We start from the raw sequence: 144,179 nt of genomic DNA on the forward strand, positions 1-144,179 counted from the left end.
GTTCCACAGAAGAAAGAAAGTCATACAGGTTTGGAAAGACATGAGGGTAAGTAAATGATGACAGAATTTTCATTTTTGAGTAAGGTAAATGTGGTAGTTTTTGATTTCATGTTGACTTCTCTCAAGGCTGTCATTTATAAGCTAATAAAGCTACAAAACTCCACCCATCAACGCAAGCATTGTGTAAGAGAGAGTAAGAGAGAGGCAGAAAGAGGCCAGGCAATATGATCAGTGAGGTGTGGCTGCACTTAAGACACCGGAGAGCTCAGAGTGGATGAAACTGGTCTGGTTAAGACGAAAGCTGAGAGAGGAGCTTGAGAAGCTGCTGGCTTGCGACATCACCGCAGAGCCGAAGACTGCCTCCTGCCTAAATATTCTCACATGCTCTGGAGATAATGGACCTTGATGGGAAGGCAGAAGAGGGTTTATAACAGACAAGACGACGGAAATGGAAAAGATGGAAAACAGTGTTATCATGGTCATCCAGTGTTTTGTTGATGGACTGTGATGAAACATAGACCACAGAGCACCTTTACTTCACATTCCACCCAGGATGCACTTTCTACAATGGGACATGTTGGTAGGATTGTACAGTAGCTAGCAAATATAGCAATGTCACTGCCACTAAGGCCACAATAAAAAAAAAAAAAAAAAAAAAAAACATGTACCATGCAACTGAGGCAGAAATGAGAATGCATTTTGTTCTCAATGTAACAAATACAACTGCACACAGCTACACCAAAGTGACAGTAAAGGACCTGCTTGCAACTTTGTGACGTTTATTATAACAATGATGTATTCAAGTCATGATGAAAAGGAAACAGCGACAGATCATTTCCTCTGTATTCTGAAGTAAATACAAGTATAATGGATTACTGAAAGAGAAAAAAAAAAAATGAAGGGCGGGACCTGGTTCTATGTGGGTTGTTGATTGGATTTTGAAATGTGGGCGTTATAGTGGCGGGTTTAAGAGGAATAAATGATCAGAGCAGCCTTACATACATCATTTTCACTGGAATATCGAGTTATGACATTATGATTAATATGATTAAACATTATGCGGTCAAAACATTTCAACACATGCACGGATGAATTGTTCACAATAAGATCTATAACATGCATTTAGAAAATATATAATAAGAAAATTATATTATATTATATAATAAAATCTGGCCATCATTTCCATCTTCTTCAACATACTTCACACATTAAAGTTGACATTAAACGGAAGTTGTGATAGTCTTTTCTTCCCTATTGTGACATATATCCTAGTGCAACGACTTTTGGCAGAACTTGATTTTGTCCATCTAAAAATTGACTTGATTTTTTAGGTTATCGTAAATGTTATTTTTTTTATTATGATTGCGAGGGCACATTAATTAAAAAATATTATTATTATTATTATTATATAATATGCACAGATAAATAATTTATAATAAATACTTTAATATTCAAAAAAAAAATAATTTAAACTACCCATTTTGCATTTATGGTGACTTTATATTACTAAAATAAAATAACCTTCACCGTGAGCACCAAGAAACTGTTCTGATACATTTATGACTATTTTAAGTGAACAGTCCTGAACTAAAACACAGAGAGATCACCCACTTGAACAGCTATTATGGTTAGTCGCCTGGTTACAATCTGAAGAAAAGACATTAATAGGACAAGGAACTAAAACTGCTTTCACTTGTGCTTAATGGTGAAGTATCACTTTTGGCTGCATAGTCCCTGTGGACACACGATAGGGTAATATGCACTGTACTAAGGTGAACTATTATGAAACCGGTGGATATTTGGAACAGTGATCATCTGTATCATCATCATCATCATCAAAGCTGGTACACATATATAGGTTAATCTCTCCAATATAGCACCACCTGACAACGAAACGTCAGGGTTACAGTATCAGACCTGCTGATTAGTTCAACTCCAGACTGGTTTTCCATTCATGCATTAGTAATGGTTTTGGTCAAGGACGCATGGCTGAATAGTGATTCGCCGGATATAAGCCCAATGAGCTGTCAACCTAAACAGGGTCTGGGCATCGTTCAATTCAAATGCAATATGCTGTCAAAACAGGCACACAGATATGGCTTTTTTTCTCCGGGTGACTCAGGACCGTGAAGCATGAGAAACCTGAACGGGCTGTTCAACTAGACTCCTGCCGCGTAAAGGTGATCAAAACATCAAACGCGTTTTTGAGAATAGTGGAAGTGATTTTTTAGATCATCTCACCTTTGGCTTCGCAGTCGGCGCAGTATTTGTTATCATCCTCTCTCAGCATTTTGGACAGAATGGCCTGATGCTGCTCGTTCAGTTTCTGAGCCTTTTCCCTCTCCGATCGCGTCGTCATTTTGGCCCGTTTTCTGTCAACGTCTCTGGATAAAATCACCGGTCTTTCCCCCGATTCACTCTGTTCAGTTGGATCGTTATAAATGGAAGACCATCCCCTGTTAAATGAAACTATGATGGGCTTTCGGCAACGGAGCGGCGACTGGGTTGAGACTGAGCGGCGGAATATGGCCGATTGGAGGAACTGACCGGAAGCGGAAACGGAGACGAAGTTCGGTGAAATTATTAAAATAGATTTAAAATACAGTGAATGGGGAACCTGGAGACAATTTAATCAAATTTAAGTGATATATTATTTTTATGTAATTTTAAAAGTCAGACCTATGCTTTGTGAAATCCAAATGTTGAGGCCACTTTGACTTTTGCGTCATTGCTGACGTATGTGTGTGTTGGAAGGTAGGGTAGCCGGTTTGACGCGAAATGTGGTGTTATGATTATATTTTAATCATAGATAAGGTAACGTAGAATGTTGTAATTTGTTTAAAACCTGATAAATAGACTATAGTTTACTTCGGCAAAAGCTTTTTATAAACTGGGTGACATTAAAAGCTTGCAGCCTAAATGTTAAACCGTGACAGAAACTTTAAATAAATAATACATTTATTACAAATGAAACAATAAACACTAAATTCTTAAACCATTCCAATTTCTAACAACAAACTATAAATAAACATCAAAATTATCTAGACAAAATGTATCAAATAAAAAATAAATTGAAAAATATTGTCAAAATTATATCATTGCTGTATGGTTTTAATATTTAAATACAATCTAACAAGATCTTTAATATGGTACAGGCCAAAATCCCTATTTTAAGGGGAATACAGGCATTCAGTATGTTAAAACAAAATAGCTATTTTTCATGCTGTTAGTTTTTTTCATGATGGTAGTTTATCCGTCTCTCTAAAAATACATGGGACAGCAACATAGCAAAGCAAAAAATTTTGTTGAATGTGCCTTCTAGAAGTATCCCCTGCAACATGTCAGCCAAACTACCACTGTTCAGTTTTGTAGTTTTTGCAGAGTTATTAGTAGATTTAAACGCTGATCAGGCTACCTCTCCCAGCCTCGCTGTTGTGCCCTGATAATGCTTTTAACCCCTCTCTGCTTAAAGGCTGATATGGTACTGCTACTGCCTAGCCATAACAATTCATGTGCAAATACATAAGGAAACTATTGCAGTAATAACTATGACTACATGATACCAAACACATAAATGTCCTTGTGACAAAACTTAAATGTTTGAAATGTGAAAAAAGAATTTTTTATTACATTTTAGGGTTGAATATGTTTATTCTTCTAAGAGACCCTTCAGACAATACTAAACAGATCAGTTCAAGTAGTTACACACATAGTATACATTCTACATAGAAAGCCCATACAATCAGGGGAGACATACATCATTTCTGGTCCAGAAATTCTCTTATTTATATCTGTATACAGATTTACTAATTAAAATCAAATGACTCAAATGGTAAAATAAATAAATTTGAATATTTTAACAGGCCAATCTAAAAATCAATACAACGACCCTTCCTTTCCCAGTCACCATATCGTGTAGGTTCAGGGCCTCTGGGACCACCTTTCTCCTTAGTTTCTGGATTCACATCATCTGGAAATCCTGTTAAAGGAGAAATTAAACAAATGAAACAAACATTTTTGTCATAATTAATTGTATACACTTAAAATACATGTCATTTGATTTAAAACATCCATAATAGTATAAAAGTAGTATAAAATATGTTATTTTTGGAAAGAAAGAAAGAAAGAAAGAAAGAAAGAAAGATCAGAGCTATGATATAGTTCCTATATCCTTCCTTATAGACATTATCTGTCTTTTATGTAATTTATTCTACAATTATATTATAACTGTATAACAGAGATGACGTGTGTTCTTACTTGTAAGGACATCTTTAGATTTGGCCTCATTTTCGTCCATGTCAAAGCGTCCTTGGGGCGTCTTCGCTTTCTTTAAAGGTTCTTTATCTTTGGTCACCCCACCAGATGCATATCCTGCTGTCCTGCTATGACATGCTGTAGGGGACAGCAGCGAAATATTTCAACAAATCTGTAGCTGTTTGTAAGCCTCGAACACGATTCTCAGTAATCAATATAAAGGAGGTTGAGAAATTATACAGATTAATGTGACAAGTACAAATCGACGCATGTTGGACAAGCATCCCAATAAACACTCACCAGGATAAGTCGACTCTGAAAACAATCCTCTCTTTACAAAACCTCTAGCTGTCGTACAGCAAACACGTAAAAGAGACATTTTGCGTGAAACGCTGTACTAATCTGTTGTGAACTTTTCGCTTGTCTCTGCAGAAAATTACACAACTGAAGAATGTTTTGTCGACAGAAAATGACGTAGCGTGCGTCATCATTGAGGGACAGAAAATACACTCGAGATGGTCGCGGCGGCGCTAAAGAAGTGCAGTTATAGATATGCATCTGCTTTTCATGCGTTTTTCCCATGGTTTTTCCCCGAAGCGATACTACGATTCCCGTGAGAGAGTGAAATGAAGTGCCAAAATAGGCTGTTACAGAACATACTCAAAAAGTACAAACAAACTTACTTTTTTGTGATGGTATATGAGTCATAGCTATTAAAGTTTTTAAGGTCTGATTGCATATATACAAACATAAATGGACATTTTATAAATGGACAAATTGTATGAAGTAAAAATATATTATGTAATGTGACGTGGATTTTCTTAAAGGGATACAATTTTAATTTTTAAGTGATCTATCCCTTTAATTGCATTGTAATACAAAAACAAAACAAAACCGTAGGCTACTGCATCATATGCTACTTTGAATCAGATCTGCAATACAGTTTTGAAATGTACATAAACTATTTCATGTTTGTACATCTAGGCCTATGTACATTCTATTTCAGGATCCTATATAAAAATAGGCCTAATAAAACTAATCACTTTTCTTGTCTAGCCTATATAGGCTACGTAGGTTAATTGTAATTTGTATATTATCAATTAGCTATATCTCAGACATAACGTCTAAATTACAATATGAAAATAATACGTGAGTCTAAAAGTTCATAATAACTTGCGACAATTGGGAAGTGCACTATGCATGTTATAGCAGTTGGTTCTAATACATTTCAAAATATTTACCATTTTATATAGAGTTAGCAGAGCCTTTGTATATTGTGAGAATATACTAGGCCTATAGGCTATATACATATACATATTATATATAGATATATAAATATATACAGATTTCGGGCTGCTTCGGATGCAATTACGTTCTCAAGAGTGCTAACTTAGGCTACGTTATATTGCGTTATTTTACGTAGCGACGATTGTTGTCTTCCCAAAACTAGCAACAGGTCCTAAAAATGCAATGAGATTGTATCCCCGACATGAAATTAATGTGGGAAATGCTGCCAATAAATTGAGTTTAGCCTACGTCGTATGCAACTATCGTGGAAAAATCAATCATTATTAAGAATACAGACGTACCATCTTTATATGTTAAATTAGGCCTTCATAAAGTTAAACTCTCATCTCATTATTTCCAGCCAATCACGTTGTATGAATTAGATATTTTACCGTATGTTATCGTATTAGTAGTCTTTTCTGCGCTAAATAACTCCCATCTCTGGAACGTTTTAAGCAACACATTATACGATTTCGGAAGAGATGATGAAACGTATGGATAAGCTTCTGGTTAGTTTCAGGAACACCATCACATCTGCACATAGTTAATATCACAAACACACATATGCACTCTCTACTCTCCAAGACATACATTTATCATTCAGCCAAAACTGTCATTCACTTTGAGTGGAGATTCATCTCTCTATCCACAATGACGAAACCTGCGAGGTGTTGCTATGGTTACTCAACAAAAAGCGCTAAACAAATCGAACAGTTAATGACCCAAGCTGAGACATGACCATAGATATTTAATCATCCATATCAAGCTATAATAAAATATATTTTAGGTCACGCCATCTTCGAAGAAAATAAAGGACAAATAAAAATCTTTATAAGTTTATATTTCAATATAAACAAATATAATAAGCATAACAGTGCTACCAAGTTGATCTGCTTTGATAAACTGTTGGATGTGTAAAATTAAAATTCAGACAAAAAAAAAATGTAGAGTTGTAGGTGTACAGGTGTTACAGAAAACTGATATTTCGACGTTCTCTTTCATTTGTATCAATAGGCCTAGCTGGAATAGCATATTTGGACAAAATAAATGGCTGCGTCTGAGGGTTCCCGAGAACATCTGAAAAGTCTGAAAAGACAAACTATCCAGAAAACGAAAAACTTAAATGTAATACAAATGTTAAAAGAAGTAAATATTTGACAACAAATAATCTTTCTGGAAAGTAGCAACAACATATAGCCTAACAAGTGCTTTAATTAGCTAATATCACGCTTCCGTCTTCACGGTGAAAAAATGACAGTCTCATTTATCACAAGCATAAAGAATGATTTTTATGTAGATTCATAGGCCCATTTTTTCCTGTAGACTTGGCCTATGTTTAATCCACAGGACGAATTTGTTGAAAGTTTCAATTAACAAACGTGCAAAAATGCAATCCCTAAGCGTAGCCTAACATTACGATTATGAAAAAGGATAGGCCTATCTGAAAAATAAATTGGTAACACTTTATAATAACTTTGTTCATAACATTATGTTCATCTGTTCATTAGCTGATTACAGTTGATTTAAATACAGTTCATTCAAATAGTTAATTAAGCTTGTATGGCCTTATATTTTCATTTCTCCAAGTAATAAAGGTTTTAAAAGTGATGCCATAGAATCTTCCACCAAACAACATTTGAGTTAAAAATTCTTAAAAAGAACCATTTTTTCTTAGTGTAAAGAACATTTTAAAAAACATTTTTAACAATAAAGAACCTTTTTGCAATGTTAATGTTCCATGAATGTTAAAGGTTCTTCATGGAACCATGCCAATAAAGAAACATTTTTAAGAGAATTTACGAATGTTCGTTGTTTTTACAACACGAGAACACGTTTTACGCGCTAAAGTCAGTGCTGTTCACCTCATGTTAATATAGACCTTCATTCCTACCTAATTAGATGTTTAAAGATGCCAAATGTGCCAAAGAGGGAGTCGCGGCGAAACCTTTAGGTGGTCTGTGAGTTTAAACATTGTCATGGCAAGGAGGTCCGTGAACACGCACGACTCTTTCGTTTTCACTCGATTGTGGGTTAAGAGGTGCAAGCTTCTCGGGCGCTTGGGGACGGGCTTCATTTCTTACAGCGAGGCCTTATCTGTGTCTAATCCTGGCAATGACAAGGATAGCCTATAACGATGCTTATTTTATGCTACAACAGAGAGGTAGCGTTTCGCTTTAGATTCGCCAATCAAGCAGTGTTTTTTTTCCCTCAAAGTAGCCTGTATTGTGCAGTCATAATGGTGACAGTATAGGCTAATGCATTGCGCGAGAGTCTGATGTGCTAATATATCAATGAGCAAATGAGAAATATGGCCAATTTATTTATTTAGCTGTCATTATGTTTTCCTACTAGTCAGTAATAATGGATGCAGTGGATAATGTAGCTTTAATTGCAAGATAATTTGATAAGGCTACTATTAAGTTTAGTTGTAATTTTGCGGTTGTCCTGCAGGTGTCCTTAAGATTTATTTAGCAGTGTAGAACACTTTTCGTTCTGTGACGAATTTTTAATAGGCCTAGGCTACTTAAATTACTATGCTTTTGGGAGAAAAGCCCATAATTTTACGAAGATTCGTACTTTTGTTTCTAAATTTTATTTGTAATATTTTGTGACTTATTAAACTTATTAATAGCTAAAAGTTATTAAAGTGTTACCACAAAACGTTAGGTTAATGGAAGTGTACAAAATAAAATGAATGTTTAAGGTACAAACGAAATATACGCTTTTATGCTTACATTTCGATCGTTGCATTTTGAAAACGAAAAGATAAAATCAATTAGCCTAAAAAAAAAGATTATTCTGCACGACTGCAACGGAGAGCGGCAAGTGTATTTTAACTGTTTTTACAAGTTGCATATTACAAATGAAAGATTAATTTTACGTTAAAAAGAAGAAAACAATCTGATGTTGAGATATTCCTCTGTACATCCCACGTCCATAAAAGTCTCCCCATCTTAATCAGTGTTGGGAACGCTACTGATTTTCGCCGTGTTCTCAGTCCAGGGCTGGAGGTTCTGAAGTGCGAACAGAGAGCTGTTGTGAAGGCAGATTGGGTCCGGAGTAACAGGTTGGTTTATAGTCTTTTGAAAAGCCTCTTGTTGAAGTTGCATAAGAATTCGGTTCGCTTGTTGTCGCTCTGCTTCTCTCTCCTCCGCTGTCTGCCGCCTGTGTGGATTTGGATCACAGATCACAGGAGTCATTTAGTCGGTGATTCCAGTCATGATTTCTAGCTGTTTAGTTAGTAGCCTAGTTGGCTAAATTGTAAATTTAACCAAAGAATACACACATGGAACCTTAATTAAAAAGAATACAAAAAGACTTTTATTCTCTCTCTTATAGCTATAATTAGGCCTCATAATGTGGATTTCCCAAAAGAATTCTGACAGACCTTACATTGTGTCAATCGAACCCTTTTATTTATTGTTTCATAAACGTTCCCAAGAGCACATTATTTTGTCATTAATTCAGTCAGATTGCGTACATGGAAAGCTTATAGATTTAAATTGCAGAACGCAGTTTTTTTTTAATGTTAGGCCTTTATATGATGTATTAATTGGAAATATAAATATTTTAAATAATCTTAATATACATAAATATCATTCAATATAAATTACGTTTAAGGTTCTCAGAGGTCAGTGTCGAACGCTTGTAGCCAAATCACAATAAGATTTATTTTTCATATAAGTTTTAATAAAATTATTATTATTTTATTTTATTTTTTTTGGTGTAGAACATGAACTTCATCATAACATCAATTTTCCAGCTTCAGCAGACGATAATTAACGTCCTAACACAAGAATTTAGAGTAATATTGGTTATAGTATAACCGAGCATAATAAAATATAAGCTGGAGTAAAAAATGCATTGGTATAAGTCCATAATTAAGTCTTGAGAATATAACCTGTCACGGTCAAAGAAAAAAAGACACATTCAACCACTGGTAGGCTAATTCAAAATTAAATAGAGCCAATTACTTATTTACAGATGTATTGATTGGATTGCTTTGGTATATATATTGAGTGAACTGCATTAACAGGCCTTACAAACCACTTATGGAACGCATTATGGAACTGACCCAACTGACCTCATGGAGTAGGCTGCTTTAAAAACAAAATACTCAACTGAGTTTAGACGAAAAAGAATGCATCACATGTGAGTGTAAAACCATGATTAGATCACAAAAGCTCACCTCCATTTCGTTCTTCTGTTCTGGAACCATGTTTTGACCTGCGCATCAGTCATTTTAAGTGCTTTCGCTAAGGCGGCCCTCTCAGCTGACGCCAAATACTTCTGACGGTGGAAGCGTTTCTCAAGCTCACAGATCTGGAGGCGCGTGAACGACGTTCGGGGCTTCTTCTTCTTCGGAGGGGTTCGGTTCTGATACGGGTGACCTATACGGCGTGTTACAGTGAACGGTGAGAGGGCCACTATATTGAGAGACAGATTGAAAGCAAGCGGAAGAAATCAGCGCCAGAGCCAAGCAATGAGAAGCAAATGAGACTTCCAGAGTAGAAAGACGACTTTTGTCTTTTAAAAAACATGCAACACGAAATACATCGAATAAGTACAGCCAAGCAAGCAGACAGGAATAGCCTATCTTTTTTGGCATTTCCTCATGATGACCTTTGTTAAATATTAAAAACACTGTAAAAATGTTTTGTAAGGCACAAAATATGTGCCTCATGGTAGGCTAAGTGATTTTATCAGAATCAATATTAATTTGCCTGAATCAAAGAGGGTCAAATCAATAGCTCATTATCCACATACAAACTTTTTAAGATATTTTTTCCCTGTGGCTTACAGAATGCAGTGGTTGATAATGTGTAAGAATGCTCGTTTATATTATTAAATCTCGAAACCAGTGGCTTACTAAACTTTATATCGAATATTTTATATAATATTTTTATTATATAAAAAATAATATTTAAAAAAAAATTTATTATATTTTTTTTAAATAGAACGTTCTAAATGTTCTTTATAACGTTGTCATAAACAAAATAAAACAAATTGAGTTACTTCAACAATTAAATCATTATAAATTATAATCCATGTTTTTTTTTTTTTTGTAAATTTTAAGAAAAAGTTGTGACAAAGTTACAGCCTTCAGTAAGTCATAATTTTTCGACCGCTTTGATTACTGAATGAATTACCGATTTTGTTACATAATGAAAACATTTTTACAGTGTGATTAACAATGAAAAAATCCAATAAAGCATAAACACCAGTGAGAGTTCAGATTGATTACCTGTAAATCTGTCTTTGGTATATCTCCTGTTACTCTCCATCCATGGAAACGTTAATCCCGTGAGATTGTTAATGGTGCCCATGCTTCCCATACTTGGCACCGTGGAAGCGCTGGTGGGAATGGACGAGTGAACGCTGCTCAGCGGCCGGTGCGCTGGAACCCGGATCACTCCCGAAGAATTAAGGCAATTCCCATTAACATTCGTGCCCAAGTTCATGTTGTACGAGCCGTTGAGGGAACCAACGCTGCACGAGTTTCCATTGTATCCAGCCGAGTTATTTACGCTGTAGTTGCCAGTCATGGTATTGTAGGCTGTGCTGACTATGCAGCCCAAGCCGTAGTCCAGGTCCTGCATTCTGGGGTTGGAGATCATGCAGCTCCCCTGGTCTGCATTGTTAAGAATCTGATCGATCCCAAAACTGATGGTGTCTGCGTGCGTATGGTGGAGATGCGCTCCCATATGATCCATGGTGTGGAGAGGCGCGCGCTCCTGCGAGCCTACAGGATCCTCCACGTCACCCCAGTTATCATACAGCAACTAAAACGCAGTTTAGTCCAGAGTTGTCGTTATCTAATAGCGTTGACTGCATGTGTGAGAAAGACTGAACTACAGACGATTGTCTTTTTTACTGCCTCCCTTTACCCTTATAGATATGCCGGATGGAGCCACGGGAACATCAATCAAAATGCCAAAGAGGCTGGGTAAAATTAAGCCTCCAATTCTGGGGTGAGAGACCCAATTGGCTAAAGAATCCACGACGTTCAATGAAACTCACTGGAATTCCCTCTTCAGCACAGGGAAACTCAAAAGATAAGATTTATTAAACCAAAACACAGGCGATTTTTCAAAACAATACACACACACACACACACACACACACAAAAGACAAACATTTCAATTACATTATCTTGGCTATGCAGTCTATATTGTTGAGAAATGTTGTCTAATACTTTGTTTTGATCATGCGAAGAGGAGGAGTCCTTTTCACTCTTGTTAGACAACAACAGATCAATATTTCGCGACCATGAACTCTTAGATTTCAAATGAATTACAGTGGTTTGTCAGTATTTTGAGACAGATCAATCACACAATATATTTATACTGTCAACGATATTACATTTCATTGTGAAATTAAATCTGAATAAAGCAATCATTCTTACTCATCTGACTGTCTTATTCATCAAAATGGATGATTATTCAGATTGCTACAAGTATGAATGAAATTCTGGATGAAACGTCTTTTTTTAAACACGAACTAATTTTAAAATTATTTATTTTAAATGTTGTTAGTCACGACAGAATTTATTTATAATCCACATTAATTTAGCAAGATGCATTGATCCATTGCAGTGTGTTCGTGTGCTAACTTTTTAATTATTCATTTTATTGTGTACGCATTAATCTTTCTAAATCAGACTATAACAAAATAAATATGCAATATTAGACGGAAAGCAAACGCTTTTAGGTTATCGATTCCTTGAAGAAAGGAGGTGGTGATTATTTAACGTAAGATGCATTTAAGTATTAATATTTGATGGGGCTCCAGATTAATGCTGGCCAAATGACCAACATTAAATTTTAATGAAGTACAATGGTGTATATTTTCGCTAAAATTGACATTTTTTGTTTCAGTGATGTAGACTTAATTATAGCTTTTAAGTGTGCTGGTGCTTAAAAACACATCATTAATGTGCACTGCAACTGGTAAACGATTGATTTCCCCTACATTTTAAACGAAAAAGATAAAGTCACTAGAATGTTAAGTGCTGGATTCATTTGGGACGATCAGTTTATGTGATTATAGCATTACCAACCCACCAAGGTCCACTTGAAATGTGTCATTTATTGCGCGGCTATATGATACATTTCATTCCTCTGATGCAAATGAATGTGACTGGAACCGAAATGATTTACATTAAATTTACGTACAAAACCGTCGGTGTCAATTCTTTCTTTGAATTATCAGATAATATAAATTGTATTTTAAAGAAATTTAGAAATTACATTTTAAAGGATTTTCTGTCAAGTACATGTTGGTGTGCAATTTGTTGAGGTTTTTCTCGCCACATCAAAATGTCTTCCTTTGCTTAGCTTGTTAACGTTCTCTTTCATAGTTAGCTACTGAAACGTGTTAAAGTTTTGATATAGATTTTTTTTTTTTTTTTTTGAATATAATAAGAACCCAACCTTTTATTTTGACCTCCAGCGTCACGTGAACCCTAGTTTCTTCCGATTTACCAGCACGTTCAAACTGTCTGTGGTGTATCAGTCTACCTGTGTAATGCTTGACATCTGATCCATCGGCGCTCACTGGCGCCACTTCCATCAGCTGCATCTCTGAGCGCAGTCGAGAGCGTACAGCCCCGCTGCTGACAGCTTCAAGTACATCTACATTGATGCAGCACTCTCATCAAGACATGAAAAGAATTTAGCCATGCTTCATTTACAACTCATATTTAAGTAATGTTGCTATATTCAAAATACTCTGCAGCCAACTACATCATTCTAAAAATTAAAACAAATGTATCAGCATCAGATTTGTTTTTCATTTAGCTCACTGTACTGTATCTGAAATACAATTATAGAGGCAGATATATGTAAATATATCTTCTGTATATCTTGGAGTTCATCGTTTGAGAAATGTCTGTGGAAGGTTATACCTCTAACATATTGTAAATAAAGCATGGTGACCAAAAAGAATACTTTCTGATGTCAAATGTATCTCATACACTCCTCTTTTGCATCTATACATGCCAGGTAAAGCTATTAAGCAGCTATTAATTGGATATTTAAACCTCACTAACATTTAGGCCTACTGTAGAATTACAGTTCTCAGTTCCGTGATAAGGGAAATTGGCTTTTTTTTATTTTGGAGGACAGAATGTCAGGTTCACTGTCTTTAACCTCTGAAATAGATTGATGAACTCAGCAAATAGAGCTTCTTAATGCATTATGTCAAAGGGGAAGGGACTGGGCTTTTTTTTTTTTTTTTGGCCTGTATTGTTAAAAAGGAAATAGGAAGAAAAACCATGCCTTATAACCACATGAAAAACATGCAATGCAACAAAAGCTTTCATTCACTAAATATGGTTTCTCTTTACCATTCATATTGATCTATGGTTTGAAATGATGGTATGAAGCAAAATGGCTCCTCAAGGGAGTGTGCAAGCAAAGTGTATGGCATCTTTTAAATCTAGAAGGTGCTGCACTAAGGTGAGACAGAATATGTCTGCTGAAAGTAAACTGGAATGATGACCAAGCACCGGTTAACAAATGTCCAGATCAGTTGCTGAGGTGCTGAGGGACAGGACATCCATTAACTTGTTGTGTCTCCCATGCTAATGACTTGTTTTACTGGATAATGTGTCTGTCAAAACATAGTATGAACAATAATTTGATAAATTGCCTATCATTATAATATTTCTTACAGTCGAGAAAGAAACTAAATGCTTTTGCAATGAGAGGATATCTTGACTAACGTTGACCTATAGTGAATAAGTCAATTTATTGAACTGGTTGTTTGCCACTACACCAAATTTAAGAAGTCAAAACAAGGTTATGTTATGACTTTGTTCAGAAATATAATATGACATCTTTCATCAAATAATAACAATGTTCTTTAATGAGGTTATTAAATCCTTATCACAGGCTAATCAATAATAATCGAAGCTTAGGATGTGTATTGTAAGTGTTGTTCGTAATGCAATTTAATGCAATTTGTGTGTGCAATAACTCATATCATTAAATATTCAGGTCAATTTAGCCACTGTGCACTTTAATATTCAAACAAAAGTTATGTGAGTGATTGTATATGTTGTCTCTTAAAATACAAACTTTCTTTAGAGCAAGGAAGCCATCTTGTCCATTTGTTTGCACATTTTCATGCTAAATCTAATATAACAACACAACTTACAAAGTAGTAAACACAGCCCTTCATAATGCTTATTGCCAGAGGAGTGCTTGCGATGGCTACGCAGGACAGATCGCTCACAGGTTGAATTTGAGTACAGATTTATTGTTTGAATCTCCCACTCCCACAAACACATGGGAAGTCTCATTTCATACTCCAGGCACCATGTGGATTCAATCTGCGGTCTAATAGTGGACTTGACATCCATGACAGCGGAAGCTGCTCCTCCCCTATAGCCACTGGATGGTGTGTCTGTCCTCTCAAGTGTGGGTGCATCCTGTCGCCTCTTTTATTTAGGGGAGGCGGTTGAAGCCGGCCTCACTTCCCTTTTCCATCCTGAACGCAGCAGCCCAGCTGGGACCTGTTTACTTCACAGAGATGGATGGACTCATCCCACCAGCTACTGGTCATTATGTGTAAGACCAACACTATTGCACCCCCTCCCAAGCTCCACGGACCAAACAGAAAAAAAAAATCATCTCTAGCAGTCAGTCTGTACCATTAGTTGCTAGATTGCCAAAGCAAATATCCATATTTCCAGTAACTAAGGATATTTTGATTATAAAAACATCAGATATCTCCCTCCTGTATGATTTGAACTGTTTCATAGATTATGTCAACAGAAAAAAATGTAGCCTACTTAAAGGGACAGTTCACCTAAAAATGATCTGTCATTATTTACTCACCGTCATGTTATTCTAAATCTATGGGTTTCTTTCTTCTACAGAACACAAGAGGAAAAAATTCTGAAAAATGACTTTTTTTTTTAGTTTCTACAATGAAAGTCATTGTTTTAGACCCCATTGACTTTCACTGAATGGAGTAAAACAGTTTTCAAAATATTTACATTTAATTTCTTCAAAAATACTTTGATTTGACAAAATATTTTCATTCACTTCTGGGTGAACTATCCCTTTAAAGGATTAGTTCACTTTAAAATGAAAATTACCCCAAGCTTTACTCACCCTCAAGCCATCCTAGACTTTCTTCTTTCTGACGAACACAATCGGAGTTATATTAATAAATATCATGACGCATCCGAGATTTATAATGGCAGTGAATGGGATCAACAAGTATGAAGCTCAAGAAAGTGCATCCATCCACTATAAACATACACCGCACAGCTCCAGGGGGGTTAATAAAGGCCTTCTGAAGCGAAGCGATGCGTTTGTGTAAGAAAAATATCCATATTTAAAGTAAAATATCTAGCTTCTGCCAGACCGCCTTCCGTATTCAACTTCCTTAGGAAGTGTAAAACTTTCGCAGTTCAAAACGCTTACACTATGTCCTACGCCTTCCCTAATCAACTTACGATTTTTTCGTAAGTTGAATATGGAAGGCGGTCTGGCGGAAGCTAGATATTTTACTTTATAACTTGTTAAATATGGATATTTTTCTTACACAAACGCATCACTTCGCTTCAGAGGGCCTTTATTAACTCTCCGGAGCTGTGTGGAGTACGTTTATGATGGATTGATGTCCATGGAGGCACTTTCTTGAGCTTCAAACTCGTTGGTCCCTTTCACTGCCATTATAAAGCTCAGCTGCATCAGGATATTTATTAATATAACTCTGATTGAAGAAGAAAGAAGAAAGTTATACACCTAGGATAGCTTGAGGGTGAGTAAAGCTTGGGCTAATTTTCATTTTAAAGTGAACTAATCCTTTAAATACAATTTTAAATAAATTATTTTATAAAATAAAGAAAAATGAAACAAGAAAGAATTATAAAGAAAAGCTGAAGTGAAAGCAGAAAATGAGTAAAACAAAAACAGAAGAAATGAGCACAGGAGTGGGAAAAGCATGTGGGAAAAGAACAGATATTAATCCAGCAATTTTACAATAAGCAGGGAGGGTGTCATTAATCAAAATTACATATTATATGTGACCTAATTTTTCTTTTTCATTATCTTCATTATATTCCAAACACTGCAGCATCTACTCTGAATGCATAAAGAGATTTTCATACATATATTCATGATCACATTGCGGGAAAAGCAGGCAATATTTTTTCATTAAATCCCTGACTACGATAGCTACATGTATATGTATCGAAATGTTGAAAGATCAGGGAGTTATCCAAACAATGCCATTAATTTCCTTTATTATCAACAGCGCAGCACGAGAGGCAACCAGAGGCATCATAATCTGTCATCACACGGTGCCTTCAACAGGTAGGCTGTTTTTGTGTTTATCTTTTCCTCCTTGTTCTCTCTCCCCTCATCCCAATTATGCAGCTTGCTACACCATAACAAACAGGTCCACCAGCCCAAACCTACAAGCCAGAAACACAGCCACAGACTAGCTGGTGCCTGCACAGGCCTCGGGGGCTTCAGCTCACACCTAATGATCTGCTTTGACGGACAGAGGCTGTGGGCCAGAGCTTAGCGTCTCCCATGATACTTCACCCCCCCACACACAAACAGCAAGGTATGTGGCATCAGCTGATACACTTATTTAAGACTGACATTGACCCTTCCTTCAAAATTCCTTTAAGAAACATAGCATGTTGATATTATTTGCTATGTATTCGGTCTATCTAATGCTCTAATATCATCATAAAGCACAAAGGAGTAATTACTATGAATATCTTTATATTTTTTCACAGTTTACTAGCAGACTATTTGACGGCTCAGAAAAGAAAACAGACTGAAATGCATATGAGACATTTATCTAAGCCTTACAGCGCGGCAGGACAGACATCACTCTCAGGGGTCAAAGGTCATCTCTAATTGGGTGGAGAAAAGAAAACAAGCACTCTTTCAGGGTGGTAGATCTAAGGAGGGCAATCACAACAACTCAAAACAGAGGGGACTAAGACTTCAATAACTATTTCCATCATAGAGTACTCCATGAAGTCAATATGGGTGAATGGGGGCATCTGTAACATTTTTTACATTTTTCTTCATAACTCATGCAGATACGCCTGATGTCTTTTTGTGAAAGAAACATTTATATGTGCCAAAAATAAGTGTACCATTATTAGATTTTAACAGTAGCTGAACAGTTTCAAAAAATGTAACAAAATAAATAATTTCAACGTTAATTAGGGCTGTCAAAATTAACGCGTTAACGCATGCGATTAATTTTTTCATTTTAATGCGTTAAAAATATTTAACGCAGCATCCATTTTTTTCTGTCATAATTTGGATAGTGTTACATTATATGATCATGCTCTTTTTCACAGAAATGCTTTTAAACCATTCAAGCCCCACAAGACAAACGAGAACGAGCTGTCTGTGAATGTCGTGTCAGAAAGACGCGCGTCAGTATCGAGTTCTCTTTTGCGCTTGAACAAACAATAACACACAGAACTATGCCAAAATGCTTGTTTTGTCAAGTATCCTCATAAGAGCAGCAATAAATGAGTTAAATAATGTCTTAAATATACTTATAGAGTTGTGAGAAAATGAGATGCGCGTCAGATCCGCGTAATGTTCGGCAGCAGCAGGTCTTAAAGTAACAGCAGCCTAATAAACCAGTAGCTGTGATGTCTGTCATTAATGTTAAAGCTGCAGTCCGTAGTTTTGCCTCTTTGTCGCCATCTCTGTTTGAAACCTGCAATTGCAGTTGTTCGCCCAATTATCATTTTTTAACATTTTTTTTTGACATGCTCGAATTTCCCGCGGAAACCCACCAGTACCACCCAAATTATAAAACATTATTACAAGCTTACCGTTGTGAATCGGGCTAAGGTAAGGAGATAGTTTTGAACACTGGCTGGTTATGTACATGCTGAAAAATTGATTTTAGATCATTTTTAACCCAAAAAAGTTACGGACAGCAGCTTTAATCAAAGAACAAAGAACAAAGATAACAGAGTAGCTTTAATAAGGCTCTAACAACTGTAGCTTTAATAAGGCTTAATTAAACTATATTTACAATTTATGCAGTGAAGACTGTAAAGTGTTTGATAATTTTATTCAATTTCTGTATATTTCCGAAGGCCACAGGTAGGTCACATTTAGGCTATTATAATGGGTTTATGTGAAGATTGTTTAAAGTTCACTTAAATTAAAAGTTGTTATTTTTTTAAAGCCTAATAAATGTTGCACTTGATAGCATTCAGTTACTGTAATGCTGAATGTCTATAATTAATGTTTAAAAAAATCAATTTCACAGAGACATCAGTACCAGTATTAGTATTAGTGACACTGGCCTTCATTGATAAAAAGATGCAATAAAATAATTTAAACAATTATTATATATACTGTCTTTAATTTGGATAGTTACTGTGAAATTATTACAATATTAAAAACATAAAAATGTTTTTAATTGCAATTAATTACAGAAAAAAAATGTGTGATTAATTAGATTATTTTTAAATCAATTGACAGCACTAATGTTTTCTCCTTTATATGTTACCAGTTAACGGAGCTGTCAAGAAAAAAAAAATGTTTAAAAAACAAATGCCCTCTGTAGATGAAATTGGGCATGAAAGGATGGTAAGGAAACTGTCTTCCATTATGAATCATAAATCTCACCTACTCTATGAAGCAGTGCAGGCTATGTGTAGCTCATTTAGTAATAGACTTATTTGTCCACATTGCTCAAAAGAGAGAGATAGAAATATCTTTTCTTCCATCTGCCGTATAAGGCTGTAAAATCAAAGGTGGTTTATCGTAACAACTAGTGATAATGACTTTTAACCGTCAACCTAGACATAAAACAGTTATATAAAAGCTTTTTTTTTTTTTTTTGCTGTTGTTGAAAAAGTTTGTCTCATGAACAGAGAACTTTGATGAGCATGTGCTGAGTAGGTTTTATCACACTGACTTATTTGTGACAATTGTTACGATTACTCCCAGTCTCTCCTACCAAAAACCTTAATGTAGAACAAGTTACATCTTTAAGTTACATCCTCCTCAAATGCAGTTCTTGAATGTTGCTATATTTTTACATGCCAGTAAAATATAATCATATATGTTTTACTTCGACTCATGGTAAAAAGTTTCTCTAGTGAACGCTCTTGAGTATCATCTCAAGCTTCATATCACATTGAGCTTTATCTCATTCATGTTCACTCCACCAGACACAGGGGGTCAACTCTGCAGTACGAAAGCCATAAATATCAGAGCACCAGCAACTGAGCACATTATATTGATGACTCCATCCAAGCAAAATGGAAAGCTGTAGACGTGTGCTAACTTGGGTCTTGTGGGATTATGGAAAATCGTTCTTTCCCATCCCACAATCAATGTGTGGTGCTTTCTGAAATGTTGAGCTTTTGCATTCAGTGTCTCAAACTCACACATACCTCTGTGATTCTGTTTCCTGAATAATACACACTTCCAAAAACAGCAGCCATTCATCTGGGAAAGACATTTTTCTCTGCATACTGCAACCTTGGAAAAGAGAAAATAGTGACATGATGAATTAGGGCACATAAATTTCTATCCGCATAAGCAATGCAGATGTATTCATCTTGCACTTTAACTTTTTATTTATTGGAGATAGCACTTATTTTGTCAAGAAGAAGCTGGGAGAGAGTTATGATCTCTTTAGCTGGGTAATGGTCAGCGGCAGCTTGACATCCTTCAGCCTAGTAAACAGTGTCAGGTCCTAACATTGCGCAGGCGCCACTTGTCGGGCTTACGGGGGAAACGCATTCGCTTCATTCACATGTCAACATGACCCATGATAGCTGCGTAACCACCACCAGTGGCCCCCTCGGAAGAGAAGGGGGCAGGGCAGGGGACAACAATAATGATGCGCTGCTTTTGTTGGCTTTAATTGAACAAACTTTTAGTACATCCCCAAAAAACAACAAAGCAGTCAATTTGGTGGCAATTAAAACGGACTCATGTTGGGAAGTCATACTTGCTTACAACAACTGCCTTTCCCGCTGACAGGCCGATGATTGATTACAGGGCCTGGGTCCTCTTTTATAACGCGATAAGCCAAATTAAACCCTTGACTGCGGGGGCCCATCTGAGGTCTGGCTGGGCAAATTAAATCTCCTGCACTGATGTCTTTCTCTTCCTCTCATTCTCTTTTTTCCTCTTTCCCACCCTTCTTTCCTCCGTCTAGCTCTTTGTATGTCATACCAACAGACACTATATCACACGAAAAACGAGAGCGAGGAAAATAAAGGAAACAAAACATGGCACAAATGGCCTCAATCTCTCAGGCGGCTCTCTGGGGACCGGCATGCCAGGTGATCTGCAGCAGCAGGAGAGCTGAGGACATTAAGACATATTAAACGTACTAAAGACTTAATGAAGTTCAGGCAAGCAGTGCCACAGTTGACTTTATTAGTTTACACCAGATTAATGGGGATAATCATTTAAGTGATGGAGATGGATTACCCTCTGCAAGATGCTCCTTGGCTCGGGCTGGCCCAGCCACAGACTGACGAGACTCCATAGCCAGGGCCAGAACCAAGATTGAGAGATGGGGAAAGTAAGCCAGAAGTGAAATGCTTCATTCCGCCTCGCAATAAATTACAGGGCTGACGCTGCAAAAAAGTGCGACAAAATGTTAGTGTAACAAAAAAACACAAATAAAACTGGGGAGAGCAGTAATTTAGCCATCATGATTGATCAGCAATTTCAGCAATATATCAATTTATGTGTATAGTGTCTTCAATAATACAACTGTACAGAGATTAATGTCTAGCCAGTTCACATGAGAAGTATAAAGAATTTGTAAGAAACTGTGCAAATGCATGATCTAGCCATAACGCCCAATAAACCATGATGGAAATCATAGAAATCTATAAAAGTTGTACCTGTTCATAAGTGTTCATATGAGCCAAGTTGTACATTTTCATATTGTACAACTTGGATCATTTTGTACAATAAGAATGATTTTGCCATCTCATATGAATTATTATGATTATCTGTTGGGTCTAGCCTATAAGTAAACACAGAGTCATGAAAAACAATTAAAATGCATAACATTGAAAGAAAAATATAAATGAAAGGACATAAGGGAGATTTGGAAGGAAACTCAGCTTGCTTTGATCTGTGAAAGCACTAAGGCTGTATTTATTTGATAAAAATACAGTAAAAACAGTACTATTGGGAATTATTATTACAATTTAAAAAAGCATTCTATTTTATTGTTGTTTTTTTAATTATTATTAATTTATTCCTGTGATGGCAAAGCTAAATTGTCATCAGCAATTACTCCAGTCTTCAGAAATCATTCTAATATGCTGATTTGAAACATTTTTTATTATTATCGATGTTGAAAACAGTTGTACTGTTTATTATTCTGTTTATTATCATTTATTATAATTTTTTCTTTTTTTTCATATATTTTTTAGGATTCTTTTATGAACAGAAAGTTCAAAAGAACAGTGACATTATAAATGTTACATTGATCAATTTAATCTATCCTTGCTGAATAAAAGTATTAATTTCTTTTAAAAAGATCATATTGACCCCAAACTTTTGAATGGATGTTTATTAAAAAGAGAGATAAAATCATAAAAACAAACTGCAATAAATGAAAATGTTATAACACACAGATCAGACCACTAATAACCTCGATAGTTCTGTTAAACAGTTCTGCTAAATAGATCAGCAAGACCTCAGGAACATTTGTTTGCTGTCAAGATGGACACATTCCATAAATAACATTTTTTGAGTCTGAGTTTATCCCAGCTCTACAGCTGATTATATATGCGTTAACAGTAGCTTGAATTGCTTTTTAATGGAACCTCTCTCATGCATTCAGCATAAATAATACAAAACAACACCAATATTGTCATTGATGGTAACCTTAACTTCTATAAACATTTTCAAATACCCTGTAAAATATATCCTAAAGCTAAAACTGGCCACCAACACATGGCTCTGGCAGGATATTGCATTTCTGACAACAATAAAAGTGTCAACCCCCCAACAAACACACAGTGCTGTATCAACCTTCCCAAGAAGGTTTAATTATTGTCTTTCATTGTCTTGCCTTCTCTAAGGCAGATCTCAGTGTCAAAGTGAGTGACAGATGAAAACACAGGGAAGCTACACTTTGCCACAAACCCTGCAAAATCAGTATCAACTAGCCCCCATTCTCACTAGCAGGCCTCTATGTATCCAAAACATATGCAGCATCTTTTTAATGGCTCTCTCTCACCATCTAATGTCACAAAGCTTCTGCTGCGTAAGCAGGACTTCCCCAAATGATGATGGAAAGTCACACTTAAACATAAAGACTGAAGAGCCCCATGCTGTTGAGTAATAGGGCATGAGACTGAAGGGACATCTGTCAGAAAAACTGCAAGAACATCCTGTGGAGGACAGAGTTCAAATGGATGTTATATTGATGTCTGGCATACTGTAGTCTCATTCTGAGCCGTTCTGTCTTATAAAGTACATCTGAACCATTGCTGCACACTCCATTTGCATCCACTGTAAATTCGTAATAAGCTTATGTCCTGTGGAAGTGAACATCTTGCATCTTATTGCTGTTTTTTTCTTTCTTTCTACTGTTCTACGTCCTGTTCAAAACAATATGCCACTGAATTTAAGAAACATTACTATATCATCAATGCTATGGTAACTTGATTGTAACCCACAAGCTGGTTCTCAGTTTTGTTTTATAAGGTTGCATGATACATGGTAAACCCTTTAAGCATCTTTTGAGGCCATCTGCAATAAAAATCATAAGTAATATGACTACTACTATAGTCAAATACAGTAATAACATTTATTATACATGTTTTAAAATAATAAAATATTTCTGTTTTACAATAATATTATTGCTTTAGAAATAAAGTAAAATAAAGTTTAAGCTATTTTTAAACATTACTGTAAAATAAAAAAATATTTAAAAAATTGAAAAATATATTTTATTTAAAGCTGCAGTCCGTAACTTTTTTTGGTTAAAAATTATCCAAAAACTATTTCTGAGCAAGTCCATAACCAGCCAGTGTTCAAAACTCCTTACCTTAGCCCGATTCACAACGGTAAGCTTGTAATAATGTTTTATAATAAAAATCGGTACTGGTGGGTTTCAGCGGGAAATTTAAGCATGTAGCCATTCGTCTTTGCGTCATTACATCACGTCTGTAAACAAAAAGTAGGAGTCCCAGCTAGTAGGCTAAATCACATGTGAGGATGCTGCTGGTAGCGGATCATTTATAGGCTTTTCTCACAGCAGCTGGAATAATTAAACTAAATAAATAACAAATAAACATTAAATAAATGGAATAAATAAACATTTTGATGGTGGACTGTAATCCAGAAAGGTCCAAATGACAATAATCAGTGACAACTGGAGATTCACCCGTAGTCAAAAGCAAAAGACTTCAGACTGCGGGGTGCCTACAGAAATTGAAATCTACAGGTAACGTTAATACACTCTAAATACACATAGTCACGCAATGCTGATGTTGTTAAAATGAACAATTTGAGAACAAAGTATAACAATAATAATGATTTGCACGGTTTGACGTGATCCGAGCTAAGCGATCGTTAGATTTAAACCACCATTGGCAGCACAATTTATTGTAATGCTTTTTTTTTCCTTCAGTTGGTCAGAACAAAAGTGGCAGACATGTTACTTATTGTTCAGATGACATTTTCCGGTGAAAATTCTTATTTTGGTCATACTTCCAAGACATACAATCTTGTGATTCTGAAGTACAGTATCCACACCCATGCGGTGACTAACAGCAAACATTAGATTCATCTGCGCTGAGGAGCCGTGCCGAGGCACAACTCACGTAAAGATGATAATTCCGCAAATAACTGCAATTGCAGGTTTCAAACAGAGATGGCGACAAAGAGGCAAACCTTACGGACTGCAGCTTTAATAAATGTGATTAATTAATTCTTTTATAGCTGTTTAAACAGCTACTTTGCTCTATTTTATGTTAGGAAAAAATGACAAAACACAAACAGGTAAATTGTCTGGGTGAACAGGGTCAACTTAAGAAACACCTTATCGTAACAAACCCAGTGTGTTTTAGCTGCAGCCCAACTTAATAAAGCTTCATTTCAGGCTCAAGATCAGGAATAGACAGACAGGTGCAAATAGCTTCACTTTCAACAAAGTGATTCATCATCCTGACATGCTACAGGGATTCAAGACAATGCACATATTATTAAAGAATACACACACCAGGAATATCCATTAAAATCAAAGGCATATATTGCGCCAAATAATTTAATTAGAAAATTGTCCTAAACAGCTCTGATTCAATTAGAATATGGTGTTACCACATTAATGCAGGAATACTTTAATTAATACAGAAAATATACTGTTGTACAGCACTAGCTGGGTGGGCATGTGAGCAAAGTTACTTACAAAACTAATGTTTACTTGTCTAAAAGGTACACAGCCAAGACTTACCAAGAGATGTTGTACATAACAGATCCTTCTGAAACTAATCGTGGTCTCTTTCAGGTTGTTCTACTGGAGAAAAATAAAAAACAGAGGGGGAAAAAAAAAAGTTATATCCATTCATTCTTGCTTTTCGTACATTTTGAAATAGAACTGTAAACAAACATCTTTCATTATGTTTAACTGATTGATTGAATAAATACACATAATATAACCTCAATCAGACATTTAATATGTCACATAAATGTATGCAGTCATTCTGTGTTCAATTCATTCTGCATTAAGTGTATCTGAATCATATGCCAGCTCACTGATATAATAAAGTTTAAAGTAGATGTCAACTGCATAGACATCTGCATGGCCTTTCCAATAATGATGTGATGCAGTCACTGAATACATGGAAATGCATATATGGAGCTCTTATATTACACCGAAAGACTGATATCACCACATATGTAAATTATTAATAGCATGCATAGTAAAATACAGGCTATGCATGAAGGCAAATGAAATCTTGACTAAATGAAATTTATAGCAGTGAAAAACAGCACATGAATATACATGACTATGAAAAAAGTACATTAATATCCATGATATGTGATACAGTGCTGATTTTCCATCTTAAATATGAGCAAGGGATAAAAAAAAAAAAAAAAAATTATCAAAACCAAATTCCCACAAATGTTCATCTGCCCTCTAGTGGTAAGAACACTGTACCTCCACTAACAATGTGAATGGTAAATATGCACTTAATATATTGACAGACTTTAAATTCTCTCATTCAGGATGCCGGGACGTCAAAGAAACCAGTTTTGCTGACTAAATAACTAACAGCAATTAGTGCATGTGTTAAATCTATTGTGATGTAATCCATAAAGTTTGGTTCATTAGACTCACGCGACCCCTCTCGCTCTTGAAGGCCTGTTTGAGGTCACGTCAGCAGAAGCCTTTACTTATCAGGGTGAGTTATGGGCTTGTCTGCAGTAATAGCCTGTCAGACACTCACTCTGCCTGCCGTTCTGTTTTTCTCCTGTCCTTCCTCTTTCTATCATGCATCAGCAGGGTTATCACTGACCACTCTACAAGACACATGCAGTACTCCTGTGTGTTTCTAAGAAAGCAATCATTTCTATTGCTATAGGTTCATTATTACAACTATTGGCATAGTTAGTTATTTTGTAACTTTTTAAAATCACTACTACTCTTTTTAATACCGTAACAATATTACTTATTTAATAATACCTTCATAATTTATTCCTTTTTAATAAATAAGCTTATTGCTCTACATTATAATTTTGCACATATTTTTATATTTGATATATTACTGTTTTACAGTTTTGTCATGCCAACAAAATACACCAAATTGAAAGTGAAAGGGAGCGCAGAAATGATGCGGTGCAATAATGTAGTTAGATTATATGTTACTGGGTTGCATAATTTATTGGGATAAATCAAGTAAAATGCAATTTACTGTATAAAATATTGTGAAGAAATTCAGGACATAATACAGTATGAAATTAATAAGATTTAGCTGTATAGAAGGCTACACAGTTGATACTAATATTATACTATACCTTTTAAAGTTTGGGGTCATTAAGATTCCTTTTTTTTTTTTAAAGAAATAATGTTTTTATTCAGCAATATATATCCATCCATTCACCAAACTGCGTATCCTACGTAGAGCTGCAGGCAAATATATTCACATACATATTCAATCCAATGAACATCATTTACAGTATTCCAGAGAAGTTCTTGTAAGCAGCAACACTAAAAAGTCATCTTCTCCTCAGTCATTGGCTGCGTCCCAATTCAGAGGCTGCATCCTTTGAAGGCCGTATTCGAAGGTCGATTGCATCACCGTGGCCTGACGAAGGCTGTCCCAATTCGAAGGCTCTTTCAAATGCAGCCTTCAAATGCATCCTTGGTTTTCTGTGAAATGAAGGATACAACAGATGGATCCTTCGTGGCCTTGCCTACCCCAGAATTCACTGAGGACCGGTGACGACAGGATTTTTTTGAGAGAAGCTGTCAAATTACACTTTTAAACTTAAGTATTGGGTATCAACTTACTCAAATATCTAATGATAAAAAAATAAATGTAAGAAACAAAAAAACAACAACTTTAAATTGGTTCAAGTGTTGACTTATATCTTATTAAGATGCGATTATATATAGTTTATACTCTTAATTATATGCAGAAATGGACCATGGTGAACAGATTTAGACAGTTTGTGAACTGTTTTGTTTTCAAACAGTTTAATATAAAAAAAAAGTCCAGTACAAACATTAAGTGCCACTCATCAACGGCAGCTGTCACAGTTGCCAGGCCACAAGAACAGTCCTCCGTAGGCTAGGCCGTCCCATTTAACAAAGCTCAGTCCGACCTTCGATGCCTTCGAAAGGCGTTGCCTTTGAAGTCTGAGTCCTTCGAAGGATGCAGCCTCTGAATTGGGACACAGCCATTTTGAGAGCTCTAGGTAAGGAACAATGGCTTCCGGCGCAGCACCAGATGTAAATATGCACCATCAGAAAAAACGCGGAAGTGACTGTGCAGAGAGTCTATTTGACTAGGTTTGTAATATCTTTTAAAAAGATTTGAATTCTCTGATTAGCTGGTATTTTTCATATTTAAATGAAAGTATACCTCAGTTTTGCATGCTCACACTTCCTCTCCTGCTCTGGTTTCCCAGAATTATTGAGTCTGTCTTTCCCCATATCTGGATTGTGCTCTCTCTCTCTCTCTCTCAGCTGTGAATGCATCTCTGATGGGTCCAGACTCATGCAGGCCTCTCCCCGGGGCACTGAGCAGCACTTCCACAGACCCAGAGGTCACTTTAGTAAGATAACAGAGGGCCAGAGGTCAGGGATCCTTATTTTCATCCACTGCCTTGGCCATACTTGAAAACAGAAACAATACTAAATTATTTACAGAGATTTAGGTCACCGAAAGTTTGTTTTATACCCTACATATCTTTCTTCTTTGATTGTAGGCATATGTAACTCTGTCTAAGCATACAGACAAGTGTGCATGTTACTGAACGAGGGGCAAAACAAACGGAAGCTGTCAGCAGTAAACTAGAAAACTACTGTTTTCATGTGGTTTCAGTTTTAAGCATACTGTACTATGCTATAAATAAAATAGGCCTCTCATTAAAATTGACATTTTTATGTTATCTAACAGTTTATAGGCCACCACTGCCCTAAGCTATCTGAAAGTCTTTTCAAATAAAACACATTTTCTGGCGTACTTATGATATTTTTAATAAAGTGATGAACAACGTCACTATGTTTGTCTGTGTACCGTCCGATTTTGAGTAAACAGCACTCGAGCAGCCTACTGTCGCTATGGTTACCTCCTCAGGTAAGCAGATCTTCTGTTCACGGGTGCCCATTTAGCGTTTTCTGACTACCTGTAATCTAACTTTTGTGGTTGCTGAAATACCGAAAACACGACTGAAACATATATATAGTTGTACGTAAAAATAATACACATTTTTAAACATAAACCAACTTTTAATTTGAAACTCAATTCTCACCTGTTCGCAGCGTCTAAGCACGTGTGTTAAATGTGTTAATTACATTTCACCACTAGATGGCGCAATAAGACCAAAAAGCCCTGTATGACTGAGAGCTCAGAGAAACATGACTATTAAAGACCTCACGATGGCACCCTTTCTTTTAACAAACCCCAAAGACTGCGGATAATGGCCTACTACCCGATCTGTCCGTGTAACTCTGCTCTTAAAGTTTATGAAATGATCTCATGGTTTAAAAGTCACTTTCATCCTTAGTTATTTTCTTTCAGTAGGCTATTTTTACATTTGTATAGGCTTAGGCCTATATTTGCATCAGTGTGTTTATATTTACAATATGAATATAGCCTACTCTCAGTAGTCTCTATCAGTTTTAATTTAGTTTTAAGGTGCTTTATTGTGGCATGAAGTGTTTTTTACGTATTGCCAAAACATTTGCAGCGTTGCTGCGTGCAATTAAAATTACGAGAATCGTGCAGAACAACAAAGAAAAGAGAGAGCGAAAAACAAAAGTATTATTAATAAAGAAAAATAAAATAAATGACAAATGTCTAACGTTCTGGTTATTCTTCTGTTTCGCTCATGTTCGTTCTTTCTACTCTATTCTAATTTCTTCAGAATCTTTTTTTTTTTTTCGGAAGTTATTTCAAACTTTAATTTTTGGAATTTATTAAGTTATTTCAAAAATATTTTAATTTTTTGTCCCCTGTTTTAAATTGCATTACTAATAATTGCAATTTTTACAGAGGGTAAAAAATGTGATTTTAAACTTTTAATCAATTAACTAGGTTGTTTGCATTTTATTTTACAGTACGTACATTTTCAATGTAGCCTACTTAGTGTACTTAACCACATAAGTACTGAGCGTAAGGTAACTGCATGGGTTAAGTTAAGGTTTAGGGGTAGATTCAGGGTTAGTAGCCTACCGTGTCATTACTACAATAAGTACATTGTATGTTCATGCGAAACAGGACTGTAAAATCAAGTGCTATCAAGTGGCCTTGCTAGCCAGTGGCAGCAATTTGGACGCTGAGATCACTCTCTATAGACCTTCTTTTCCTATACTGTTTGTTAGAAGTCAAAAGCACCTAAAGGCAGGTCAGAGGACAATCAGCACTTACTGATTTGATCATGTTTCATTTGAATGAACTTCAATGACATGTCATCTTGTCTGCGGACATACAAGCTCAATACTGAAAATATGAAATGTTGTGTGCCAATGATGTGTGCCATTATGTTTTCTTTGAGTTCAATATGCTAAACTATTTTCTATTGGCAAAACAAAAATGATAGCAAATTCATCAGAATTAGTGTTTCTTCTGAGATTTTCCTCTGTATCACAACATGTTGAGAATGCAATTACAATATCCTGATGTAGCAGCAGATGAGGTGGGGTCCCTCAGTAGAAACAAAATCAATACAATTGTATTGTGACAACTTCTAAATTATAAGCTGAAAACAACAACAATAAAATATACACTTACCTGCATGTCTATTTTAAAAAGGAAAAAGAAGCTTAAAGGTGGAAATATATTAAGGCGCTTTATCTCTCTTGCGCTTAGGGTAAATTTAATCAATTATAAATCAATCAATAATGATTATTATTATTGTTGTAAATAATAAGAAATATAATAGCAAAAGAAATAAGCATATGCTCCTGCCATGAAAATATCAAAATGTCTAAATATTAGTATGCTTCATAGGTGGGCGATAAAAAAGGGATTTCCGTGGCAAATTACACATATGAAAGCTCTGCTCCCAGTGCTCTCTTCCAAACACACACACAGCTCCTATGTTGAATAGGCCTCTTTCCCCTTTAAATCTTAGACATTTTGACAGGACACATTAAGATCTGCCTGCTCAGCATGAACACATCATAAAACTGGACAGGCAATTTCTGTTTTCACCAAATAGCCAGGCTAACTCGTTCTGCATCTTTGATTTTAATACACTAGACACGCAGCTTAGCAGCGAGGGAGGGGAAAAAATATCTGGCTAGGTATATTTTTCGAGTTATGCCCCTCAACTCCCTTAGATCCATTTTTCCGTTTGAATTATCAACTAGAATTTGATTAATATGCAAATTTGAGGCGAAAATCTTGTATAATTCTTTCAGTGGAGAGTAATTAATCAACAGTTAAAGAAAATTAATACATATATCAACTTTGTCAGGGACATGCTTAGTTCAATCGTCCGTAAAATTGAAGTTTGAAGTATTAAGGGGGTCCCACAGAAGCGTTATAACTAAAACACACGAATCCACCCCTATTTAGTGATCAATCAAGCTTTCCCCTCAGGTTAATCTGCTTAATTTTTCAACTCGAATCATACACTTTCATGACATAGTCTCGCATGGAGTCGATGAAAGGTTTTTTAAAATGTTAACTGCGTGAAAGGAAAAAATCTATCTATCTATCTATCTATCTATCTGCAATGAAAAAAATATATATTAAATTTTAATTAAGGCAGAAAATCGCTGGTATCTCCTCTTTTCTAATCAAACGATTAGCCAGAAAAAAAGAAAGGGTAAATGGTTGAGGAGAGAGATGGAGAGAGAGAGAGAGAGAGAGAGAGGGAGAGAGAGAGGACGGGAGGGAGGGTGCAAACCCCATTGTTTCAGCAGGGACTCATGCATCAAACTTCAATTTTCCGGACGATTGAATTAGAGATTTTTTTCTCTCTCTCTTGAGCTGAAATACACTTAAGACTTTGGGATTAATTACCACGTTATGCTCTTTCAGATTGTAGTATTACTTATCTTTGCCACATTTGACAACACCTCATAAAATAAGGAACTGAACCCCACCAGCTCGCGCGCCCCTGATATATCAGCACCCCTTATATACATTTTCTACTTTCTGCCTGTGCAAACAGCGCGAAGAGAGAGGGACCGACTTGGCCTGGATAAGGACATCCGAGTCTTCTCATCTCAGCTAGCCCTAAATGCGTCCCTCTGGTCTGTGTGTTTGATGTGGACTAATAAGTAACCTAAACGTGTAAAGTTGGATAGAAAACGGTAAATCACACATATAGAAAAGATGTGTGATGATTCTGTTGCAGCAAAGAGGCGCATGAGCAGACAGTGCTGGAGACTCTGGCGACCTGCTCATGTTAATGGAGCGGTGACAAATATCACATTGTCCGCATATTATCTCTGATCCCGCTATTACAGCAGCTCCATGTTGCTTAAAATAGTCTATTCATAGTTGCGATGGAGCTTTTTCATTTTTTATGATAGAATTATTTTCTTAGTTCCAAAACTCGAATATGGAATCACGAATATTTTTTTTACTCGACTGTATTATCCACAATTCTGCAATTCGACTAAAGATGTTTGCCTAAATTAGTAGACTACTTACATTGGATATGAGCAGACCTAGACGAGTACAAACAAATGATAAAATAATTATAAGATTAATAACAATCAATAATAACCTTTTATTGTATAAATACAATATTTTTTTTATAAAAATGAAAGTATATTTGTTTTGAATGTGTAATAATAATGATGACAATTTGATTAATTACATGTAAATAATAATAATAAAATATTATTATTATTATTTAAGAAATGTTGTTTATATTATTATTAAACTGAACTTAATAGAAATAATTAATATAGAATCATTCTTTAACCGTTCTTATCTAATACACAAATGTGCCTATCAAATCTGTTACGAATTGAAAAAGAAACGTGCAAAAAACATGACCGAAGATTATTTTTATATATATATAAATATATAAAAATATTATTTATATATATATATATATATATATATATATATATATATATTTATATTAGGCTATATATAAATATATATACACAATATACACTAATATATATATATACTAATATATATATATATATATATATATATATACTAATATATATATATATATATATATATATACTAATATATATATATATATATATATATATATATATATAAGCAACATCTATGTGTTTGAATAAAACATCTAGCAAAGAATACAAAAATTACTAAATGCAAAAGTAACTCGATCAAACCCCGCGAGGAATTTTGCTCTAATTCCATACAGTGTCACTCCAGCCATATGCTCTGCTTTTACGTGTAGCCAAAATGGTAACTTTATTATTTTAAGCCAAACACTCAAACAAACAAAAGCAGAAGACAACCTCTTAACAAGACGAGTCAGTATCATTGTAATTCATTGACTTGTTTAAAACAGCCGAGTGAAAAGAGAGAAAAGAGGGGACATTAATAGGCCCAGATGCCCTCGCCCCTGTGCGCATTATTGCCTTTGTTGAAAACCGAGCGAAACACTTTAAAAAGAAGGCCAGCTCAATCCATCAAATTGTCTGAAAATTGTGAGGAAAATTCAAAAACCATATGGCCTCCAAACGTTTGTGTCCTTTTTATTCGGTGGGACACGCTTGTCTCCGTATTGAGAGCCGCGGGAGGCAGAGCATGCTTCATTGTAGCTTGTCACATCAGGGGAGACTGCTCATTTGTCCCCAGTTTTCACGCCTTACGCTAGAAATGACTGCATCTCTTCGCTTTGCAGGGAAATAGCGTCTTTCAACCGCAGAGAAACGGGCCAAAAACCCTGCGTTTTTGGGCATCCTTTATGCGCGCATTCATCAATCCAGATTTCTGTTTCTCACACACATCCATTGTGGATATTGAAACACATCGTGGGGACAGGAAAACATGTTATGCCATTTTGAAAATCAAAAGCGTAAAATGTCAAATCTAAAACACATTCAATTCATTTTAAAGAGTGTTGGTGCAGGAATTAAAAGTAGGCTACAAAGATAAACAACAACCAAAAGAAGCCATTTTACACAAGCTTTGTTTATATTAACGTGATTGCTTATTTCGAAAACGATAAATAAGACTATCAGACTAACGTCAAAAATTTAGAGAAAGACATTTTTATTTCATTTTAAATACATTACACTTTGTACACTTGGTTTAAATGGTTTCCTGGCTTAAAAGGCACTTACAGGCATACAAACCATAAGAAATATATTAAAATGTGACAATCCAGATTTAATCAGAGAAGTCGATTTTTTTTTTTTTTTTTTTTTCCTGTGATAGCTTTTTGTAGGAAATTTTCTATAATACACTCTTTTATCAAACGATTTTAGTCATAGGCCAAAAAACATAACAGGGACACGCAGGGAGGCTACGCGTCTCAATTCATTTTCGGGATATTTTGAGATATCTCTATAAGATCTGCAGCCGTTTTTAACTAAAATAATTTCGTGAAACAAATAAAACATGCATTCAATGTAGTCAGAACCGGGTAAAAAAAAAAAGTTCTGCGTGGGGAATCGTGCTTTAAGTGTGTGTGTGTGTGTGTGTGTATGTGTGTGTGTAAATATTATCAATGTACTTATTGCTCTTCAGCTATCTGTTTCAACGAATAGGCTAAATGATTACGATACTGCCACTGCATAAATAGATCTGAAGAAACTGTCCCATGCTTGCTTTGATTTTGTTTTTTCCTTTTTTATATTTGCTTTTAATACAAGTCATTTAATACATTTGGTGCATTAATGGCACTTTCAACTCTATGGTTTTAGAGGACCATCTCGGGAAAAAAAGGTAAATAATACCGAAGCTGTTCAAGGAAAGTCAGTCATCGACATCAATTTCCTCGTCTTCATCCTCCGAACACTCTTTGCTCGTTGTGTGGTCTGTAAATGGTGATGATGGTGACATGTGGAGTTTGTTGGTGCCCTCGTGCTCGTGATTAGATCGCGTTGGAGACTTGGCCACTGATTCTCCGAGAGTGCCATTGACGCATTTCTCTAGGTCTGCTAGTTTGGCCATTTTCTCAAAAGGTACATTGCCTACTGCTTTGGCCGACTCCACATCCGCTTTCATCTCCTCCAGGTCTCTTTTGAGTTTGGCTCGACGGTTCTGGAACCAGGTGATGACTTGAGCATTCGTGAGCCCGAGCTGCTGAGCGATTTGATCCCGGTCAGCAGGAGACAGATATTTCTGATACAGAAATCTTTTCTCCAGTTCGTAGATTTGGTGATTGGTAAAGGCTGTTCTCGACTTTCTCCGCTTTTTGGGGGTATTCCTCTGACCGAAGAGTGTCATGCCGTCTCTTCCTAAACAAACAAAAATAATGCAGCGACATTGAAATGCATTCAGTCTGCTACTTTTCTTAAATGAGTGGCAGCAAATGTAAAATATTTAATATTAATATAAATAATAAGAATATTAGCCTACTATCATTTCTAAAATGCCTTCAAGATTGTTTATTCGTTTAGCTTCAATTGACAAAACAGGCCTTAAAATACGAACACCTAAATCCTATTTTTAATTGCATGTGCACACATATTTTAGCCGTTTATATTTATTTTATTATTATATTTAACCTTTTATTTTAAATTACACGTGAACAGAATCTCACATTTTTGTGCTTTGTTTACGTTATTTTAACAAATACATTCGATAATCTTTGAAAAACCAAAAACAAGCGTTTAAAACAAATAAAACGTAAAAAAAAAAAAAAAAAATACTCTACTGAATTTCACTTCAGCTGCTGAAAACATTTTTTTATAATAAATTTTTGGAAATAGTGTCCTTAAAAATATCACAGCCTGAACACAATTTTGCACACGCAGTGGGCCTTTTGTTTACCTTCTGCCGCTTGTAGAACACTGACTTCCAGTCCCTTGAAGGTTTTGCTGGCGAGTTCCTCCAGGGCGCACAGTGGAGATGTCTGGGTGAGCAGCGCGCGGTTGGAGAGGGAATGGCCCGTGGATGGGTGCTTCTCACCGGACGAGAGCAGGTGCGCCGTGCCGCAAATTGTGTAACTTCGTTTTACTGACGGTTTGTTTAAAATATCCTCTATGCTGAACGGTGTGAGGGGCTTGTTTGAGTTAGCAGGGGGAGGAAGATGGTCCAACGGACTGCGCCTTCGATCCTCAACCGAGGCGCCTTTTGCGTCTTCTTTGGAGGTCATTATTTGTCTTTTTAGCTTGTTTAAAAAAAAAAAAAAATGCTAGAGTTTTGTATTTTCGAATTCGGACAATGCAGAACAGCTCAGTCTATAAAAACTATTGAGAGCAACTTGAATGAGAAGATATCCCCAAATCCGTGGAATTAGATGTAGCCGATCAGCAGCATGTTGTTGCTTTTGCCGCAGGGTTGGAGAACTTTAAGTCTTTCTTTAAAAAAATAAAAGCCACGTCTGCTGTCCTCAGCTCCTGGATAACGGTTGAGCTTCAGTGAGAAGCAGCCTGACAACCTCTGATGCTTCAGTGGAAACAGTCAGCCTCAAAAGCAGCCAGAATTGACTATTACTAACAAGTTATTCTTGATAGCAAGACAATCAATTACATCCAGTGGCACTTTTCTCTCTCTCTCTCTCCCTCCCTCTCTCTCTTTCTTTCTCTCTCCCTCTTGCTCTTTGACTATGTTGCAGTCCGATGCAGACTTTAGCAGGAAAGGAGCCCCGTTAATTAGAGGGCATGGCCGGAAGGAGGAGCTCAGCCGGATTACAATACTTAACGCTCCCACTCTTTACTACAAATTAATGATTTGTCGATATTCTGTTCGTTCTTATTTACACTTTTGTACCACGTTATTGTAATATAGCACATTTCAATTTTGGTGAAATATTTAAAGTAGAATTAAATATCAGAAAAACACATTCAGTAAGCTGTCGATTCTTGCAATTAAAATACATTTTTAAACAAAAAATGTGTGCTTTAAAATTCTCTATGGTTTATTTCATAAATGTATTTTAAAGTCAGGTAGTATATCATGGCTGATAATACTTGTGGATAGAACAAAATAAGTGTCTATGTGTGAGCGAGTGAGTGTGTAAGAGAGAGAGAGAGAGAGAGAGAGAGAGAGAGAGAGAGAGAGAGAGAGAGATCGTCCCCTTCAGCTGCACCAAATCTTCTTTGCCATAATTCAAGCTCAAAGGGCCAGCTCACATCAGCAGTAAGATATTTCATCTCTAAAAATCGCCTGCTGTTCAATCCCCGGTATTTTTGGCATTATGGGATGTATTTTTCGTCGATTTACGCAGAACGGGGGTAAACTTACAGATGCAAAGAAATAAAACTAAAACCATGTAAAATAGCTAATTTTAACTTGATTACAATAAATACAATTCATTATGAAGGCTATAACCGACTGAATTTTTGGCGCGTATGCATTTCATATAATTAGTGCATTGATTAAAGCGTCTAATTATTGTTTTTGCATTGCTCCGTCGTGTACTTTAGCGTAACGAGGCCTCGGTTAAATTGGCAGAATAAGGCTGAAGCTCACCACGAGGGACAACGGATAACAGCCGCGTATATGGCGGATAAAGGCTGATCTACAGCATGAGAAAACAGTGCGTTTTGTTGGTTAGTAGACTATAGCTCCACTACTGAAAGTTTTCTTATTTTTGCCGCTTTGTTATAGTCACGCATTTGTTTAAATGTTCTTAAAGTGAATGTATTCCAAAAAAATGTATAAAGGCTATTCATTTGTATCAATATTTGACAATAATTCATATTTAATTATATAATTTGTAGCGAGTACGAACATGTATAGAAATTCGGCAAAAAATGTAGGCTAATCATAACAACGGCTCACTTTATAATAGCTCAAATAAATAGGCTACATATTAGCAAAACAACAATAAAAATCAGCATCTTTTGCATACATTCCTCAAACAAATTAATAGTCCACCGAAAATGAATGAAAAAAACAAAAACAAAAAAAAACACACACACCAAAAAAGGATACAGAGGCAGGTGGTTACGCCTGTGTGACATGATCATTTAGTGTTGCCTACAGTGAGCAGGATGCCTGCGTAAGCAGATATGACGCAATGAAATGCCATGGAAGATACCACTACTGAATTCATGCATATACAAAATTTCACGATTTACAATACATTAAATTCAGCGCATACTACTTATATTTAATTACAGTTATTATTAATAATAATAATAATAATAATAATGCATTTTTATATCGCATAATTACAACAAAGTAGCCTATTAAATATTCGATAATATAGAATTATCATCCTGAACAATTATCAGTCAAAAGAAGTGTTAGCCTACACTGCCGTTGATTTGATATTGTGCAAAACTTACGATAATTGTGTTTTGTTTTGTTTTTTTAAATTCAGTAGCCTACCTTGTTGCAGAAAAGAGTTGTGCACAGCTAACAAATGCAACTTGAACGGGATTGTCTATGCCTGAAGGACTGACCAAAAATATTTATAAGTCATTTTTCATTGTCTACACGGGGTCTGTGAGTATTCTGCATGCGTCTAATGACTCAGAGGTTTTTTTCACTTACTCCAGTGAACGTCTGTCTGGACAGTTTTATTTCATAATTTATTCTCCGCTTCCCACCCTGAAAGCTCAGATTTCACAGGCAATATCGGATATTTTCGCTAACTTTTATTCACATGACCTTTCTGGGGATTGTAAATGATCTGCCCACACATCTGGTAAGATGGATATATAATGTTGATACTGTCTAAACTGAGAGGCCATTTTTCTCTTTTCAAGAGAGAAATGTTTTATTCGGCAACTAGTTTATTGTTTATTATATTTTCCCCCAAATGTATCCAATTTCCAGCATAAAATTTACTAGCCGTTTTAAAAAGTTCGGCAGACAACTTTGATCTTTTGGTAATGTTGTGTGCATGGTAGAACTACTAATACATACCCAGATAATAATAATAAATTATAATAAATAATAATAATGATGAATTATTTTTGTTGCAGAAATCAAAACGTTTAATTAAATGTCGACAGTTTCAATTAAAACTAAGCTAAAATTGGTTTTGATACTTCATTCTTAATCTACCGCTTGCAACCTTGGTAGGACTGATTCAATCAATGTGAAAGACGTTATTTTCAAAACGTTACATACTAGCCACGTACAAAAAGACTGGCCTCATGTCTCAAAAATGCAACATATACATAAACTCATATAGCTGAGAGATTAATTTTTTTACTGCATGTTCAGGTGGACTGAGTAAGGAAGCTACTGAAAATAGCAGGCAAAAAATTAGTTACTGTCAACAATAAATTTAAGGCTTGATTCACAATTATCCAACAACTATGGTTTACATGTGGTTAGCACATGATACATGCTGAGGAAAATAATGTATTACAATACAAATATAACTTTATGGGGCCAGTAAAGCACATTTTAGGTCACAAAACATTACAGTCTAGTTCTGGTTGAGTTTTTCATTATTTGTATTTTATTTCAAATTATTTGTCTGAGAATTTAACTTGGGTCACAACTTTGAGTTATTTATATATAACTTTCCCAAAAACAATAATTCATGTGGTGAAAAGTACAGTTATTTCACACATTTTTTTTTTGTAGTGTGTTTAAAAACAATTTTGACAAAGAGGCCTCTAGACCAAATATATTCAATGTGACAGTCTTGCAATAAGAGAAATACATCTCCATTCATGAGATCAACAATATACGGTTTCATAATGTGTGGAAAGATGAGGCATGAGCATGAATCATGCTAACCAGGCCCTGTATCTATTATTATCAACAGTAGCTTGGATTGCTGCCCAACAAAGGTGGATTAACATTTGGCAAGCACAGCACTGGCACCAAATGTCCTGTCATCTTAATGTAAATTACCGTCCTTAAAAAAAATAAAATAAAAAAAGATACAAGGTCAGTCTAATGTGATTAAGATATTTCTCTGAAGACATAGTCACTCTCAATTCCTGTGTGAAACAATTTTGTGATGTTTTTCACTTTTCAATGCAAATTGAAAAAATCAGAAATCATAACCAACATAGAATGAACCCTTGCTAAAGACATATCCACCTGCATCTGAACACAAATGAATGTGTTTGCATGCTCATCAGGACAGCCCTAAATACTGCACAGTTTTTTGGCTGAAGTTCAGATCATGCTCCAAACACCATGGATGCCCCCTGTTTTTTCCCATGCCCTCTGGGGCAGTACAGAGTAATATAACACTAGACTGAGATGCTCTATGGGTCGCAATGGCTGCAGTGAAAATAATTCTGGCTGGTTAATCTGCAGGGCGGCAGCACAGCCACACGGGCCTCTACATCAATTAGGTGAGTAATAGATGTGGAGCTGGCACAGGATCTGGGTGACACCAGAGCTGACGGCTTGCAGAAAAACAAGTGCAGAGTCAAGGCCTAAGCAAGGTTCATTTGGAAGGAGGATGCATGCTTCCGCTAAAAGCGGAGTAACTGTGCGGGGGGCGGTGGGTGGAGGGTATCGAGAGTGGGAGTGAGGCATGAACGCACTGAGTCTGGTGACATTTCAGTCTAATTGCAGGACTGGGCTTTGGCTGTTAAGAGAAAATGAGTGAGGATTAAGTGCAGAGCCATGCTTAAAAGGACCCATCATTACTTAAAGGGTAAGAATGGGAAAGTGGAAAAACTTTTCACTTCAAGTAGAAACAATATGATTACTGACTTCAGACATTTTTATCTATGTCAAAAATAACTCTCTGAATGAATTATGGGCAATTATGGCCGATTGCCTACTTAAATACATGCAGACTGGAAGTAGGGAACAATAACTATGTTTCCATCCAAAGCTGCGAATTTTACTTATGTGTAAAATTGGAGTCTCAGAGCAAGCAGACGAAACGCAATAAAGGCTGTTATGTTATCTTGCTTTACTTTCTGGGAGGCCATTATACCAAATCATTCTGATGACAGACTTTGGCTCAGGCATTTCAGAATGATCAAACCAACATTTGAGATGCTGTGCAAAGAAATTGGTCTGCTGGTTAGTCCAGTTATCCAATCACATTCACTGCTAAGACAAAGTCACACAAGTTTTTTGGTTGTGCATCAATGGACTTATTCGGTAAATGTGTTTCCATTGCAGTTTATTCATGTCTTCTTATCGGATAAAAAAAGGCTATAGATAGAAGATCGAAGAAGACACCAGAAGCTAGCAGAATTCAAAGAGTGGGAACATGAGAGGACTGAAGGAGTCTCAAAAACAGTGATGAAATCTCATAAGGCCATCATGTGCCTTCTTTATGAGGTCCGATCATGGGTGGCATGAAACCCAACATTGAAGATTGTATGTATTGTATTTATATGCAATCAAAATTTATGAGGACTAGAGCTTCATAAAGCATCACAAAAGTGGACCATATCTCATGCGGTATACATTTATGTTAATCAATTAATTTGTATTTTGAGTCAAATCTTTTTAATGAATTAGTTGATTTGGTTAATAAAATGATCTGAATGATTTGCTCATGAATCAGACTAATCTGGATCTTGAGTTCAAATTACAGACTTGCAGCAGTTTTTAAGTTCAAAGCAGGAAGTTTATCAGTGAGTTACCAATCTTATGGGAAAGTTAATTTTTAAATTCCTATGAATTCCTATGATTTGATTCATACAAAAATGTAAAATTTTTAGATAAAATGCAAGCATGAAGGTCCACCCCAACCCCACTGTCAGTGGGGTGTAAGCAGATCGTACAAAAACGTACTAATGAGATTGTTCAAATTCATACAAATTTGCCATCAATTTGCCAAAACATATAAAATTTAAACAAAAATTATACAAAGAATTATAAAATATGTTTCAAGTAGTTTTTTTTTTTTAGCCATTGCTGATTAATAATAATTAAAAGAAAACAAAACATACTGGATGTTTTTGGAATTCCATGTATTTGTGATTCTATTAACATAACAGTAGCAAATAAGACTTGAATATATTTATATTAAAAAAAAAAAAAAAAAAAAAAAAAAAATCAAACCTGGTTTTCATCCAGATGTCAATCATAAATATCCTGCCAATATGGTTGGCACTTGTTCGATCAACCATCTAGCTGATAGTCCTGTAGAGAAAAGAGGGGAAAGGGGACATAGATAACAAGTAGCTCATAGTCAGACACAACACACTTATCGCCTCTCACTTTCTGACAGACCCCTTTCTAATGCCACAGCCTGGAGAAGTTCTATGGCAGACATGAGAAATAGATCCCTGTCGGAAAAAAGATATTGGGAGGACAAAGTGTGTCAGGTCAGCACCTGAGGAAAGCTGCCATGGCACAAGCCCAGCCTCTGCCACTGAACAGCATTGAGAACCTCCTGCGGCAGACAGGAGAGAGCGATGACCCATCCCTCTGCCCCTGATGGCCTTATTAAAGACATCCACTACCTCACATTGACTCACTGTATGTAAATAATTCAGATTTTACAGTAAGAGCATCAAAACGCTATGTGGATTGTCATAACAGCAACATGAGTAACGTGTAGCATGGGATGTGTGGTAAATCATACGCACAAGTATTCATACTCAAGAGCACAAATATTCCATCATCTCAATTAATTTTAGAAATATGATTTAGAGAAAGAAATATTTTCCCCATTATCAAGTAAAGAACAATTGATAGTCAAATTCAACTGACAATTCAATTTGATAATTCACTCATAATTTTATCTTAGTTTGTAATCCTACTAAATAATTGTATACTCTTTATTACAGAATCGACGGTCACGTTAGGCTGAGTCTGCTCATCAGAGCTAATTTGGGTGTGCAGTTAACACTTCCATAAGCAAAGAGAGTAAATGTGGCCCTATTAACGAATGCCTGCTGACAACAGGACAGAAATATTCTTCCCCAGCTGTGAATTCTTCTTCTTTTTTCTTTTTTTCATCCAAATGAACATGTCATGCTTCACCTGCGTTACCAACAGCATTGCCAAAAGTAAATGAACACAAACACAAACACAACAAACGTGAGTTGAGCACAACAGAAGCTTTTATCCTTTGGGCTGCTTAACTCATTATGGTTTAATCTGTGGCACCCAACTGACAACCCTGTAGTAAAATAACTATACAGCTTTTATTCAATAATTGTACTCAAAAGTAAAGAGAGGAAAAGATTTGTGAGTTTTTGTAGAGTAGTGGTTCTTAACTGGTGGGTTGCATGTCTGTTCTAATAGAGCCGTGGACAGTAGGGACAAACAACGTTAAATGCAAATAATAAAAATGCAACATTTTTGGATAGGAAAATCAAAAGGGTAGGGAATAGGAAGAAGAAAGCACTTCCCATATTTTTAAAAAAATACCGTAATTTCATTTGCCACTGCCCTCATCCTAGAAAACCATAAATAAAGCTATGCAAGGAAAAATAATTAAAATACTCAGACTATATTAAAAGACATAATGATTATATATACACAACCACCATTCAAAAGTTTGGGGCCTCTAAGATTTTTTAAAAAATAAATTACTTTTATTCACCAAGGACACATTAAATGGATCCAAAGTGACTGGTAGGACATTTATAATGTTACAAAAGATTTCGATTTCAAATAAATGCTGATCCTTTGAACTAACAATAATCCTGAGTAAAAAAATATATATAACTGTTTCCACTAAAATATTAAGCAGCACAACTGTTTTCAACTTTAATAATAATAAGTAACAGAAAGAAATATTTCTTGAGCACCAAATCTACATATTAGAAAGATTTTTGAAAAATCATGTCACACTGAATACTGGAGTAATGGCTGCTGAAAATTCAGCTTTGACAAAATGTATTAATTAAATAATAATTATTTTTGTATTGTAAATTTTATCATATAATATATCATAATAATGACATTTAACAAGCTATTTCATTAAAATAAGTAAAATTATACCAATATCTCCAACCCATTAATCACTGGACAAAACATATTGTGGTTGGCACAAGCAATGTTTATACTTGTCAGAAAAATGAATTGTAATGTAGTAATGTTTTGTAATCAGGGCTTGATGAGGAGAGATGCGGGGGGATTCTCCTGTTGAAAAAAATTACAAAATGCATCCCCCTCACCATCCCCATTAGATTAACAGTGTTGTGTATTAAGTCAAACTGCAAATCATGCAAATTAAATACACTATATTACCAAAAGTATTGGGACACTCCTCCAAATCATTGATTTCAGGTGTTCCAATCACTTCCATGGCCACAGGTGTATAAAATCAAGCACCTAGGCATGCAGACTGCTTCTACAAACATTTGTGAAAGAATGGGTTGCTCTCAGGAGCTCAGTGAATTCAAGCGTGGTACCGTGATAGGTTGCCACCTGTGCAATAAATCCATTTGTGAAATTTCCTCACTACTAAATATTCCACGGTCAACTGTTAGTGGTATCATAACAAAATAGAAGCAATTGGGAACAACAGCAACTCAGCCATGAAGTGGTAGGCCATGTAAAATCACAGAGCGGGGTCAGCGCATGCTGAGGTGCACAGTCTGCAGAAGTTGCCAACTTTCTGCAAAGTCAATAGCTACAGACCTCCAAACTTTGTGTGGCCTTCAAATTAGCTCAAGAACAGTGCGTAGAGAGCTTCATGGAATGGGTTTCCATGGTCGAGCAGCTGCATCCAAGCCTTACATCACCAAGTGCAATGCAAAGCGTTGGATGCAGTGGTGTAAAGCACGCTGACACTGTACTCTAGAGCAGTGGAGACGTGTTTTCTGGAGTAACGAATCACACTTCTCTGTCTGGCAATCCGATAGACGAGTCTGGGTTTGGCGGTTGCCAGGAGAACGGTACTTGCCTGACTGCATTGTGCCAAGTGTAAAGTTTGGTGGAGGGGGGATTATGGTGTGGGGTTGTTTTTCAGGGGTTGGGCTTGGTCCCTTAGTTCCAGTGAAAGGAACTCTTAATGCTTCAGCATACCAAGACATTTTGGACAATTTCATGCTCCCAACTTTGTGGGAACAGTTTGGGGATGGCCCCTTCCTGTTCCAACATGACTGCGCACCAGTGCACAAAGCAAGGTCCATAAAGACATGGATGAGCGAGTTTGGTGTGGAGGAACTTGACTGGCCTGCACAGAGTCCTGACCTCAACCCGGTAGAACACCTTTGGGATGAATTAGAGCGGAGACTGCGAGCCAGGCCTTCTCGCCAACATCACTGCCTGACCTCACAAATGCGCTTCTAGAAGAATGGTCAAAAATTCCCATAAACACACTCCTAAACCTTGTGGAAAGCCTTCCCAGAAGAGTTGAAGCTGTAATAGCTGCAAAGGGTGGACCAACTCCATATTAAACCCTACGGATTAAGAATGGGATGTCATTAAAGTTCATGTGCACGTAAAGGCAGACGTCCCAAAACTTTTGGCAATATAGTGTATTAAAATTATCTATGCATGATAATTTACAAACTATAAATAATATAACAAGCAGCGAAAGGTCAAACCTGTGTCAAGCAAGCTTTTGTAGTTTTCCGTGCTGTTCAAAATGACCAAGAGAACGGTTCAAGCGCATCTTTTGATGTTCTTTAAAATGAAGAGAATTAACATCATTCCCCTTGAAATTCCATGATGCGAATCTCCCGTTCCACCACATCCCAAAGGTGCTCTACTGGATTGAGTAGATCTGGTACCTGTGGAGGCCATTTGAGTATAGTGAACTCATTGTCATGTTCAAGAAACCAGTTTGAGATGATTTGAGTTTTGTGACATGGCACGTTATCCTGCTGGAAGTAGCCATCAGATGTGGTCATAAAGGGGAGGACATGGTGAGCAACAATACTCAGGAAGGCTGTGGAATTTAAAGATGCTCAATTGGTACTAAGGGGTTTCAAGAAAATATCTTCCACAGCCTTACACCACCAGCCTGAACTGGCAGGATGGATCCATGCTTTCATGTTGTTTATGCCAAATTCTGACCCTATCATCTGATTGTCGCAGAAGAAATTGAAACTGATCAGACCAGGCAACGTTTTTCCAATCTTCTATTTTCCAATTTTGGTGAGCCCGTGCAAACTGTGGCCTCAGATTTCTGTTCCTAGTTGACAGGAGTGGCAACCGGTTTGGTCTTCCGCTGCTGTAGCCCATCTGCTTCAAGGTTTGACATGTTGTGTGTTCAGAGATGCTCTTGTGCAGACCTTGGTTAATTAGTGGTTATCTGAGTTACTGTTGCCTTTCTATCAGCTCGAACCAGTCTGGCCATTCTCCTCTGGCATCAACAAGGCATTTTCACCCACAGAACTGCCACTAACTGGATATTTTCTGACCATTCTCTGTAAACCCTAGAGATGGTTGTGTGAAAACCCCAGTAGATCAGCAGTTTCTGAAATACTCCAACAACCATGCCATGTACAAAGTCTCTTAAATCACTTTTCTTCCCCATTCTGATGGTCAGTTTGAACTTCAGCGATCGACTAGACCAGGGGTGTCCGACCCTGCTCCTGGAGGGCCACTGTCCTGCAAAGTTTAGCTCCAATCCCAATTAAACACACCTGAAACAGCTAATCAAGGTCTCACTAGGCATACTAAAACCGTCCAGTGTGTTGAGGCAAGTTGGAGCTAAACTCTGCAGAACAGTGGCCCTTCCAGGGACGACTTTGGACACCCCTGGTCTAGACCATGTCTACATGCCTAAATCCATTGAGATGATGCCATGTGATTGGCTGGTTAGATATCTCTGTTAATAAGCAGTAGAAAATGTGTGCCTAATAAAGTGGCCGGTGATTGTATAACCCATGATTTTTATATATGATTTTGAGAACATTTCTGTTGACTTATGTGTAATTCTGTGAGTGTGTGGGGTTTTGGTACCACCACTTGAAGCAAAATCAGCTGAAAATCATCATCTCAAAGCTGGAATACACTAAATGATTTTAAAACATCAAGTATCATACACTTGCCAACTTGGTAAATAACAGAGACAAAACTGGGCATCAACGAATGATGAAAAAAATCCTAGTCTGTGCCTATCATACAATAAATTTGTCAGCTGCAACTGCCCAAAATTAGCAGACAGGCTCTGACATTTGGCAGCTAGCATCACCTTGGAACAAAAATCTGGGCAAAAGTAAGTGTATTTCAGCCTCTAGTTTATACTTTGTCTGTATGCACGCACAATACAGCACAAAAAACACCAGTTCTAAAAACAACAACATGATTCTGGAGGCATGGGAAATCTGTAGGCTCTGGGAGTGAGTCCTCTATCAATCACAGGTGAAGAGGAGAGTGCAGAGAGACTGATGTGCAGCACAGAGAGAGAGAGGAAAAAGAGAAAGCCATCCTTCACCTGTTATAATTAGCCCTGGCCTTTTCACAGGATTAATTAAAACAAGTTTCTTTCCTGATTTAACCACAAGGGATGACCTGCAGGAGCGATATAACTATAGCCGAAGTAGATATAAAGTACACGGCGATGTCTACGGATCCCTCTCTCTCTATTTTTCTTTCTCCTGATCCGTTGACCCTTGCGACTTCGGCTTTAAGGCCTCATTCACAGCTCACTCAAACAGGATCACCCTATCTACTAAAGATTTATGAGATGACCTCTTTATGTCAGTGTGTGTTTGCAGATCTCTTACACACACACACACACACACACACACACACACACACACACTTTCTCCCTTTATTTTCCCTCTCTTTCTCTCACAGGTATTACAGGGTCTTGTTATCCTCCCAGTGGCTTCTGCGTTGTATTAATATGGCTGTGAGTTGCATTCTCTGTGAGAGAGAGACTACTGTAGGGAGAAGAAGGGATAGGAGGATAAGAGGCCTGATGAATATCTTTACCTGAGTGGCTAAAAGCGGAAAGGAGGACGCGCGGACCTTGAGCAGCGTGAGGGGAGTGTTGGTCTTATGATGGATGGCAAGGAGCCGGGTGTGTCTGGATCAATGCTGTGAGCTCTGCAGTGTGGAACAGGTGAGAGAAAGATGAGAAATGAGCGCTGGGGCCCGGCCTTGCTGTGCGGTTTGCCATTTCAAAGCACACTGATCATTTTCACACCCACACACACGTGTGCACAAAAAACACACACAAAAAACCAACCCATTTGCATCATCCTCAATCTGTCTTCTCCATCCAAGCCGCCTGAGAGCAGCTAACTTGGTTAGCCTTTCCTCACCCCTCTTCTTCATGGCTGTGTGAGGAATGTCTGGGAGGGTGCTTGGACTGGACTGATATGTTCATTAGCGGTGAGTGATGCTCCTGGATGGGTCCGGCAGCTGCCCGGCCCTTTGTGGACAGCAGAGCAGAGACCGTGTGAGCCGAGCAACTAATCTTTCACTGACAGACAGCCAGACAGCCTTTGCTCTCAGATGACGGACTAGAAAAGCACTGAATTATATAGTTCTTCTTTAAAGTACCAAAAAATGTCACTCTTCCTCTTAATGTAATTTATAAATTACAGATTGTTTCAAAGCAGCTTTACAATGATAAAAAGGAAAATAATGATTAATGATGCAAACAATTCAATTCTGCAGTAAAGCAGCTCTAAAAAAGACAATAGTGTTATTATTCAGCTGAAGTCAGTTCGTTGTTGATTCAGTTCAACAACTGTGTAAAGTTAATCAATTATGAAATTAATTCAATTCAGCTATAAAGCAGCTCTGCAGAAAGCAGTGATGTCATCATCCATCCAACTCAGTTCTCATCCAATAGTTTCAGTGCAGTCAAGTTAATAATATTCCTGAATATTAAGGTTATTGCTAAAATTTGTAAAACAAAAAAAACTACATTTGTAAAAATGTAGCTGCTGGTATAAAACACTAGTTTTCAGGTAAATATTTAATTATAAATAAATACTTAAATATTAATATAAATAATTAATAGTGATGCTAAAAGCACCACAATTACTCTCATTGACACAAATAAAAATTAGACGAGAAGACTATCAGTAAATAAAAAAAATAAAAAAAAATTTCATCACACAAATAACTTGTATAGTGCAAAGGTAGAATGGAAAACAGCAACCTAAGTGTGAGTAGATAATGACATTTTATATTTTGCATGAATAATTCCAGTACAATATTTTGTTGTAGACATGTTTTAAAGAGGCTTACTGAGAGTGTAACATTCACCATGTCAAGGTCATGGGTTTGACTCCCAGGGAATACACAAACTGATAGAATTGACCTTGTAAGTCACAGTGGTTTCTTGAAGTTGAACTTATGATTTAAAATTCAATTTAAATACTCAGAATCTTCAATATTTATTTTACACTTATTTACTAAAAAAGTACTGTACTTTGATATAAAAAATAAGTTTTTTTATTTCAAGATTAAGATTTAAATTTTGTTGCTGATATATTTTTATAAAAGTCGTCTCTTATGTTCACCAAAACTGCATTTATCTGATCAAATATAGAGTAAAATGAGTAATATTGTGAAATATTATTACAATTTTAAATAATTGTTCCAGCCTTCAGTGTCACATGATCCTTCAGAAATCATTTTAATATGCTGATTTCATGCTTAACAATGCTTATCAATGTTGAAAACAGCTCTGTCATGACAACCCTCTGAGTGTTTGGCATGGTAATGGATATGACAATGTTGATATGTTGGCAGAATAGATCTGCCGTTGATTATTGCTGCTGCTCCAGAGCAAGTACGGGACTTGTTACTGCCAATACATCCACAACACCCTGCTGTGAGCAAGTAATACATGCTGCTGCTGTACAATATAGCATATTTGAATTACCCGTGGCAGATCTATACAGGTGGAGCTGGGGAAGGTGGAGGGTTTCTGAAAGCACGCTGCAACTGCTACAGCAAATGCTGATCAAGTATTTGAAAGTTGAGCAGTGAGCTCATTGGCTACTGATACAGCAGGAACCAAATAAGCTGTGCCCTATAGAGAATGATGTGATTGCAAGCAGATTGAGTAAAGGACCTAGCCTGTGCCATCTAGAGTTTCATGACAGAAATTTGTATTTGTGGAAACCAGGATACACAGGATTCTCTTATGAATAGAAAGTTCAAAAGAACAGCATTCATTTGAAATTGAAAGCTTTTGTAATAATAGAAAATGTGTTTACTGTTACTTTTGATCAATGTAATGCATCCTTGTCAAATAAAAGTATTAGTTTCTTTTAAAAAAATACCTGACCCCAAACGTTTGGACGGTAGAGTATATAAAAACAAAAGAATGTCAGGCACAAACACTGCCAATACTCTCAAAATAGAAATGATTCAGTACCATATATTTCAATAAGTACACATAAACACATACATAAAGTCACAAATATAGTGGAAGAGAGTCAGAGAAATCAAATGTCAGACTTCTTCTGTGAAAAATTATTTTGAATAATGTTGGTGACCAAACAACATTGGACCAAAATTTATGGACAAAAATCACCAAGACATTTCTCAAAATATCTTCTTTTTTGTTCCACAGAGTGATACAGAAAGCCGTCTGTCTGTGAGAAAACATGAGATGGAGGGGGAAAAGAGAAGGGCTTGGGGAAGATGTACGACTCACTGGCCTGCCACATACAGCAGATGTTGTTGCCTATTGAGCTGTTAATTTAACGGGAGTTTATTGAATAGTAATTAGGAGGAGCTCACTTACCATGATAGAGGAAGAGCCTGCTATGCAAGCTAAACTCGCCTTTACCCTCTCTTCCTCCTCGCTCTCCTTCACCTCACTTCCATTAGAAAACCTGCAAAAAGTAAAAGCATAAATATCGAAAAAAGTTTTTTGAGGGTCATTATTCTCATTAAAATATAGGACTGTAGGTGATAATAACCTTCACTTGCACTATGCAAGATGAACAAAATGCAATAATCCAAGATATTACTCAATGCATTGTGGTTCCCCAGATATAACAAATTTTATTATTCCACAATGTTATTATTTGTGGAGACCTTTTAATGCTCTATTTATCAGGGTGAGAGGGTGCTGAGGAAAATCAATGTTTAATCAGCAGTAAGCTGTTTGCACGGGGCACCGAGTAAAATCCTGTAACCCAGGCACACTCGTGATATAACTATCTCAGAGTCCATAATCAATCAACATCTACAACTCCACAGAACACAATGCCAAAGTGCATATGATCCCATCAAAGTTTACAACAGCCTGCCCACTAAACAAGCATACACAGAACTCTTTCTGTGTGCTAAATGGATAGACTAGCTCCAGTGGATCGGCTTGGGAGGGCGTGTTATAAATCAGAGAAGAAGTGTTACTAACAGTGTTGACTTTCCTTTAGTCTCCGAGTGTGTGGGGTTCAGGCACCTGGTCTCTGTCGTCATTCTAATATGGACTCTGCCAGATCCATGCGCTCAAATGCCCACAAACATATGCTGCCATTGTGATGGAGATGAGCAGCAGGGATGTCTCCCTCTTTCCTTTCACTACGCAGCCAATGGGAGACCCCCGTGGAGGGTCGTAGGTCAAGTGGGAGGCTATTGTGATTGGTGGGCTCAGGGGAAAGGCCTTGAGGATGTGTGAATTAGGCTCATCAACGTGAGGCCACGCGTGTTTGAAAGCGCACGTCTGACCCCTCGTGTGTCTTCTAGCCCTGACAGCTTCATCAAGGTTGGGCCTTATGAATAAAAATCAGAAGTCATGAATTTTAACATGCCCACAGGGCCGAGGAAGTATTCTCCTTGGTTAACAAAACTTAAACCCAGTGAACTGTTTTCATCGTCTGTCACGCACTCATTTGATTTACACTGAATGAATGAGCATTAAGTCAACCATTTTTATTCAAAACCAAGCAAGAAAGGGGTGAGTTTTATTTATTTATTTGTTTAATAATCTGTTGTTGATTGTTGCTGATGAAACTGAAACTGTAAGGTTCAGCATAACATTTACACACATGGCAGATGGTTTATTCAAAACAACTTAATCCAAAGTGCATTCAAGGTATATATTTATCTGCCTGTGTGTACTTGGAAATCAAACTCACGACCTTGGCATCACTAGTGGCATTTTTCATGTGATATTTCAGTTAAATTGATTTATTTTAGAAAATGTACTAATAAATTTTAAAAGATAATATAGTTTTATAAATCATTTACAAAAGTGTGTTAATCCCTTGAAAGACTTTGACATTTGTTACATTCACTATGTACTCCTAATATTATAGTATCATAAAATTATGATTAAACTTATATTTTCTCTTCCCCTTTTTTTTACTTACTCCAATAATAATTACTACTAATAAAAATGATTGTGAATATTAATCACTAATAACCTCATTGCTTATATTAGGAAAAAAGTTTTAAAATAAAATGTTTGGGGTCAGTAAGGGTTTTTTTTTTTTTTTTTTTTTTTTTTTTTAAAAAAGGTATTATTAAATGTGTCTGCACAACAACATGACATTTTTAGGACAAATGTCTACGCAACAATGCAATATTTTTAAACTTCCAACAACGTGACAGAAAACGCAAAAGGTACCGAACGAGAGAGATGGAAACATAAAGAAAACAAATTGCCACATAACAGTCAAAACTCTTAAGCAGGCTGTTCCAGGCTAAACATTGATTTTAAATAAAACACTGGATGTCTGCAGGTACTTGGAGCACATTTCAAAATGTCACATTTCTGGCCTGTCGAGCTCCTGCTGGCTTTAAGCTGTTTAGCTGCTCCATACCACGAGAGCAGAGGCGAAAACGGCCTGCGTTAATACCACATCAGTCTCTCATTGATTTCATGTTAGTTGCTCGGACCACCTTTTCTTCTTGAATCAATTTGAAAATAAAAGAAAACCAGAGGCAAAAATAACCACGAGAGGTTGCAACCTTTGATCCCGGCATAATTGAAAGAAAAGGTCAAAGCTTATCACCGTAATGCATAATAAATGTTTCAACGATTTCTCATTGTCAAAAAGATTCATTTAAAATTATATATGTGCATTCATAAGATGTTATATAACATAAAAATGAGCCGACCAGCACTGAGGGGGAAACTAAAAGTAGCAACGCTATTATCTTACCTTTATTTTTCAGTAGTACGGATGTTTTCAAAAGAAGCTTTTCCAGTAATTAGCTACTTTTCTTGAAGATTTGCAATGTAGTGCAAACAAACAGCATTAAAGGGATAGTTCACCCAAAAATGAAAATTCTGTCCTCATTTACTCACCAGTATAAATCTTTTTTGTTCTGCGGAACACAAAGGAAGATATTTTGAAGAATGTTTGTAACCAAACATTTGGTGGGGGCACCATTGACTTCCACAGTTTTTTTTTTTTTTTTCTTCCATACTATGGAAGTTAATGGTGCCCCACAAATGTTTGGTTACCCATATTCTTCACATATGTCTTCTTTTGTGTTCTAAAGAAATTTATACAGGTTTGGAACAACTTGAGGGTGAGTAAATAAGGATAAAATTTTATTTTTTGGGTTAACTATCCCTTTTTAAAGATGTTTGTCGACAGCTAGGGAATAATCAAACGCGCTGGCTCTCCGTAGCGTTAAAAAGTCTGATTTAAGTGAATCAGTTCATCCTAACAGCCCTGTCCTTCTCAAGTAGCATTGGAAATTCTCATTCATTCTAGTCAAATGAGTCATCCTAAACGGTCCTCTCTTGTTTAGCGTTCGAAAGTTCGGTTCACTCTGGTGAATCGGTTGGTTTGGAATGTTCATGTAAACCAGGGGTGCCCAATCCTTTTCCTGAAGATCTACTCGTAATCACAACTTCAGAAGTGGGAAGTAGGATATTTCCAATAGCACATGAAGACAGGATTAAGATCTTCAGGAGCACTTGATAATTACAGACATGTGTTAGATCTGAACTAGACAAGTTGACTTTAATACTGTGCCATGATGCTTTAAAGCTTGAGGTTGACTAGTCGCTGACCATGTGATTTAGCAGTTATGTAGAAGCAATAGCCTGTTGGGCAACGTTCTAAAATATGCCACAGCTGTGCACAAGGCAACCTGAGTTTAAGTCTCGACTCGAGATCAGGCTTCTCAAGCCAACATCAAAGTTTGTTCACAAACTTTAGCCTTTAGTTGCAAATTGTGGCATATTGCAAAGCATTTCCATCTCTTATGTTTTTATTAATGACGTCATCAGCAATTACATTACTTTAATCACATAACTTTAAAAAATGTGGGCAGCCCTGATTTAAACAGATTTAAAACATTAACGTACATCAACTCTGTAAATTAGTGTTTTTTGATGCTGACTAAAAATGATTAGACATGATATAGATATTATATACAAATATAATGTTTGCAATTTTTTACAGAAAAAAAATACTATACATATGATACAGTAAAAAAATGTTATTGGTTAACTAAGTTACCTTACCATATAAGGTGAAAAACTGTAAATGGTTTAACACCACATTATATGTAATTTTACTGTAAAATACTATCAAATTTATGGTTTTTGCAAGTAAAAACTATGAATTACCATATAATTTTACGGTAAATCAATGAAAGGACATTCCTAGAATTCCCTGCATTATACATCCCATGTTTACATTTTTATAAATAATTGTTTCTTCTTATTTTTGTTATCAGTTATGTACATTAGTGTGTTTTATGTTATTTAGTTAATTTTAAATAATGACCCTGTTAATAATTAATTAAATAATTAATTTAAATGTTACCCTGATGGTGTTTTGTCTTTGTTTACCTGACACGCACTGTATAAGTACTGACCATGTTTTATGAATAGGCCACTTACGATGAACTTTGATTCCTCAAGTGGATTTATTTTGTGCTACTTGTATTATTGTGGTGGTTTATAGGTACATTTTAAGGTAAAAATGCTGATTTTGGTGGTTAAAGAAGGTATATTAGCATAATATCACTTAATGAGATATACAGTTTTAAGTTGTAAAATATACAGGCATCCTGTAAAACTTGAAACACTGTCAGTATTTTTATATGATACATTTCTGGCAACAACAGCTACTACATACATATACATACATGCACCAATCAGGCATAACATTATGACCAGTGACAGGTGAAGTGAACAACACTGATTATTTCTTCATCACGGCATCTGTTAGTGGGTGGATATATTAGGCAGCAAGTGAACATTTTGTCCTCAAAGTTGATGTGTTAGAAGCAGGAAAAATGGGCAAGCATAAGGATTTGAACAAGTTTGACAAGGACCAAATTGTGATGGCTAGACAACTGGGTCAGAGCATCTCCAAAACTGCAGCTCTTGTGGGGTGTTCCCGGTCTGCAGTGGTCAGCATCTATCAAAAGTGGTCCAAGGAAGGAACAGTGGTGAACAGGCGACAGGGTCATGAGCGGTCAAGGCTCACTGATGCACGTGGGGAGCGAAGGCTGTGCCGTGCGGTCCGATCCAACAGATGAGCTACTGTAGCCCAAATTGCTCAAGAAGTTAATGGTGGTTCTGATAAAAAGGTGTTAGAATACACAGTGCATCGCAGTTTGTTGCGTATGGGGCTGCATAGCCGCAGACCAGTCAGGGTGCCCATGCTGACCCCTGTCCACCGCCGAAAGCGCCAACAGTGGGAACGTGAGCATCAGAACTGGACAACAGAGCAATGGAAGAAGGTGGCCTGGTCTGATGAATCATGTTTTCTTTTACATCACGTGGATGGCCGGGTACATGTGCGTCGCCTACCTGGGGAACACATGGCACCAAGATGCACTATGGGAAGAAGGGAAGCTGGCGGAGGCAGTGTGATGCTTTGGGCAATGTTCTGCTGGGAAACCTGGGGTCCTGCCATCTATGTGGATGTTACATTGACACGTACCACCTACCTAAGCATTGCAGACCATGTACACCCATTCATGGAAACTGTATTCCCTGGTGGCTGTGGCCTCTTTCAGCAGGATAATGCGCCTTGCCACAAAGCAAAAATGGTTCAGGAATGGTTTAAGGAGCACAACAAGTTTGAGGTGTTGACTTGGCCTCCAGATTCCCCAGATCTCAATCCAATCGAGCATCTATGGGATGTGCTGAACAAACAAGTCCGGTCCATGGAGGCCCTACCTTGCAACTTACAGGACTTAAAGGATCTGCTGCTAACATCTTGGTGCCAGATACCACAGCACGCCTTCAGGGGTCTAGTGAAGTCCATGCCTCGACAGGTCAGGGCTGTTTTGGCAGCAAAAGGGGGACCAACACAATATTAGGAAGGTGGTCATAATGTTAAGTCTGATCGGTGCACACATATGCACACTATATACACTTAAAAGTGAACACACAGTAGGTAAAAATAAGCACTGACATACTAAATTAATCACTCAATCATAGAACCATTGGTCACACCACTGCCTACTCTACTGCCCTCTAGTGAACACTACAGAGTGTTGCATACTGCCTCCAAAGCACAGAATAAACCCCAGCAAAAACCTCCTTTAGCATCACTAAATGCATACAATGACTTCTTGCACAAAAACAGTTTCTAGAGAACTTCATATCTAATAAAGGTGACACAGAGACAGATGAACCAGAAAATCTGCAATGCAGATAGGCAGATGGGGGAGCAGAGAGCATTAATACGGGACAGTCATTTAGCTCTTAGACACGCACCCGCAGATGGGAACTTGATGAATGAAATTCATCTGAAATGTGACGTTGAGCTGATGTAGTTAAATGTCAGTTGAGTGACTTTTAGCAGGAGTCTTTCCGAGGCAACGAGAGGAGGCCACCCTGGCTCGCGGTTGGCCTTCTTCCTTTTCACAGCTCAACTGCTTGTAATGAATCACTGGCCAACACAATATCCACTCCCCTGAAAGAGCGAGAGAGCCCCTTGAGCTTTAAAGCAGCATCCATCTGCACATAAGTCTCCTCCTGCCACCTCAACTGCAGCAAGTAAAACAAATGCGGTTGGTCATCACTGCCAGTCGTGCTTTAAGGGCCTGACGAGAAACGACTGCATGTCTCTCCCACCCTCCCCCAGCCGCTGGGCATATCTCTATTTCAATCTCTCTGTTCTGTCCCTTCCTCTCTCTCTCTTTGCAGTGGAGCCCAGGCAAGAAATCACTCCCATTCAGCCAAGGACACAAACTCCCATCACACACACACACACACACACACACACACAGAGGCACGCTCTCAATATAAATATCTCTAGCGCTCTGGATAGCTCTGAGATTTATTCTGCTGCCAAGCCAGCAGAAAATTGACTTGTTTCATGGAGGCAGGCTATTGACACACTACCGTTGGGAGAGTTAGGGAGGCAGAGAGAGGGATGGATGGAAAGACAGAGAGAGAGAGTGTGTGTCTGCACATGTGAGAAAAAGAAAGAGAGAGAGTCAGAGAGGATGAAGCGAGCCCCTCCATTACAGGATAATGTAATCAGCAGTGTGGGAAATGGCGATGAGTAAAATGGTACAGCTGACATTTATATAAGAGGATATTGATGACATAAGCTGAGGAGGCAGACGTCCTCCCCTCTGCTCCTGCGGATTGATAAAGAAGCTCATTTAGCCAGTATATCATTCTTTCCCCAGAAGAGCAGCGAGAACTGCTGGGCCTGGAGCGAGGCGTGAAGGCGGGGGTAGACAGGGAGAGACGGCAGATAAATAGGCTTAGATCTAACCATAACCTTTCCAGGCAACAACAACAACAACAACAAAAACACGACAAAAACGCGCAGGCGAGGCAGATTACATGGGTGATGTACAATGTGGGCCTTATGATCCTCTCTAATCCTGAGTGCTTTAATGTCAACATGAATCAAAATTGACCCAAAAATTATGAAATGTGTGTTCCTGATTGGTGCATGTTTTGCTTCCAAAGAAATACAAATTTGTCTCTGTGAACTTGCAAAAATTGAATAAGTTGCTCTTCCTTTCCAAATAGCCTACTAGCTATTTACACTACTGGTCAAAAGTCTGGAATAATTTTTTTATTATTTTTTTGTTTTGTTTTTGAAAGAATGAAAGTTTATTTGATGACAAATACAGCAAAACAGCAATGTAAAATTATTACAATTTATATTATTTATATAACAAAAAAATGTTTTCCATTTTAATATATTTTAAAATATAATTTATTCCTGTGATTCCTTTTGTAACATTATAAAAAAAAAAAAAAAACATATCTGCCCAAAACTTTTAATGGCATCATGGTTTTTCCGAAAATATTAAGCAATATTGATATTAAGAAATGTTTATTGAGAACCAAATCAGCATATTAGAATGATTTCTGAAGGATCATGTGACACTGATATATTATATTATATTATATTATATTAAAATAGAACACATTTCCTTTACATTGTAATATTTCACAATCGCTGTTTTTACTGTATTTATCATCAAATAAATCAGCCATGGTGAGCATAAGGGACTTCTTTTTAAAAAACGAAAAAAAAAAAAAATCTTATTCCAAACTTTTGACCAGTAATGTAGACATTTAATGCTCACTTTTTTCACCGTCCAAGCAACTCCTGACTGCTCATATCAATCCCATCCAACATTTTATACTATTTCAGTTGAAAATATGTCAGCTTATGGAAGTAAAATGCTCAAAAAAAGAGAGCGCGCACTTTTTGTATATTTGGAAATGAGAAAGTGAAAGAAACAGGGAGCAGGAGAGAAAAGAACAAGTGAGGCGAGAGAGGAAGCATTTTTCCCTCTGGCCCGGTTTAAAAGAGGAGTGGAGAACAGAGGATGGGCAAAAGATGGTGAGGTGTGCATGAATTTTTGCTTGAATCAGCATTCGCTCAGCCGAGAGAGGAGAAGTGTGGGACTATAATTTAGCCTGGGCACAGCTCAAGGCTCATGTCAACCCTAAACAGACACCCTGGTTGATCATTTGAGAGGCGCTATGCCCAGCAACTTCTCATTAGATATACTAAATCAGTGTAGAATTATAATAGCATGCACCAGGAACTTTAGAACAGACCAAACACTAAAGACTGGTGGATCAAATGTGCATTCTACAGTTTCGTTTTCCTAGCTATGTTTCTGAAACCTTTCTGAATTTGCTAAACGGCTCAAGCATTCAACCTTCTTGAAGTCGTGTTCGTATCAACCCATGGAAAATGCTGGAGGAGCTCCACAGTATGGGGTCTCAGAACTTCACCATGACAAACCCATGAGCCTTTGTGAAGACATACTGCTGCCTCTGCAGTACAGTAATACTAATACCTGCTTCAGTTCTGATGAATGCTGAGAGATGAAGTGACCAACTGAAATATACATGCATACACACTACAGTTCAAATGTTTGGGGTTGGAACGATTTTTCATAAGCCTATTATGCTCACCAAGGCTGCATTTATTTGATCAAAAATAAAGTTAAAACAGTAATATTGTGAAACGTTTTACATTTAGATTCAGTGCTCAGGAAACATTTCTTATTATTATCAATATTGGAAAACAGTTGTGCAGTTTAAAGGGTTAGCTCACCCAAAATAAAAATTGTCATTAATTACTTTAGTACCTTTCTGAACCTTGAAAGTGGTGGTTAAATTACTGTCTATAGACGAGTCATATACCTATTGGATTTCATCAAAAATATCTTAATTTGCGTTCCGAAGATGAACGAATGTCTTACGGGTGTGGAACGTCATGAGGGTGAGTAATTAATGACATAATTTTCATTTCTGGGTGAACTAACCCTTTAATATAAACCTAAAAACAGCAGCATTTATTTGAAATAGAAATCTTCTGCAACATTATGAATTCTTTACTGTCAATTTTGGTCAAATTAATGCCGCTTAGCTGAATAAATTAATTTATTTAAAAAAATTTGAACAGCAGTGTATATAAAAATGAAATTACATAAGGTGAAATTACAACAAGATTAGCAATCAATCTATGTACACTATCTTATTAATTTATTTAAAAAAATTTGAACAGCAGTGTATATAAAAATGAAATTACATAAGGTGAAATTACAACAAGACTAGCAATCAATCTATGTACACTATCTTATGATCAGACACCAATACAGCTAATAAATGTATGACAAAATGACACAAAAATGGCTAATTTCACTTTAGTAGGGAATCTTACACTCATACCTCATGACATGGGCATCATGAACCATTTTTTAAGGGGCCATCAGGCATTATTTTCCTGGTGTACTTGGTGCCCTATAGGAGAAATAAGACCAAAGAAAAACAAAATACAATTAGGTAATTTTATACATTAGTGTAAGGCTGGATAGTCTATTGGTATAGCTTTTATTTTTGCACAACATGAGCTAGATGATAACAGAATTTTCATTTAAAAGCCAACGATTTGCAGATCTTGACTGGATTGATCAAATTAGTCAAACACTTTTTAGTCCGCTTCAAAATGCTTAAAAGTCCCTCTCAGAATGAATATGCATGATGCTTCTGAAAGCAATAAAAATGAATGGTAAAGTGTGTAAAAAAGTAAAAACATTCTGCTCATAAGCTAATGTGGTATCAAATGCACATGCATTCAGGCTACTTCCCCATGGAATACTCCCTTGGAAAAAGCCACCAGGATGGATTCCGGCAATGCACCTTTCAAACGACCTCGGGTTTCCATCAGAGTGGCCGGTGCGTGGCCACAGTGTTGCCACAGAGGCTTGACCTTTAGCTGCCTTTGTTGTAATTCAATAAGAGGCTCAGGGCTGACACCCTAACCCAACACGGGGTGCAACACAACCCCACTACTCCTCTAACAGGCGTGACCGCACCTCTCTCATACCTACTCACAGATAACTCAAATTTATTGAACCCCCTTTTCCTCTGTTTGTCTATAGAATTTCCACGGGGCCATGGATGATATTTCACATAAATATAATTAATGGGCGCAAGGCTTCTGAGATATTCCGTATTTTCCTTCAAAGGCATAGAAGACGTCTCATTAAGTCTGCATTTGAAGCAGATTTAAAATTTCATTTGACCTAGATTTGAACCAACAGTTCTTAGAATTTGGAGAAAATGCTCATATTAGCAGATTAAATAAAATAACTACTTATTTTTCTTTTTTATTTAGTCTGCCAATATGTGAACGTTCTCAACTTAAATTTGAAACTACTTACTAAACTATTAGTTAACTATTATAATATATTATTATATTATACTTTGCAGGGGAAAAAAATTTATTTGTAGGGCTAAAGTTAAATTTAATTACTATATTATATTTATACTATAATTATATAAATATATATATATATATATACACATATATTTATTTATTTGAAGCAATTATCGCAAGTAACCAATTAAATTGTTTTTTTAATCAAAAATATTTGTTGTCTGAATTCAATTGGCAAGTTTTTGGAGAGCATTTACCTTTAAAAACAAAGGCACAGCATCAAATTTGTCAAAGGAATTCATCCATGTTACTTGGTTCAGCACCAGATGTCTTTCTCCTGACATGTGTCATCCAGTCTGTCATAAACCCTTTCCCTGGGTACAATAATTCCTCCATTACTTTCATTTCATTCTGTATTATGACCACAGTGTCACACGTCATGTTTTGAGGTCAAAGCTCTTACACTGATGGACTTCAGATATTATGCGTCAAACTACAGATCTAGATGGATCACTGAAACATCTTGGCTCTAGTATTTTTAATGGTGAATTGTGTCTACTAATGTGCCCCTACAACCTTAATAATTCCCTTGCATTTCTGGAAAACACAAGAATAATAAAGAGGTGTTAGTTTCAATACAGATTGTGTTAAAGCAGATTTTCTCTCTGTTTCTTGGTGTTGGATCAGCTGTTCTGGTGAGGCCTCAGGGTTAGTCCTGACTGATAATGTAGGTGCAAGAACTGTGCCATATTGACCTTGCTGTTGCGTTTGGGGGTGGGTTTAAGCACTGCAAGGTCGATGGTTTACACCAGATCAAACATCCAGATGGGCTAAAAGAGAAAGGCAAACTGCCACAGTCTAGACTAAGTCACTGAAACAGATCTCTGTTGCTCTGTTTGCCCAAACAGGAGTCGCAACTTCTGTGATTTTGTTCAACTGACCCCTATTAACCTCTGGACACAGAACGGACCTTTCTCACTCTAAGAGGGATCCAGCAAGCTGGGAGATCCCTCTTATTCAAGATTGGACTCACTCACTACCTCTTAACAAATCAATCTGGAACAGCTCTGTCAAAGCGCTTCGCTTATACTCAGCATTTTTCACATAAAAGTGGAAATAACTTGTTGCAATCATTTGTCACTACCGCTTACTTTCCACCACATAAAAAATGCTTTGGTAAATCATAATTTTGACCCTGGACCACAAAACCAGTCATAAGGGTCAATTTTTTTAAATTGAGTAAAAAAATAATGCTTATTTAGTGAATAAACAAGCTTTCCATTGATGTATGGTTTGTTAGGATAGGACAATATTTGGCCGAGATACAACTATTTGAAAATCTAGAATCTGAGGGTGCAAAAAATATTGAGAAAATCGCCTTTAAAGTTGTCCAAATTAAGTCCTTAGCAATGCATATCCACTCACAAAAATACATTTTTGATATATTTATGGTAGGAAAAGTACATATTATCTTTATGGAACATGATCTTTACTTAATATCCTAATGATTTTTGGCATAAGAAAAATCGATAATTTTGACCCATACAATGTATTGTTGGCTATTGCTACAAATATACCCGTGCTACTTATGACTGGTTTTGTGGTCCAGGGTCACAATTATGACATGAAAAGGCATAATTAAGACATAAAAAAGTCAAAATTATGAGAATTCTAAACTGACATAAGTCAAAATTATGAGATAAGTCATAATTATGACAATACATCTTATTTTTTTATGTCAGATTTGTGACTTGTCTTATAATTTATACCGTTTCTCATAATTTAGACTGCTCCTCGCATTATATGACTTAATATATCATAATTTTGACATATGATGTCATAATTATGATTTACCAAAGTATGTTTTTTTTTTTCATTTATTTGCAGAAATGGGTTTCCAAATGCCTTCCAATTCTTTTTTTTCTTTTTTTTTTTAAAAACATATCAGTCCAGGTTATGATTTAACACCACTTACTGTATATATTCGATTAAAATTATTTTACATTTTTATTATTTTTTTTATAAATGTTTTAATTTAGTTAAACATATATATAACAGTCTTTCATCTTGCACACACATTCAAGGGCCTGTTATTTCCGCCATATATTTTACCATGTCAGATGTTATCACACGAAGGCCCTGCTGTTCAGCCTTTGAATCAATCACGTTAATACTGTCACGTAACAATTGCCACAGATATCCAGCTTTACTGCTGATCAACACATGGGGGCCATGAAGAGGTTGTCCTACATATGTGTCGCACAACAGGTGCTGGATTTCGCCATCAGCCCGGAGCCGAGACGAACAGAGTCTGCACAAAACAACAGGAGAAGAAAGAGACTGAACACACGCAATGGACATTCACATCACTTCGCCTAAAATACTATACTTTGTAATGGCGCTGCAAATCTTCGTAATATAGTTCTCATAATTTATGACATAAATAACTACCCCAGCAGTCTAACAAAGAACAAAGAACAAAAACACGGCATTTTCAAACTACTGAATATAATATAGCTGCTTATTCTAATAGGAAGTAGGCCCATTTGTCTTGCATCAGATGAGATGCGTATAATCACAATGTCGTCTACCCTAAGGTGACAATGACTACCATCACATTTTGAGCTCCATAAATTGTTATCATGAAATGGATACTGTATGCTTCACATAAGCCAGAGGGGAAGCCACGCACAAACATTTTTCTTCGTAAAAATCCTGTCACTCAGTTTTATGAGTTGACCTGTTCAGAGTGAGAGGAGATTAGCAGGGGTCAGAGGTCATCGTGCAAGATTCTGACACCACCGTTGCATTCTGGACACTTGTTAAGAGCACAGACATGGGATGCGAGAGAGGCCAAGGAGACACAAAATAGAAATAACATGTAAGCGGATAGCAAATGACGACTTAGCCCGGTGCCACTTGCTCGCATTCTTTTACGATCATTTATGGCGGAGGATTTATGCGGAATGCATTATAAATCCAACGTAAAGTTATATGTGTAATATTAATGATTTTTGTTACAGAATAGCTGAGGAATGGGCAGGTTTAAGTCATACCTCGGGCAGGATTATTTGCATTTTCTCCTAAATAAAGCAGAGTTATTTCCCGCTACTGTTTCGCAGTGCTTTTGTCCACATACCGGCAGCAGAAACATAACGTCTTTTATGGGGATTTAAATGACACAAGCAGATCTGAATTTAGTGTTGTTATAGCAGCCTCTCACCTCACACAGAACGATGTTGGCAGCAAATGTACTGAAATATTGCCCTTCCTTTGTTTGCCAAGCACTTTGCCATGGATGCGTACCCTCTCGCTCCCTCTCTCTCTCTGTCACTCATAAAAATCATATTTAGATCCTTATTTCTCCTCCTTAGCATATTTATGAGAGGACCTGGTGGGTATTATTCCTCCTTTATGACACGATCCAGAGACAAGGAGTTAAGCTCATCGCCCCAAACCAGCGATCAGCCCAGCACTCTAGCATAACTGTCTCTGGCGTTCTCCATCCATTACCCAGGCTTAGCGAAGGGCCACTGCCGCTCTATTCCAGCGTCGACTCTCTCTCTCTCTTTTCGCATTAACTATTCAGATCAGCTTGACGCACAGGCGCTCATCTCCATACCCCGAGCCATGTTATTATCTCGTCTCTCGTCTTTTTCGTCGCTGCTGATCAGCCCTTCTGCAATAACGGCCGTTGTGAATTATTCAGGCCTAGTTAGGCGCGGAGCTCACCCTGACGCAAAACTCGCATCATGAAGTCCATCCATCTCCACGCTGAAATATAGCTGCCAACAGCCTCTCCAACCCCAGCGTCTTCAATCACACAGTCGCTTCTGTCACACCACCGCAGCCGGCACTTTACTCAACCTCAGACTGGACAAAAGAGCTCCCATCAGGACCCTATAAACATATACTGACACACATATGAACACATACCGTGTGTTATTTAGGCTCATTTAGTTTAATCTATCATTCTTGTAGCTCAAATAGTATAGCATAGTGCTAGCAACACCAAGGTCATGGGTTCAAATCCCTTGGACAGAAAATGTATTTCTTGAATGAAATGAAAACAGCATCTGCAAAACGTATAACAATTACGTAATTTTGAAATACTGAACATTTAAACTTTACTCTACGCCGTTTTATAATATTATATAGTATAATTTACAAAATAGTATACACAATTATTATACACTTTTATACTTAAAATAAGAAAAATATTTTGAACACATTATATACTTATAATATGTGTGTGTGTGTGTGTGTGTGTGTGTGTGTGTGTGTGTGCGCGCGCGGTTCTGGCAATACCAGAAATCTTTGACCTTGTAGGGACATCTTTTGGTCCCCATGAGGAAAACAGCTTATAAATCATATTAAATAATGTTTTTTAAAAATATAAAAATGCAGAAAGCCTGTGAGTCTGTTTAGGGATAGAAAATACAGTTTGTACAGTATAAAAATCATTGTGTCTATGGAAAGTCCCCATAAAACATGGAAACCCAACATGCGTGTGTGTGCGCATGTCTACGTGTGTATGGCTGATTAATATTTTATGCATGTGTGTGTAAGAAAATACTTTTTCTTTCTTTGTAATTTAAAGATTCACATATAATTCAATGTTACTTGATGTTTATTTGTAATAATTAGTGAAAATTTACTAGCAATTTTTGAGTGAAAATAGTTTCGAAGTAAATCCTAATATTTTTTTCAGTATATTTCCCCCTTTTTTCACACACACACACACGCTAATATAATATAATATAATATAATATAATATAATATAATATAATATAATATAAATGAGCTAAGGTAATGTATAAGGTATTTTAAAATGGTGTTTTACAAAAATACCGTAACATCACATTAGCTCATAAATGAACAAACATACACATATACATAGAGAACAAACAAAAATAACATCCCTCTTCTCAGTCATTTTATTAAATTACAGAAGCCTTCGTAAAAGAGCAGCCACCCGGGATAAACAATGTCAAGAACTTCAGCCTTTAGACACAAGTCTATTTCCTAAAAGCTTTAGGGTTATTAGGCACTCATAATGAAGCTAATTAACAGGCTCAATTATTTTGTACGAAAGCTCATCAAAGAAACAATTGTGAGATGGAAACAGGCAAAACTGTTTTCTAAATCAATGAATGTGTCATTAACATCCAGTAAATTAAGTAATTTATCAGACGCTACAAAACAGGGGCAAGTATTTACACTAGATAGTCAGGACACACATGAACACAAATTAATATAACAAGATCTCAAATGACATAAATAAACCACATTAGATCTTTTCCGCCTGAGCGGCGTGCTTCCACATAAGAAAGCACAAAAGGTAGACTAATCACACACGCGCACACGCTTTTGGTAAACTTACCTTTACTTGATGTTCTTCATGCTATTACAGCTCATGCATGGACACAGTGTCATTCCATGGATCAAACCAAAAAAACTGTAGTGAGGAAATGTACATCTACAGCCTTCAAACTAAGAAAAAACCTGAAGAGACAAAATAACAGATTTAAGAACAAGAATTTCAAAAAAGAAGTACTAAATTTATACATTTGTCTGGCAGATGTATGTCAGGAGAACATCTGAAGCATTTCAAAATTCCAAGCAAGTTTCAAATTTCAATCTTTCAAAACAACATCACAGTCATATTGTTTGTCAGTTTGTTCATTAAAGCTGTTACAATGCTAATTTTACAACAGGAGCTCCATTTTTGCTTCTTTTGACATATCTTTACATATGATCCTGATATCTGGTGCTCCTAATTTTCAACATCAATTCATAATGCCTCAAATCCCAAAATGGGAAAATTTACAAACAAAAATTAAATATGAAAAATATTAATTGTTGCATAAAAAAAAACTGATAATCACAAGCATTAAACGAAACATTTCTTGTGTATTCAGCATATACTACTGGGATCCAAGTTTTATCAGATAAAATAAATAAAATAATTATTATAAATTAAAACATACCTTAATCAGTGATTTCTTTACATTATAATGTCATTACGTAAGCACCTAGTAATTAATAATAAAGAACAATATGCATTTACTGTAATATGTATTAACGTCCTGTAGCAGGTTATTATACACATTATTGTTAGTCCTACCTTAATTATTTTAAATTGCAGGATGTGTAATATGGAAGTGTAAAATTTTACTCACCAAACATCAATAAAATCCTCACTCAAAATTGTTGTATAAAAAAATTAATGTGGCATTTAAAACATTCAAAACATTCTATAATGACAAATGTACAAAGACATTTTAGGTAAAAAAAAAACAAAAAAAAACTACACTACACTAACTAGTGTCCAAGATATGAATTGCCATTCCCATTTCTCATTTTATTTGTAAGCTGACATTAATAAATAAATAAATTAATTTCCACAAAGAATAAGATTATTTTTTACCAAAGATATTTTAAGTATTTTTGCCATTCAGCAATAAATAAATAAATAAATAAAAATAATAAAAAATCTCAAATTTGTTCAGTATACTGGAAGCTTGACATGGGGGGGGGGGGGGGGGGGTAGAACTGTGGCTCTGTTTACACCTGTTATTAAGATGTGTTTTGGTTGATCGAATCACAAGTAGACGAGGGAGACACATACCCGTTTACACCTGGTGTTTAAATCTGTCTCATTTGTCCACTTTCAACCACTTCTGTCAAATGTATAGGCTGTTTCAGATCTTTCGATCTAATGGACAAAATCAGCTCACGCAATTTACACATGAAAGTGACCAGAGACGACGGAAAAACATACAGAGAGCAGCAGCTTTTGTTTCTGCTCTGATAGCCACAAGACTACGGCGAACACGGTGAGTGTGTTAGAAATCAGAAATGGTGAGAGAACATTGTGCTTGGTATGTTTTTCGTCTTCAAACCAAAATTGGTTCTTAAGCCGAAAGTTTTAATCACTTCTGACTAGTGCACTTCCAATAATGTTTACGCATTAAGTCAGTAGGCGAAGAGTAGGAGAGTAGCAGTAGTCTTTTGTGGCTGTTTTAACACATTTGACCAAATGAGCATCTATACTATGAAAACAATCCAGTCGAATGCGTTTTCAACTACCTCTGGAAGTGGTTGAAAGCGGACAACCACAAAACATTTTAGACTCCGTTTACACCTGTATTTAGCGCCATCCACTTGCGACCGGATCGACAAAAACGCATCTTAATAGCCTACCAGAGGTAAATGGTGCCTTTGTGTTAAAAATAAGCAAACCAGAGTCATGATCAACAATAGCAACGATAAACTTTGGTCAACTTAGTTTAAGTGAGTTGTCTGAGCCTGTATAGAAACCTAGTGTATGCACATAACATCTTCGTTTTGGGATCAGCCATGGGAATGTAAGCTCATCCGATTTGCTCCAGCAGGTGGGAACTGCTGGCCTCAGCATTTTCCCCAACTGAGACTCACTTTCTGGGGCACAATCCCTCAAAGCGTGTTCACTGCACCACACGCATACACAGACACGCCAACTCTCGCACGCACACAGATTTTGTCCTCCTAAGGAACGCTTTTTCTATGGTGTAAAATGTCTCGCTGTCTGTGCTAACCGCCCCACAAGGACAGACCACACATATTTAACACATCAACAGGAACAGAAATTCGGTCCAGAATTATTCGGTCATTTTTTCCACAAGCTAAGCATGACCGGCTCTGAATGTGCCGCAGTCAGACCATATCATGTTCAATTGACACCTCAGATCTCAATGACGAACCAATTTCGGAATTTCTTATATTCAAAGGTTGTTCTGATCAACCTTTTTGTCAACACCCAACATTTGTTTGAGTTACCCTATATTTTACAGTGTTATAGAATTCTTGATTATGATTGGTCATTTGCAGCATTTAGCGGTCTTATATTTCCTAAGATTTCCTCGTCCATCGCATCACACCATGTTCTCCTTTTCGTTTCATAAAAGAACAACTGGCGCCATCTTGCATCTTATTTATCGATGAGTGTAGTGAAAATTACCTCAGATTAAACTCCAGTTTTAATGTTACTGTAATATTGTTTCATCTTCGTTACATTTTGCAAATAATGGAATATTTTCTAGATCTTAGTCAGGGAAGCGCCAACTTTTTTTTCTTTCTTTGTTTGACAGGAATGAAAATGAGGCTGTAAGGGATAAAATACTGTATGTTTTAATGGATTATAGTACTGTTATTTAACAACATACCAATTGTTCAGCTAACGAAACGTCTTTACGAAAAAAAATTAAACAGACAAAAACTTAATAAAATAGTTTTGAAAGTTGTGGGTTGTGAAAGTTACATGATCTAGGAACTTTATACAGTGTGTGCTATTGTAAAGACTCGTTTTCATTCATGTTAAATTCAAGAGAGTAACCTGACTAAAGACTATTCCAAAGTCCCTCTCAAGCAAGTCATTTCACTCGGCGGCCATCTTTGAAATGGCTCTCGGCCAGCTATTTCAGTCAAGTGAGGCTCCTATCTCTTTGAATAGGGAAACATAAGATTCTCCAAAGCTGTTCACCAAGCTTACGATTAAATTTCATATTTCAACTCGCCAATGAAATCTGTCAACAACTGTATCATAAATGCGGTTTCTTGCTCAAATAGCATTAAAAATGCTTATTTTTCAGGCTGGACCAGCCAATGCGCATGCGCAGTCCTAAGCGAGCGTCTCAGAACACTGACTGTTTCGATAGCAACTGGAGCTTCTAAGTTCTAACAGCAGCTGCAGTAATGCGATGGCTTCACCGATCGGTGATTGCCTCTTTTATTTGGAAGACGGCACAGTTACGTCACTTGCAGCCATGCGCACATAGTGGTGGCAGAAAAATAGTGGTAACAAGTGAGGAAAATGGACAGAATAAGAGAAAAATGTTTTGTTGGAATCAGAATGCAAAAAATATAGTCTGCATTTTTACAGAATACAGTTGTCGAAGACGCCCTTTGAAGCTAAACACAGACGTTTATGTTGCCAGTCACAGACTGGACTGATGAAACCTGCAATGATTAGTCTACTATTAAAACATGAATTTGATGTAAACAGTAAGTCTATATAAAATTCACATATGCAGGTCATAGGGGGCATACATACATAGCAGTTACAGCATGAAACAATACTTAAACCTATAATATTTTACATAGATAACTTTTAAACATAGCCTATAACATTTTTATCTCACAATTTTGACTTTTTTCCTTGCATTTGCGAGTTTATATCTCCCAGTTCAGACTTTATAACTCGCAACTGTGTCTTAATATCACAATTCTGAAGGGGAAAAAAGTCAGAATTGCGGGATATACACTCGCAATTCTGAGGAAAAAAAGACAGAATAACGCGTATATCTCACAATTATGTTTTTCCTTCTAAGAATTGTGAGATATAAACTCGGATTTGAAAAGAAAAAGTCAGAATTGTAAGATATAAACTCGAAATTAACTTTTTTATTCTTTTATCCCATGGCTTCCACAGACTGCTACTGCAGAACTGTCATTTTCTGCCACCAGTTAGGCTCCACCCACAAAAACCGTCATCGCTGTTTGCAAACACAAAATAGGTCTATTCCGCCATATTGCATGTTGCACTTTATCCCATTTATAGTAATACGAGTATAAAGTCTTAGCAAAATCTTTAAGGTGATATACAGGTAACTATAATGCACATCAGTATTTTTAGTCATTCCCTAATTAAATTACATTTAAATGAAACTCTAGAACTGAAACTACACATTTAAGAATATGAAAATCTGCTAGGTTTTATCCTCTCGACATGCAAAAATCAATAATCTGATTGCTTAGAAAAAGTAACAGTAATAGGATATCCTATTTCAAACAGTAATTGGGCCTACTAACAATGCTCACCTTCACTTTCAAAAATAAAGGTTCCTGGTTTAGTAGCGATGCCATAAAAAAACATTTTTGGTTCCCTAAAGAACCTTTCAGTGAACAATTCTTAAAATAACTTTTATAACTTTTTCTTACACAATAATAAAAAAAAAACCTTAATTTGTATAATGGAAAGTTTTAATGGATATTTAAGGTTCTTGGAACCATAGATGCTAAAGAACCTTTATTTTCAAAAGTGTTATTAAAATGTTCAAAGGTCCTCATGGAGCACATAGAGACCTGTGACGTGGGACATTGTTCTCTCTTCTCTCTTGCCCAAATATGCACGTCAAACAGGTGCCGTTGAAACAAAACAATACACATACAAAAAGTGCACACTTACCCCTCATTAGCCATTCAAATCCAATGAGAGCAAAGAATCAGGGGTAAACAGGTGACACAAACTGCTGACTGCAATCTCTAAGATGGTGAACAGTGTATAACTCGGCCTGCAATGAGACACAATATCTCTAATTACACCAGCCAAGAATGTTTTGATGGGCTTTATTTAACACACTTTGATGTTACGAATTCCAGGTGCAGAGTTTAATATTATATGTATTACTTACTTATTTTGTTGTTTAAATCACCATAAAATTCAGATAAACTAGAATAAACACCTGTAATATTTCGTCCATAATCATGCTGCAGAGCATCTAGTGATGTTACTGTAACATTAAAGTGCTGATATCCATTTGTTCACGGCATTGCGCACTATGGCTGAAGGGTAATGTATAAGGGTTAATCAATGCATCTTCATCTGACAGACGCTGGGCTGGTCAAGCAGGCATTACCCGGCCTCATCACTAACATAATGAGCCATTTCCACTTCAAGATTTACCTCTTGCTGCCTGCCTCCTTTTCTTCTCTCCTCTTCCACAGAGCAATTTATTCATAAATGTGAAAAGCCTCTTCAGAGTCAGCACTTTTCTTGTACAGTAATTTTGAGGCATGTCCAGGGGAGTTCCTCTTTAAATGATGCAGTGTTCTTCTCAGTGGCAGAAGCTCTGACTTGGCACTGTAGTTTCAGCTGATTAGGGAGAAACGACTGTGGCTAGTGTCATACTATTTACGGTCTCATCTTTATTTCTGTAGTCCTGTTGGTGCGGGAATGCATACTGTGCAAATATAGGAGAGCACACAGCGAAGAGAAGTATAACTAACTCAGGGGTAGTTTGTTAATTAAAGGGATAGTTCACCCAAAAATTAAAATTCTGTCATCATTTACTCACCCTCATGTCATAATGACTTTTTCTTTTTTTGAAGCCATACAATATGTTAGGAACAGACTGAAATTTAAGCTCCACAGTAGCTCACAAACTACAACAATCCTTTTAAATTTTTCATTAAAACATTCTCAGTTGTGTGTTACCCATAAGATGAAAAAGACGCCAGCAGAGTTATATACATTGCCATTCAAATGTTTTGGGTCAGTAAGATTAAAAAAAATAAAAAAATATATTAATATGTTTATTTGGTATGGATGCATTAAATTGAATATTTCCCTGAAATATCACTAATCCACAAAATGTATCACTGATCCACAAAAATATTTCAACATTTATTATAAGAAAAAAATAAATAAATAAATAAAAAATGTGGCTTGACCACCAAATCAGCATATTAGAGTAATTTCTGAAGGATTGTGTGACTATTTCGATCAAATAAATACAGCCTTGGTGAGCATAAGAGACGTCTTTCAAAAACATTTTATAAAATCTTACTGACCTCAAACTTTTGAACAGTAGTGTACAGGACACTAAAACAATAAACATTAATCAAACATAAAATGGAACATAAAACACCCTTATATACACATAACTGAAAACAAAAGTAGTAGTAACATTATAAAAGAAACAAAATGTTATCAAATTTCATGCTTTTCACAGAGACATCTGGGAGTAAACTGTATTGTCTTGTTGGATATAATTTTGAATGTTAATTTTTTTTTTTTTTTTTTTACTTGCAAAAACATAACTTTCATAGTATTTTACTTTGTCCTGTTAAATCTAATAAGCTTTTCCACAGTACGTACGGTAATTTATAGTTAAACCACTGAACATATTTAAACTGTTTAACAATTTTTTCCATTTAAATTCAGAGAGGGAGAATGGAACAATTTTACACAACTTGTTAGCATCTTAAAAACTATGAATAATGTGATCATTATAAAGTCCACTGATGTCAATGGAGTTGTTATTTGCATAAACCTCATAGACTGAAAATGGACATAAATTTTTTTTACTGCACAGCACACATGGCCAAGTGCGCAGTCCTAAACTCCAGGCTAAGTTTATAGTGTTCTGTGCAGCAGATGAAGTGGCAGTCAGACAGGCCTGTTTCTCTTCTTCAGTGCTGAACTAAAAGTGAACTCACTCTGCTATATATAAATACAGCTTTGCAGCCAATCAGTGGCGTGGCTCCGGGGCATCATCTTGCTGCGCTGACTTTCCCATTACGATAATGTGAATCTCTCGCTCAGCCTCATAATACTGGCAAGCGTGGATAAAATACTGTCTCCCCTCTGCTCCACGCCGGCCTGCTCCCGCTCCTGCCACACACACACTGAGAGAGTGTCTGTGCATACTAATGAATTTGTGCTTCAGGGCCTTGGGACTGGCAGCACGGCACTGAGCAGGTGTTTCCTGTAGGGGGCGCAATATAAACCTGACTTGGTGAGTAGTGAGTAGTCACAAGTTGCATACAGGAGTGGGATGAGGGTACTTTTTTTTTTTTTTTACAGTGTATAAGTGCAAAACATGTTGCTTCTAAGTGCTCTTTGAATAGTGCACCCAACATTTCAAAATTAATTTTTGTCCTGTTTTCAGTAAAAATAGCAAAACATCATTAGAACAAGATTAATTTACTTGCATAAGATAAAGATTTAATTCAAGAAGTGTTTATTTTTCTTACTGCACTGGCCTCAAATTGTTATATTTTTGCTTAAAATAAGAAAAAATATTTCTTGATTCAAGATGCATTTTCTGGACACAAAAAACATGCAGCTTTTCTTAAATGTATCTTAAGCATCCTTGAAACAAGATTAATTTACTTGAAAAACAAAATTGCACAAGATAAAGATTTAATTTAAGAACTGTCTATCTTTCTTACTGCACTGGCACATATTTTTCTTGTTTTAAGCATATGCCTGAAATTGATACATTTTTGCTTAAACAAAAAAATTCAAGAAAATGTAATATCATCATACCATTGTCAGCAGTTAGGTTATATTTTTGCTAAATTTACATGTAGTTTACAATCATAACAATACTACATATTTGCGATATAAAATATATAATCCTACTTATATTACTTGCACATTTATTTATACACTGTAAGATGCTGCAGAAAGACTTCAGAAGTGAAGTTAATCTACCAAATATGTTTTAACACACAAAAACTGAGCTTCAGTTCTCATTTTTCTCCATAATATCTTCCAGAAATGTGAAAAAAAAAAACAAGACAAACGTGTCCGTGACCACAATATCCTGATATTGCAACACGTTACCTGGTCACCTGTACCAACCCATACACTCACACACAGGTAAACTCACGCACAGAGAATCCCAGACACATACACACACACTGCAGTGGGGGTGGAGTCGGGGGACTCGTGGAGCATGAACGGAAAACATGAAAAGAGCGTTTTGATGGGGACACTCTGTTTGCCATTTCTAATTTGTAGGCGGGGGACGAGAATGGGGCGATCACAGCGTGATTCATATTAAAAGTCAATTGGCCTTCAAATTCCTCGGGTCCCCCAAAGTCACTACTGGTGAGAAGGAAATGAGTCTTAATGGAGTGGCAGTGCCACAATAAAATATCGGAAATTGAATCTGACCACAAAACTCAATGGTCCAGGCACAGCACCTGAACGACTGACCATTACAGATATGAGATTCTTTCTTTTCAGACCATTTTTCCCTTATCTATTATTTGGCTATACGGACGTCCTCCGATTCTCTAAAAGTCCTTTAGTGTCCACCTTTCCTCTCTCGCCTGAACATCGGAGCACTTAGCAGTAATCTGTTTCGGCCTCACTTTTAATTTCTCGCATGTCTGCCTGCGCTCTGAGTGCTGGGGTAACTGGGTAGGCAATACAAAGCAAAAGGCCATAAAACCCTCCTGCTGTGTGAGATATATTAACTTTAACCTCATGGTAATTACCAAAAACTATTTAAAACCAACTTTTCCATTTAGGCTACTTTCCGCTAGGTTACTCGTGACAACTGCCCACATTTTAAATGACTATAAACTGACAGGATCAAGAAATCACAAAGATTCATAAGCGGACATGCAGATGATCATGTTAGATTAAAGTCATATAACTTTGCTAGTATATTTTAGAGCACTTATTTTGGAGAATATCATGACACAGTCCTTCATATATGAACATACTGAAGGAAATTTTATGTTAGGTTGAAGTCAGGTAACTTTAAAGACTATAAAGTGTAATGTATCATATTTGATGCATGAATTTCTAAGGCCTCTAAATTATCATCATGATCAAAACTTTGCGGAAAAAACAGTTGTACACAATCTTATACATGCCTTCTGTCATCTGGTTGATATTTCATACTTCTTAGTAATTAAAAAGCTTTTTAGTATAATTCTAAAAATGTCCACCTTCAGGTTGTGGTACATGTTTTTTTTGCTGTAAAATCTTTACTGATTTTTATAAAGTAAATGTAATAACTTTAATATAGTTATTAATATGTTAAGATGAACATTTACTGGACTGAAAGCAACTTCATTTTTTTTTTTTTTCAATGAGGTTTACTTCATTATCAATACACCATTTTTTAGAAAAACCTTGTTAAATTGTAAGTATCAAATATGATACAACAGGCTTTATCACCTTACTATGAAAATTATTGGGTGACAACTAATTATCAGTGACAACTTATAATTATATGCATTTTATGTTGTCTGTTATACTGCCATAAAAATCTAATTGATTTACAAGCACTCAAAAAAAGCAGTTTTTCTCCTCCTCGAGTGTGAACTCCAAATTCTAATATTCATATTTTATCTAAAGCTTCACTAACTATTCCATTTAGAAAAACTTACTTTTCTGATTATTATTTTACATCAGGCTTTAAAGGGTTAACATGATTTTGAATATCTGCTTTGCTAATATACTTTAGAGCACTATAGCATATTAAACCATCTGCAAAGAGGATATCAAGAGGATGGTCTGTACAGATTAGATTCACAGAAGTAAAATGTTGAATAGGCTGAACATTAGGAAAAAAAAAATTAGTATAGGATCCATTTGCAGTCATTTAGGGAAAGGTGAGAGAAACACGTCTAATCCTGACACAAGCACATATTGCCCTCTTCAGGCCTGGCTGTGTAAGATGACCCGGCTCATTTGTCATCCTGGCTGGAGGAAATCCAAACAGCTCAATATCATGTTTAACTAATCAGACAAGAGAATCTATTTAATGACAGCCTTGAGACATGAGATAAATGTTAGCCACTCACTCAGTCAATTCAAACTGCCTGAACACTCAATCAGGATATAATCTACGATTCGGAACTAATAGCCAGAATATAGTGGCTTATTTTGTAAACACGGTACTCATTTTGCTGAGCTTGTTAAGCCCTCTCATTTTAAGTCTAAAATGACTTTGGCTTCAGCTACATGTGTAAAGATAACTCGCTATCCCTCTGTGCCACTCTGTTCTCCCTCCTCCTTCCTTTTCTCTGTATTCATCTCCATGACAGATGCAGAGTGAGGCCTGAGGCTGCAGTTAAGAATATGTGATGCAGAGATTCTTTATTAACATTTCATTCCCATTCCCTACACGACATAAATTAGATGGGACGTTAAAGGCTGTCAGCTGTGGCGATCTGTCACAGAGCCTTGGCTCCGTCCGTCGGCTGTCCCCTGACTTCTGCAATGTCTGCCACCACCAAGCCGATAAGCTCACAGTCCTTATTGTGGCTACACACAGAGCTGCCAATGAAACGAACCGAACTGCAGAACCACAAACTACAAACGAGCTCTAATTCAGCATATTTTCTGGACCCCATTCACAAATTCGGCCCCCTCACCTTTGCATGTGCGTGCGAGCTGTGCTCTAGCATGATGTCGGCACTGGTGCGACTCGATTATCAGCGTGTGCTCATGGCGAGATATCTGAGATGTGTCTTATGGCTAGCTCAACGCTAATGTATTCATCATTAATCTTATCAGCGCTGCCTTTCCACATCATTTCAGGGCAGTAGCACGATTTTTATCTCTAATTTGATGGTAATGAACCCATCAGCATGGAGTGGTTGATGAATATGATGAAAAATGGCATTCATATTCACTTTGGACAAGCCACATCTTCTTATCTCATTAGAAAAACTGATATTAGAATATCTCTTTATTTATGAAAATGTACATTAATCGTGTAAGGTCTCTTGGTCAAGACGCTTTTAAAAACGAACAAACAATATAAACTACCAGAAAAATGTGTAAGGCACATGTACTGGGAATTCGCTCTGATAAAAATTCTGCACAATGGCCATTATAATGCATGACAGGTAGTATATAATTTGTAATGATTTTGATAAATTTGGCTCAGGGGAGTGGCTACAGGTGGGTAAAGCCCATCCAAAAAAAAAAACAAAAGAAAAAAAAAAAAAAACTAAAGCTATTAATAATATACATACAAGATTAGTACTTCAAACTTACTTGTGTCTATTGCTAGTGTGCAGATTTTCAAGCCTGGCCAGACAAACCATGCCACCATCTACAAACACTCTAGGTGAATATTTCCAAGATCGAATATTAGGGCTGGGTATTGACACAATTTTCACGATTCGATTCGATTACGATTTCGATTCGATTCAATATCGATTAATTTGGATGTAGTTTTCTATATCAGTTACAGTACATGGCAAATTTTCTAGAGGAAAAAAAAAATCTCTCAACTAATGCTGTAAACTACACATGGGAGTCAGTTGGTACTACATTACTATAATAATGAAGGTTAAAATTAACTTATATAGAAACACTTAAATTACATTCAGTTATGTTTTTTTAGAATTACATAATCATATTTCTACTCCAATTCGGGTTTTTTGTTTCGTTTTTTTATTTAAATCGTGGCTGTCATAACTGATTTATTTAAACATGCATTAAATATTGAAGAACATTATAATGAATATATAACGGTGCATAGCTATATTCATCAGAATGCTGATTTCTAGAGTTCACTTTTCTAGCTGACTAATGAGTTTATGGTCACTGAATATGTTTTTCTGAGGTAAATGTGGCGTTACGTGACAATGTTTACAAGCTGTTTTATTGACGTCTTTCCGAGGTTGAAACACTGATTGAGCTATTACAAGAGACATGATACGGATTTCGGTAAGTTGTACTGTGTAATTTAACATACCTTCAGATGTTTAGTCATGTTTATTTCGCGCTGTAACTGGTATTAAAGCGGAGGAGAGGATGTTCACATGCGGTCCGGCTGCCGCTTCTCTTTAACTGAGGCGCTAAAGCGATCTGTCACGTCACATTAAACAGCGCCAAAACGGTATTAATTTTTTTAATCTCATAAGATGGACGTCATTTGAAATCTTTTATTGGATGGGAGGCGCGATACATGTTCTGTTAATTCATCAACTGAAAACAGACTAGACTAATCGATTCTTAAGATTGAAGAATCGATATCGGTTCGTAAAAATGAGAATCGATTAAAATCGAGAAATCGATATTGTTTACCCAGCCCTATCGAATATTGAACCATGATGGCTTATCCCAGCAAATTTTGGGAGGTTACCTCAAACTTTACTTTGGCAAGACTGCTAGGGGTTTCAGTGTGGCACCAGTCTTCACTGTAATTGAAGTTTTCAGTATGGCGTGATGCTGTTTTCTGTCTCGCAGGTTTGGTTGGGGCAATATGGAGGACATACTTATTTATAAACCAGACATCTGCAAACAGCAAATATCTATAATCAGAGACAATATTAGTGCAATTATTAGAGGCAGTAATTACTGTATTCCAAATTCATTCATCAAGTCATTAATGACCTTTTGTCCCAGGCCTGGATTTGAGGGGGACCCCGGAAAGTTATCATGATTTCATTGGAGAGTGTTTTGTACCAGGCCCAAGAGTTGTTTTGATAACTAAAAGTAAAACTATTAAAACTGTTTTTGTTAATTGTACTAGCATACATCTTAAATATTAGATGAAAACGTAAACGTAAAAAAACGAAAATTAGAAATGTTGCCATGGCAACTATCTGAAATAAAATTGAGTCTCTGTTTCACATGCTTAAGCTAAATGACTGTTTAGTGTACTGGTTCACACCATGATTCAGTTAAATTTATTTTTTCGAAGTCATACCTACTTCAGCTACGCGCACCAGGATGGCATCCTAGTAATTCCACTATCAAAGGTAGCTGACCTTTGCTTTCTCAGTGCTTCTGAGTGCAATCCTAGCTGGCAGTGTCGTGAGGTGTATGTAGTTTTTGTTGTTTAAATTGATGGCTCAGTGGTACACACAGTAGATGAAATGTCAGCGCTGAGAGGGGCAGCACTGCCCCGGGGTCTCCATAGACTCCCCTCTCCCTCAGATAGGAACACAAATTGGATATAAGGTTTGATCACCAAGCCCAAATGCTACATTCCCTTTTTTTTTTTTTTATACACATGGACAGAATGGAGGGGGGGCACTCTGTGTGACCATAAATGACATATGTTTGTCACCTTTAAATGAAATGACCTATTTTGTGGAAACAGCTATAAGCCTACTTGTGCTCTTTCAGGAGAGGAGGACTGCAATATGTCGTAAAAGATTGGCTTTCTTTTCTGTCCCAGCAAAACACAGAAACACCCTCAGGGTATGTCATTTCCCTCTCTGGGAAGGTTAACATAAAGCTTGCACTCAAAAGAGTTACTCAAGCAAAAGTAATGCAACTCTAAATTCAAAAAATCATCCATATAAAAATAAACAACAAGCCTCTTTGTGCGCCACTAACAGTAGCGGTCTTCCGCTAAATGGACGAGTTTGCTGTCCTCCAACCCATATTGAGTTCTGGAAATCTTACAACGACTGCTCACACGCTGCCCATATTAGCGAGTTAACTACTGTATGGTTTGCCTCCCTGCTGGTTCTTGAGTGGCGAGCGCTGATGAGCTCTTTGTCGCCTGTGCCTTTCTAAAGAGGAGAGGCAGCCGCTTCTGTCGAGTTGACTAGATGCCAGGCCTTCCAGTTTGGCCCGATCCCTCAAGCATGAGCCTCACATATTCAAGCTGTTTCAACAGCCTGTCAGCTAATGGGATTTGGGAGAGGTACATTAAGCCTGTATGAATCTGTGAGGGAGAGCAGGACTCTGGATGCTCATATTGCTGTGCCATATTAAAGGGCTGGAAAAGTGCTTTCCTGCTCCGTGTCTTCCTGTTAAATGTCAGGCCACATATGCTAGGAGAGAAGTAGCAATGGCTCCGATATGTTGTGCTTATGCTGCATTAAACCCATAGAAACCTTGATTTGTCCAATCATCCCCGGGGGTGACAATTTGTTCACCATGTTAGATCTAGTTTCTGTGTATCGTCCTAATGTGGTGAGGTCACTGCTGAGGATGTGTTGGCGCACTGGAGTAAAATGGTGACTACTGACACAAAACCCTGACAATCACTCTTGATGCAAATTTCCGAATCTTGAGGAACATGGTTTCTGTGCAGATGGTAAAGCATTAAAATAAATGGTTTGTATTTGAGTTTATTGCCGTATCAGCTTGAAAGGCTATTTCATGGCAGATATAGATAATAAACAAACATTTGATAAAATTCAGCTTATAAAAAAAAGAAAGAAAAAAAAAAGAGTAAAACTAAAAGAAATAAGTAAAAAATGATTAAATACAAAAATATCTAAAAAAAATAAGTAAAACATATAAAAATAAAAATAAATAAATAAATCCATCAATCATTATTTACTCATCCTCATGTTGTTCCAAACCTGCAGGTATGGACTGCGTCACTTATATTGCATTTCTTATCCCCACACACTTTCATTATATGGACATGGATAGCCAGGTTATTCTTCAAAAATTCATATTTTGTATTCTGGGGGGGGGGAGAACAGAAACAGAAACAGAAACAGAAACATAACTTTAAAACAGTATACATTATTGCTTTAAGTGCCCAGTTCACATACAATTCTGTCATTTAGAGGTTTGTGAATTGTCTTAGGCGAAGGCAAAGCCAATGATATTTATTAATGAACACAATAAAGTCAAGTGCCAAGCAGTGATTTGCTAAAGGATTGTCTGGACAGCAGTATGAGTGGCATAATAAAGGCCATTTCTCCAGCTGGGTATAAAATAAGAAAAATACATCACCCATATTCCACCCAACAGCAGGGCCCAGTCCATGCTGGAAATGCAAAGATGGCAGAAGGGTGATAAATTTCAGCAATGCCTTGAGTACTATAGACTAATCCGTGTGAGCAATCACAGGAATAATTGATAAACCAGATAAGATTTAATGTTCCTGGCCGTCACCGTGGGACCGGGAACCTCTGACACTTTGACGTGTATGGTGTGCGCGCGTGGGGATGAAGTGTGTGCGTGACTGATGGATCTGTGTTTGGGCGAATGACAGCGGCGGTGCTAAAGCGAGCTGTTTAATTAACCCTACGGCGAGTGGCTTGTCACAAACGCCCATTTCTTCCTGACTGAGACCTCAGCAGATCTAAGGGAAAGGCAGGGATGAAGAGGAGGAGGGGAAAATAGTAATAATGTGGATCCACAGCGCAAGATTGCTTTTTTTATTCTATTTTATGGGTCAGTGATCTGCATTCATTACAGGGACGTGAAGACATTCAGTTGTAAGACTAATGCCTCCTTCCTCTGGACTGAGAGTAGTTTGTAGATTAATATGTGACACATTAATATGTGACGTCTTATTCAAGGTGGATTTTAAATCGTAAATAAACTGGGGGTGTTCATTTAGAGAAAATTATGCGATCATCGGTTCCTTTTTCCATTAGATCAATTGAATTATAATCAATTAAAACCATGATTGTTCCTTCAGCTTTGATCTATTCCTCTCCTGGCATTTCAATAAAGACGACACTTAGTCAGGCACCAGCAAAGCGTTCGTGATTTTAGCACAGGACAGTGAAGGTGTAGATTGGCTCTGGGAAAGTTCAAGCAGAAACCTTAAATCAAGGTTGAGTTTAACCCCCATTCATCTTGCATATTGATGGCCACATTCCCTCCCTCCCCTTGTCTTCCATAGGGATAATGCATTCGCCAGCCTGGAATTCTATCAGAGCGGTCTGCTTCGTCAGTTAAATCAATAGGCAGCGTATGGCGGCGGGTCAGCAGTCACGTTCTGCACTGCGTCTTCAGGCAGCAGGCTGATAGTTTGAGTGTTAGAAATTTGCTTAAAGCCCACACCAATTAACTTCAGGATGATGAATGCTAGGGGTGGGCAGGGAAGGACCGAGGGGTTCTGCCTCTTTTTTGTGCGAGAGTGTGAGAGTCTCAGCTGCTTTGGTAAAGAATGGGGAGAAGAAGTGGGAGGGGCCACTTTCAAACAGATAAAACCGGGCGCTTTGGGTCTGGGTCAGCCCACCCCCTAATGATTATGTCAATCTGTGTAAGTGAGCCAACATTGGAGCTGTCAGGACATAATCAGTCAAAGCTGGATTTGTAAAAAGCACTGGGGAGACGCACAAGGCTGGGCACAAGACATTTGCATGGGGAATTGCCCTAATCTGTGGAGAGGAGGCGGCGCAGGGGTCAGACTCTTTTGTTGAGGTTGACAGTCAGCCCTGTTGAAATGAAGTGAGCAGCGTGTGTCTCCTCATCACATAGCTCATAAAGAGAGCAGAGATCTGCTGGAGGAGGGATGTCGAACAATAGTGAGAAATCAGCACCAGGTTTTCACAATATGGAGACTATTGATCAAGCCTTCAATGGAAGGAACACTTCATAAAACACTTCATTTCCAGCTATCTTCAAAAGAACAACAAAAACACTTATTTACTAACCATTAGGAATTTAACTATTCCTGAACAATTCCAAATTCTTTTGAGGAACCATTAAATCTATAACTAAACTATATTTGACTATACTATTACAAAAAAGAATTATGGTAACATTTTTAAAAGTATATTTTATAGTATATTTATTGATGTAAATAAATAAATAAAATAAAAGTTATTTTACTGTGTGTGTGTGTGTGTGTATATATATATATATATATATATATATATATATAAAGATGGAGTAAAATTATCAACTGTGACAGCAAAGCTTATACGAAAGCTAATAATCTAATTCAGCTTTACCATCACAGGAATAAATTACATTTTAAAATATATTAAAATAGAAAAACAGAAAATAAAGAACAGATTATTTTAGTATAGAGGTGGGAGAATGCAACTTCATGAAAATCATTCATCTTTTTTTTTTTTCTTCTGAATAAGAACTGGTTCTAGATTATTCAACATCTAAACCAAAAGTGCTGACCTCTAAAACACTGCAGAATATGGTTTATATACAAAAACATTAGTTAACTATATATTCTTCTCTATAGACTAAACAAAAGCTAGACTACTTGGTTTCTGACCCTATAGATAACACACAACAAAAGGTCAAAGCACTTCCTGCGATACAGACTTGGTAAGTGACAGCTCAAAGAGTTTTTGAGAAGCTGGAGTGGAGACAAGAACATTTAAAGTGTCACATGGCTGTGAGGAAGATGAACGTCATCATGGGGAGCAACAGCTGCTACACTTTGAACAGTCAGGGACCAGATGTCACCCAAATACCACAATCTATTCACTATACTGAGCACAACCATAAAGGAAGATATGTTTATATGTTTATGACTGAACAGCTCACATCTTCTAAAGAGTGCTACAGCACTACAGGATGTAAATATTACATATTAAATTACTGCCAGTGGACCAGAGAAGGCCAAACTTTAATCCTCATGCAAACTTTCCTCCACTAATTAGTTTTCTTTCTAAAACGCTCAAATAGCACCCACAGTTCTCACTGCTTCATTGAAATAAGAAGCCCTTCACATAAGGATATAAACATCTGTGCATCCAAATACAATCAGTGGTAGCGTGTTTCGGTGACAGTTGTTGACACCCGTATTCCCAAGACATTTACACACAAAGCACTTCAGAAACACAGCTGTTCAGCTTTCAGCAGAAAAAGATACCGTAAACACACTATTCCTCAGCAAAGCATGTTATTGTGTGTATAATTATGATATTGCAATGATTACATCATGATGCTACATCTTAAATTATGCATTAGCCTCTGTGCTTTTACATTAGACGAATTTAAAAAAATGACAAGAACATTTCTTCTAACACAAGAACCTAAGCTGATTATTGTGTTACAATTTTAAACATCCTACTTTCAACATAAAACAATTGCTTTGCGTTGCTTAAATGACCATAAATGTAGAACAAGACGTGTAAAGAAAAGCCTAAGATCTTTAGAATTATCCTAATGTTTTAAAGGACTAAAAAGTCCCATGATGCTTCCGCCGTTTCCACACTGCAAGAGCTCCCGCTGTGACAACAGCCTGTGATATCTCATTTAAGATCATTTACATGGAGACATCGTTCACTCCCCCTTTAGACAAAGCTTATCCATCGTTATAAATCAGCTCAACGTCAGACAAAAAAGCACAGGTCAGCAGTTTCTTCCCTTCAGTTTCTCTCTTCCCTGCCTTCAGCTTTTAATATATTTTTTTCCTGCAAGGATAAGTATGCCCTCTATTTAACAATCTTTGCCGCTACCTTTGGTATAGACTTTCTCATAAAATGAGAAAATTCATCTAATCAATCCCTTTTAGTATGTTATCTGTTTCTTCTGACAACTTAAGTCTCTATTGATTTGCCATTACTATGTTGGATAATCTCTTGTCAGGGGAACATTATAAAAATTAAGCCATTTTCAGTCTTCATATACCTTACAGACAGGGTCGATTCTCTTTATTTGTTTTTATATATATATATATATATATATATATATATATATAGAAGAAACTGACCTGCTTAGCACAATTTCCCTAAAAAAATGATGTAGATACCATACAGACTTACTATTATGTTCCTGTAACTCAACTACTAGAGCATGGGTTTAAAAACAACATGGTTATAAATTAGTTTAAATACACTTCAAGTTCATAAAATCATCCTCCAAATTAATAACTGTAAATTTTGATATAGCGTTTGTATAGTCTAAAAAGGGGGTTCTCAAACTGGGGTTCAGGAGCCATTTATAGCATTTAAGTTAACTTTACCTTAAAATATTAATTTATATTATGTTAAAGTAATCTAATACACTGCTATGGAAATATATTCATTATGAAAGGCACTTATAATAAATGAAATTGAATTAAAAATGTTAATTTTTGTTATATTAATGCAAGGATTATTTTAGTTTTAGATTTATACATCAGCATTACTAATAGTGAGAAAAACAGATATGCTTCCAAATCAATACAAGTTATTATATATATATATATATATATATATATATATATATATATATGAGTTTCTTATGTAGTAAAATTATTTTTCTTATGTGATTCTTATGAGTAAAATATCTCTGAAGTATATTCCCATTCATATTTACATTTTTTAGCATACCAGGGTGACTAGGAGCATGAAATTGTCCAGCCATAACTTTGCCCAAAGGCCAAATTCCCTTAATCATTCATCACAATGAGAAAAAGATTGTTGAGCTTCACAAAATAGAAAATGGCTATAAGAAAAAAGCTAATGCATTGAAAATCCCCATTTCCTCCATCAGGGCAATAATTAAGAAGTTTCAATCAACTAAAGATGTTACAAATCTGCCTGGAAGAGGACGTGTGTCTAAATCGTCCTAATGCACGGCGAGGAGGAGAGTTTGAGTGGCCATAGACTCTCCAAGGATCACAGCTGGAGAATTGCAGAAATTAGTTGAGTCTCTGGGTCAAAAAGCCTAAAAAAATTGACCAAACAGCACCTACATCACCAAAAGTTGTTTGGGAGGGTTTCAAGAAAAATCCTCCTCGCTCATCAAAAACAAACTCCAGCATATTCAGTTGTCAGACACGACTGGAACTTCAAACGAGACCGGCTTCTATGGTCAGATGAAACTTTAAAAAAAAAAAAAAAAAAACGTTTTGGCAGTAAACCCACCAGATGGGTTTGGTGCACACAGGGATTAAAAAGTACTCCATGCCCACGGTTAAATATACTGCTGAATCTTTAATGTTGTGGGCCTATTTTGTTGCTGGAGGTCCTGGACATCTTGTTGGATTCTAGCAAATACCAACAGATAAAAAATCAAAACCTGACCGCTTCTGCTACAAATCCTATAATGAGCCGTGGTTGGATCTTCCATCAGGACAATGATCCATAACAAACATCAAAACCAACACAAAAATGTGTCACTGAGCACAAAATGAAGCTTCTGCCATGGCCATCACAGTGCCCTGACCTGAACCCTAAAGAAAATGAGTGGAGCGAACTGAAGAGAAGCACCACCAACATGGAGCTGAGAATCTGAAGGATCTGGAGAGATTCTGCATGAAGGAATGGTCTCTGATCTCTTGTCAGGTGTTCTCCAAACTCATCAGGCATTATAGGTGAAGACTCAGAGCTGTTATCTTGGCAAAAGGAGGTTGCAAAAAGTTTTGAATAAAAGGTTGCCAATAATTGTGGCCAATGTGTTTTGAAGAAAAACATTTATTTCATAATGTGATTTTCCCCCCACTTTCAATTCTTTTCCTTCAATGAAAGGTTATAAGTTTGTGAATTTTTTAAATGAAAGATCAAAAGGATAAACAATGCAGATTTATTTTCACAGCCGCCTTTGCTCATAATGACTAACGGTGCCAATAATTGTGGAGGGCACTTATATATAAATATATATATTTATATATATGGGTCCTCTACTTCCTGCAACAGCAAAGAACCTCCATAACATGACTGGATCACCTCCATGTTTGACCATGAAGATGGTGTTCTTCTGCTCATAAGCTTTGCCGAATGCCACTCTTGACCAAGAAGGACATAAAAGGCTGACTTGAATATGCTTAAATTCATTTGGATATACCTGTGGAGTTGTGGAAGAATGTTTTATGGTGGGATGTGACCAAATTGGAACTCTTTGGACCCATTGATCAGCGGTATGTCTCATACAAAAAAGGCAAAGCTTATGAGCAGAAGAACACCATCTCCATGGTCAAACATGGAGGTGGTCCAGTCTTGTTATGGGGGTTCTTTGCTGTTGCAGGAAGTAGAAATCTTGACTGTATGAAGGACATCATGAATTCTTTGAAATATCAAGCCATTTTGGCAAAGATGGAGATGCCTTCGGTGCAGAGACTGAAGCTTGATGATCAATGGACTTTCCTGGAGGACAGCCATCCCAAAATATACATCCAAATCTACTAAAGTTTGGTTCAGGGTTCAGTCGTGAATGTTCTTGAATGGCCTGTACAGTCTTCAGATTTAAATCTCAATGAAAATATTTGGTGGAATTTGTAGAAAGCAGTGGTAACATGGAAACCAAAGACTATCAGTGCTTCTCTGATGAGTCTAGTCTAGCTTTGCCCAACACCTGGTCCTCTAATGGTTAGACAGAGTTTGTTATGCAGTTCCCTCGCTAACTTCCCTTTACCTCGTTCACTCGGATGTACGTCATTGCTTACGTTGCAAGAGTGCCCACTACTGGAGGAACCCTTCTAATGTGTTTAAATAGAATGCCCTAAGCCCTTGATCACTTGGAATCCACAATGGAGCTGATTTATTATTTATAGTTTTTTTTCCTTATGAATTTGTTTTACACACCATCTATAGGCCCATATGTTTGCTTGGGCTGTTGGAGAAAAAAAAAAATTCCACATACAAAAAATGATAATACAATAAACTATAACAGTCAGCTTAAGTTAGCAACAAGTATTATGAAGTTAAATGTCAAAATAACTCCAATATCACACTACAGTTGAGTGGGGGTAAATTAAGCACAACCTGTTGTGACATCACAATCAGTCAAAATCGAGGGGTCAAGGGTCTATCCAATTAAACTTCCTTCTCCTACTTGACTAAGCTGAACACACTTCAAAATGGCAGCGGGGAAGTTCACGAGTGTATGTCTAAAAGTGGAGTTAAACGCAGCCCTGGAGAGGCCTACAACCTACAGTATCTGGCAACCATTTTGAAATTTGGTGGAAAATTGGTGATTATCTGGGGGTTCTTCAGTAAGGCTGGAATCCGGCAGATCCGTCTTTGTGAAGGACACATGACTCAAGCATATACAAGGTTATCCTGGCTGAAAAATGGCTTCCTTCTGCTCTGACAGAAACTCTGTCCCCAACTCAAAGGTTTAGATTTTCCCACAAGACAATGCTCCATGCCACACAGCCAGGCCAATAAAGGATGGAGGACCACCAGATCAAGACCCTGCCATGGCCAGTCCAATCTCCAGAACTGAACCCCACTGTAAACCTTTGGAATGTGATGAAGATAGAAGGTCACAAGCCATCAAACAAAGCTGAACTGCTTGAATTTTTGCACCCAGGAGTGGCATAAAGTCGACAGTTAATGGAAAAGACTGGTAGAGAACATGCCAAGGCACATGAAAGCTGTGATTGGAAATCAGGGTTATTCCACCAAATATTGATTTCTTAACTCTTCTGAGTCCTGTTATAGTTTATTATATTATCATTTTTGTATAAATAGTAAGAACTCCAGAGAAACTTCTCATATTTTCCAGAGCTGTATTTTAACAACTTTCATATGAGGTAATATATTTATACATGCATCTCTTCACTGATATAAAACTCGTAGAATGTAGCATCCTATCCTGTGGTCAAGCCACACCATGTAATCTACTTCCTAACATACACACACATACACACCTGCATTAATATGGAGCATGTGTAGTGGCCTGACCCCTAACAACAGTTCCTCTCCTGTGTGTGGGTGCCTGGGGCTTCTTCTTCGGCCCCCGAGGAGCCCCTTCATTAATCGGCCTCGTTCTGGGGGAGGTACTTAATGCACACACACGACAATCGGCGGGGCTGTAATTGCGTTGTCAGGGGCCAAAAACAAGCCTGCTCCTCCAAACAGACATCTGGCAAGGAGGCAGAGAAAGCCATGTTGTTAGGAGAGGGAGAGCGAGGCAAGACAAATAAAATTACTGCTTGGGTTGTGAGATCGGTGGGAGCCCAGCCTGCCTAATCTCACCAATGGGAAAGCACGCCTGTTGTAACCCAATTACAGGAGCATAAGCAATTTGTTAGACACTTCACATAATGTAACAATTTCCCAATAAACTCTGACTTGTAATAACATTGCTGAGTGAGTGCATAAATTCAAAAGGAACGAAGGAGGGTTGGATGCCACAGCTGCGGGCAGAGAGTTAGCAGCATCAGCAAGATCTCTCACATTTACATTCCGACCTGCTTCAGTTTTTGTGCTGTTTAGATAGGATGAGGACTGGGGTAAACAGAATTATGGTTTTCAGTCGCATACTCACCGTAAAAGTCAGGGTCTCTGGGGGGTTGTGTATTAACCCCTGATAGACCAATCAAGTGCCATTCCAAATTGTACTATAGGAAGAGTATTATAAGCAGTCTGCAGAAAACTGTAAATGGATTAGGGAAAGGTGTAAATACACTAAAATGAACCCATCAGACATTACACACCACCTTAAGATGACATGAAGAAACTAAATTAAATATGATGAAAAGAAAATAAGGGGCATTGTTTTTATTCACCTTAAATGACCTCAAGAGTAATTACTTGACAGTTGTGCATGGTTAAAGTGCACAAAACATGTTAAAATGGCATTTATGATGTTGGGTTAACTTGTGTTATACAATACCGCAAAGTATTCAAAACAAATTTAGTGTCATATTGTTAAACATTGCGACAGTCAGCTATCACTAAATATACGGAATATGACAAACAATGTGACTAATAATGATAATAGTGTATTTTTGTATATACACAGACATTATAGTATTTTATAGAACATTTACACTACTGTTCAAAAGTTTGGGGTTGGTAAGATTATAGCCTGTTTTTAAAAGAAGTTTCTTATTTCTTAGGCTGCATTTATTTGATCAAAAACACAGTAAAAAGAGTAATATTGTGAAATAAACAGCATTTATTTGACAGATGATTTCTGTATTTTATGCATTCTTGCCAAATAAAAGTTAATTTCTTAAAAAAAAAAAAAAAAAACAACTTACTGACCCCAAACTTTTGAACAGCATTTAATATTTAGGTATATGAAATATCATATGTAAAATTTCCAATATTCATAACTCATGGTCATAGAGAACTCACATACTGATATATATATATATATATATACACACACACGTTGGATTCACACACATTTTGGATAAAGTAAAGCTGCTCTTATAGAAATATTCCCAGCTCAGTCTGTAGGGAGCAGTGCAGGATCCATGTGAATGAGAAGACAGCTATTGACAGTAACTCCTCACAGGCTACACTCACTATTTATACAATAACACGCAGGCTATTTTATGCACAAACAAAAAGAGGACTATAAATGTTCAGAATTTTATAACATTTGCAAAACATTTACTTCCATAATGTGACATTTCCGAGTGAAACAGGATTTCAATAATAAAATGATATTTGATGTTATCCATTGATAATTGATACTAATGTGGCCATTATATACTAGAACAGTGTTTCTCAACATTTTTGACTATACTGAAAATTTGCTAAATCAATGCCAAAATATCTCTGTTAACTATTCAATTGCCCAAGTGGCCTAAGAGACTTCAGAGTGAAAGGGAATGTTGTTTCAGTGGAAGCGTGAGCCAAGAATATGAAAACAAACAATTGTTTTCTTCAGAATAAAATGCAGAGACGAACTGTTCACAATAAGTTCAGCCACACTAATTGACAGTCAATGGGTTTTTTTGATGTTTATATGGCATCTGTGAGAAAGTCACATCTGAGCACTTGATATACATTTTCCCATAAAATATCACAATACCATTAGCTAAAAGCCCATGGTTCTGTGGGTGACATATGTACTGGCTGCAGATCAACACAGTTTGGCACAAAGTAAGAGAGAAAGCAGGGTAGAGAGAGGCCATTCCCCTGTGAGTGAAAGCAAGCAGTCAAGGTCGGAGGAGATCAGGATGGGGTTAATGAAATGATGACAGCAGGGGTGAGGGGGAAAACTCCAGTGGTAATTTACAAGCCTCTCCCCTGTAGGGCTGAAGGTTACACTGGGCCCTGTCGGGGAAAAAGCAGGAGAATGGGACAATGCGATGGATCTCTACACCATACTTCATGCCCCATGGGCTGACACATATACATGCATGCCCATAAATGTATCAATCAAACAACTCAAATTAATGTAAGATACTGAGGAAAGAAACTTATAATGTAACTATGACTTTTAAAATAAATTAGGGTGTTCATAAATTACTGCTTTTAACCTTGTAAAGTCTGACATATGAAATAATCATCAGAAAGATCATGTTTGAAATGGAAAAGAAAAAAAAAAAGTTTGCAAATGTGTTTTTGTTGAGTATCATATTTGATACATCAGTCTTTAATGGCTCATATACTATGACATATGAGAATATGGAGCTCATACTCGAGGAGGGGAAAAATATCAATTTTATTCCAACCAAAAATATGCATTTTGGTGTATATAAAATATGGTGCATATTTATATGGCCAAAGTTAGATAAAAATTGTGATAGCTTATAATGTAAATCAGTAAGACCTTTATAACAGTATAGCAGACTACTGCATATGCATATATAAATATTAGTTGCCACACTATATCTCCTAATGATATTTAAAAGATAGTTTTATGATCAAAACTCTGTAGTTTTCATTCTGAGGAGGGGCAAAACCTATAATGCGATGCAATACAATGATGATTAAGAGATGTACAAAAAAACATTCCTCAAAAACATCATGTACCATATTTGATATATTTTAACATGATTTTTCTAAAACATGGTGAATGGATAATCAAGGGAACCTAAATTTGCTACCATCCAGTAAGTGTTCATCTTAAAATATCACTATCAATATAAAAGTTAATTGTAGGTTTACTTCATAAAAATCAGTAACGATTTCACAACAAAAAGACATGCACCATGACCTGAAGTGGGACAATTTTAGAATTATGCTAAATGGACTTTTACTTGCTTAAAAAGTACAAACTAGCAATCAGACGACAGAAGACATGTAATATAACAGGTTTATCAGTCTTGACCATGTTGATAATTAAGAGGCCTTAGAAATTACATATCAAACACGACACACACACTAGGCTTTGTAGGTTTAAAAAGCTCTCTACATCCCTGGAAATTACCATTTTTGTTCAAATTTCACATAAAACTACACCATATTTGGCCTGATTTGAAAAAAAGATACGAAAACTCTCCACTTGCATTGCTAATCGTATTAAGTTGCGACACAAGTAAAAGCCTGGATGTAAGTGATTGTTGTAATTAGAGTGCTTTAAATTACAGCCCTAATTCCAGACGATGTCCCCCACCATTCATATGCTGCTGACCACGCTAGAAATTCCTCCCTGATGGGACTCCTGGCTCTGTCATAAAACTATCTGAGGTGTAATCTTCAACTGATTTACCTGCCGTTTCCTCACCACCGCCCAATAAAAAGGGCGAGACCGCCGAGGTTTCGTGGGGCTAGTTTGTGATTAGGGATGCATTACCATATCCTGCTTTGATCGTTTCCATGCCTTATAACTTCTTGCATATATAATGCGAGGGACTCGGGAGACAGACAGAGTGCAGTGTAAGCAGGGAGGATTTGGGAGCAGCACTGGGCTGCGGTCTTAATCTGGCTCTGGAGACAAAGCGTTTATGATGTACATCATTGGCTGAAGTGGAGGAAGGACTAATTATAGTCATCCCGCATGACACATCCTGAGGTATTGACCATTTGTTCTTTTTGGTTAGATGGGGTTCTAAGCACCCGAAGAGCAGCTCTCAACTGTCCGAGGAAAGCTGATGAGTGCGTTAAAAACAACAAGAACTCTTATGAGAGACGAGTGGATGAAGTTGCTGACTACAGCAAAGTCGACAAATTAAACCCCCGTTTTTTTTACTAATTTGTTTCCAGGGTAATAGTTTTCAACCTGGCTAGAGCGCAATGTTGTTTTTCACTCTGCCATTTGGATCGGCAATCGCTACTGTTCTTGTTCACGGAAAGTTCAAGGCATTATTCACGAAGTAAAACTGTGACACTGACATTAAAGTATAAATGGATGTGTACTCTCTTCCACCACTCTCTGAGGTGGAGATAATGAGATGCTATATCACCATGATGGAGGGAGGGGAAATCTGATTAAGATGTGTTTGCATCCAACGTCTCAACTAACTGCGAAACTCATAAAACGCATTTGCTGTCTCCCCCATAACTAATGGCTGGTTTTCACGGCTTTGACAGCGAGCCGTGTGTGTTATTTTGTCCGGGTATTATAATAATAATGAGAGCAAATTAGAACAATCAATTTCCATGGGTGGTTCTTGATTGGGGATGATGGGCAATATGGCACCGGGTAATCCATCTTCCTGGCCCTGTCTCATTAATGGCTGCGTCGCCGCGACAACAGCCAATGGCTGTGCGGCGCTATGGAACACATGGGGGCACCATTCTGTGAGCCTATGTTCAATTAGCGGTGGCAGCGATAAACAGAGTGATGTATGCAGGCTCGCAGATGCGGTAGCTCGAGTTTAGAGCCTTTTAAAGCCTCTGTATGTATCCTCAGTGCCTCGACACACTCACATGAGCTTGTACGATGCCCTGGCTGAATGTGTGCTAAACAGCAGTCAGCCAACAGTACTTCTTACACAGGGAGCATTTGAAAATACAGCTTCTTGCATTATACCAAGAGTAGGAGAATCCCATTTGCCATCCAATTTCACAGTGCTTTCTTGTAACTGGGAGCTTTTTATGTAAATGAGATAGCCACAAGCGGGCTTCAATGGTTGACTAACAAGTCTATACAAACAAGGATGTTACTTTTTCATTTTTATCATCAAAGCACTGTTGACCACATATAAACAGTGCTGGGTAGATTACTTAAAAAATTACATGACAAAAAATGTAGTTAGTAACGCAATCCATTACATTACCCATGATTACTTTTTGATTACTTTTGACCAAACTCATTTATCACATTGATTTGAATGGGATAATCTTGTACCATATTGATATAATAATACAAAGAAAAAGAAAATATATTCTACTTTTATCAACAACATGAAGCGCATTAAATATTACATCAGGCAGGGTTTCCCAGAAAATTACATTAATAATTTAAAAATAAAAACAGGCAAAATAAAACACTTTCTAAAAAAAGATTTATAATATAATATAATATAATATAATATAATATATTATATAATATATATATATATATATATATTATTGACTTAATTTTATTATTGACCTTACTTATGGACTTAAATCTCATGAGGTTCAGCTGACGAAAGAGTTTTCTGCATTGCATGTAAATATGAAATTACGTGAATTTGTACATTTTTAATGTGTTTGAAAGACAAAAGTAATACATGGTTAAATGACTTTTCAAATAATAATTAATGTGTTTGTTATGAGTTGATTAGATATGCAATGGAAAGGAAAATTTAAAAGAAAAAAGACATAGTAGGGAGAATCAATGAATTATGAATAATTTACTGCCATTGTGAAAATAACAATCATGTAATCAATAAAGTAACTGTAGTCTGATTACGAGTTTTTTAAAATGTAATATAATCTAATTACAAGTACTTAATTTTTGGAATCTGATTACATAATCCAGATTACATGTAATCAGTTACTACCCAGCACTAAATAAACATGTACACACAGTATACACATTTCTATTTCTAATAAATGCTGTATTCAAAGGATCCTTAACAAAATGTATAATGTTTCAACAAAAATATTAAACAGCATAACTGTTTTCAACATAAAGATAATAATAACAAAATGTTACTTAAGCACCAAATCAGCACATTAGAATGATTTCTGAAGGATCATTCAACTTACGGAACGAACGCGGCACCAGTTCCGTTTTTTTCCGTAAAGTGAATAGGGAAGGCGTAGGACATTTAGCGTAAGCTTTTTGAAGAATATGGAATCGCGTTCTGGTGGAAGCACATGTGATGCGACCATTTGTGTCTATATAAAGCATATACATTTTCATTTTTTTTTTTTTAAGAAAATGACCGATCGTTTCGCTAAATAAGACCCTTATTCCTCGTCTGGTATCGTTTAAAGCCCTTTGAAGCTGTACTGAAACTGTAATTTTGACCTTCAACCGTTTGGAGACCATTGAAGTCCACTATAAGGAGAATAATCCTGGAATGTTTTCATCAAAAACCTTAATTTCTTTTCGACTGAAGAAAGAAGGACATGGGCATCTTGGATGACATGGGGGTGAGTAAATTATCAGGAAATTTTTATTTGAAAGTGGACTATTCCTTTAAATTACATTTTAAAATATATCAAAAAAGGAAAAGGTTATTTGACAATATTAATATTTTAATCTCTCTATCTAATATACAGCTCAAGTTCTTCCTAATCAATAAATACAGCTGAGTGAATGAGGTGTGATTTTTAAAAACAACAGGCTATAAAGAAAGACTCTAAAAGACAGAGGACATCGCCATTGATCTGGAGAAATCTAACCTGCTGTCAGCTTGTGAGTAGCTGTCCCTGATTACATTCATCAGAGAATCAGCTATAGAGGGAAAGGATATTAGGTTTCAGGGGCAGCCATCAATCTAAGTCATTCTTAACCTGATCAAGTACACAACACTCTCCAACATTACAAGAACACACCAACAGCAATCAACTACACCGGCTCACTCTATACTCCAGGGTCACATGTGCTAGCATGAGGACTGAAGAGAAGGAATGATGAGCAAGTTTCTATACATTTACTCCACCAGTGCCATAATACGTAAAACCAGGTTGGAGTCAACATGGAAATATATAGAGAACAAAAGATTTCTTTTTGATTTGAGAAGTACTGACTAGGTATTGACTTGACTAGTATAAAACTCACAGTTACTAACTAAATAATAAACATGACAAAAATAAACAAATCAGGAACAGATGCTTGGACATTCAGCCTGATTGCTCCAAAACTGTAATTTACAATGTTACACTCATTACTGCAGTATTGAGTGCTAAAATAGTAATCATTTTAAAAAGATTTAGAAGTCACGATGCAACGACAGGGTGAGTTTATATTTTATGCTGACTTTAACTCAGTGTGTCGTGAATTTAAAAAAAATAAAATAATAATAATAATTTCTCCTGAATTCTACTGGAATAATAAGAAAAGAAAAAAAAAATACAAGCAATGCAGTAGTGGGGAGTCTGTGGGGACATCACAAAAACAGCAAACCCATCATCTCTCAAACATCAAACTCAATGCTGATAGATAGACCCTGGCTGGTCAGCAGGCACTAAAAAGACCCTGTAATGAAAGACCCTACAAACAAGCTAGCAAAGTTCATATTTTCATAAAGAGAAGAGCCTTTTCATATTATATTTCAAATTCATATCTTCATATGTGGGTTTCCCCTACGACACATGGCCTTTCTATGTATGGAGTGTTACTTTAAAACATAAATGATTTTTTTTACAAAGCAGCATGAGGTTGTTGATATGAGTCTTATGACAGATCAGTCAGACCCTGTAGGCCCTGAGGCAGACTCAGGCCAGTGATGAACATCTCTAGAACGTTCTTTGAGTTTCATGCATCAAAACGTGTCATCACCATCACCACACTTCAAATAACAATAATCATATCAGTGTTAACATGTGACTCAAACTGTATGTGTAACATTCATTCAAATCAATTAAAACTCATTGTAAACACATAACCTGCTTTCAAATAAAAGAAACAAAAAACAGTATGTGAGCAAAGTAGTATGTCCGAATTCGTCATAGTATTCTATTCATACAAGAGTAAGCGAAAAGTACCCTGATGACATACTGGTGAGATTGGACACTTTACCAACCCATGAGGCCATGGGAGAGGATTTGTAAATGGCAGTGAAGCAACACAACTGACATGACAGTTACAACATGGTGGATCTGAATTTCAATTATACTACACAAATTCACACTATATAAAATATACTTTTTAATGGTTTTGAAGCGAATTTTAAACCAAATGTAGTACCTACTACAGTATGCGATTATGTATGCAGCCTCTTGCTTTATAGATCTAAAAAAAAACAAAAAAAAAAAACAGTGATTTCTCATAGACAACACATCAGTGTTGCCAACTGCTTTCAATTGAAAGAAGCTAAAACTGGTAGCTAAATGTCACTAGATGACATAATGGCAAATTCATTGATCTATATAAATATGAATATAGATCAGTAGGCAAAATAAGAATCTAGATAAGGTTTGTCCAAGAAGTTGCTAGATTTGTCTCTAAACTTTTGAAAAAAAGTCTCAAAAGGGGCGGGGAAGTCACTAAATCTAGTTACAAAATCGCTCAATTGGCAACACTACAACACATCTTTCTAATGTAAAATGTCAGGAAGTGCCTACAATCAAAGAGAGCCATCTTACTGTCTCCACTATTTTCTTTCACCTCAGAGTTAAAGTCAACATGAATTGTCATTCACATGCATAAGCATATTTAACAACAAAAGATACAGGCTAGGACATGACTTAAAGTCGCTATATGGCAGTATTGGCAGATCTTTTGCTTTGTATTGTTGTACACCCAACACATAACCGAAAAAAAAAAAAGAGATGGGACTATGTATCGGTTTTTGATTGGATTTTGAGGTGTGGCAGTTGTACTCAAAATGGATGCGGATAAACGCGAGTTTGCAGTGCCAAAGTTTAAGCGGATTGGAGAAGTCCGGCATACGTCACCAGAGTCGTATATCTCAATAAGTGATATCAGCAGAAATGGAACGTAATTTCAGAGGAAGTTATTTATGTTTGTTTATAAATAGCTATTTAAAGTTTAAAACTAACTAGCTCCTCATTGAGTTCACTGAATTGACACTAGTGACATTCAATAACGCTTATGTAACGTTACTCATCAACTCTAAACCGATTGATACACCAAACAGTTTATGAATATCTAATTTTTGCTCCCTGTACTGTCTTTTTGGATTACTTACTATAGGATTCTCCATAGTCCCTTCATTCTAGCGACCGCAGACTTTGTAAATTCACTTAGCTAATTGATTTCAGCAGGAATCACGTTGTTGACTGTCATGTGATTGTACAAGCTTGGCCTTGTTAAGAGACGCGCGCCTTGGTCGGAAGTGCAGCGCGATAAGCGCGCGTGCAGGACAGGACTGATGAGATGAGAGGCCACCTCGCTGTCAATCATACGATGTTTTGGCTGTCAATCCAGTGTGACCACACCCTCATGTCTGCTATGACCACACCCTCACGTCCAAGATGAAGTCGGTGGAGAAGCCGGTAGCACCACAAGACGGCCAGTAGTAACTAACTAAACTTAAACTTAACTCGCACGGTTTATCTCAAGAAGTCTTGTAGCCTGTAAATAACTTTAAAATGGCCGAAGAAGTGTTAATTACGAGTCCAGGCAAAATAACGTCGGTAAGTAGACTATTTTATTGCTAATAAAATTGTGTCATTTTTGTCATAAATATGAGTTTGTTTTGTAACTTATTTGTTTTCGTTCTATATTGTCTTATCATCCTATTAAACCATACTATTGATTGCCATATATAGATCTTCAGAAGTAGTTAGTTTAAAAATGAATAATGTCTCAAATGGTAGGCTAGCCTAGGCTACTTTATTAAAGTTTAATTTTAGTAGGCGGTTGAAGTTTGGTTGATGAAGGTTTTGTAATAATAGTTTTTAAAAGGTATTGTAATATCAGTAATATTTAATGTCACATTTTTATTTTGTAAGAAATGGTGTTTAGAAAAAAGAAAAGGCATTAAGTTAATGTCACAAGACATTTTCTCAGCATCTTCCCTCACGTGTAGGACTATACATAAGCAACTGTATCTGACCACTTAGTGGAACAAATTAAGTTTTCCACTCATGATCTGAAGTGTAACGACCACTGAAGTCACACTATGAGAAAGCTATTCTCTCCTCATCTGACTTATGCTATTGCTTCAACATTTTAAGATCACCAGAATAGAATAGAATCTTTATAAAATTAAATATATGTGTTTATAAAACTAAATATGTTTAAACGTATATTTAATGTGTGCCACAATACTCTACCTGTCCGACACACATTAATGGGCATATAAATGTAAACCTGTTTTTTGTGTAATAAGCATTATGTATCTGTATTATGTCAATATTTGATTCATTTCTGATTTAGTTCTTCCAAAACAAGACTATTTCTGAATGTGATTTTATGACATCAGGTCTACATGTGCTCATAGTTTCATTCAATGCTAAAAGAAAGGGGGGTAAAAAAGAAACAACAGAGATAGCTTGCTGCTTTAAGAAAAAAGTGAGAAAAATTACAGCTCACAGGCCATTCATATTTGCTCATTTCTTTTTAATAGCATCTTACCTCATCTCTGCTGGCAGTGGCTTTCCTCACCTCCTTTGGTAGCTCAATGCTCTATGGATATAACTTAGCTGTGGTCAACTCTCCTGCTGGGGTAAGAGCTCATTGACATACCCAGTACCTCGATTGCCAAAACTGCTCATCAGAACAAGTAATCAGTCGACAACATAGCCAGTACTTTTCTGTTCATCACAAAAAAGTGGCTTCCAGTAGAGAGATGCACGTCAGGCTCGGGGACAGAAAAAACATAGTGGCCTGAACAGAGGCTCTACTGATGCAAGATCTCAGAGAATGTTGCTTTAACACGATTCTATGCATTCTAGACATTCTTGTTGTAGTGTGTGAAATGTGAATTCAAAAAATTGTGGGATAGTATAAATAAATGTATGTATATTTTAATATATAATATTTATATATTACATTTGAATATAATACATAAATCATAATTTTAACCAGAGAGCGGGGATTTGCCCAGCATAAGGACATGGGACAAAAAGAGAAAGTTATTCTTAGTCTTTCTCCATAAACTTAAAGAAACAAAGTGTTGAAGCCTTATTTTCATTTTTTGTAGATGACTCAGATGTTATTTGTTCATCTTGGCTTGTCAGGCATTTTGTGCTGCAGTGGTTGCCTCTAGCAGCTCTTCATGTATATAAGTAGGGACCTATTTGCCCTGCCCCATTAGCCTGTTAATGATGAAAATATTTAAATTTTCCTGTCTGGTCTCCTGACTGGCTGTTATATACCCTACTTAAGTGGCTTTGTTTTGTTCTGTTTTTCTTGGAACATCATGTGCTAATGAAGAGCAAACATAGAAATCCAAAAAAATCCAGCTGAATTTTTTTTTTTTTTTTTTTTTTTAAAGCAGAAGCTCAATGAATATTATCAGTAATCCAGATGTTTGGTAAACTCAGTTGAATCTATTGTTGAGAAAATTGAAAGACTATGTTAGGAGTTCTCCCAAGTCTTTTAAATGGTATTGCAGTGTTCCAACTTAAATGAATTTGGAATGGAAATGAAAAGATAGATAAACTGAAATTAAATTAGACTGTGACCTTAAAGTACAGGCAGAGAAGAGAGTGAGTGAAATAGAAAGAAACAGAGAAGAAATTGTCACGAGACAGATGCTTGTAAGTCCATGTAGATAGGTGTGTCTCCCTGAACAGGAGCTTAAAATATAAAAAGTTGTTGTAATTTGGAATAGCTGTTCATGATACCTTTCTGTGTATACATGAATTGAATCTGACAGTGCTATATGTGTTAAAAAAATGATTTACAGAATAATTCACCCAAGAATAAAATCACTCTCACAACGTTGGAAATATACTTGCTTTCTTCGAGCACTTAGTGTTTTTTTTTGTTTGTTTTTTTTTAAACTTTAAAATTCAATTTTTACTTACAATACATGGAACAGACCAAAATATTGTTCAAAAATTCCACTGAATAAAAGGAAGCCTAAAAGTTTTCAACAGTATGATGAAGAGTAAATGCTAACAGTATTTTTGGGTGAACTATTTTAATTTCTTTCTCTTTCTCTGTCTATTTCCCTGTCACTCACAGTACATTAAAGAATTCTATAACCGTACAGTGGTAAGTCGTAATGGAACTGGACTAAACGAGGAGGCCCTGACACTCATGTATTCTCTCACCGTTTCTGTGTTTGCGATTGGAGGCCTGGTCGGCTCTTTGATGGTGGGCACGCTGGTCACCAAATTTGGAAGGTAAGTCAGGAGGAGACCCATAACATCTGGCATGGTGTGGTCACTCTACCAGAAATTCCTCTGAGTGTCAAGGCCACCGAGGTATATTCTTCCTCATCTGTCACCCCATCTGACCTCTCTGACTGCACTGAACGACTTTGCCTTTGCCTTGTAAATGGCCTTGTTTGTACTCTGGAAAAGAGCAGACATTTTGTTTGGTCCACTAGGCTCTGAACATATTTGTTCCTGATTAGTTCAACCAAAAATAAAAATGCTATCATCATTTACTCAACCTCATGTTGGATGACTTACTTACTTCCATGGAACACTATAAATTAATTTTCAATAACATACTGGTTGCAGTTACAGTGAATAGAGAATATACCGTATTGTTAAAAAAGGTTAAAAAATAAGACAAAAGCACAATTAAAGTATCATAAAAGTGGTCCATGTGACTTGTATTCCAAATCTTCTGATGCCCAACAATAGCTCTGTCTTGGACCTCTTTTATGATACTTTATGATGCTTTTGTGTCCTTTCTGAAGCTTGAATGGCGTCAATTGTAATTGCATGAAAAAGAGTTATTAGTACATTATTCAAACCCCCCCTCCCCCCCATTTTTAGGAAAACTGTTCCTTTAAATGACCACAGCCGGAATTTAGTATTATTAGCAGCATGTAGTATTATTGTATAGTGACAAAACTGTTTAATTAACCACTTTCTATTCCATAGCTTACACTTCTATTTTGTGCTCTCCAAGGACTCTGAAAGTCCTCCTGTCTAGTCTGTTCTGAGTGTCTATGAGTGGCGCCACAAGATTTGACTGCAGACATTTAAATGCAAATGAAAGACGATGATTCATGACCCTATTTATTGTTCTAATCAATTTCAGTCCAGCAAAATGTTTTATAGCAGTAAGGTGATCATAACGCAGAACACGGTGCAGCCGTCTGTAAATCAGGGGGAAAGTTTACAACTTGATAGAACTAATCAAGGAATGCAGCTATTTCACCCAGCAGCACTGTCATGGAACATCAGTTATCTGGTTTTGATAGTTAAACTCCCAGGTGGCCGGATATCGAGCATGACTGTCCTAGCTTAATGAGCAGTGGCAGAGCTGGACTTCACAGTGTTCACTTTTGCAGGAAAGGAACAGTGGTCAACTCCACTGTACTGGTGTTCTTAGCAGCGTCTCTCATGGGGTTCAGCAGGATCTGCGGCTCGCCCGAAATGGTCATCTTTGGTCGTTTTGTCACAGGAATACATTCAGGTATGTCCCAACTGAAAAAAGCAGGTATAGCGAAGTAAGACATGAATGGACTCTGATATGCTTTTCTCATCTCCATCTTCCAGGTATCTCTCTTAGCGTGGTGCCCATGTACCTGGGAGAGATTGCTCCTAAAAACCTGAGAGGCTTCCTGGGGCTCATGCCCAGCATTTTCATTTGCGCTGGGGTTTTCTCAGCTCAAGTCTTGGGCCTGCATGAACTTCTGGGGAAGGTACAACAGCGAACTTAACTTCAGTAATCTATTTAACATCATACAGTTGCATTTTCATACAAGTTATGAAATAGAGCTCAATATTTGTGTTTCAATTTGTGCTTTTTTGATTGACAGGAGGAGCACTGGCCACTGTTTCTTTCTCTTGTTGTTGTCCCTACCTTTATCCAGCTGATGCTGTTACCGTGGTTTCCAGAAAGTCCACGCTACCTGTTGATTGAGAAGCACAATGTTCATGCCACTATCACTGGTGAGAGAAATGATTTTGAGTAAGAATTTGAAATATTTTAGGTATATTTCTAAAGATGAATCTCTCTATTGATGGCGTAATCCTATTCAACCATCAAACCTACCATGAATTTTTAAAAATAAAACAGTATATGCAATAGATATGCTATATTTTTGTCTTGATTTTCCGTAAACATTTGTAAATATCCTTAAAACTAATTAAGTTTATTCTTATTACCACACTGGCGTTTTTTAAGCATAAATCTAATAAAATATATTAAATATATTCATAAAAAAACATTTTGCTTAAAAAAAGAACAATGGGATAAAATAAACTTAAAGTGATAGTTCACCCAAAAATGAAAATTCTGTCATCATTTACTCGCTCTCAAGTAGTTCCAAACCTGTATAATTTTCTTTCTTCTGCTGAACACAAAGAAAGATATTTTGAAGAATATGGGCAACCAAACAGTTGATGGGCCCCACTGACCTCCATAGTATGAAAAAAAAAGAAAAAAAAAAAAATGCTTGTAGTATATATTAATACATTCTGATAGTCTTAATATCTTGTGCAATTTTGCTTCTCGAGTAAATTTATTTTGTTTTAAGAGTGATTAGATATTTTTACTGGAAAACAAGACAAAATACTAGTTAAAGGCCCAATTAAGTGCCTTTAAACGTGCAGCGTTATTCAATGAGTTCACTTAATTTCCACTAAAACAGGAAGACAGGGTGGGACATCTAACCGCTTTCCCTCTTAATCTCCTCAATCGCTTTAAAATATGGCATTCTGTGTAGAATTCAAATGGGTCTGATACGTTTTGTGGTCTGCGCTGAATCACGCATATGATCCACTCTGCGCTATCATGTCTCTGGATAGGAGCAAACTCTGTGCGCGCTGCGGCGGTTTGCATGACACTAATGCGAATCCAGACTTAATTTGCTCCAGTGGAAGGCATGTTTACACTGTATGAAACTGTTGATCCATATTGGCGAGTCTGTAAGTTTTGAACGCTTATATATTCTAAAGGCAAATTTTGTCATTGTTTTGGAGCACACTAGCTTATAGATAACCTTAAGGCTAACATATACATACTAAAAGCCAAAAAACTTAAATTTTTATTTCACTTTAAGAAATTATTATTTTGCAGTATAGACACACATTTTTTCATTGACATGTAGGAGGGTGATCATTGCCATGAGAGAAGTATTACAGTATGTGTTATTTGTTTTATTGAGTTCATGGGTCATGCTTAAGTTGGGTATGTGGTAGCGTGGTGTCACGGGGATTATGGCACAGTGATTAAAAAAAAAAGCACCTCATGTTAAAATCTTTGCTGACCCCTGATATAGATGAACATTAAACCAATAGCTTGTGTTCTCTTTGTTGGTGCAGCCTTGAAATGGTACAGAGCCAAATGTAACATCCAGGCAGAGATAGAGGAGATGCAGGAGGAGCAACGCTCTCTGTCCTCAGTGGAGACCGTGTCTGTCTGGCAACTGCTACTGGACCACACTGTTCGCTGGCAGGTCCTGTCTGTTGTGGTCATCAACATCGGTATGCAGCTGTCTGGCATTGATGCGGTAAGGTTAAAATCCTGGTTAACATATAGAGCTGACTACACTGCATGATTTGAGATTGCTTGTTGTACCTGCTCGTTCTTTGTAATAGAAAGGTGATGATATGAACATTGTGAACAGCGATGGGATCTGGGTATGGCGAGTATTTAGCTTCTAAAGCCTCACAAAATTTCTTCCAGCATCAAATAGAAAGCAGGAAACTAAAGTTCAGCCTTTTTTATGGGCGATTAAAAAAATCTCTCAGATTTCATCAAAAATATCTTTTATGTTCCGATAATTTGTGTTCCGAAGATGAACGTAGGTCTTACGGGTTTGGGACGTCATGAGGGTGAGTAATTAATGACAGAAATTTCATTTTTGGGTGAACTAACTCTTTAAAGTGGCTAAAGAATTCTCATTTCTTTCTTCATCAGGAAGGGGAATTACCTTTTTGAAATAGCTTGCTTAACTTCAGATTAATTATTCAGATGATTAAGAGGACAGAGCTGACAGAAACCTCACTCTTTATTCATCAGAGCTTAACAAATTAGTCTTTTTTTTTTTTTCTTTTTTTTTCAAAGTGTTTATGGAATCTAATTTCCACTACCCTGCTACAGCAATAAATATAAGCTATTATTCAAGCAAATTAGATGTATTTTTTAATTGTTACATCGTTAAGATGGTGATTATGGTGATTTGGCAAATCTTTTTTGATCTATAAACATCCCCATTTAGAGCTAACAATTTAACAATTAGCTTGTGATTCCAGAAAAGGATAGCTTTATTCTCAGTAGTAGTTTGATGGTATAGTGTTGAAGTTAGACCTGTTAGCTGACACCATCCCTTTAAACTTGCCTCTGCATTGCTCTTTTATATGGTATCTGTATTATGATCAGAATCAGGGTTATGAATAAGAATTCTGATGGATCTTAGCAAAAACACAATGTGCTATTGAAGATCTTCACCCAAAGGAACTGTGCAAAGCTTTCTAGCATCACATTTAATGTGTGACATGCTGTAGAATTATTAGATTTTAATTTTTTTTCATTAGAAATGTCTTGTACTATTGTCCTGAAATGTTGTTGGTGGCAGACTAATTCTTCATGTAATAATGAGGATAAAGACTGATGGAGAGCTCATTACCAGGCCCACACAGAATCTGTGTGCCCAGAATTCAAAAAGTACATATTCCTCACTCCTTGCTTTTTGTTCACTAAATCATTCATTTAATGTTTGCTAATTTGACTCTGCTTTGTTACCGAAACAGTGCAGTACTCTCAGCTCTGTTAGCACATCAGATTCTGCAGAATTCCACAGATTATGTCCCAAAATAAGTGGAGAAAATGCGGAAAAAAAGTTTGCAGGTTCCATCTGGACTTTGTCAAATCGCAATTTCTATTTTCGTCATTGTTCATCTAGTCTAATTTTAAAACAAAGGCAAAAAAAGAGAAAAAAAGAAGCTATTATCCCAGTGGCGATTTATCACTTTAATTCATTTACAGACATTGATATTCATTCCACTGATTCTGAAAAAAAGAAATCTAGCGTCACATTTTTTTGAGGAGTTCCAGAACATGACAATGTGTGTGACTTGCATTATTCAGTTAGCCTGGCATTTACAGAGGTTATTATAAAATAAAATAAAAGTTTTGCTTGCTGGACAACAGAACATAATTTCCTTACATTTTTATATGGCTACAAAGCTGAAAGGTCAGTAATCGTCTTTTTAACTACTTAAAAACTCTCAGAGACTCTTTTGCAAATTCATAGTAACCTTAATTCCCGAAAATAGTCTTGAGGTGCTGATGTCAAATCCAAGTAGGACTATCCATGCTTGCCCTATGGGGTTTTGATATCAAATTTGAATATTAAATGACATTGACTGTAGGGCCCTAAGGTGGCAGGTGACCCTGTGAGCGTCTGTGTGTGTATTCAGTGTAAATGGGGCTGACAGGTGGTGAGTCTTGGCTGACTTCAGCATGAGCAGCAGGAGAGAGGCAGGCCGTGTGTGTCCTCTACAGTCCCAGCAGCTCTCAAACCGTCTGTGTTCTCTCTGATTACCCCCCTGCCTAACCTCACACACAGCCCTCCAGCTCTCAAATTGAATCTGAAGTGTTGTACGCCGTAACCGCTCGCAGTCACGATATGCCACCTGTACAAGCCAAAATCACTATCCTTCCACTTACCCTCTCATGTTCTCCCCAGATCTGGTTTTACACCAACGACATCTTTGAGAACGCTGGAATCCCCGCCCCTGAGATCCAGTACACCACTGTAGGAACTGGAGCTATAGAGATCGTTGCAGGCCTCATAGGGGTGAGTTTTCATATTCTCATATTTATATGAATTTCATATTCATATAGTGATGCAAAATAGTTTATTAGACATCACTTGGTTTGTTACTTCACAAGATTTGACAAAAAAATGGTAAACATCCTTAAAGTTGTTTATTTTTTTCATATCCCATTGCCATTTTTTGTATTGTTTTAAGCATTAATCTAACAAAATATATTGTTAGTATCTTAATAAAAAAATTTTTTTTTTTTTGCTTAAAACAAACAAAGAACCAAAGGGATAAAATAGAGTGGTGCAGGTATGACGTCACTTTGTAGGCCAGTCGGTAGTTGGCATCACGCTGGTTCCCTCGACAAAAACCCAATAGGATTTTTCCATAGGCAAAAACAAGCTCTGTGATCAACAAAAGTTTATGATACTTGCATGTTTTGTCCATCAAGGTAATTTTCACAGATAAACACAACTTTTATGAATTTTTTAAGCCTAAATGCAGATGCCAGAAGTAAAAAGCTAAAGGTAGGCTATAAAAAAACTACACCACAGTCTCACGAGTTCAACGTCACCACCAATAAGCTTCCGACAACCCTTTCAGTTTTTATATAAAAACATTTTTTCCATAAAGTTTAAGTTATAATTGTGCACTTCTAAACTATTCTAAGCATAATGAGGCTGTGAAAACGGACTGAGCTTACCTGTTCGGCGTGATGACGTTTAATCTCCCCGACTGCCTCTGTAGTCCATTTAGCCACTTGTTAGTATTTAGCAACCGCCTTTTTCAAGACACGTAACAGCTTAAAAAAATTACGGTTGGGGTAATACTGGTGTATTTTATGTCGTAGAATAAAATGTGAAAGTTTCTTGAGCTTGCATTCACCACAGACCTTATTTCAGTCATTTAACCAAATTCCCATTTAAAAAAAAAAAAAACATTGACTTCATCACGATGGAACCGGAAGTGCTAAAATGCTAACTCGTTTCTGCGTTTTGGCCTACAAAGTGATGTCATACCTGCATCACTATATAAACTTAAATCAGCATATTCTTATCAATCTTATATCATATAACAATCACTTAATATCTTGTGCAATTTTGCTTCTCGTGTAAATTTATTTTGTTTTAAGAATGATTAGAAATAGTACACCACTGTAAGAACTGGAGCTATAGAGATTGTTGTAGGCCCCATAGGGGTAAGTTTTCTTATTCTACCGATGCATTCACAGAGTCGAATGTGAAAATTGTCTGTTTCAATTATTGATGGTGGTAAAAGACTATTTGACAAGGTTATATAGTGACACGAAATAGTTTATTAGACATCACTTGGTCTATTACTACACTAGAGTTGCTACATTTGAGAAAGAACGTCTTTTCATATCTCAATCATTTTCATTTAGCTTTGCCCTCAATCTTTCCAAGCTCACGTTGTGTATTTTTCTGCTGTGACACTCATAAAAAACACTGTATAAGATGAACGTTAGAGAGACTGATGTGTCTTGTTTTTGCCGCCTCCTTCTTTGGGTCACATCTCAGAGCTGTAATGAAGGCCAGATACAGTCTCTCTCTCTCCCAGTTGCGTCGCTTAGCCAGGATTTAGTGATGCAGCAGCAGCAACCGGAGAGAAAGAGGCACACTGTTAGTCAGAAGAACTCATTGCTGTCAGTGTCAATTGGCCCTCACTCGGGAGGCGAATGGCACACGAGAGGAAGGCTAGAGATTGGTTATAAAATTACAGCTATTCATTCTTATGTCAGCTTCACCCGCCTTTAAGTCAACAGTGCACAGCTTTAGCACTCAATTTTAGCAGCATTTAATGAAAAAACAAGGTTCCACTTTATGCTTTTATGACATTTGCTTTCAAAAAAGCACCAAAAGCCATCCTTTCAAGACAGCAGTTACTGATTAATCCGATCAAGACAAAAAGGAAGTGCGTATTGTGAACATCCACATTGCATCTCTTGTTTTTCTTTCAGTGTTTCACCATTGAGCGTCTTGGGCGAAGGCCATTGATAATTGGAGGTTTTGGTGTCATGGGAATGTGTTGTGCTGGGATAACACTGTCTCTCATTCTTCAAGTAAGTGAAATATAGTTAATAAAGTTAAAATACTAAAATACTAAATTTAAATTGCACTACCCATTGAATTAACTGTTGGCAAATACTTGGACAAGTGAGAGTGTCATTTTTTTGCATATGATTGTGAATGATCACACTTTTATCATCTTTACATCATTTAATTACCATTTACTATTATCATCTTTTCAGACACATGTGCCTTTCATGAAATATGTGAGTGTGGGGTGTGTGGTTGGGATAATCGCTGGATTCTGTATCGGGCCAGGTGAACTTTTTTGTGTCTCTCTCCCTTTCTTCTTCTTTTGATCTTCATATAAAGTAATCTGCATGGCTACATCACTTTAAGTCATGCTCAGACACATTCAGTAAAGCACTGCTTCAATTGGATGAGTAGTAGTCTGCTCTTTGACCCTGAATTCCCAGATGACGTCTTCAAATAGTGAAATAGCGACACCTGGGGGAAGAATTTTGAAAAGCAAGAACTTAGACCTCAATATAAGAATTAGATGGTGTTGTCATATATATTTATTTGGTAACATTTTACAATAAGGTATCATTTGTTAACATTAGTTAATGTATTAACTAACATGAACTTACAATAAGCAATACATTTTTTACTTAATTTATTAATCTTTGTTTATGTTAGTCAATAAAAATCCAGCTGTTCATTGTTCATGTTAGTTCACAGTGCATTAACTAATGTTAACAAATACTATTTGATTTTAATAATGTATTAGTAAATGTTGAAATTAACATTAACTAAAATTAATAAATGCTGTAGAAGTATTGTTAATTCTTAGTTCATGTTAACTAATGAAACTTTATTGTAAAGTGTAAAATAAATTATATTTTGTCCATACTTTCCATATGTTTACATTTTATCTGTTCAGAATAGTGTAAAGACTTTCAATCTTTCAGAAATAAGTAGTTTAAAGAGTATGCTTTTATTATATTTAATATTTTATATTTATAGAAAAATGCTAAACATATTTATTATTTATGTTATTTATTTATTTCAATGAACATTAAATATTTAATAAACATTGTTCACCAAAAATTCACTAGGAATAATGCTATCTAACATTATTAACCCATTAAGAGTTTTTTTTGTACATTGTATTTTACATATTTTTCATAACGTTTTTAAAATAATTTAGATTGAAATTATATTTTAAAAAACAAAACTAACTTGGATGTTACATAACAATTTAACTTATTTTTCTGTAAGCGCACAATCAGAAGCTACATTGTTCCAATACAGATTTATTGAGTTTATTAGTTATTAGTATACATAAATATATTATGGCACATTTTTTAATAGTGAAATATTGGGTAATTCTTAGGAAGAATATATAATAGAGTACAGATATCTTAGAAATGTATTATATCTAGACTGAATTGCATTAAATTGATATAGTGATCATAAATTCTACTGTTGAGAAGATATTGACATTTTAAAGAGTTTCAAAGATCAAAGTATGAAAGTTAAAGTGTGTACTTCCCTCTATTAGTGCTGCATGAGCATCAGACTCATAGTTTATGCGCACAATAAGAGCAGAGAGGAGTAGCTCTGCTACAGTGATGAATGAGACTACAAGTGCTTTACTGAGTTGATGCATTATCCAACCTAACTCCAAAATCTATAATTCATTCTCAGGCCCCAGTCTCAATCGGTGTAATTACGTCTTTAATTAGGATTTTTTATGGCTCATTGTTCATAAACAATGATGAATATGGCTTTTTAAGACAAAATCTTGCATGAACAATGAATTACAAGCAGAGTTCCTTATCAATTTAACTGCAGCACGCCTCCTGCTGCAATTATCACGCACAAATAATGAAGCCATCGCTTGGCTTGTTCCTGAATTCATTACATTTGAAATAACACCTTGTGCCTCCTTATTTTTCACTTGTAACCAAAAGGGATTAGAACTTAAGCAGTGGAACAATCTCTGCTTCCTGCATATTGAGATAACGAGCTCTTCATAAAGCTAGTTTATTATCCTCCCTCCAAGAACTGTTGCACTACAGAAGAGCAGTACGTACATGCATGTGCATAAAAGTGCATTCATAATATTATGCTTTTATGCATTTTATTAGGCTAAAAAATATGACAGTTCTAGGTTTCACAGCACTTTTTCTCTGAGATGTAGGTTGGTGATTAAACATGAAAAATAAACATGGCATCACGATATGCCATTAATACGGATGTGTCTTTTTTTTTTAGCGGGTGTTCCGTTCCTGATCACGGCTGAGCTCTTCAAGCAATCCCATCGTCCTGCCGCATACACCGTGGGAGGGTCTCTTAACTGGATGTCGAACTTCACCATCGGCTTCATCTTTCCGTTCCTTCAGGTATCGTACAGTGCAGTTAAAGCTAAAGGTACACAGCGTATAATCAGAAAAGGGTTTTCCAGGATGGATGTCTCCTTGCGTGTTGAACACATTTGTCAAAGTCAATCAGTGTGAAATTCAATCATCTTCATTTAATTCAGCTGTTTTAAAAAGGAATAACTTAGTTTGCGTTCCATCCTATTTCTCTGCTACAGATGTCTGCTGGGTCCTACTGCTATCTGGTGTTCTGTTCCGTGTGTCTGGCAGTGGCCATCTACGTGTACTTTGTTATTCCTGAAACTAAAAATAAGACGTTTGTAGAGATTAGTCAGATGTTTGCTACTAAAGAGGCTGTGGAAGAGAGCCAGGCCCTCACTCACCCGGACCAGCTCAAACTGAAAAAGATGAATGGATATGGCTCACTTGAGAATGGTTCGCTTGAATTCGACAGCTCTTCTTCCTGTCCTTGAACTTAGATGAAAAGCAAACAATGCATATGAAAAGTTTAGGGGTTAGATCAACTCCAGAATCATATCGACTATCATCAATGCAATAAAAGCCTGACTGAAAGGCATGGTTAAGCAGCTAGCGAATATTACTTTTGTGTGCAATGGGCTCAGACTGCAAGAAGGACCATTCCTGCTTATAACAAAACCTGAGCTGAAATTAGTTTTCAGAATCGGATCAGAATCAGATTTAGTTTTTTCAATGATGCTTAAGCACCCTGAGCTTTGTGATACCTTGTGTGCAAGGACAGTGCCATATACATGTATTGCAACATGTATATTGTTTTTGAGAACTTGTTTTGAAATCACAAACTAGATTATTTATCATGTTCGTTATGAAATTTCTTAATGTATATAGGCCTTATACATATGTTTATCGTTATTTATAACATAAGAGTGTATATATATATATATATATATATATATATATAATATATATATATATAATAGTTGACAGTGATCTCTTGCACACATTGTGAGCATTAAATGGCATTGGATCATTTAGTAATGCTCGGGTGCTAACAAACCACCTCATCAGAGACTGCTGTAGTGACTTTAAATACACTGAGATCAAACTTGTGCAGGTATTTTATTTACATATAACTTTGTTTTAATAATGTTGTATTTCATTCACAGACATTTTCAATACTGCTACAGCTGTAAATTTGTATTAGTATGTACACACTACCATTCAAAAATTTAAGGTCAGTAAGGTTTTTATAAAGAAATTAATATTTTTATTCAGCAAGGATGCATTAAATTAATAAAAAGTGACAATAAACACATTTATAATGCTACAAAAGATTTCTGTTTTAAATAAATTCTGTTCTTTTGAACTTTGCATTCATCAAAGTATCCTGAAAATAATTAATTACAGTTTCCACAAAAATAACTGTTTTCAACATTGATAATAATAAGAAAGGTTACTTGAGCACCAAATGAGCATATTAGAATTATTTCTGAAGGATCATGTGACACTGAAGACTGGATTAATGGCTGAAAATTCAGATTTGTCAAAACATGAAATATTTAAAATATTAAAGTTATGAAAACGTTACGACTTGATGAAAAGAGACTTCTGTCAAAAACATTAAACAATCTTACATAACCCAAACTTTTGAAGGGTAGTGTATTAAGGTAATATATATTAAGGATATATCCTTATTTGGTCCCACTTTATATTAAGTGGCCTTAACTACTATGTACTTACATCAAAAAATTTGTACAATGTACTTATTGGGTTCATATTGAATTGCAAAACACTTGCTGCTATTGAGGTGGGTTACGGGTAAGGTTAGGGAAAGCTTTGGTGGTATGGGTAGGGGTAAGGTGTAAGGGATGGGTCAACAGTGTAATTATAAATGTAATTACAGAAATTAATTACAGATGTAATTACATGCAGGTGTTTTTAAAATAGAAGTACAATGTAAAAACATGTATGTACACAATAAGTGCATTGTATCAAATGATTCATTTAAATATAAGTACATAGTAGTTAAGGCCACTTAATATAAAGTGGGACCACATATTTTATCTTGTATATTATCTATATTATATCTGAGTTTCAATCAAATTTATATGGATATAACTACATTTGATCTCACATGTACTAAAAATATTTTTATAGTATTCAAAACTTTATAACACACCAAATAAAAGTGTTTTAAATGAGCCTGTGGAAACCCATTTATTGAGAACATCAGGGTGCGGAGTGAAAAAAAGCTTACAAAGCAGGATCTAAGTAAAGACACCATTGGTTTCTGCCAAAGAGTGCCGTTGCCAGTCAGAGAAGAGCTTCATTAACTCACTGAAGAGGCAGATTTAATGCTTAATTAAAGAGAAGAGTCTCTCACCTTCCCCTATGGATACCAAACAGCTGTATGGCAGTTTATATTCAGATACACCTTTAATACAGTACTCTTGGAGGGTACTGCATTACTGCATTTAAGGTATGTATCAGATTATGGATATGTAACTATGTAGAGAGCTTTGTGCATGGATAGTGTTGTCTTTTCTCTGTTATCCCAGGCCTGTGCGAGTATGAATGGGTTTCTCGGGTCTATCAAGCCCCTGGGCGGTGCTCTCCATCTGTGTGAGCCTCTCCAGATCTCCCCAGAAGAGACCCACACAAACTAATGATATCATACGCCTGCGTCTCCCGCTCCAAGAAGAGAAATTGTGAGCTGAATTGTGTCTGGCTTTCTGTTTGGTCAGTCTTCAAACACCGAGCTCAAGGTCACTGGTTAAACAGGATCTCGATGGGCCATTGTGCACAGCTGTACTGTCCCAAGTCATTTTAAGAGAAATTACAGTGCCGGCAAGGCAGCAATGTATTGAAATACATCATACTTATTTTTATTCTGTTCTACTAAACAATTTTCTGCTATTTTTAATTCAAATGTCATTTTAATGTTTTATGTATAATGTAATGCTTTATTTTAATGTTATATATATAGTGTATAGTATTTGTATACAACTGAAACTAAAGTTTTATATCTCTGATTAATCTCTGATATCTATCTGTCTGTCTGTCGTTCAGTCATCTGTCTATCTATCTGTCTGTCATTCAATCGTCCATCTGTCATTCAGTGATCTGTCTATCTATCTGTCTGTCATTCAATCGTCCATCTGTCATTCAATCATCTGTCTGTCTGTCTGTCATTCAGTCGTCCATCTGTCATTCAATCATCTGTCTATCTATCTGTCTGTCATTCAATCGTCCATCTGTCGTTCAGTTATCTAACTGTCTATCTGTCATTCAGACATCCGTCAATCGTCTGTCTGTCGTCCAATCGTCTGTCTATCTATTTGTCTGTCTTTCTGTCGTTCAATCATCTGTCTGTCTGTTATTCAATCATCTATCTCTCTCTATCAGTCTGTTGTTCAATCATCTATCTGTCTGTCTGTCGTTCAATCGTCTATCTATCTATCTATTTGTCTGTTTGTCTCTGTCTGTTGTCAATCATCTATCTTTCTGTCTGTCTGTCTGTTGTTCAATCATCTATCTGTCTCTCTGTCGGTCTGTCGTTCAATCGTCTATCTATCTATTTGTCTATTTGTCTCTGTCTGTTGTCAATCATCTGTCTGTCTGTCTGTCTGTCTGTCTGTCTGTCTGTCTGTCTGTCTGTCTGTCTGTCTGTCTGTCTGTCAGTCAGTCAGTCACGGTGGGACAAGCTGATGATTGGGTGGTCCGGGCCCACCATGGCTCTGTTGGTCCAGATCTGTTTTATTTCCCACAAGGCAGAACTTCAGTATTTTCTACGGACAAGACATTGAAGAACCGGCACCACCGACTGCAGGTAGCACTGACATTTTGGCTCAAATGTACTGATTTTCACTGATTGGAGAGAGGGAGCACGGATAATAATGCCCGCTGAATCTAGTTTTGTAGAATAAAGTCACTCTTAAATCGTCACCCACCCAATGCAGCTCTAAATACGGCAGCTCATATTTCACTGTGAATTGACTCCCCTGATGGAATGAGTGTCTGTGTCCTGTAGGTCAGCAGGAGGAGAGGATGCTGGTCTAATTAGCAGCAGAGGAATCTACTGTCGGCCCAACACCTGTCACAGGCTCAACTCTGCCCCCTGCTGTCTGGAAGAGGAAGACAATCAAGGTGTCTACAGCAAGTGATTGTGAAGGTATGCAGTATTTATAGGCATATGATCCTCTTCAGTGTTCTGAATACATTTGTTAGACATTAAACCATACATTTAGTAGCAAAATGCGCCAATATGCATGCACCGTATGAATCTGTCAAGATGTGATAGCAGAATACCCACTTTCGAGCAAGACATTTTGTCATAATGACAATGGCAGGAAGCGGGAGAATATTTCAACACTCCCACTCCCACTGTCACCTCATAAAGAAACAAACACACACAGTACCCTCACACAGAAGACCTGCTGCTCGCTCCAACATTTTAATTAATGACAACAGATTTTCTTCTCATAAGTGCTTTAATGTGGCTTATTGCTGTAGCAGTCCCCTTGGCCGTGGAAATATTATGTTGACGGATGTGCTGTGTCGCTGGGACTCCCTGGATGGAGGCAGCTGTCAAGCCCGAGATGATAACATTAAGGCGAGGGAAAGTGATGACAAATGCCTGTTATCAGCGAACGAGGCCAGTGACAAATCGAATTGCGGCTCCCAAGAACCCCCATTACACCGTAATAAAAAAAGATTGATGGTCCTCTCTGTCAGGACCTCTGTTAATGCGATTTCGACTGGTCTCTCCGGCTTCCAATTAAGATGGCGAGGAGAAGGAGGGAGAGAGAAGCGACTACACACAACCGACTAATTGGATCTGAGAAGCCAAAGGCGTTCTCTCGTTCTTTTACTCTTTCTTTCCTCTCTCTCTCTTCAGCTGCTACGCATTCTTTCTCTCTCACTCGTGGCAGCGCAGTCTGGAGCGAATGCTCTTGCATTCCGTTATTTCAGGATTTATGGCTGGAAGATGGGGATGCAGACTGCGCTGCCGGTGATGGGGAGCGCTGTCTCACTGCCAGCTCCCGCATACAGACGGGCACAGATGGGAGCGGAGACGCAAACCCAGCCAGTGATGAAACGTCCTGACAAACAGTGGGACAGACAGAGAGACAAATAGCTCCATGTGAGCTGCTTGCCATGCAATTAAGTAAATAAGGATTGACTGTGTGTCAGTGGTGGGCTCCGAGTGCGTCATTCTTCACTGATGTCTGTGTGCCCACTGATTTCATTACCACTGAATGCTTGTTATGCTCCTAAAGGACTTTTTGAAGATTAGGTGGAGAACGACACTGAGGTGGTTTCACTCACCTTATAAAAAGATGCTCCTGATCGTTTTGCGATCACATTAGATTGACCTCAGAATTGATAGGCCTATATTTGATTGTGGCTGATTTGAACGTTTGTAACTAGGTCACGTTCATGCTGGTGACAATATCAGATCTGGAAGCCTGTGTGGCTGCATCTGAAAATTGTAGACTGACCTATAAAAGAAGGTACTGTCCATCAACTCATCCTCCAGAGAGGCCTCCATGGCTCCTCTGTGACCTGAGGATTCATTGAATGATATAGGAGGTTTTATTGTGCCAAGCTTGTAGTTTTCGTCTGAGCTGTGCAGCCAGAGGGGAGCCATTTTGTCATTTTGACAGAACCTTCAAATCTTACTGACATAAAAAGGGGGATGTAACCAACCTTTTTTTTTACTTAAAAAATACTTAAAGTTTTACTTTAAGTATTTGACTTTATTGTATTAAACCTAGTGTTTTGTTTTGATTGACAAATGACAGACAAGTGATTGTCATTGGCTTAAACCTTGTCTTTTTAATGATTTTTTTTTTTTTAATTGTTTTATACTGTGTGTGTGTGTGTGTGTGTGTGTGTATATATATATATATATATATATATATATATTTTTTTTTTTTTTTTTTTTTTTTTTTTTTTTTTTTAAGAGTAGTGTCAAATTGGAGTTGGGTTATTAAATTAAAATATTTCAATATATATTTTTACCAACATAGGAAATAGTTGTGGTTCAAACCATTTTTTAAATTTTATTTTTATTTTTATTTTTTATTTTATTCATTATTCTTATTATATAATTTACAACTACTGTCAAATTTTTGCATTATTAAACTAATTGAATTATTAAATTAAACATATTGTTGATCCAAAAAAGACTTTGCTTGTGATTGGATCAAACTTTGTCTTTTTGATTGCTTTTTGAATACAGTACACATAAAAGAGTTGCTATTTATTTACTTAAATTAGAGTTTCATTACTACAAAAACAAAAGAGGAAGTTTTGAAGACCATTCATTTAGTATTTTGGTTTGAAAAATTGCTGTAAAGCTGCAATTGGCAAATATTTTTATGTAAAGCAACATACAGTGAATTTACTGTGAATGCATGCACTTTATATATAGTGCATGCATCCCCTGAGAATCAACCCATGACCTTGGCGTTGCAAGCACTTGCTCTACCAGACATTTAGCAAAGCTACGAGAAACCACTGAAATGCTCTACGTGATCATTGAGCCTCTCTTCTGTATGCTTGTGTATGTTTGTCAAATATGAGTATTTTGCATGCAAATGTTTATCAGGAAATGCTGGTTTGTGATTCATTCTGTGTCAAGAGAATGAATTTCGCTGAGCAACGTGTGCTCGTTTGATGAATCTGGCCTGTTGAGTTTATGATGATCTAATAAGCTCATTTTGTAGCTTAGCTTTCATCACTTGGGCCCTGCTCAGAGCAGAGCTGTGAATCCAGGGCTAGGGAGGTGTGTGATGGATGACCACAGTCTGGCCCCTACCTCGCCCCCGTCCGGCTGGAGCTCCCGACAGCCAGGCCGAGGTTAGGGAGACAGAGGAAAGAGATCAATTCTTTGAGCACAGGGAGAAATTAGGCATGAAATTAAAGCGAGCTACTGCTGACCGCCGCCTGATCCTTACTGCAGTTAAGCCTTTATCTCACTCTCTCTATATGATGGCCACAAAAGCAGGGGGCCACTCATGTCCATTTGGCAATGCCCGGGGTAGAGGCTACACCGAGAAATAGAGACAAAAGCAACAGACGAGCCCTGCCTAAGATGGCTGCCAGTTTCAGCGCTGATGACCCACCATTACTTATACTGCTTGAGACCAAGTGCAAGGTCAGTTCAATCTAGCCCCACCATAAATCAATGCACTAGTGGAGAAGCCAAGGTTACAGGCCCTGACAGCCATCACTGAAGAGAGGGTATTTATAGACAAGGAGCGAGGAGGGCTGTGTGTGTGTTTCTTTATCTGTCTGCATGTTTTCTCGAATCGGTGTGTCTAAATGTGTTTGTGTCCCCACACCTGACTTGTGTGTTTGTTGGTTTATCATTCACTTAGGAATAAAAAATGGGAGCAAACTGATTGAAATGTAGAAGGATTTCTTTGTTAGATTTTCTACAAAGTCAATAGTTCTGCTTGAATATTTCAAAACTAATAAGGTAGTACAATGTGTTGCAAATGTGCATTTGCATTCATATACATATACACTCTCGTAAGGAAAAGGTACAAAGCTGTCACTGGGGCGGGAACGTTTCAAAAGGTACACCTTTGTGCCTAAAGAGTACCTAAAGGGTACTTATTAGTACCTTAATAGTACATATTCAAACCTTTTTAAAAGTGACCAGTGACAGCTTTTGTACAATTTTTTTCTGAGAGTGTGCAAAACAAGAGTACACAGGCAGTGCAGCTCTTAATTGCAGTCCCAGAAAAAGTGTAGAAGTCTTTTGGGGGGAAACAGAACACAAAGGCTGTCTGGTGTGCCACCTAGAGTCTGCTGTCAATGACAGCACCTAGGTGTTATTACTTTGGTTTCTGCACTAAAGACGACACCTAGAGCTACTGTTTTGTCCTATAGAGATGTAGAACAATAAATTCATTTTAAACTGAAAACAGCCTTAGAAAACTATAATACTCATAATATTAAAATTGCTTATTGATGCATCACTAATGACTGTTATTCTCTCATCCCCGGTTTCATGGACAAGGCTTAAGATAGTCCCAGATTAAAATGCATGTTTGAGCTGTTTTAACTGAAAGTAACTTGCACTGACTTATATTAAAATATGTCAGTATTTGTCTCAAAATGCACACCAGTAAGGTTTTTTTTTTTTTCTAGGGTACATTTATTAAAGCCACTTAAATACCCTAATTGAAAAGGCCTAATCCTGGCTCAATCTAAGCCTTGTCTGTGAAACCAGGCCTTAGTACTTTAGGCATGAACTAAAGCAACTTGGGCATTGTTGGTTAAAATCAAGGACAAACATACTGACATTCAAACATTATTTTATTTAAGCCTACAAGTCAAATTGGTATTGCATTATTAAGTTAAACATATGAATAGAAGATAGAATCATCTTTATTGGCAAGTACCGTGTTTACATGTACAAGGAATTTGTCTTGGTGTACTGGTGCTTAGGAATGACAGTAAAACATTGTTAGGTAAGATAAGAATTACATTGTAGGTAAGATAAGAAAGTGAAAGAGAGAAAGTTATGAAATGAGAAGCATGAATATAAAGAAACTAAGCTATGAAAACTATGAGCATTAATGTAGAAATATAAACAATTTATGAAAAAATAAAATTAGAGACATTAACTGTACATTAGTGCAAGATGTGCAAAAGTATGCCAGTACAAAAGCTCAGTTTGAAAAAAAATATAGCAGTCTGAGTTGTGTGCATTAAGGTAACGCATATGAAACAATTAGGGGGTTTTTTTGGTTTAATTAATTATTTATTTATTTATTTATTTTTGTTAATATAATGTGTAATGTCCATGGAGGCAGATAAAAGACCATGGTGGGTCCTGAGTATTGTTGATGAGGCCAGTTGCGGATGGAAAGAAGCTGTTTTTGTGGCTTCAGTCTTGATGGACCGCAGCATCCTGCCGGAGGGGAGTGCCTCAAAAAGTTTGTGTCCAGGGTAAGAGGGGTCAGCCACAGTCTTAACTGCCCGCTCAGGGTCCTGAAAGTGTACAGGTCCTGAAGAGGTGGCAGATTGTAGCCAATAACCTTCTCAGCAGAGTGAATGACACACTGCAGTCTGCTTTTGTCTTTGGCAGTGGCAGCAGTGTACCAGATGGTGATGGAGGAGGTGGACTTAATGATGGAAGTGTAGAAGTGCAACAACATTGTCTTTGGTAGGTTGAACTTCAGCTGCTGCAGGAAGTACATCTGCTGGTGTAAATATTGGGGTGTTTTTTGTTGTTGTTGTTGTTGTTGTTGTTGTTGTTGTTGTTGTTGTTGTTGTTGTTGTTTTTTTTTTTATTCAAAACAAAGACAAATGGCTGTGATTTACTCAAACTTTGTCTTTTTGAGTATTTGCCTTACAAATATACCAGGCATAATTCTTTCTTACCTACTTATTTATAAATAACAGCCTTAAAAAACTATAATATTCATAATATTAATTTGTATATTGCTGCATCATTATTGACTATTAAATATTTGCAATACTTATTGCTTTTTATTTCTCTGAACATTAGGCATGATTTGTTAAAGCAAGGACAAACATCAAAGATCTGATTGTTTCAAATCAAACCTCTTATTTATGATTAGATTTATAACCAACTTTGAATAACAAAAAAACAATGAAATATGAATTTTGCCCCAACGAACTAACTCATAAAAGTACTAAAGCACTGCCTCACGCATAACTAGATTTTTTACATTTTCTGAAGAAAATGCGACTGATGCTTGTCCTCCTTGTCACAATCATTTCGCCTCCACTGCAAATCTATGTAACACGTAAAATTATGTTTTCTTAAAAAGTACAATTTGAAATGTGATTCATGTCTGTAGCTCAACAAAGCAGAATGAATTTTAATGCTTAAGATTGGTGTTTAAAACCCTAAAATCAAGTATGAGCAAATAGTAATGGTGATGAATGTTTAACTACTAATGAATGTGTAAAATTACACTCAAAACTACAAGAACATCCACACAGAGAGTGTTACATCCCTCAATCTCTGTCTCTCTCATTCATTTGCATGTTTTAAAACTCAATCCTCCACCATTCTTTTCAACGTGCCAGCAGATAGCTGTCAAATATAACACGTTCCTGCTACTTTGCTGCTAAGTCTCTTAAACAACTCACTGACAACTCTCAAATCAGTGTGAGGCACGACAGGTCTTTAACCCAGACACCAAGATACATAATTTCTTGTTCACCTTTGTGTATTTCTACTAGGTTGTTTCTAAGCGGGAATGCATATGTTTCTTGATGTAAATAAACATTTACGTCTGGTTTCCTGCAGATATGTTTGAAAGATAATTTGAATATACATTTGCGACTGGTTTCAGAGAGATGTTTCTTTCCCCTTTTTTTTAACTGAGAAAGCTTTGTCTTTGTTTTGATCCTGTAGTGACCCAGATCTAAAGATATAAACCGGTTTCTTTGGTGTTTGGTCGTCTGTTGTGTATTGGAACTCTGAAACTTATTAGCAATGCAATCAGTCACATCTTAGAAGCATCAACATTTCAACATTTCATTTCAGTTTTCTGTAAAGGATTTGCAAAGAGGAACATGTCTGTTTTAATTTGCTTTATATGTATGTATATGTAAGCTAATAACGCTGTGAAACTGTTTTCACAGCGTTATTAGCTTACTGATCACATACTAAGCAAAATCCCACTTGTTGCTTTTAACAAATAATCTAAATACAAAGTTTAAAACTGTGAAATGTGTCACACATTTCAGATTAGGTAAGAGCTTGACACTTCATTCAGTCTGTTTGTTTTTTGTGTCTGAGTTTGCTGGTCTATTAATGGATGTGTTAATGTCTCTTTGTGACTAGGGAGACAGTGGTCTGAAATTGCAATAATGCTAGCAGATGCTGCTAAATAGTAACATTTTATTCTTATAGATCTGTCTTATTGTGAATATAACCTTTACTTGTGGTGCCATATCCAGTTGGACACTAGAGGGAGCTGAGGACACACTCTTGAAACTAGAGGGAGGTCAAAGGTCAAATGTTTCTCCCTGAAATTCCAGGTAAAGACTAGAAGGGATACAGTGTAATGTTGTAATGGTAGGTTTAGGGTTGGGTTAGGTGTAGTTGTTAATAAAACACAATCTGATAAGTAGCAAATTAATTTACTGTTATTTTATCATGAAATTTTGCCCTTCTAGACACAACCGAAATTCCATGGCTATGTTTAAAATGGAATTCTAATGTACTTAATAATATGCAGTATATATTTATACTACTTAGTATATGAAACCGTACACAGTATGCAATAATAAACATTTCAATCAGTAGTACGAGATATTGTTGTCACATGATCTGATCACATTGTTTTGCAGAGTGCTGTGCAGTTATCATTTCAAAAATAATCTTTTATTTTTGAATAATCATAACCATTTCCAAAAACAACTATTTTGGATTTTAATCTAACTGTCTAAAACCTTCTTAACTCTTGGTGGTATGAGCAAACAATGAGTCAAGGGCAGATATTACTTCCATTCCGTTCATTTGCATTGGAAATGGGAGATCAAGTCAATTGCATAGTATAACACATTATTTCATATATTTCTTCATACTTTTTGTAGTACTCTGTTGTATTTGTATTCTGGACACTGGCAAATGTAGTAGATACGAGCGTTTCCTTATTGTAAATTTAGGTAGGGCAGATTCTGGGTCTTAGTGCTAGTTTATGTTAAACATTTTGTAAGCTTTATATTCTAATCGCTGAACACATCCAGATACACTTTTGGCAGAGGTCTAGTGTCCTTGCATTATTCAGCCTGAGGGTGGTGCTCTAATATTGATTGACAGGCTTTAAGTAGCTACACGCATAGAATGCTATCTTAAGATTGCCTCATAAAAGTAGTATCATAATACATGCCTGCCGAAGCCATACGTTAAATTTTTAAAATATCCTGCTCACTTTACGACTTAAAGTAGTATAGAAAATATAAAAAATATTTGTTGCAGAATGCTAAACACATTTACAATTTATTAATTATTGAGTTTATATAGAGGTCTATGTTTTGGATGAATATTTTGGTGGGGCACTGCCCACCTGCCCTTACAGATGAGCCGTGGCCAGTATTCAGAATAGCATACTACCATACTAATCTTACTATTTATACTATATTGGCTGCATTTAACTCCACTTTTAGACATACACTCGCAAACTTCCCTAAGTACTTCCCCTCAGAGGAATCCCGCCACCATTTTGAAGTGCGTTCAACTGCGTCAAGTGGATAAAATTTATTTGGACAGACCCTCGACCCCTTGATTTTGACAGAGGGAGCGATTCTACTCATATGTACACTAATTTACCCACAAGTGATCAAGGGCTTAGGGTTTTCTATTTAAACCCATTGCAATGGTGACGCCAGTAGTGGGCACTCGTGCAACATAAGCAATGATGTACATATGAGTGAATGAGATGGAGGGAAGTTAGCGAGGGAAGGGCATAAAAAAGTTGACTTAAACGCAGCCATTTTTGTATGTTAGAATTAGTAGTATGCTGGCATGCTCTTGCTAATTCGGCCACTCATAAAATAATTTTGCATATTGCGTACTATATGGCTTACATATATGAAATAAGTATAGGTATTAAGCTATTCTGAACTTAACTTATAGATAAACTTGTCAAATTCTACATTGAAAATAATAATCCTGAAAAAAGCTCAAACTCATCAGTAATTTTTAATCTCTTCTTGCAAGTTTAACAACAGTTATCGAATCTGCTGTTTGCCGTTTTTATTTTTAAGAACTAGACTTCTTGACTTTTCAAGGAAATTCTAATATTACAAAATTCTCGTGAAAACAGTGATGCCCAACCTTTATTCATTCACAAATGCCGGAAGACATTTTACTGTCCTAATTTACAACGTCAAAACAATAAGCCAATACACAGCTAGAATACGCAAGGTACAAGTGTCTGAGTACAGTCTTCTCTTTTATACGGCTCTAAAGGGAGTTTACCTAGAAACCTATTTGAAGTCATTGTACTTCCATTCTTTTTGTGTAGTGGGCCTAAATTTCAACAAGTGGTGATAGGTCGCAACTACCTGTAACGGCGGAGTATAGCCAAAGAAATAAAGAGCCTTGAATGTCTGCCCTCTACGAATGACAATAAGCACAATTTCCCAGTTTGCATTGTGGCCTGTAGTCAGCGAGTGTGAGCTGGATTCTTTCTCAATCAGACAGGGAATTTCTTTCACCCCTTAGGTGGCACTTTACAGCTCTTTAAAGTGAAAACAATGAGAAGCTGTAATCAGCCAGGAGTTATTAAGTGTTCTTGAAGGCTAGTGCTTTAACCTTTAACGGTCCGGGTCATCTGCCCAACATCAGCAAAAAAACGCTTTTGTGTAAGACTCTCCAACACACCTGAAGAGCCACGTTGGTATTAAAGGGACAGTTTACCCAGAAATGAAAAGCGATTACTTGCCCTCACATCATTCCATTGCTTTCTTCGTTTTTTGTTTTTGCCCATACAATGAAAGTCAATGGGATCCAACACAAAGTTTCATGGACAAAAAACACAATGTCGTCTGTCGTTTTAATGTATTAATTTAAAAATAACTTGTTAGAATGATTTAACGCATTTAACGCACACACCCTGCCCTAGACCTGTGTAGTTTATCTTACATTTAATACAGTTGATTGGTGATTAAACATGATGCATGGCAAAAACTTACTGCATGACGTAGCCTTTAGAATGTAGTTAGAATGCCCTTAAAATTCAAGATAGCAGGGCAAAAATGCCAGTTTTTTGCCTTATTTATATCAGGTAATATAGTTAAGCAATATCACACAAGTGCTGTTTTTGTCCCAAACAGGATGAGTGCAAATTGTGATATTGCTTTTATACAACAGTTCAATAAGTTAGTTAATATTGTGTTATTTTAGACACGATAATGTCTGATTTAGCTTAATTTTTGACAATGAAAATATTACCTGTAAAGCCAGAGCATAACTCTGCATCTCCACAGCGGTGTTTTGTTTCTGAATGAATCCGTGTTTTGGGCGAAATCAGTCGGGTGAACCAATGATTCAATGGTCCATTCATAAAGAGAGCCATTTACTTCATTCCTGAATAAATCAGCTGTTTGAATAAATCGAATGAATGACAATATTTTACACATTTGGACGTTTACCGCCACTGACTGGCAGTTTTAGTTTCTCATTTAGAGTATTAAAAAATAATTTCATATTTTGGGAATAGTTTGCCCAAAAATAAAAATGTCTGTTTATTCACACCCTCATGTAGTTTCAAACCTGTATGACTTTCTTTCCTTTGCAGAACATAAAAGAAGACATTTTGAAGAATGTTGGTAACCAAACTGTTTTGGTCTATAAATATTTACAAAGTTCTGGTATAAAACTCTAGATGGCGCTGACTGATAGGTCCTTAACACATTTGGTAGCGAACACATCATTATCTACATAGCGCAGCTGATTGGTTGCTGTGGTATCAGCGGCCAATGAGCTTGCTGCTCAATCATTCAAATACTTGGAAATGTTTGCTGTTAGCAGTCTGCAGTGTGCTTTCAGAAACCCTCCAGCTTCCCCAGCTCTACTTGTATAGATCTGCTATGAGGTTTATTTCATGTCTGTTATATGTGCAGCAGCATGTCTTACATGCTCACAGCAATGTCTGTGAATGTATTGGTAGTAGCAAGTCTCTGTACTTGCTCTGCAGCAGCAGCAGCGTAGCAAATCTATTCTGCCAAGAAGACCAAATACATTACATTGCCATATCCATTACAATGCCAATCTCTCCGAGAGTTGTCATGACAGAAATCTAAATACCAATTCAGATGCAGTTTCTGAAAAAAATTCATGTCCGTTGTAGCTTAAAAGTTTAAGAGTGGTAATAAATTCTATGTTGAATCAAATAAAATATTTCTTTCTTTTACTTTTTGAAATGTCTATTTGATGCTTTTCTCATTTAACACAATAATGACTTATTAAAAAATTATCTTTTGGGGGTAATTTCTCTGCCGAATTTTATGATTATCATGTAATTAATAGGATTAACATAAAATTAATTCACACAGGTTTGGAACAACATGAGGGTGAATAAATGATGAGAGAAATTTCATTTTTGGGTGAACTATCCCTTTAAGACGTCATTGTTTTGGGCCAATCAAGAAGTCCACTGTGATTGTTTCCCTCCTGAGGTATTAAATGCATGATCACACGTAAGTGGCAGTGATAAGTGGTTGCGCCATGGTGGTTAGGACTGCATCTCTGAACATGTTCTCAGAGAGGAGCAGTGAAGTCTGGCTGTAATTAACACAGGCAAACTGGCATTCCCACTGCAGCAGGTGCTAAAAAATGCCCTAATTGTGTGACGATGAATGGCTTGTGTCAAAAGGGACATCATCTGCTGGATAAGTATGTGTGTGTTTGTGGGTGTATGTGTCATAGTGAACACTTTTCACTACATAGCACATTATAGGATGACTTTTTTGGGAATTGAGTAGATGGCTGGGAAAGCTGTTGCTGTTCTGTTCACCACCCAGACTGCTTTTTAGTCCCCAGAAAGTGACTGTATTAACAGAAACATACACTTAGCTAGACTTACAAACATCTCTGTAAATCAGTCCCACACATAGAGTAATATGCACCGCAGGGAGCCGTGCCTAAGAAAAAAGTAGTTAAGTATTTGTGAAAAATTCATTTTCACATACACGACTTCCACCTGGGAAGCTTGGCAGCTGCTCAACTTGTTTAACGTCCCACCATATAGATCTTTATACTTGTAGAGCATAAAAATAATAAAGTGTGTAAAACTTGTTTGATATGAGTGCCGGCTACAGCGTGCTGAAGTCACACTTCCGTAAGCCATAAAGGGGTGTGGAGGAAGCATATTTTTGGCCTTGTGTTCCAGATGTTTGTCATCCTCAACATGTCAGAGGAACCTCTGAACAATTTGTCAAATACCTCTTTTTTGGACATTCAACACTTGAAAGGCATGAGGCAGGTTGTTTTTAGGACAGTTGTGACAGTGGCTTTCATGTTGAGATAATATCCACCGTTCTACATCTGGAGCAAGCTGGGAATGCAATCCCACAATAAAAAAAGACCACAGAATTGTCGGTTTTCCTCCTTTCACTCATCTAAATCATTTTAATCGTTCCAGGTTTGGACACAGCTGACAAAGGCAGATGAACACAGAGAAACAAACCCTCATGTTCTGTTGAGATTGACTGTTTTACTGCTTGGGCTTCCAGTGAGCTATGAATTATGTATAAAAAGAATATTGTCATTTAAAAATTAAGCTCTTATTTTTCCTGCAAATTCTTTTAATAAGTTTTTTTCTGACCAAATCAAAACCAAGTATATGCAGATTTTTTTTTTTTTAACTTTCAGAAATGTGACTGGTATCTATTCTAGTAACGTTGTTTGTCATGTAGCAAAAACATATACTACCGCTCAAAAACTTTATATGGTAGTGTATTGCAGAAAAATACAATAAAATAAATCAGGAACGTATCTCTGTGATGTATACACCAGTCATTCTATATATAAAACATATGCAAAGCATACATTTAATCGGAAAATAAGACCCCAAACTTTTAACATGTTTCATAGAGGATATTTGAAGCATGTTATTAAATTGAAATTTTGTTTATGATCAGTTCTTGTACGTTTAGGATCAACCTGTTACTACTTTTTGATCTATTAAAATGGCCCTTGGGCTCTCTCAGACCCCAAACAGCAAATGAGGGTTGAGTTTCACACTGATCTCTCTGTTCTGCAAGTGAAAACAACCCAGTAGTAGATAGAAAACATTATTTCCCCCATATTTGTACTAAACAATCTACCAAATTATCACTTCTTTCCTCTCCTTAATTTAATGATCTGTCCCCATTGTGTGGCCGAGGACATGTCCCCAATGAATATATAGTCTCATTGTAATACTCCCAGTTGTCTTTTTCAAAGTCAGGCTAATAACATGTCTTTATACCCAGCAGGAGCCTTTTCATGTTGTATTTATGAGCTAGCTGCACTTTACATATTCATTCTGCTGGTGTTAAACAATTGCCGGCGGGCTGCCGGGACTCTCTGTCCCTAAAGCTTTTCCAAAGCCACCTACCATTCTGGTTCACAGCTGTGGGACCGGACCCTCGCATCTTTCACGTAGAGCACGAGAACAAACTAGAAATACACAGTTGGACTTTTTTTATAATTACTTTAATGAATCAAGTGGAATTTGGTTCGTACATACCAATACATCAACATGTCTCACCCCACTTCACAACAGCACTCCACTGGAGAGGCTAAACTTAGTGCAGTGAACCGCCGCGTTGACAGTGCAGACATCAGACATTTTGCTCAGCCCTACCGGGTCAGAAAGAGACTCTGAAGTGACATGAGAGTGACATACACAAACACGGGAGAGCGGAGGCCAGGACTCGCTCTATTACACCTTACCCGGCTGCAGAAAGAAGCGTGGGAGCTGGGGAGGGGGTGGCGGGGTTACTGTAACAGCACAGCCCTCGACTCTACAGGCCTCGTTCAACACAAACAGGGCATCCCCAGGCTCCGGGAGACAGGCAGGCCAGATAGAAGGCCAGTGATTGATTAGCCTCCCCTGCCAGCACATTGACAGCTCGTGTCGAGGATCCAGTGAGTCCCGTATCAAATGTATCAACTGCTCGCCAAAACAGTTCTTATTTCAGTCGCTCCCCCTTCCCTCCCAGTTCCCTCCTCCTTCTTGCCACTGCCAATACATCAACTTTAAAGAGTCTCATTCAGTGATGCTTCCAGGTATAATCCACATCTATTTCCTCTCAATTAAGTCTCTTTTTTATTCATTTTGACCATGTAATTAGACCTGTTTTAATGGTTTGCTTTGATATTTTACACACTGAAAGCAGTCAAACGCAACAATGCAAAATTCCATCAACTACTGCTGTCTTGTTGCAACAATGAAACCACAATTATTTATTTTTTATGAGAGAGTGTGTGTGTGTGTATATGTGTATATATGTGTATATATATATATATATATATAATATAAATAATGTGGTGACAACACGGCCCTGTTTCTCAGAGGTGGTCACAAAGTAAGTGGCAGCAAAGATTCTCATTGACCCCTGGTGTCTATTTCTGGGGGCTTTGATAAGGAGGTCTCAGAGTGTTTTGGTTGGGGGTGGAGGTGGCAAAGGGAGAAAGCTTTGAGATCTAGAGACAGGGCAGTGTGAGAGAGAAAAAGAGAGAAGGACATGGAGGTCCTGCACGGGGTTATCAGGACGTCAAAATATCTGGGTCCCTCTGTCAGCAGAGCAGGGTGATTAACACATCGACGGCCACGAACGGGAAAGCAGGCAGGCAGAGGGGTGAGACCAGGGAGATAACAAGGCTGATTGACATATGAAGGGTGAGAGAGAGAGAGAGGGAATGCTTGTGGAATGCCGTGTTGTTAGCCCTCCTGTCCTTCCAATGTCTTGCATTTTCCCCCTTTCTAGTTGCATTTCTGATGGTAGGCAACTAAATATCGCTGGGTTTACATAGGTTGTATAGTATTCATTTGTATAGAATTTTGTGCAACTAGAACAATGTGGATTTCACATATTAATTATTATAAAAAAAAAAAAAGTATCAAGAGATTTTATATAAATTATTTATATATATATATATATATAATATATATATATATATATAATATACATACACATATACATATATATAATGTATATGTACACAGTCAACTATTATTCAGAAACTTTGAACATTTCATTCATTATTACAGTTTATTCACTATAGTTTAAAAAAATGGTAGTAAAATATGACCTCAGAGTTAAACTGTCAGAAAAAAAAAATTATGTCAGATAACACTTAAGCAAAACATGGTCAGGTCAAAGTGTCTGAATAATTTTTGGTTCCAAATTTTTATCAATTTTACTGGTAGTCCACTGTATGAAGAATTTTTTGGTATAATATGTCACAGTTTACTTTATTTTGCTATCCTCACTAGTAAAATAAGCACTCACTAGTAAAAATATATCAAAAATATAAAAAATGTCTGAATAATTTTTGGTTTGTTGACTGTATGTATGTGTGTGTGTGTGTGTGTATATGTATATGTATATATATATATATATGTATATATATATATATATATTATATATTAGTGAAGCAATAATGTTATATATATTTAAAAATAATAATATATAATAATATTTTTAAAAAATTATTTGAATAAATACTGATAAATAATTACATGGATAAATGACAAAATATATTTAAAATAAAATTTTCTTTTATTTAAAATATATTTTCTTTAAAATAAATTTGTAAAGAAAAACTTAATTTGAAAAATTAAAAGACTGTTAAAGCCTTTTTAAAGGGAAAAAACTATTCTGATGGCATACATAATATTTATTACTTTTTATCATCTATTTATGTATATGCATGAGCAAACATACAGACCCTTATATGCAATAACTAATCCAGATTAGCAGCCAGATTTAAAAATACTTAAATGAAAACAGGACACAAAGGTACTGAATCATAAAGTAGCAGTTCTCATTCATCTACGGTCATGTTGACACATTTAACAAGTCCTTGTTGAATTTAACAAGCCCTCTGTTCAGTAGGCAATCCAGCAGCACTTGATCTCCGGCCTCCATGAATGAGCTAGTTAGGCATATCACTTAATTGGGCCTAATGGAACACGCATCATATCCAGCTTTATCACACACAGTATGGCTGCTCGGGAGATAAGAGCTCTTTGGTGATCACTGACTATTTAGTGCCTGTAATCTGCTGTTAGAGACCCCTTCCACGCTTTTACTCGTTTATTCAGATCTCATTGTGCTGTATGAACAAGAGTGCAACCAGCTGACTGCTGTAGGGAGTCCACTTAAAGACCATTTGTCACAAAGCACAGCAAATAACAACAACAGGCTATAATAATAAGTACAATAACAGTCACAGTAGTCATTATTTACTGCATTGTTCTAGTTAGACATTCTACAATTTGCATGGGAATTTGTATGGTCTTATTTAGATATTCTTGTAAGTAGGTAGCTACTCTGTGTTGAGTATATCTCAGCCAACTCAAAGCAAGATCTCATATTATTTTAGCGCTTAAGGCAGAGTCCAGTGGATTTATTCTGAGCAAAGCCTGCACAGCGTCTAATTGGTTCCCCAGGTTGTCTGTATAGGTAACATCTTGTTTCCATGCTAATGATGCTGTAGTGTGGTTTTACAGCTGCAGAGGGACAGCAGAGGTTACGGGGTCAAGGAAGGCGTGAGGGTGGCAGGGGATCCCCGTGCTTGTGTGAGACTGACCCCAGAACAGCGTATATACACCGGAGGTTTTACAGCCGAAACATTTGGGTTATCTGGTGTTAGTTGCACGTGGTGTTATGTTAACCTGACTTATGACTTGAAATGACATGAGAGAATTTGGCCATTCTCTCATCTGAGCGCACTTTTGCAGACCCAAGCACAGTCGCTTTATGATTATTTCTAGATTTTAGCTCCAGATGCAAAAGCAGATAGATATATTCTCGTGGCTACTAGATAGACATATGTCAGTGGTCACAAATGTGTTCTTTTATCAAACACACTGTAAATTACACTGCATCCAGTGAGCATCAGGCGCACTGAATCGCTCACAAACAATTCATATGTGCATATGGACCTGACATACTTTGTATGGAAAAATAATTACGCCATCCTTTGAAGCGGACTATATAAACACAAGCACTCTCTACATGCCATTTTCTCCTTTCAACTTTGCCTTTCCTTAAAATTCCAGCAAGATTTGCACCTTCTCTGCTTTTTCAATCTGTTCATTCTTTGAGTCTGCCCTTATTCTGCTTCCCTCTCTTTCTGTCCTTCTTGCTTATGGCCAAACTCTGCTGGTTGCTTTCTTTTAGCTTTTTTCTTTTATTTTAGTGGCCTAATCTGGAGTCCTAATCCCCTTGTCTTTCTTTTCGTTTTTGACAGAAACATCTATGGTGTTGCCTTGTGAATATGGGATGACAAACCAGTTCATTTGAATATATGCACTGCAACCATGTCTGCATATAATTTTGCTATCTTGTTGTAAGTATTATTATAAATTTTTAATTTTTAATTTGAATGCTTGTAGACATCAGTTAGAATCAGAATAGTCACCATCTAGCCAAAAACATACTAATTTTCCTGATTTTATTGTTTTATTTAAAAAAAAAAAAATAGATTGATATTAATTATAAATATATTTTATATTATTTTTTAATTAATAATGATTTTATTATATTCTAAACCATTTTTAATTATTTATATATATATATATATATATATATATATATATATATATATATAACTATATTTGTTAAACCAAAAATTATTCAGACATTTGATATTTTTGATATATTTTTACTAGTGGGTGCAGGACACTATAGTTCATTTATGTAAGTGAGGATAGCAAAATAAAGTAAACTGAAATATTATACCCAAAAATTCTTCATACAGTGTAATTCTTCATACAGTGTCTACCAGTAAAATTGATGATAATTTGGAACCAAAAATTATTCAGACACTTTGACCAGACCATGTTTTGCTTAAGTGTTATCTGACATAATTAAGATTAATTTTTTCTGACACAGTTTAACTCTGAGATCTTGTCATATTTTATTACCATTTTTTAAACTATAGTGAATAAACTGTATTAATGAATAAAATGTTCAAGGTGTCTGGATAAATTTTGGCTTGACTGTGTGTGTGTGTGTGTATATATATATATATATATATATATATATATATATATAATGCTAACATGCAACCAACAACCTAATAAATAATAAGGTAACATAAATAAAATTTATATTACCTTTGATTCAAAGGCATCAAACTTTTGAAAGCAGAAAAAATCTCAAAATATCTCAATCCATTTTATGTTGGAAATATCTCACGAAGTAAAGAGTCTACACTCCTTTTCTCTGGCGGAGAAAAAACTTTAGTGGGCATATGTAGAGTAAATGTCATCATTCTAGCTTATTTGTGATTTTAAAAATTTAGTGTTAGAATTTCCCCTGGGATCCCCTACTGTAGGTATTTTGGACTCATAAAGCTTTCAAGAATTTCAAAAAGATCTGACACGGTGAGATCCTGGATCTGTTATCGACCTTGGTGTTTATAGTCTTAAGAAAACACGGCAGTATCTCTTCTTGTATCTTGAGGTTTGTGTATTGTGAACGGTCTGTATTTCTCAGCCTTTATCTGTGTATGTTAGACTTTCCAGATATGAGCTGAAGAGTGTGTCAGACAAGACACTATGAGAAGAGGCCTCCAGCGGAAACATGATCCAGCATAAGGGAATCTCTCTCTCACTCTGTCATCCTGGCTGGAGAAGATTGAGAGACGAGTCCGATTCCCTGTGGGCCACTGAAATCTCTTTCTTCTTTGCCCCTGCCTTTTCCCTCTATTTCTCAATTCTGCAGTAGTCACCCTCACCCTAACCCTGTCCCCACTTAAAAAGACAAGATTTTTTAATAGCCCAGCAGAACGGCTGTTAAATGCATTGATGTATGACAGGGAGAGAAAAAGAGAAAGAGATGGACAAACAGATGGATGGAGGAACAGAACAATAGAGAGCAGCTAACTAGGGAGAGATTAAATGGGAGTTTTAAAAAAGATAAAGAATCTAAGATTATTGGATTGTGAGGAGGGATAGTGAGAAAAGAGTAAAGGGCAATAAAGATGTGAAGTGAGATTGCCGGTTTGACGTCTTTTTTTTGTGAGGGAACACATCCAAATAATAAAAAAGGTATCCGCGCTGTCTTATTTCAAATTAGACAAAATATTTCATAAACGCACGAGGGAACTTTGTGAATGACAAATGTTCCAGTTCTGCAGAAATCTGTGGAGTTCGTGTGGGCCTGCTTATGTGTTTACAAGACTGTAAATCACGTTTTGCTCAAGAGATAGCGGCCATGTAACAGTTCAAAGACAAGAGAGCCGAGAGGACAATAAATACCATTCTACCATGGTCTTGTGTTCAGATGTTCTCAAGGACATGTCTTTTTTTTTTTTCAATGCATAGTCTTACCATTTGTTGAAGGTGTATAGAATTATGAAGAAAATGCTGTATTCTCAGAGCCAGAGAAAAGCAGAGTAGTTACATGCCATTGCAACTCATTTTACACATAAGTCTAACCACAACACAACTTTGGCATCATGTATTACCTCAGTTTTTAATTGAAGTGTAGCCTACTTATAAAGGTCTATTTGTGTGGCATTTGGCAAAAACAAACATGAGAATATGTAAGGAATATTTACTGTACATACCAAGTAACCATCGGAGGTATCCGTGTGTGAAAAGCCTTTCTTAAAGTAATTTGATTGCTTATTTGTGTCTGGGATGACCTTTTGAGTTGCATTCACTTCCAAAAGTGATCCTAAAGAGCACAGACATAACGTTCGGATTTTGTGCCGAGTCACCATTGGTGAAAGTCGTTAGAACTTTGTTTACATATGAGTCTTTGACAAATGCCATTAGATTGTTTTCTGCGACTCCGAGCAACAATGAACACAGCCATGAGCCGTGATGTCCAATTTGCCAAACAAATGACTCTTATGAACCGGTTCTTTTTATTGATTTGATCAAAAAAGATTAATGAAACAGCCTCAAACTCCCTTCATGAGTTAGTAGTTTGAATTAGACTCAATCAGTAAGTGAATCGTTGAGTTCACAGAGTTCCCAACTGACTCCCTCAGTGAATCATTCATCATTTTCATACCGATTCTAAATGAACTGGAGGCCTTTACTTTTTTTTTCTTTGTAAAATATTTCACAAATAATGTTATTGGCCATTGTTTATCATAGTGAGGTGCAGTTGTGACGTTGAATTGACTGTAAGGGAAACTTTAGAGTAATATTTGAAGTATTACAGAAATATTGTTACAAAACAGACTGCCATAGAATGCACAAATATAATCTTGATCACTGCAATAAATGCATTGGTAATTTTCCAACTAACAAAGTAATTTGGCTACTGAATGTTTAATTTTAGGAGCCAATGATTCCCTAGTCATTTTTAGTATGGAGCCCTGATCATTAAATACTGAAGAAGAATGTGTGCAGAAAAAAAAGATACTAAGGTTTGTCCATTTCTCTCTTTCAGCATTCTTTGATGCTGTTTTATTTGTTGGATTTTACCAAGAATCCTGTTTGTGGTCGACAACTGTTTCCTGATCCAACAACACACTGTAGCTGTCCTCTGGAGTCAAAACCCGGAAAAAGCTACGGAACTGAAATCCCAAACATCATGACCACATTTCCTTCCGAACATCAGTCCGACAGTCATCGGTCCCATCGCCGGATCTTTCAGACAAACTTGGCAAACCACACAGGCAGGCCGCACGGTCATTCTGCATTCAAAACTTACACGGTTCCTCTGTTTTATTGTGCTGAACTTTATGCTGTGGTAGGTAGTGGCAGCTTTAACAATACGGCAACAACACTGATTTAGTCTACACTCAAAAGTCAAAAGTCTATAGTCAAAACGTCTGCTCTACACTTTAATGTTAGGGTCCAAACATATTTCTAACCAGGTTTCTAACCAGACATGTAGAAAAGTCACAGAGCAAGTGATTAACTGAAACTTCAGACACATTTGTGAATTTAATCAATGAAATATGCAGCACTACCTCATATTGGAGACCTGTGCTGGCCTAAAATACATTTGGAAAAGTGAAAAACTTCCATCACTCTGTGGCTTTAAACCCACGCAAGGCTCTGCAATGGCATTTGCCAGCCAGCCAGGAACAATTTCCCACGCTTTTACCCCTCTTCGCCGACAGAAAAAGTGGCCGTCGGCTTTGCCTGAACAGCCTTCCTGAATCCTTGCTCTCCTGCGACAGCGTGTCGTTTTATGTCTAGCTTAAGCCTGCAGTTATGCCGCCGTAAATTTAGCCATTTCAGACATTCAGTCACTTCTCTCAGCTATCGAGCAGCAGTGACCCGCCAGTGCTTTTACAGCCTCTTTGCTGTGTGTGTGTGTGTGCTGATCATGTATTGTAATAGCAGAACAAAGATGTAAAAAGCAGTCCGTGAGGAGGGCAGGGGAATGGATGGTAGATGGAGAACATGAATGTGCTGTGAGCGGGGCAATGCTTGGAACGAGGCCAAGGTAACTTTCTCACAAATGGAGGCCAGACACCAGCACAAGGCGTGTGAAAAATAATGAAATGGTAACATGGGAAGCACAGCTTTATTCTGTAAAGCTGCATTCAAAGCAGCAGAATCAATTAGGTTATGAAAGCAGTAGAGCCTTATTCGGTAACTACCTTAAACTGTCAAAAACTAATTTTGAGAACAGTTGATGTGTGTTTTATAAACAGAACTGCAGTCGATGTCATTAACTGTTTCCATCCAAGTTGTGATGATGCAGTTGATGAACATTTAGTCTATTGCAAAACCCATTTCCATCCCATGTGTTCAAGAGAATGAGCAGAGCGACTTTTATGATGGTATTGGTCCGATGATATTTGAATAATTCAGTCACATGAACCTGTTGTGCATCTAGGAATTTATTTGGTAAAAATATATTAAGTATAAATATATATTAAAATAGAAAACACTTTTACTTTCATTTCACTTTTGTTCAAATAAATGCCGCCTTGATGACCATAAGAAAAAATAAAAAGCCTTACTGACCCTTTTGAACAGTAGTGTTTATAGAACATACTTATGACATAAGTGTGTAATAAAAAAAAAAACACATACAGCAGAGAATTTCATTCTTGTTAAATCATATCTAAATCATAAAGTCTAAATGTTCGGTATGTGTTCATCTATTCCTATCCAGGGCGTAAAATGTGTAACAGCTTTTCTACGGTTGTGATCTGGGAGTCCAGTCTGCATGTGTGGGGTGTGCTCAGTGACAACCTAAACCTGGTTTTTGGATGACTGTTGACCTTCACCTCCCTACCAACCCAGGCTCTTAAACAGGGCGTGACGTGGCTCTTTAAGTTACCACCCAGGAACCAATGCTGCCTGCAGCTCAGCCTGGCTGATGGATCTGAGAGCGGCCGCCAACCTCCAATCACCCCAGACACGAGCCCCAGGACCCCACACCACACCAAGGTACAGCTCTGTCAAACACACACACACACACACACACACACACACACACACACACACACACACACACACACACACACACACACAAAACATTTAAAGTGACATGCAAAGAAAAAGAAGTAGAAGTCTGTGAAATGCAAATAGTTAGATGTTACTGTACTCAGTCCATGCAGCGGATCAGACCTAATGGCCTCAAAACAAACAGCTGGCACACGAGTGCTAGATGTTGATACCATATTGTTCAGCATGTTCGTATGGAATATATATTACTAACATATGTTCAACGAGAAAAAAAAGTGCTATCAGGTCAAGCCCAATGGGACTGTGAAACAACCACAGGCTGTAAGTATGGGAATAAACTGCTGTAGTATCTGCAGGTAGAGATTTTCATAAGCAGATGCCAGTAAAATACCTTCCTCTATATGGATATATATTTGTCAAACAATCTCTGTACATGTAGGGGGGGCAATACCCCCCCCCAAGAAACCTTGATGAATGCACATGGGGGGTCAAAATTATCATACTGGATTCAGTGGTTTTCTACAAAGAAAATAGAATGATTTCTGAAGGATCATGTGACACTGAAGACTGGAGTAATGGCTGCTAAAAAATCAACTTTGCCATCACAGGAATAAATTACATTTTAAATAATATTAAAATAAAAAATTTTAAAAAAAAATTGTTTTAAATTGTAATAATATCTCACAGTATTACTGTTTTTACTGTATTTTTGATCAAATAAATGCAGCCTTAAAAAGACAAAAACATTATAAAAAATGTACAGACCCTAAACTTTTGAACTGTATGGTGTATATATTTAATATAACTATAATATCTCTGTTTATGGGCAATTTTTTTATTATGCTGCCGACTATTACACATTTTTTAGCTATCATTCTTGCAGACATGTCCAGCAAATCTCACACAAAATGTTTTCCCTTTTTTTTTTTTCTTTTTTTTTTTTTTTTTGCTGATTTACCTCACTTCCTTTTGAGAGAATGAGAACAGTACTCATGAAAAGTTTGGATTTGCTTACTCTGTCATCTTTTGGATCAGAAAAAAACAATTATTCAGGTGTGTCCAAACTTTTGATTGGTAGTGTATGAAAGAAAAATAGCCAATCAAGTGAAGAAAGCAATTTTTAAACCTAGTATAAGAATAAACAGTAAGAATAATTATATTTATAAAAAAAAAAATAAAAAAAAAAACTGTATTATTATTGACAAATAAATCATTTTGACCCCTATATGATGACTTGAGGAGTCATGATGCAATAATGTCATTTTTTATTAACCTAATACCAATAAATAATGACATTGCTGAGACTCATAAACAAGATTTATGAGGAATACATGCAATATCAGGGAATTAAATGCTTCTGTTTAAAGAATAATCCAGTTGGGTCAGTTTGACCCTTTTCATGCATTCTAGTGGTGGGCAGCTTTGGTTGCATTCTCAAAAGCATGCAGTTTTTGGTGCATTCGACACGTTATTAAAAAAGCTGTACTAAGTTTACGTTATTCATGATTTGTTTTTGCATCAATCATATCACATATTGTATACTTCTCCTCCCTTTTCAGCAGGACTGTTTAAAGAGCCTCCATGGTGGTATGATAAGATAATGAGGCATTGATATATGCCGGGAGGGTCGATTGCGTATTTGCGCTTTAACCCACCTTGTGCGGTTCGAGCCTACAGACACAAATGCAAACATATGTGACGGTCTGTGTCGAATGCGGTCACTTTGACATTAGTCTTTGGAGATCATTAGCTGGTGTTGGGCCAATTACATTCTTTGCATACTGAACTAATCTGTAGCTCTGCTGTCGAGGTTCCTCACCATTAGTGTGTTTGCTTATCCATTTCCTTCCCTCCCTCCAATTAACATGTCCCTCACTCTGGGTTTGTTCTGCCGGTGTGTGTTGCTGTGACGCCTGTCCATCACCCTGAGTCCCTCTGAAAGGACACTTTAAAAGTGAGAACAATGCTGCCACCTCTCAATCACCGCTGAGTGGTATTGGTACTCAAATGAGTGTTCTTCCCTGGGGTGTGTTTTGTCTTGCTGGGTTTCTTGGCCTGCTCTGTGATGAATCTTAACTGTAAGCGGGGCTGTCGCATGTTACCGTGGCGAATGGTAAGGAGAGACAGGCATCCGGCGTCATCGATGACGCGGTTGAAAGCAAGGCAGATTGACAAGCGCTGGGTTCCAGTACGGGGAGTCTCTCATCCACCACTCTGCCCCTCCTGCGTTCTTCTCTGGACCCTCTGGAAGAGCCATCAGGCCCCAGAGGCTCCCAGCAGGTAGCCTACTCCCTGCAGCCAGGCACAGGGCCTGCCTGCCCTCCTCTTAACCCCAGGAGCATCGACAGCCATCCCAACCACCGCAGGGGTCCTCTGGCCCAGCCCCCTGCTCTTCTCTCTCTCTTCTCTGCTTTTTCTTTCCCTCCTTCTTTGACTTTTTATCATTTTTTCCTTCTGTCTTAACTAAAACTCTTGTTTGACACTTGTTCTTTGACTCTTAGACCCCCAGCGCTCTCATTTTTTTTCTCTCTTATTCTCTTCTCCTGTAAAGCCACTTGGGATATTACAATTAAGTTATGAAAAACATAACTTGATCTGGGTTTTCTTGCAAAAAAAAATGCATTTGTGTACAATGCAAAAAAAAAATCACACCTAAAATGTATTTTAAAAAACACTTAAAAGACAAAAAATCAAAAGCTCTTAATTACAAATCCTTAAATGTAGTTTTTTTATTATTATTTTAATTTTACAATGAAAAAAATGTAAAATGCGATGTAAAAAATTATTTTAGCACAACCTTAAAGGATTAGTTTACTTCAGAATTAAAATTTTCTGATAATTTACTCACCCCCATGTCATCCAAGATGTTTATGTCTTTCTTTCTTCAGTCAAAAAGAAATTAAGCTTTTTGAGGAAAACATTCAAGGATTTTTCTCCATATAGTGGATTTCAGTGGGGTTCAACAGGTTCAAGGTCCAAATTGCAGTTTCAGTGCAGCTTCAAAGGGCTCTACATGATCCCAGATGAGGAATAAGGGTTTTGTCTAATGAAACGATCGGTCATTTAAAAAAATAAATAAATAAAACTTTATATACCTTTTATCCACAAATGCTCATCTTGCACTGCTCTGCGATGCGCCACGCATTGCGTAATCACGTTGGAAGGGTCACGAGTGATGTAGGCGGAAGTACCGTGGTAGGGCAAAAAACTCCATGTCATTTTCTCCTCCAACTTAAATCGTCCGACATCATTGTTTTACCTTTTTTTTTTTTTGTTTCTGAGTTTGACTTATTCTTTGCACGTTCGCTTTGTAGACACTGGATCGGTACTTTTACCTACATCACGGGTGACCTTTCCAACGTGATTATGTAATGTGTGATGCATCGCAGAGCAGTGCAAGACGAGCATTTGTGGTTAAAGTATATAAATTTTAATTTTTTTTTTAGAAAATGACTGATCATTTCGCTAGACAAGACCATTATTCCTCATCTGGGATCATGTAGAGCCCTTTGAAGCTGCAATGAAACTGCAATTTGGACCTTCAACCCGTTGATCCCCATTGAAGTCCACTATATGGAGAAAAATCCTGGAATGTTACCATCATTTCTTTTCGACTGAAGAAAGAGAGACATAAGCATCTTGGATGACATGGGGGTGAGTAAATCATCAGGAAATTTTAATTCTGAAGTGAACTAAAAGAAATAGTTTACCCAAAAAATGCTAATTCTCCAATCATTTACTCACAATAGTTTTGGTGTCCATTGACTTCCATTGTATAGACAAAAAAACAGACATTTCTCAAAATATCTTCTTTAATATTCCACAGAAGGAAGAAAGTCATACATGTTTGGAACAACATGAGGGTGAGTAAATTCATAGTTTTCTTTGTGGACTATTCCTTTAAGCTATATATATATATTTTTTTTTACCTATTTTTCTCATTTTTTAAAAAAAAAAATACTTTGGAAATGCACAAGTAACAGTGACAGAAAAAAAAAATGTACAACTGCCATCAAGTCTAAAAAAAATTTCAGTTATTCCAGTAATTCCACTCTGGCACCTTGCCCACATCAGACATGGTTGTCAACACTTCAGGAGAGCTATGTGCTTTCCAGGAGTGCCATTCCACCCTCCACATATCTGCCTCTCTCTCTCTCTCTCTCTCTCTCTCTCTCTCTCTCTCTCTCTCTCTCTCTCTCTCTCTCTCTCTCTCTCTCTCTTTTCTCTCTCTTTTCTCTCTCTCTCTCTCTCTCTCTCTCTCTCTCTCTCTCTCTCTCTCTCTCTTTACAGATCCAACCCATCAAAAGAGATACATTTTTAAGAGAAGAATCATTTTTAGAAAGGTTTGGTTATATAACACTAATCAAAAGTGCCATTTTCCAGTGAATATTTAATACAAGAAGATAGCTATCGACCAAATTTGTTGGCAGAGGCCTTGCATTGGGGACATTTAAAATTCAATTTAGAATGAATTAGCATCCTCCTGTGCTGGTTTAATAGTGATTACTGCATTGAAAAGTCTCAAATGAAATCCATGCTACTCTTAAGAGGGATATTATGAGATATTTATTATAAATCCTTCTGCAAAAGTGCATCATTTTCACTTTAGCTCTGTGTTTGTATATTTAGGTGTTTTTAGCAGGTTGACAGCAGCTCATCCTCAGATTAGTCATCCTGCAGTTGATTAGGCAATGAGCAACAGACAGTTAGACACGAAGTTAACCAGGAGCCCAGCTCTGCCTCAGGCCATGCTGAAGTACTCAGCCATGGAATGAGATGGTTGACTTTTCAATGCTCCATTAATATCGGTCCACTTAAATACCAAGCCTAATGTAGGCCTATACAAAAAAGAAAGAAAGAAAACATGTCATGTCCCAAGACAAGAATGCATGAGGAAGTGTCTCAGATATATGAGTCTTACTGCACAGATCAATTGCTCATCTCATTTCCACAAATTAACATGAAAACACAACTACAGAGAACTGTTGATGCATAACGGACATACACATATGATATAAGGATGTATTCTAACACTATTCAGCCATTAAAAGTGACATTATAGAGCTTATCAATAAAATACATCTTTATGGAACAACATTTTGTCTTTGTCTCGATGCATGTGCAAGATTAATACTAGAATCCTTTATGAAACATTATTCATATAGAATAGGGGAGAGAAGGGTGTGTTGTAACATATTTTTGTTTCCACGTCCGTAACTCAAACTTTCATATATTATTGTCTGCTGCAAATGAAAGTAGTTTAGAAATCTATACAATTTATCCCTAACTGTGTAAAATAAGGTCAAATACAAAGAGTGCTGTTGTTACAATCTATTTCACTACTTGTAAGACTGACTGAAAGCATTTTCTGCATGAATTGATTGTTGTAATTAAATTTAAAAAATATTCTAATTTAAAATATTAACCACACTGGAAACACTGCATATAATAATAATAATAATAATAATAATAATAAAACATACATAAAACATTGGAAAATACATAAAAAGAAGCATAACAACCCTAAAACGTAACAAAAAGCATATGTGAATGTTAGTTCACAATTGTTACTTAATTTATCAAATATAGGCTATATTTAGAATGTTTCTTACACCTGCAACAGTTTTGAGTGGCGCCCTCCTGTGGCACAAAGTACTGTTGCATGGAATATTTCACAGCTCATGTTCCTCAAATTAGTGCTTAGTTGAGAGTTTTGCGAAGTCCATTTAGTATTCACATAGAGTGTGTTTGTGGTGACAGCACACATAAAACTAAATATTATGAGCCCTCTAATATCATGCCATTTGTTGGTGACATTTAATTAATTGTTGATTAAGTTTCACTTGTAGTTATTCATCCTTTCATCTTCAACGTTACATTTGACGGGCGTGGGCCATTTAAAAACCCCGCGAATAAGGGGGGACCTCTTTTGAGTGATGGTGGGCCATCAGAATTTACTCTGATGTAGGTTTTTGAAAAGTAACATAATGGAGGGTGGGGTTGACTTATTTTGACGTTTAATTAGTCCAGATTAGAAATAGATTGATCGACTTGATCTGTTTCTTTGCTTGACTAAATGCTCTTTCTGTAGTATGTTCGCACTTCTCAAATTGACAGACGTTTTTATGCATTTTAAGAATAAATAGTTAACATTAAATACACCTAAATTACATTTAATCTAAGTTGTGATTTAGTATTGTGCGTGATTTAGTACTAGCTATCAAGTATAACATAAAATAGTCTAACATATCAGAGACATACCATTAAATGACAGATTCTTACAGACTTTTATGTGAGTTTAATCAGTGCATGACAAGAAATGGGACACTTCACACCTGTGTTATCCTTCTGATGTTTTAAGGATTTTTCTCTTGAGAAAAAAAACGCTAATCGTCTGTAATCCTTTTAATATGTCTCACACTTTCTTTTTGCAATACACAAGTCAGCAGCAAACCAGTTCTGCAGTCTGCTGCATTGCACAATAGACTCGGTTTCAGTTTTGAAATCAGAATTAACAAATTTTAGCTACTTGATGCTTGATTATTGAAGATTTGGATGTTAGGTTATATTTTTATTTTTAATTAGGCCTATTATTATTATTTTTTTTAAAATTATGTCCTGCTCAGTGAAGTCTTGTGCTGATTATAAATAACCTTATTACTCACTAAAAATATGAATGTCCTCTAAACTTCTGCTTATGGACTCAGGTGAAGGCATATTTAAAAAATGGTTTGGGGTGGGGGTTTGGGTGAGACCCCCCTGCTTTTGTTCTATTGAAAAGGGGGCTTGTTCCTCCAGGACCAACCCTACCATTTTAACCAGGGGTGTCAGCGCGAGCGGGGTTGACATTGGAGACTGACTGGCAATGGTAGAAGAGGAGGGGATAAGAGAGTCCACAGCACTGCTTCTTGAAGAAAGCTCATCAGATGCACTGTCCTTCCTCCTCTGACTGACATTCACGCAGGAGTCAGACTGGATCAAACGTCAAAGGATCTATTTCTGCTGCGCTCCTCACCTTCATGGACAGCACGGGACTTGAGTCTGTATGATTAGGTGCATCACAATCTCTTTCGCTAAAACTTGAAAAGTAAATCGTTTACATGCTGTGAGTTTTGCGTTAAGTGCACTTATTTGTTATTCTCGTTCTTATGAAGGAAATCCAATTAGTGCTTTTACTTGTCAGTGGTCACAGTCTGAAAAAAAAAAAAAAAATCCTGGACATTTTTTTTCTGCTTCTGAGCAGCAGATCTCGTAATTTGCCAGTTGATCTGTTCATCATATGTTGCGAGTCACAGTTTGGATACTAGCGCAGGACTTTACACATTTTAACTGGAAAACCTGATATAAATAAATAAATAAATAAAAAACCTGCAAATTACGCAGAATTCTCCCCGAGGCCCTTCCCGTCCAGCAACATGAGACTCATTCCATCACGATTGAGTTATCTGTAAGTATATTTGCTTTATTATTTGTTTTTACGCATTAACAGCTTTGCTTTCCATAGACTAATGTGAGATTTTCTTCTCTTTTGCAGATTCCTTCACCTCTTTGCGTTTTGCTACTATGCTCAGGTATGTGCAACATCTTTAAATATGCTTATTTACTGTCATTTTATTAGATGCTTGAAGCTTGTTTTTTTTTTTTAGTTATCGTTAGAGAAACTGTAAAGCATCATTACTCTCATATATCGATACTTTAATATAGCTACAGAATGCATCTGCACGCGCTCCTAAATTAAGATTATTTTATTTAGG

General features: G+C 36.7%; 5 protein-coding genes and 2 long non-coding RNA genes across 14 annotated transcripts in view; 2 read left to right on the forward strand and 5 right to left on the reverse strand.

Moving 5' to 3' along the window:
• smap1 (small ArfGAP 1) overlaps positions 1-2,560 on the reverse strand; it is a 119,710-nt gene extending 117,150 nt beyond the window's left edge. For 3 of the 5 annotated variants that reach the window (XM_051915936.1, XM_051915935.1, XM_051915933.1), the window contains exon 1: positions 2,242-2,559. In XM_051915936.1, the coding sequence (XP_051771896.1) occupies positions 2,242-2,359 (118 nt within the window). In that variant the 5' untranslated portion in view covers positions 2,360-2,559. Of the gene's footprint in view, positions 1-2,241 lie in introns of all 5 variants that reach the window. The other 2 variants (XM_051915932.1, XM_051915931.1) reach the window with 1 other exon arrangement.
• A 3,805-nt stretch (positions 2,561-6,365) lies between these two features.
• On the reverse strand, positions 6,366-11,876 carry tlx1 (T cell leukemia homeobox 1). Of its 2 annotated transcripts, none has more exons than XM_051915939.1 (3): positions 10,787-11,876; positions 9,731-9,968; positions 6,366-8,706 (listed from the first exon to the last, which is right to left on the reverse strand). In XM_051915939.1, the coding sequence occupies exons 1-3, from the start codon at positions 11,253-11,255 to the stop codon at positions 8,496-8,498; spliced, it is 918 nt and encodes a 305-aa protein (XP_051771899.1). In that variant the 5' UTR covers positions 11,256-11,876; the 3' UTR covers positions 6,366-8,495. The 2 variants fall into 2 exon arrangements, with proteins under 2 accessions (XP_051771899.1, XP_051771900.1); XM_051915940.1 differs by having other exon boundaries at positions 9,731-9,932; positions 10,787-11,865.
• A 20,674-nt stretch (positions 11,877-32,550) lies between these two features.
• lbx1a (ladybird homeobox 1a) lies at positions 32,551-36,353 on the reverse strand. The gene is made up of 2 exons (XM_051917230.1): positions 35,165-36,353; positions 32,551-34,629 (listed from the first exon to the last, which is right to left on the reverse strand). The coding sequence occupies exons 1-2, from the start codon at positions 35,487-35,489 to the stop codon at positions 34,145-34,147; spliced, it is 810 nt and encodes a 269-aa protein (XP_051773190.1). The 5' UTR covers positions 35,490-36,353; the 3' UTR covers positions 32,551-34,144.
• A 4,649-nt stretch (positions 36,354-41,002) lies between these two features.
• On the reverse strand, positions 41,003-59,274 carry LOC127525119 (uncharacterized). Its single transcript, XR_007933263.1, has 3 exons — positions 59,202-59,274; positions 49,854-49,944; positions 41,003-41,368 (listed from the first exon to the last, which is right to left on the reverse strand). It is a non-coding gene; the product is annotated as an uncharacterized LOC127525119 (long non-coding RNA).
• A 2,534-nt stretch (positions 59,275-61,808) lies between these two features.
• On the reverse strand, positions 61,809-97,373 carry LOC127525527 (uncharacterized). 2 transcript variants are annotated; one of them, XR_007933360.1, is made up of 4 exons: positions 97,263-97,373; positions 65,576-65,697; positions 63,925-64,105; positions 61,809-62,503 (listed from the first exon to the last, which is right to left on the reverse strand). It is a non-coding gene; the product is annotated as an uncharacterized LOC127525527 (long non-coding RNA). The 2 variants fall into 2 exon arrangements; XR_007933361.1 differs by lacking the exon at positions 97,263-97,373 and adding an exon at positions 70,421-70,531.
• A 36-nt stretch (positions 97,374-97,409) lies between these two features.
• Positions 97,410-112,457, forward strand: slc2a15a (solute carrier family 2 member 15a). Its single transcript, XM_051918136.1, has 12 exons — positions 97,410-97,710; positions 98,646-98,744; positions 100,211-100,371; positions 101,496-101,620; positions 101,704-101,849; positions 101,967-102,099; positions 103,474-103,661; positions 105,843-105,953; positions 107,900-108,001; positions 108,191-108,266; positions 110,229-110,356; positions 110,551-112,457. Exons 1-12 carry the CDS (start codon positions 97,666-97,668, stop codon positions 110,803-110,805), a joined length of 1,569 nt encoding a protein of 522 aa, XP_051774096.1. The 5' UTR covers positions 97,410-97,665; the 3' UTR covers positions 110,806-112,457.
• Positions 112,458-143,232: 30,775 nt separating this feature from the next.
• Positions 143,233-144,179, forward strand: part of fgf8a (fibroblast growth factor 8a) — a 5,865-nt gene continuing 4,918 nt past the window's right edge. Inside the window, exons 1-2 of one of the 2 annotated variants that reach the window (XM_051918203.1) lie at positions 143,233-143,872; positions 143,960-143,996. In XM_051918203.1, the coding sequence (XP_051774163.1) occupies positions 143,841-143,872; positions 143,960-143,996 (69 nt within the window). In that variant the 5' untranslated portion in view covers positions 143,233-143,840. The remainder of the gene's footprint in view (positions 143,873-143,959; positions 143,997-144,179) is intronic. The other variant, XM_051918202.1, reaches the window with a different exon arrangement.

This window comes from Ctenopharyngodon idella, chromosome 13 (genome assembly GCF_019924925.1).
Source record: "Ctenopharyngodon idella isolate HZGC_01 chromosome 13, HZGC01, whole genome shotgun sequence".
Classification (NCBI taxonomy): domain Eukaryota; kingdom Metazoa; phylum Chordata; class Actinopteri; order Cypriniformes; family Xenocyprididae; genus Ctenopharyngodon; species Ctenopharyngodon idella.

What these genes read in the sequence shown, in the direction of transcription:
- tlx1 (XM_051915939.1), bottom strand. Translation starts at nt 11,255, where the DNA reads ATGGATCATATGGGAGCGCATCTCCACCATACGCACGCAGACACCATC. An exon ending in TACCAAAGACAGATTTACAG is followed by an intron (nt 9,969 to 10,786) that starts GTAATCAATCTG and finishes CTCTCAATATAG; the next exon opens with TGGCCCTCTCACCGTTCACT. An exon ending in AACAGAAGAACGAAATGGAG is followed by an intron (nt 8,707 to 9,730) that starts GTGAGCTTTTGT and finishes AAATCCACACAG; the next exon opens with GCGGCAGACAGCGGAGGAGA.
- lbx1a (XM_051917230.1), bottom strand. Translation starts at nt 35,489, where the DNA reads ATGACCTCCAAAGAAGACGCAAAAGGCGCCTCGGTTGAGGATCGAAGG. An exon ending in TGTTCTACAAGCGGCAGAAG is followed by an intron (nt 34,630 to 35,164) that starts GTAAACAAAAGG and finishes TTGTTTGTTTAG; the next exon opens with GAAGAGACGGCATGACACTC.
- slc2a15a (XM_051918136.1), top strand. Translation starts at nt 97,666, where the DNA reads ATGGCCGAAGAAGTGTTAATTACGAGTCCAGGCAAAATAACGTCG. An exon ending in TGGTCAACTCTCCTGCTGGG is followed by an intron (nt 98,745 to 100,210) that starts GTAAGAGCTCAT and finishes TGTCACTCACAG; the next exon opens with TACATTAAAGAATTCTATAA. An exon ending in TGTTCATGCCACTATCACTG is followed by an intron (nt 102,100 to 103,473) that starts GTGAGAGAAATG and finishes TTGTTGGTGCAG; the next exon opens with CCTTGAAATGGTACAGAGCC.